This window comes from Lactuca serriola, chromosome 3 (assembly GCF_051521515.1).
Source record: "Lactuca serriola cultivar US96UC23 chromosome 3, Lser_US96UC23_V15, whole genome shotgun sequence".
Lineage (NCBI taxonomy): Eukaryota > Viridiplantae > Streptophyta > Magnoliopsida > Asterales > Asteraceae > Lactuca > Lactuca serriola.
The window spans coordinates 41,824,255-41,968,433 of NC_136410.1; the positions used below are offsets into that span (position 1 = coordinate 41,824,255).

General features: G+C 35.1%; 10 protein-coding genes and 1 long non-coding RNA gene across 15 annotated transcripts; 4 read left to right on the top strand and 7 right to left on the bottom strand.

The window, feature by feature from the left end:
• Window positions 1–348: 348 nt before the first annotated feature.
• On the bottom strand, window positions 349–5,371 carry LOC145092031 (trans-Golgi network-localized SYP41-interacting protein 1-like). Its single transcript, XM_079029904.1, has 8 exons — window positions 4,950–5,371; window positions 4,158–4,388; window positions 1,873–4,074; window positions 1,241–1,802; window positions 1,084–1,160; window positions 874–1,003; window positions 712–799; window positions 349–624 (listed from the first exon to the last, which is right to left on the bottom strand). The coding sequence occupies exons 1-8, from the start codon at window positions 5,064–5,066 to the stop codon at window positions 522–524; spliced, it is 3,510 nt and encodes a 1,169-aa protein (XP_078886030.1). The 5' UTR covers window positions 5,067–5,371; the 3' UTR covers window positions 349–521.
• Window positions 5,372–6,034: 663 nt separating this feature from the next.
• LOC145095176 (putative dolichyl-diphosphooligosaccharide--protein glycosyltransferase subunit 3B) lies at window positions 6,035–7,157 on the top strand. The gene is made up of 2 exons (XM_079033103.1): window positions 6,035–6,666; window positions 6,824–7,157. Exons 1-2 carry the CDS (start codon window positions 6,035–6,037, stop codon window positions 7,155–7,157), a joined length of 966 nt encoding a protein of 321 aa, XP_078889229.1.
• A 23,056-nt stretch (window positions 7,158–30,213) lies between these two features.
• LOC145092032 (Leucine-rich repeat protein kinase family protein) lies at window positions 30,214–34,643 on the bottom strand. 2 transcript variants are annotated; one of them, XM_079029906.1, is made up of 14 exons: window positions 34,323–34,643; window positions 33,705–34,242; window positions 33,126–33,637; window positions 32,911–33,040; window positions 32,765–32,836; window positions 32,610–32,678; window positions 32,467–32,538; window positions 32,309–32,377; window positions 31,966–32,138; window positions 31,630–31,883; window positions 31,408–31,534; window positions 31,262–31,327; window positions 30,871–31,190; window positions 30,214–30,798 (listed from the first exon to the last, which is right to left on the bottom strand). In XM_079029906.1, the coding sequence occupies exons 1-14, from the start codon at window positions 34,393–34,395 to the stop codon at window positions 30,478–30,480; spliced, it is 2,796 nt and encodes a 931-aa protein (XP_078886032.1). In that variant the 5' UTR covers window positions 34,396–34,643; the 3' UTR covers window positions 30,214–30,477. The 2 variants fall into 2 exon arrangements, with proteins under 2 accessions (XP_078886032.1, XP_078886031.1); XM_079029905.1 differs by having other exon boundaries at window positions 31,630–31,895; window positions 34,323–34,642.
• Window positions 34,644–45,451: 10,808 nt separating this feature from the next.
• LOC145092033 (putative carboxylesterase 16) lies at window positions 45,452–47,484 on the bottom strand. Its single transcript, XM_079029908.1, has 2 exons — window positions 46,645–47,484; window positions 45,452–46,455 (listed from the first exon to the last, which is right to left on the bottom strand). Exons 1-2 carry the CDS (start codon window positions 47,283–47,285, stop codon window positions 45,918–45,920), a joined length of 1,179 nt encoding a protein of 392 aa, XP_078886034.1. The 5' UTR covers window positions 47,286–47,484; the 3' UTR covers window positions 45,452–45,917.
• Window positions 47,485–48,371: 887 nt separating this feature from the next.
• PUR5 (phosphoribosylformylglycinamidine cyclo-ligase, chloroplast / phosphoribosyl-aminoimidazole synthetase / AIR synthase (PUR5)) lies at window positions 48,372–51,562 on the bottom strand. 2 transcript variants are annotated; one of them, XM_079029909.1, is made up of 7 exons: window positions 51,418–51,562; window positions 50,403–50,730; window positions 50,222–50,316; window positions 49,975–50,136; window positions 49,734–49,906; window positions 48,760–49,033; window positions 48,372–48,691 (listed from the first exon to the last, which is right to left on the bottom strand). In XM_079029909.1, the coding sequence occupies exons 2-7, from the start codon at window positions 50,713–50,715 to the stop codon at window positions 48,527–48,529; spliced, it is 1,182 nt and encodes a 393-aa protein (XP_078886035.1). In that variant the 5' UTR covers window positions 50,716–50,730; window positions 51,418–51,562; the 3' UTR covers window positions 48,372–48,526. The 2 variants fall into 2 exon arrangements, with proteins under 2 accessions (XP_078886035.1, XP_078886036.1); XM_079029910.1 differs by lacking the exon at window positions 51,418–51,562 and adding an exon at window positions 51,282–51,409.
• A 24,736-nt stretch (window positions 51,563–76,298) lies between these two features.
• Window positions 76,299–79,032, top strand: LOC145092035 (F-box protein SKIP14-like). Its single transcript, XM_079029911.1, has one exon. It carries the CDS (start codon window positions 77,097–77,099, stop codon window positions 78,375–78,377), a length of 1,281 nt encoding a protein of 426 aa, XP_078886037.1. The 5' UTR covers window positions 76,299–77,096; the 3' UTR covers window positions 78,378–79,032.
• Window positions 79,033–80,192: 1,160 nt separating this feature from the next.
• LOC145092036 (uncharacterized) lies at window positions 80,193–81,877 on the bottom strand. Of its 2 annotated transcripts, XM_079029912.1 has the most exons (3): window positions 81,693–81,877; window positions 81,297–81,451; window positions 80,193–81,177 (listed from the first exon to the last, which is right to left on the bottom strand). In XM_079029912.1, exons 2-3 carry the CDS (start codon window positions 81,351–81,353, stop codon window positions 80,257–80,259), a joined length of 978 nt encoding a protein of 325 aa, XP_078886038.1. In that variant the 5' UTR covers window positions 81,354–81,451; window positions 81,693–81,877; the 3' UTR covers window positions 80,193–80,256. The 2 variants fall into 2 exon arrangements, with proteins under 2 accessions (XP_078886038.1, XP_078886039.1); XM_079029913.1 differs by lacking the exon at window positions 81,297–81,451 and having other exon boundaries at window positions 81,693–81,876.
• A 13,678-nt stretch (window positions 81,878–95,555) lies between these two features.
• LOC145092037 (trihelix transcription factor GT-4-like) lies at window positions 95,556–97,514 on the top strand. 2 transcript variants are annotated; one of them, XM_079029914.1, is made up of 5 exons: window positions 95,562–96,227; window positions 96,465–96,503; window positions 96,636–96,767; window positions 96,852–97,076; window positions 97,188–97,514. In XM_079029914.1, the coding sequence occupies exons 1-5, from the start codon at window positions 95,690–95,692 to the stop codon at window positions 97,388–97,390; spliced, it is 1,137 nt and encodes a 378-aa protein (XP_078886040.1). In that variant the 5' UTR covers window positions 95,562–95,689; the 3' UTR covers window positions 97,391–97,514. The 2 variants fall into 2 exon arrangements, with proteins under 2 accessions (XP_078886041.1, XP_078886040.1); XM_079029915.1 differs by lacking the exon at window positions 96,636–96,767 and having other exon boundaries at window positions 95,556–96,227.
• A 3,735-nt stretch (window positions 97,515–101,249) lies between these two features.
• Window positions 101,250–102,758, bottom strand: MAD2 (DNA-binding HORMA family protein). Its single transcript, XM_079029916.1, has 7 exons — window positions 102,527–102,758; window positions 102,410–102,425; window positions 102,191–102,321; window positions 101,954–102,074; window positions 101,774–101,877; window positions 101,557–101,678; window positions 101,250–101,472 (listed from the first exon to the last, which is right to left on the bottom strand). The coding sequence occupies exons 1-7, from the start codon at window positions 102,597–102,599 to the stop codon at window positions 101,416–101,418; spliced, it is 624 nt and encodes a 207-aa protein (XP_078886042.1). The 5' UTR covers window positions 102,600–102,758; the 3' UTR covers window positions 101,250–101,415.
• A 6,546-nt stretch (window positions 102,759–109,304) lies between these two features.
• On the bottom strand, window positions 109,305–110,188 carry LOC145094375 (uncharacterized). Its single transcript, XR_013703315.1, has 3 exons — window positions 110,049–110,188; window positions 109,872–109,960; window positions 109,305–109,801 (listed from the first exon to the last, which is right to left on the bottom strand). It is a non-coding gene; the product is annotated as an uncharacterized LOC145094375 (long non-coding RNA).
• Window positions 110,189–135,185: 24,997 nt separating this feature from the next.
• On the top strand, window positions 135,186–137,911 carry LOC145092040 (glyceraldehyde-3-phosphate dehydrogenase, cytosolic). The gene is made up of 11 exons (XM_079029917.1): window positions 135,186–135,352; window positions 135,444–135,476; window positions 135,624–135,724; window positions 136,222–136,337; window positions 136,427–136,526; window positions 136,617–136,763; window positions 136,847–136,907; window positions 136,995–137,092; window positions 137,173–137,315; window positions 137,396–137,569; window positions 137,690–137,911. Exons 1-11 carry the CDS (start codon window positions 135,349–135,351, stop codon window positions 137,736–137,738), a joined length of 1,026 nt encoding a protein of 341 aa, XP_078886043.1. The 5' UTR covers window positions 135,186–135,348; the 3' UTR covers window positions 137,739–137,911.
• Window positions 137,912–144,179: the final 6,268 nt, after the last annotated feature.

Below are 144,179 nucleotides of genomic sequence, written 5' to 3' on the forward strand. Positions count from 1 at the left end.
GTTCATTGATTTATGTGTTTGTTTGTGCACATACTTCAGTTAAATAGAAAAAAAAAAAAAAAAAAAAAAAAAAAGACAACTTTTCACTTTTATGTTTTTATTATAGAACCGGGGTTGGAACAAGTTAGATCCCTAAAATTTTTCTAAACATATACTTAGTAAAAGCCAAAAGGCCCTAAACTTTTTGCACGCTTAGAGCCCCCAAACTTGTTGAGCCGCCCTTGGTGCGGTATAAGGTGCACTGTTGGGTCTTATTCACAAATTACACACCTTTCATTTCTTTTTAAATTTTCATCGTTTTGAAATATTATAAGTTTCATCATTTAAAACAGAGCTGCAAAGCGTGGATATTCCAACTAGTTTATTGCATTATTCAAGTCCTTCATGTGTTATGTTGTACATGAAGGATATATATATCTTATTCCAATTGTAACATTTATGTGTAAATGTTGATTGTGTCGAATCTTGTTATATACATATCTCTATGGTACAATGTACAAGCTGATCTCCGTTATTACTGGTCATAAAAGAGTGGTCACAAGCCATAAATGCAACACAACCCAATAAGCTATAAGACCCAACCTTGCCCTTGGCCTACTCATCAAAGCACCCCCACCTGAAACCCTATACACATACAAAAAGTCAAAAACTAACACATTTCAAATTAACTGCATTTTTTTTTACTAAGTTAGTTAAAAGTAATTTATTTACCACATTCCATCAAGCCTATCTGCAACCATCTTCATCTTCCCTTGTGTTGGCACAAGACCAGATGTATGCAACGACTTGAATATATGACCTAAAAACACCAAAGTTTCAAACACATTTCAACACTTTAAGTAAATGAATAACGGAATTTTTTTAGGATCATACCTTTGTCTTGAACAGTTTCTTGTTTATCAATTAAATTGTCAGACTCTTGATCGATGTTGAGGGCAAGATGGTCATTTGATCCCCTACGTGAACTTCTCACCAAAGACATGCTCCGTTTCCCAATTGATACCTGAATATAAAATTACTTTATATAAATAAATAAAAGATGGTAATAAAACATGAAAGATTCATAAATGCAAAAATACATACTGGATCTTCAACTTCTGATATCTCTGACTGTGGAGCTAATGGAGATGCTTCAGTCGGACCTTTTTTATTTTCAGCCTCTGAAAAACAGTTGAATATTGTTAAGATGTTTATATTAAATGGAAACATATCTAAAATACATATATTCATTAAACTGTACCATGATCTTTGGCAAATTCAGTTAGTTGCTTAGATAACTCTGCTTCTCTTCTATTCCACTCATCTTCTTTTGCCTGGAAATCTTGTAATTTAATGCCCATTTCGCCCCTCATGGTTTGAGATGCTTCTAACTCGGTTTCCATCTTAGAAACTCTGTGTTGTAACATGTCATTTTCTTCTTTGACTTTGTCATATATTGACCTGGTTTTCTCTAATTCAGACTGCAATTCTTTTATTTCGGTGGAGATTAATAACATTTTTTCCTCCTGTACTTGTTTATCAATCTGCAAATCATCAACATTTTTTTGCAAAGTTTTTGTGTGTTCAAGTGTAATCGGCATAATGTTGTTTATTGCCTCCAGTTTTGTTAACAAGGATGTAGTTAGCTCATCAATGAATGTAGAGAACCGGATAAATTCATCAGTGAGAATCTGGTTTCTTAAATTTAACTTTTCCAAAGTCTTTCCTGCATATGATTTAATATTCGCAGCATCTGCTTCATTGCTATTAGTTGTCTCAGTGTTGAGAACATTGTTGAAAAGAGTTGATAACTGGAATCTTTCCTGCAAAAAACAAGTCTCATAAAGAGCTGAACAAAAACCATATTTATATTGTGAGGATATAATTTGTTACCTCAATATCAGGATAATCTTGAAGCTCTTCTGAATCTAAATAACCCTTCATATCTTTAAGATAATGGTCCATTTTTATAAAGGTTTCAAACTTTTTCTCATTACTTTGCTTGAACAAGATCAACAAAGTTTCATCTTTCAATAACATTTGAAGATTTTCAAGAAAGCTCGAGAGCTCAGAAGGCCAATCATCTGTCTTGCATGTCAACTCTTCCCTGAGGTTTGAAATTTCTTGTTCAGCATTCTTCTTTTCTTCAAGAAGATTGGAAACAGAGTTGTTGGCCTTCAGCAATGTGTCTTCTAATGTTTTGATAGTTTCAGAGGCATCCATGAACTTATGCTCATGATATGCAGCTTCATCTTTCAGCTTCTTTATTTCACTTTCTAATAAATTTATGTTATTTTGTGTCGTCTCATTTGCATGAGAAAACTGAGACATATGTGTCTGTAACTGAGACACTGTATCCTCAAGTGACTTTATAGTTCTGCAGGATTCCTCCTTTGCATTGTGTAATTCCTCTTCAATACGAGTTTTTAGATTTTCCAATTTTATCTTTTCTTCATTTAACTGAGACATGTTTTTTTCTGAAATAGATAATGCATCTTCAAGGGATTTTGTGGTTTTCAGGGCTTCATTTTTTACATCTCTCAACTCCTGTTCTACTTGTGCCTTTGAAACCTGGCATTCATTTACATATGCTGCACACAACTTCACCTTTTCAACTGGATCGTTTATATCATTTGGAAGAACAATCGCATTAGTTGCATCAATTACCTGTTGTAATATGGTATTGCTCTCAACTAAGAATTGCTCAATTTGATCCCTTTCTTCTTTTGAATGTAGGAGATCAGATTCCAGCTTTATTATCCGTTCCACATCACTTGACAACTTACTAATCTGATCTTCTTGATTTTTCAATTCAAGGTTTAATGCCTCAATATGAGCATTCTTTTCAGCTATTTGCTTCTTCATTATCTCACGCTCTTGAACCAAACCTTTACCCTTTTTAACTGCCATTGATAACTTTTCCTTCAATAAACCAACTTTATCCTCGGATCTTTGAAGATCAATTTTCAGACATCCATTCGTATCCTTTAACACACAAAGTTCTTCAGAAACCTCAGCTATCTTACTCGAGCATTTATCCAGCTCCAACCCATCCATCTTCTCTTTCTTGACAAAATCTTCAAACTTGTGTGTCATATCTGCAAACTCATCTTCAAGATACTTCTTCTCCAGAGCTTCTATCAACAGTGATACTGTTAGGCGATCGATTTTCACACTTTCAGCCTCTTTCATTGTGTTAATTTCATCTTGTAGCTTAAAAGATTGGTCTTTCAGTGAATTAGCTAAAGTTTCAAACTGTAGCATCTCGTTTTTTCTTAACTCAGCAGCCTCCAGGGCACTTGACTTCTCTTGCAATTCAAGTAAACATTTCTCTAATTCACTTGTCTTTTCTACAACTGCTTGCTTCAATGAGTCACGTTGTTGAACCAAAGACTTCCCTTTGGTCACAGCCAGGTTAAGCTTTTCTCTTGTATTACTATACCTTGTCTTCTCTACTTCAACTTCCCCTTTCAGCCTTCCAATCTCTGAATTCAACATCTTAATGGCTTCTCTACCTCTCTCAAAATGTTCCATCAGTTTCCTGTATTCATCTTCTATATGACTACTTTTATGGGTCAACTCAAGTTCTTTCCTTTTCAGCTCTGTCAAACACTGGTTAAGCATCTCAATTTCTGAAAGGAAGTGATTTTGGTTTCCAATTAAAAGGGAGATACTTTTTTCAAGATGTAACATTTTATCACTAACAGATGTATGCACAGATTCTTCTACACCAAGGGCATGTGCAAGTGAAGATAAAATTCTATCTGTTGTGGTCTCAACAGAGGAGTATTCAAAGATCTTTACATTAAGATCATTGATTTCTTTATCTTTTGTGTCTATAGTGGCATAGAGTTCTCTGACTGTGTGCTCAGTCTGTGATTGTTCACCTAAAGCAAGCTCAATAAACCTAGAGCAGTCAAAGATCATCTCATGCAGAGGCCACAAAGACTTGTCATCACCCACTGCTGCTGCTGCTGCAAGTTCATAAGTAAACAGAGCACCATCTTTTCCATCAATCAATGGATGTTTCTTGATAAGAATCTTCAGCTTATGGCGGAGATTAGTCAATTCTGTCATCAACTGCTGTCTTTCTTCCTGCAAGAAAAGCTTAGTTAGTCAATGCAAGTCAAAAAGACTTCTACAGAGTAAAAGGTAGTAGACATTAGTCACATTACAACCTGATAATGGTGTGGCAAGATTTGATGTTCACTGTCAAATAAACTATGTTGATGATCTTCAGAAACTACTTCTTCTGCTTCCTGACTTTCATCAAAATCAGTCCTTCCATCATAGGAAAGTAAGTCATCTGGACAATCTACAAACTCTTCATTGCCCCCATCATCAGTCATTCTTAAATCACTTGACTCATCTTGTACAGCATCTACTCTTGTTACCACTACCCCATCATCCTGCGCAAGAAGATTAAATTGTAGTTTGATAATAAGTTCAATGTACTGAGTCAATTATGCATCATTTAAACTACTAAAATAACTTGCCAACAAACCAATAGTGTGAAATTATCAAACTTAATGACAATTTATAGATCACCTAAAGCTTCACGATAATTATTAGTACTGAATTGCATAACTATACCAAGGACTCCTCCGTTCCCAAACATAGAGAGATATAATATTGACTTTTGAAGTCAAATTTCATACTTTTTTAAATGATATGCATGGTCTTACAAATTCAAGATCAAGAGTTTCTCACTAGTAAACCTATGGGAAGTTTCATCGTTTGTCAAATGATTCTGATAAATTTTCTGAATTCGAGTAGAACTGTTCAAGTGGACATCAAAAGTCAATATGGTTTCTATTTCAACCAGAATATCCCTGTCTTGTTTTTTTGTTTCTGGATAGGAGGGAGAACAATGCTCATAATAAGTCATTTGCGCAGCTTAAGGAGGGATTGCTATTCAGTTGTGAACAGCTGAAATAAAATTGTCTACAATTAGTAAAGACTAAAATTACCTGAATAATTGCGCTACCATCCATTGAAGCCGAATTAATCGACTCTACATGAACAAATCCACTCTCTCCAGCTGTCGGACTTCCCGTAACGTGCTCCAAATCACTATCCTCTTCCATATCTACCGATTATTATAGAAATCGGTTCGATTCGCAAACACAAATACACACACATAAGAATAAAATACTTCTGGGTTCCTTCAGTATGTGTATTTGATATATACGGTCGCAAAAAATGGAGATTGTAGGGTTTCGTGTTGTTAATTTGGCGTAGAGGACGATCGACGATTTTGCGCGGTGTGCGTTACACACTATACTTGCCCGCTCAGTCAGAAAACCTAAATACGACGTCGTAAGGTTCTTCTGACGAGGACAGTTGGACGTTGGCCGCTGGTGCCGCCGATCAATATTATTTGTTTTAAAAAGGAAAATCGTCAAAAATAATCCTTGTTGCTTCCATAAAAGAGTAATTTGCAAAAGGAAAATGGTCAAAAATAATCCTTGTTGCTTTCACAAAAGAGTAAATTACATGAATGAAAGGGTAATTTGCACGTTTGGTCTCTAACTTATTTTTTTAACTCTGAAAGTCCTTACAATTTGTTTTTGTTACGCGTTTGGTCTCTGTCTTACCTAAAAACACTATTTTGCCCTTAATTTTTTTTTAATTAAATAAATACACCACAACCCCACCCCATCACCTTACCTTACATACCCATCATTTTTTCCTATTTAAATAATAGTTTCTTTAGTTAAGATATGGACCAAACGTGTAACAAAAACAAACAGTAGGGACCAAGCGCATAACAAAAACAAACAATAGGGACTTTCCGAGTTAAAAAAATAAATTAGGGACCAAACGCGCAAATTACCCTAAACCATAGGGACTATTCGTGTAATTTACTCTCCATAAAAATCAAGTTTGGACCTTAATCTTCATTTTTTTTTTTTTTGTATTCGAGGATGGTCGTTGTGGTTTAAAAACTTAACTTTTAACTAACTTCGTCATTTTTTTTTATTTTTTTGTTAAGTCTAAACATATGCAAGATACGAGGGGAAAAATCGTCTTTTACATACATACCATAGCGACCATGCAAGTCAACTGGTGTTTTCTTAATCTTCACAACGAAACCCAAGAAAGCTTTCTTCATCTTGAAATGGTGATTTATACAAAACCAATTCAGATTCTAAACCTACTACTAACAATCACATATATCTTCCTCTATACGCCTTATTCCTCATCCGCCGTTGCCGCCAATATAGTCTCCGACCTCCACTCCCTACAATCACAATTCCCTTCCGGTATCATTCACCTCAACGAAACTATTCTCTACAGAATCTTCAATGCCGACCCCAGATCTTTCTACTTGATCATCTTCTTCGATGCTATCCAACTCCACGATAAACCAGAACTAAATCTCAAAACTATCAAATCTGAATATCCCCTGATTGCCAAATCCTTCTCCATCAACAACCAAAACTCCTCAAATTTTTCCAAAATCTTCTTCTGCGATCTCGAATTCAGTGAATCTGAAAAAGACTTCCTCCGATTTGGTATACATGCGTTACCTAACATTCGCATCGTTCCTCCTGATGCTGACGATTTAAAATCTGATTCAATCCCCTCAGACGTCTCAGAGTCCTCCAGTTTAGCCAAATCAATGGCGGGTTTTCTCGAATCCAAAATTGGATTACCAATCGGCCAAATCCACAGACCCCCAATGTTTTTCAAATCACAATTGGGGTTTCTAATTTGGGGGGGGGGGGGGGGGGTTCCTGATATTGATGTCATTCATGACCAAGAAAATATTAGCAAGTGAGACTCCTTTTCATTACAAGAGGATTTGGATGTTTGGAATTATTTTTGTTTACTTCTTTAGTGTTTCGGGTTCTATGTTCATATTGATTCGCAAAGTGCCTTTGTTTGTTATGGATAGAAAGGATTCAAATAAGTTGATTTTCTTCTATAAGGGTGTTGGGATGCAGTTTGGTGTTGAAGGTTTGTGTGTTGGATTTTTATTCATGACTGTAGGGTTGTTGTTCCCTTTCATAACTCGAGTTATTGTTAGGATAAAAGATTCAATGATACAGAGAGCAGCCATGGTTAGTGCGATGATTGTTTCGTTTTGGGCAGTGAAGGAAGTTGTGGGTTTGAATCATTGGAAGACTGGTTATTATGCTCATGCTTATTTGCCTTCGAGTTGGTATAAGTGATTGTATTTGGGTAGTTATATGTTTATGAGCTTCGAGTAATAACCATGGCTGCAACATCTTGATGATACGTTAGATTTTATCAAGATTATGGGCTTAAAGAAGCGTGTTTTGGTGGTTGATTTGATGAATTCTTGTTTTTCGATCTGGGTGAATCTTAATAACCTATCTTGTAAAAGTGATTATCCAACTATATGCGGATTTCAGACATCCATATAGTGTTGTTTGTGTATTTATTTGATTCCAAATAACAAATAATCAATTTTGAATGATCTTGAATAGTCTTTAGTCTTTACCCCCAAAAATTCATAAATGGTCCATGTGGTATGTAAAAGATGATTTTGTCCTCACATGCCTTGCACATGTTCAGACTTAATAGAAGAAAATTGACAAAGTTAGAGATAAAAGACGATCTATTAAAGGTTTTTAAATCACAAGGGCCATCTTTGATACAAAAAAAAATTAAAGATAGAAACCGGATTCTTTTGGAAATAACAAAGACCATTTCTAAAGATTTTCCTTTTAAATATTATCTTATATATATTAGGTGTATTCCTTTGTGTCGTGAAAGAATATAACCATACACTTAAAACAATCATGAGTAAAAAGTTTAAATTAACAACGGATCAATGAATTTAGATATACATTTAAAATAGTCATGAGTAAAAAGTTTAAATTAACAACGGATCAATAAATTTAGATATTAGTTCAAATATAATCGAAATAAAAAATAATTATTTGTACAAAGTTGTTTAATATATAAAGTTTTATCTTCCTAAAGTATAATATAAACAAAAATTACAATTGAATTATAGAAACATATTTTTTTCAATGGCAATGACAAAAGAAAATATTTAATTTAATTTTTAAGCTAACGATATTTTATATAATAAACTAGGCGGATACCCGCGCGTTGCGCAGTGTACAATAATATATTTGAAATCTTTACAAATATATATTTTTTAAATATATCAATGACGACGTTGTTAGCTTTTATATAATAAATCTTATTATAAATTGGTATAAACATTGTTTGTTTTGATTTATATGATAATGTAGACATCTTTTAAAATATTGTAATCCTAATTAGCTCAATGATCTCTGCTTACGGGTTACTAATGAATAAAATTAAATATAATATATAGTTTAATGATATTTATAGTTTTTGTTATGATTAATTAATTTTAAAAAATTTGTTCGCTTAAGATTTAAATTTCTATCATTGTAATTATTTAAAACATCAAACATTGTTTTCTTTTTAAAGGTAACAATATAATTTTTGTATATAATGTTACCTTTAACTATTGCTATTGTAAGTTATTTTAAATAACGTATTCGGGAACTCTTAATTATTTTAATTTGGTTTCAGAAATTGAACTTTTTTTAAATTTATTTGATGAGTATTGTTAGTTTTTTTTACTGTAATTATTTAAAACAACAAAAATTGTTTTTGTTTTTAAAGATAACTTTATAATTTTTATATAATATTACTTTTCACTTTTCTTATTGTAGGTTATATTTAAGCTACTTATTTGAAAATTCTTAATGATTATATAAAATAGTTTCATGATTTTTTTGTTAATTTAGGATTACAGTTTAGGTTTAACATATCATTTATAATTTTTAACTATTTATAAAATAATCTCTCGATTTTTTTCAAGTTTAACTGAAATTTTGATTTAAGTTAACCGTTTAACGTTATAATGAAATTGATAATTTAACTTTTTGCATAACATCATAAATTATACAAAGGTTGTGACTTTAAAAAGACAATTGATCACATACAGCAACATATTTAAACTAATAAGTTAACTATAATATTTTAAACAGGTAAAGTCATAATTTTATAAATAGAAATAAAATATGATATTAATATTGTAGTTTAGTTAATTTATGATTAAAATTTACTTTTTGCATTAATTTAACATTATTAACAATTTATAATAATATTTTATATTTTATCACTTTTAACTATTTAAAATATATTCATTGGGTTGTTTAATTTAAACTAAAATTTATATAAGTTGTCCTGTAATGTTACATTTAAATTAATAATTTAAGTATTTTATACAAATTGTTCAAAAGTTGTAGCTTTAAAATGATAATGGTTTACATACAACAATATATTAAAACAAATAAATTATATATTATACGTTTAAAGTTAAAAAACAAAATTTTATTAGTAAAAGTAAAGATATTCTTTTAATATTGGAATTTAGTTTATATATGATTAAACTTTAGGTTTAATATTTATTTAACCTTATTAACAAAATTATAATCATTATTAGAAAGAAATTGAAAAGTCATGGGAGTTTCAAATGAATGTGGTGAAAGGAAAAATATATGGGAATTTCAAATGAATGTGGTGAAAGAAAAAATGTTTTCTTTATAATTATATATAGATATAGATATAATCATGTGATATATTTACGATAAAGTAAAGATTATAATATTGTTTTAATGCCTTCTTTTAAAGAGAAGATGTAGGAAAAAAATATTTTATAATGATATAAAAACACTTATATTCTAATAATAAAAACATTAAATGCATCTCATTTTATGTGAGAGATTGCGATAAGAACTAACATTCGTTTTGTAGATAAAAATTATATGTTCTCAACGACATATTATGATTTATATAAAGTTTTGTGTATTGAAAATAATAATATAAAAATATTTTAAATTGTTCGTATTATAATAATGTAGTGATAAATTAATTAAATAAAATCTCTCTCTCTCTCTCTCTCTCTCTCTATATATATATATATATATATATATATATATTGATGTGACTAAATCTTTGGAAGGTCCTCTCGACTGCTGTTACCACAGTGATCTGGAAAGTTACAACTGAAATGAATATGTCAACCATTTTATGGGACGAGTTCCCAGAAAACGCTTTTACAGTCAAGTTAGCGACTTGAGAGAAATGGTGTAGTGGGAGTATGAGACATAGAGAGCTTAGTTTTTCCGGTTGACAAGGGAGACCTTAGTTACGTCTCACAGTTGGTCTATATCGATAGACAAAGACGTTAGATCCAACAAGGATCAGATGCATTGATTGGATGATCGTGCTCTTCACCATCTCAAAGCTTGTGATTGGTTGAGGTGGTAATGCTACTAGCATCACCTTTATTGTCTGGATCTGTTGCCTTTTGTTGTAAGGTCATAGTGTTTGTTGGACAGTAGTGACTTGTGCAGATGGCATAGACGCCCGTGGGCATGAAGCTTGGTCGTTTGCCAGCTAAAAGATATCTTGGTCAAACTAACGGTCGCCAAGGTGTCTTGTTGGGAGGTGTTCGGGTGTCCCTTGACCCGCGCCAAGGGGTACGTTACTTCCTTCAAGAAGATTGATTACAAAAGAATATAAGGGTGTTTGGATTGTAAGATTTTTGGTAGTATTTGCAATGTGTAAATAGATTTGCATTTGAACTGATTTAAAGCTAAAAATGCATTTCAAATATGTAATGTATTTGGTTAATAAGATTTAATATAAAAGTGAATACCAATTTTTAAGATTTTGTTTTGAGTTATAATTGGTTTTAAAAGCATTTTTGTCATGTGAAAAAGTTATCCATCTATTTATTTTATAGACATTATAATCATAAAATATAAATAAATAAGAATAAAAAGTATTAAATTAAACTTTTATTAATTTATTATCTACATTTTAAAAACTACAAATTGAGATAAATTGTTATCATGATATATAATATATTGATGAAATTTATTAAATCATGATATAAAAAATAACATATAAAATTAACGAAAATTACTAAAAGGTTAACATATATTTTGATGATTTGTTTTTAATCTAATGATTTATATGTTGGTTTAATAAAGTGTTTAAGTTTATATTTTTTAATGAATAGCAACGTGAATTGGTTTGATTGATAGTAAAATTATTTTATTTATAAAATTCGTAATTGTTTTATGAATTAATACAAGTAACAAAAAATTGATTAAAAAATCGAAGTTAATTGGATGTAAACATAAAATCACATATTTGTTTATGATTTGATGATAAATATTGAATATTATTGGGAATGTTTGTATTGAATTTAATGCAACTTCTCAATACATTCTAAGAACTTATTTGGATTATTCTAAAAGCTTAAAGTTAGATATAGTTAAAAAGCTTATTTTGACAAGTAAAAATGATATTAGAGCATAATAATATTGTTAATATCAACTTAGGTACAAAACTATCTAATCCTCGACTTTAATTAATTGCATGTTGTTGAATATAACGTGGAACATGAATTCTCTCAAAATCAAATTTCTTCAAAAAAGAAAAACCTAGTCTTAGTTTACTTTATTTTATGATAACTTTAGTATTCTTTTTAAATAATTAAAAATTATCGTCACTCTTATTGTTATTTTTTATTTTAAGTCTCTAGGCTTTACATCTTATGCAAATAGGTTATAGGTGTATAACAATTGTTTTGTGTCCCAAAATATTCGACCTCTGACTTTAGCTATACTATCTTTTAGGTATACTTAGCAACATTTTATTTTGTTTTGTTTATATACCTTTTTTTTATTTGTTGGGTTGGTTTGAAAACCCAACAATTATACCCTAGAAATGCCAACAGTCCAACTACCTTGTAAACAAACAAAATTATGAATATATGTATTAGGGATAAAATGGTAATTTTGTTACAATTGGAAAACTTTTTCTTCTTGGATACAGTGGTTGGTGCAAAGTTTAGTGGGTTGAATATTTCACCTGGTTACCAACTTCATTAGGAGGTAAACTATAACTTTTGAAGATTGGATCTTAGTTTACACTTCTTGGATTCTTGGTGTTCAGTCATATTCTGATTTCAACATAGGGAAACAAAATGAATTTGACCACGAACATGCCAGATGATATGCGAAATATTATGATTTTCCAACGTTGTAATGTCCATATGAAATTTCCACTGAAGGACAAAAGAGAACTCTTCAACTTGCATCCTCACTTTTTATGTGAGCTATGTTATTTCATATTTGGATATCCATAATATCCTTATGGGAAAATGACTCTTGAGGGTAATTAACTTTTGCGTTTGTATTCATTTGGTCCATTTTCTTTTTTTTGTATTCAATATACCATCAAACTTGTTGTTGGTGTTTATCATAGCCCTTTTGACCGGTTTTTGACCCGTGATAGCCGGTCAAAGGGTTATGATGAACACAAACAACAAGTTCGATGGTATATTGAGTACAAAAAAAAAGAGACCAAATGAGAACAAACGCAACAGTTGGTTACCCTCAATATACCTCAATATACTGAGGGTAACCAACTATTGCGTTTGTTCTCATTTGGTCCCTTTCCTTTTTTTTTTGTACTCAATATACCATCGAACTTGTTGTTTGTGTTCACCATAACGCTTTGACCGGCTATCACAGGTCAAAAGCCGGTCAAAAGGGCTATGGTAAACACCAACAACAAGTTTGATGGTATATTGAATACAAAAAAAAAAAGAACCAAATAAATACAAACGCAAAAGTTAATTACTCTCAAGAGTCATTTTCTCTATCCTTATTTTCACCCTTATTATCATGTTGTTTTCACCCTATTATCATATTGTTCAATCATTTTGGTAGGATCTTGTTGGATAATATTGTTTTAGACAACCTTAATATAATTTACTTCTATTTAATTTTTGTTTTAATCATGTAATACACAAATATCTAAGCTAGTCCTATTGTAAACATATAAGAAATAAAACATTTTCATTTATAATCAAGAGTAATTAACCCAACCATATTTTCTAAGAAAAATATTACACAATAACTACCTAACATGAAAGTTCATCACGTTTAATAATCACGATTTTCAAAATTTTGGATTTTTAACAACTTTTTCATTTTCTAAATATATTTTTTGTCTATTCCTAAATCTTCATTTTGAATGAAAGAAGATTGGATTTTTTTTTTCTTCTTTTCTATCTTCTCTATATATTTTCATGTATATCTAACATGAATAACTGGTTTGAAATTATGAACAATCTAGAGAATATAAACAACTTTGGAACAACCTAAAAACATGAAAAACAAATTTGAAAAAAAAAAAAAAAGTTAAAAATATTTGAATTTTATATGAATTATTCAACCTATTTAAACAAGGAGTTTGAAATTTCAAACTATTTTTCAGAAAAAATAATTTTGGAACTTAGCTTTTGAAAAAAACAATTTAAAAAAATTACAAGTTTCCAACTTTATGGTTATTTCTCAAATTTCAAAAATAAATACAACAAAGTTTTTGTAGGGTAATTGAGCTCTATAAGACATCACATTTTAATAAAATAAACTATTTAATTATTATAACATATTATTTTGAGAAGTTTATTATTTCAGGATTGTGGACAATAAATGAATTCAATAAAGGTCTTGGACTTTAATGGAATGGGCTTTAGACCTTATTGGATGATGACAATGTTGGATAGTGATTAAAGCCTTGGTTTGTGTCTTGGAGTCAAGTGGTAAAATGGGAAAAATGATGTTTTAGACTTCTTTCATGAATTATGGTTTTTAGTTCGACACGTGTTAAGCCAAAATTAACTAGATAGAAGTATGAGGCCCATCGGTACCTTTCTGTGGATATAAAGATCACCGAAAACGGAGTTGAAACGAAGAAGTTATGATTGTTTGAAGTTGGAGTGAAATTGGGTGAAAACCCGTTCTTACGAGGTGAGAAGTAATTCTCAGGGCGTGAGAGTGCTCACGAGGTGAGAATATATTCTCATGACATAAGAAATATACAACCCAAAGCCCACAAAAATTTTAGGGTTTTCAAGGTATTTAAAGGTAAGGATTCATGTTTTAGTATATTTTCTTAGCCTCCATCATATCTAGAACCTCTTGAGAGAAACCCTAGCCTCTATTTTCAAGATTTGAGCCTCCCTGTAACACCCATAAAAATCATGCCAAATTCAAACCTTTTCAAAATATTTCAAAACCATTAATAATTACAAAACTTGTTTTCAAAATAGTATAATATTAGAGTATCCCAGAAACAAGCCATAAACATGAGGAGCTGTACGATCACACCTTTGCCTTCCCGTAATCATCTGATGTACCTGAAACCAAAACTGAAACTTTAAGCCTAAATCTTAGTGAGTTCCCCCAAAATACCCATACACACAACAATACTCATATAATCGCAAACAACATACTATGGGTCCAGTCAACCATCGGATTGGAATACCCCAGGCCCTCAACCATTCGGTTGGAATGTTAACATACTATGGGTCCAATCATCCTCGGGATGGAATACCCCAGACCCACAACCAACAGGTTGGAATGCCCACATACTACGAGTCCAATCATCCTCAGGATGGAATACTCACGGCCCACAACCATCAGGTTGGAATGCCTAGGTCTATTGGCTTTAGCACAAAGCAGAGAAGCCTCAACCACTAATCAAACTCATCGAGTTCCTACAGTTTTCAAGAAAGCAGGAAAACACCGATCCAACTCGTTGGGTTGTCAGAAAAACTCGTCGAGTTTTACCAGCTTAACTCATTCAACCCTTTTTCATTGCTTCTAACGTCCAAGAATGTAGATATGGTACCCAATAGCTGGAAAACCACGTAAAGTTGCTAACTTTACATCCATGCATGACACCAAGAGGCTAAAATACTAAAAAAAATGACTTAACAAAGGACTTAGAACATGAAGGAAGCCTAGATCTATATAAAGCTTTAAACTTTAAGCCCAAAGAGGCCACAAAATGCCCAGATCTAAAGTAGCAACTTCCAGAAATGATCAAACCCAAGAATGATTCCAAAATGAAGCCAAAATGACAATAAACTTCCAAGGAGGAGATCTAAGCAATAAGTGGTCAAGGTTTCGACTTTATACCACAAAATGGTTGCAACAACAGAGAAGATCCCGGATCTACAACATCTTTCTCAATCAAGCTTCTTCAAACTTCAAACTCCTTCCAAAAAAACACCAAGAAACACTCATTAAGCTCAAAAATGAGAGAGCATGCACGAATTAAGGTTTCATGGACATAGGGGCGGATATGGAAGCCATGCAAAGGCCATAAGGCGTTTAAATAGGGTGCACCACCCTAAAAATTAAGGTTTCATAATCAGCCGCCAACTCGTCGAGTTTTTCTCAACAACGCGTCGAGTTGGGAAGCTTCCAACACGTCGAGTTGAGGCGTTCAACTTGACGAGTTCAAAAAGGAAAATTACCTTTTAAGCCATAAATCTCATACCTAGGAATCGGGATGTTACAATATTATCAAAACATCTCAGAAGAAATATATTTTATTTATATTAAAACATCGGGATGTCATCGTCAATACAGAAACATAAACATAAACATACCTTACAGTCATTTACACTAATGATTTACATCTCCTTTAATCTATCAGTGTACTGTATCTTCGCATTGATACCTGTGATTCAAATAAACTGAGTGGGTTAAGTTGGATACCTGGTGAGTACATAGGGATTTCAATCCCACAATGTTATATATATATATATATATATATATATATATATATATATATATATATATATATATATATATATATATATATATATATATATATATATATATTTGAACTCACAGTATACAATTTCACCTCATATAAGCAATTTTTACCCCACCCCCGTCGATCCTCACAATGACACAATCCATACTCACGGATCTAAAATTAAGAACTTTACCTAATCCATACTCCCGGATCAGATATGTCTAATCCATGCTCTCGGATTAATGAAAAATGACCAACACGGAGTGTTCTGAGCCCCTACACGTCGTGTTGAGGTGCCAAGTGTCACCATCTGGTGGCAAGGCGTGGGGAAGAAGCAGTGGCTCAGTTCGCCCCACATGTCACTCACAAATTACTCCAAACTAATTATCTTCTCAAATCCGTAACTTTCGAATACGAGCAAATTTGACGTTCTTTATATCCAGGCGTAGGTATCGACGGGTCTACAACTTTCATTTAGACTCCATCGGTTAATTTTGACTTTATTTTTAAAGTTATATTTTAACAGACTTAGACAGTTAAAGTCTGTTAAAAATTCATAACTTTGTCATCCGACGTCTGTTTTCGACTATCTTTATATCGTTGAGCTCCTATTAATGAGATCTTCAATTCTCATTTAGGTTGTGTCAGCTAAGATTCGATCGATCTAAAATTCGATTTCTGGACTATGTATTGTTATGCAAAATCTTAGAAAAATCATAACTTCCTCATACGAAGTCAAATTTAAACGTTCTGTATATGCAATATTTCGGTTTAATGTATCCTACTATTTTTATTTAGATCTCTAAGGCTAAAAAGGAATTTATCAAAAATTTACTTTTTACGTTACGCGGTGTTGTGCCGGTTTAGTCGTAAAATTTCGACAGCTCATAATTTATTCGTTATAAGTCGGATTTCAACGCTCTTTATATGTACGAAATCATTGTGACATATACTATACTTTGGTTAAGATTATTTATTCTAAATAATATTCTATCAAAAAGTCATTTTTTAACGCTCATTGTCTCTAAATTGACTAGCCCGAATCTGCAGGCTTTACAGAAAAGATCTTTTCAAATAACTTTTAGAAAAGGAATAAAAAGTTTGTTGGGCAAAAGATATGTTTTTGTATCTTTTCATGACTTTTTCGGCTCAAAAATGTAAATTACATTAGTGCCCTCACAACTAACCTAATCAATTCACTCTCACCCACTGTACATCTCATTTTTTCTCCCAAAAAAATATATGTCCCTTTTCTCATTCCGATCGGCACCACTCTCATTTCCCATTGGTTGTTGTCCTCAGTCAACCTTGCAGGCATCGCCTACCCCCTTCTCCGTTTAAGGTAAGCTTCTGGTCCGATTGCTTTCTTTGTTCAAAGGGTTTTTTTGGTTCGATTTGCTTCTCCTGATCTGTTTCACCTCACTGGTCCGATTTGTTTGCTTCATGCACCTCCTTTCTTCCAATTTGCTTTTGTAATCTGCCCCCATATGTTAAAAATGTTAATGAATTTGATGAAAATCGAAATCCATATGTACCTGTGTTGTGTGTTGTGTTAACAGGTATGAGAGAAATTGATTGTTCTTTTCGATTTTATGTTTTGATGAACTATAATTCGTGAAAGATTGGTGAAATTGGATACAAATGTTAATGAATTTGTTGAAATTAGTAAAATTGTATAAAACAGTTACATTTTTTTTCTGATTTGCAGCTTATTATTGATGGGTTTTAGGTCAAACAAATAAACTAGAAAAACAATTCATAAGTTCACATGCAACCTACTTTGGATCTATGTTTTAACTATTGAACATACAACTTTAAATTGCAAAATAAGAACCCTAGAGGAGAGAGGCTATAATTGAAATTTACAAACTAGGGTTTAGTAATTACATACCTCTTAATTGTTATAGTAAACAATTGATAATTCCCTTGATCTTGATCTTGATCTTCTTGGAAGCTTAGCACCACAAGTGTAATGCCTCTAATGGAATCACACCCAAACTAGCAAGAAGGAAAGTAGAGGAGAGAGAGGAGAGGGAGTATGCAAAATTTCGGCCCTTAGGGTTTCTTCAAAAGAAAGATTGACCAAAACATGAACCAGGAGGCTCCTTATATAGCTGAGGGATCTAGGGTTTAGGGGAAACCCTAGTTATCCTTTGCTTAGGGCCTAAGCAAACCCAAGGGCCTTATCCAAGCCCCTATGGACGAAATTATTAGGTTTTCCCCTAAATATTTCGTCCACCCTCTTCCAAAGGGGTTCTAGAGCCTTCCACTCAACTATTAGATAATTGCAAACTAGTCCCTGCACTTTATAATTAATTCTTTTAACCCCAAAATTAATTCTAATTAATTTCTGGCTAACAATTAATTAAACATAATGATTTCTAATTAATATATTAATCTTTTAACATATTAATAAATTCATTTATATTAATTTATTAATCTTATAATAAATTAATATCTCTCCCTTCATAATTTCCTTGTATGGTTGCTAGGTTTGAGGGCAACCCAAAAGGACTGTGCTGCTATCAATTCAAGTACATACCAATTATAGTTATGGGCTTAGACACCTAATCCAACAGTCTCCCACTTGGATAAGTCTGTAACTATAATTGCTAGTATGCCTTCTAAATTTGACCAGCAAATTGTAGCTTCCAAAAAGCTGCTGCCGAACTCTGACCCAATCAGTTACGTGTCCTAAGATAAGTGATCATATAATCCTTCGTTCTGCTAGATATCTCTAGACAAAAGACATGGAATGCAATCAACCTCTTTGTCCAGAATCTATGTTTCCCGATTCCTGATTTGTGATGATGTAGGACTTCTAATTGAACACATCAATTTAGTCCTGGTTGGGCCCAGCACATAAGTCAACACCAAATCATCGAGGGCCCCACAGATATCGCTTTTCCGGTTAGGGCAAAAGGAACGAATAAACGTTGACTCATATGTTTGTATCTTTTACTCATCAAACCATACATGATAATACGTTTTATAACACCAAGTTACTGATGCGTTTTCGTATCACCAATGCATGACCGACTTGTAAATTACAACTCATATATCTTCGTTTTAAGATTATAAGATATTATCGTCTCAGTATTACTCGTGATGAATTCCATGAAGTAATACTCTGAGCGAGGGTTTATCCAATACTCAATTCTCAATTTCTGAGTACTCATGAACGTTGCAGCAAATCTATTGCCATGTCTATCCTTAGACAATCTGCAATCCAATTCATGACAGTCTTAATTCACTACTTACTTCCAAAAGTACGAGCGACTGTGGAGTTTGAACAATCATATTATTCGGGAAGTAAAACATGCAAAATATGAAACACAACAATAAATAATTGACAAAAGGTAGTAAACCCATAAATAATACTTTATTATTTAATCACCAAAAGTCAATTACATTTACTTTGTTACAAGTTTCAGGACAAAACTAATCTAACTACTAAAACTAATATCATCTTTCAGACCTATGCTCCGAGCATGCTGAATATGCTTAGCCCTACTCAGACCCTTTGTAAGAGGATCTGATGGGTTATCTTCAGATGACACCCTCTTCACTATAAGATGGCCTTCTTCTACTCTATGTCTGATGAAATGGTACTTTCTGTCGATATGTCTGGTTTTACCATGATCTCTCGGTTCCTTTGTCAAGGCAACCGCTCCTTCATTATCGCAGAACAGTTCCATAGGCTCCTGGATGGTTGGAACAACTCCGAGATCCCCGATGAAGTTCCTCAACCAAGCTGCTTCTTTCAACGCTTCACTTGCTGCTATGTACTCTGATTCACAAGTAGAATCAGCCACCGTATCTTGCTTGGAACTCTTCCAAGTAACTGCTCCTCCATTTAATAAGAATACCCAGCCTGACTGAGAACGAAAGTTATCTCTATCCGTCTGAAAGCTGGCATCACTGTAATCATCTACTCTCAAAGTATCATTGCCACCAAGTACAAGGACCCAGTCCTTCGTTCTTCGCAAATACTTGAGTATATTCTTCACGGCTATCTAATGAGCTCTACCTGGGTTTCCCTGATAGCGACTGACCATGCTCAAAGCAAATGCCACATCAGGGCGAGTACATGTCATAGCGTACATGATCGATCCGACAGCGGAAGCATAAGGTACACGACTCATGTCATCTATTTCCTCATCTGTACTCGGGCATTGAGTCTTACTCAATTTGGTATTGCTCTGGATAGGTAGCTCTCCCTTCTTGGAATTTTCCATACTAAACCTCTTTAGTACCTTATCCAAGTATGTGCTCTGACTAAGTCCAATTGGTCTCTTCTTTCTATCTCTCAATATTCTAATCCCAAGAATATAGGCGGCTTCTCCTAGGTCTTTCATGGCAAAACACTTTCCAAGCCAAGACTTAACTTCATTCAAGGTTGGAACGTCGTTACCAATGAGTAATATGTCATCGACATATAACACCAGAAAAGTTACTATACTCCCACTAGACTTGATATACACACAAAACTCATCTTCACTTCTAGAGAAACCAAACTCTTTGACTTTCTCATGGAAGCAAAGATTCCAGCTGCGAGATGCTTGTTTCAATCCATAAATGGATTTTTCAAGCTTGCATACTCTATTGGGAAACTTTGCATCAACAAAACCCTCTGGCTGACTCATGTAAACATCCTCAGCCAACTTCCCGTTAAGGAAGGCAGTCTTGACATCCATCTGCCAGATTTCATAGTCATGAAAGGCAGCTATGGCGAGCAATATCCTAATAGATTTAATCTTAGCCACCGGCGAAAAAGTCTCATCATAGTCAACCCCTGGGGTTTGAGTGAAACCTTTTGAAACCAGTCGAGCCTTGAATGTATGCACATTCCCATCCATGTCTGTCTTCTTCTTGAAGATCCATTTGCACCCAACTGTCTTCCGACCTGGTGCACTATCAACCAAATTCCAGACTTGGTTGTCATACATGGACTTAATCTCGCTGTCCATTGCCTCTTTCCACTTGGAAGCCTATGGGCCTGCCATTGCTTCCTTATAAGTGACTGGTTCATCTAAGTTTACCAGTGTTCTGTCACTTATGAATGTGTCACCATCTGAAGTAATATGAAAACCATACAACTCAGGTGGCACACTCACCCTAGTGGATCTTCGAAGAGGTAATGATTTATCAACTGGTTCAATAGGAACTGTTTCCTCTGGTTGAGTGCTAGTGTCATCTAAGGTTCCTTCATTGGTTGACTCTTGAATCTCTTCGAGGTCAATGGTACTCCCACTGTCCTCTTTAAATATGAGCTCTCTTTCCAGAAAGACTCCTCTTCGAGCTACAAACACCACGTTTTCACTAGGTCTGTAGAACAGATATCCAAAAGACTGCTTTGGGTAACCAATGAAAACACATTTCTCACTTCTAGCTGCTAGCTTGTCGTGAGTCTCTCGTCTTACGAAAGCTTCACAACCCCAGACTTTAATATGTGCTAACGAGGGAACTTTCCCTGTCCACATTTCGTGAGGTGTTTTGGCAACCTTCTTTGTAGGGACAAGATTGAGGATGTGGGCGGTTGTCTCTAAGGCATACCCCCAGAAGTGAATAGGAAGGGAGGCACGACTCATCATAGAACGAACCATGTCTAACAAGGTTCAATTACGCCTCTCAGCTACACCATTTAACTGTGGTGTCCTAGGAGGAGTCAATTCTGAGACTATCCCACATTCTTTCAGATAGTCGTTGAACTCGGTACTAAGATACTCCCCGCCTCTATCGGATCTAAGTATCTTTATCTTTCTGCCCAATTGATTTTCGACTTCATGCTTAAACTCTTTGAACTTTTCAAAGGTTTCTGACTTATGTTTGATCAAGTAGATGTAACCATATCTGCTATAATCATCAGTGAAAGTCACATAGAATCGATTAGCATCCCTTGTGGTTGATCTGAAGGGCCCACACACATCTGTTTGTATGAGATCCAACAGACCTTCACCTCTTTCACAAGACCTTGTGAATGGTGATTTTGTCATCTTTCCCAAAAGACAAGATTCACACATATCATCTGATTTTAGGTCAAATGATTCCAACACTCCATCCTTTTGGAGTTGGGCTATGTGTTTCTTGTTAATGTGTCCAAGATGACAATGCCACAAGCATGCCTTGTCTACACTATTAGACAAGTCAATATTAAGTACACTATTTCCTAAGCTATCAACACAAGTCACTGTTTCATACACACCATCACAAGGTAAAGCTTCAAACACAAAAACACCATTCTTATAAACAGAAATTGAACCATTCAAATCATTAAAAGAATATTTAAAACCTTGTCTGAACAATGCATGAAATGAAATAATGTTTCTCGTCATCTCAGACGAATAGCAACAATTTATTAAATCTAATCTAACATCATTACTAAGCAAAAGTTGATAAACTCTGATCTTGGTAACTGGTGAAGACTTTCTGTTCCCCATGATCAAGTTTATTCTCCCATGCTTTATCTCCTCACTTTCCCTTAGCCCCTACAAATAAGAACAAATATGAAAACCACATCCTGTATCAAGGACCCATAAACGAGAAGATAATGAGTTATTAGCAGAAATAGTGTAAATACCTGCCGAGGATGGCTTCACTTTGCCATCCTTGATATCTTGCAGATATTGTGGGCAAGATCTCTTCTAATTCCCCTTTTGATTGCAGTAAAAGCAAATGGCCTCTTTTGGATCAGAAACATGGGGAGTGGAACCATTGGGCTTAGCCTTCGGGCCATTACTAGATGACAGCTTGAGCCTTGCTCTTCCAGTTTTGCTTGGGAGGACCTTTCCTCTTCTTCCCCTTTCCCTGTCCAATGGACAAGACAGGAGCACTTGCAGGTGTGGAGGGTATACTTTTACCCTTCATCCCTGCCTCAGCTGTCTGCAACAAGTTGTGCAATTGGGCCAATGTCTGCTCAGTGTTGTTCAAATGGTAAGTTAAGATAAACTGACCATAACAATCAGGCAACGAGTTCAAGACCATGTCAATGGCCAATTCCTCATCGAAGTGAATGTTGAGCTTGACCAAACGCTCTATGTAGCGTTGCATTCTTTGCACATGAGATACAACCGATTCCCCCTCTTTCATCTTGCAAGCCATGAGTGACTTGACTACCTCAAACTTTTCTTGACGAGCTCGCTTATGGTACTTTTCCATAAGGTCCTTGTTCATCTCAAAAGGCCAGTAGTCCTCATAGTACCTCTGCAATTCTGGGGACATAGTTGCAACCATGATGCATGCCACTTTGGTAGCATCATCATAGTGTTTCTTGTAGGCAGCATACTCTTCGGGAGTGGCTTTTGACTCATCAAGTTCTTTGAGCTCCTTTTCAAGGACATACTCTTTATCCTCGAATCTGAGCGCCATCTTGATGTTACGCATCCAATCGTTATAGTTCAAGCCATCCATAACGACTTTGGAGCAGATGTTGAGTAAAGAGAAGTTGTGGCTGGAGGATGATGAAGCAGAAGTGTTTTCAGGAGTAGACATCTGAAAAGAAAGATAGTTATAGTTAGATTTCAAGACACCTCAATATAATAACCCAAAGATATCATATCAAGGTTAGGATCCAACTATGACGATTTATAACTTAGAAATGGGATGCCGAGATCCAAGTTCAAATCTCATAAAGGTAGGTGAATGACGATTCACCAATTCCACCATTAGACAAAATAAACGAAGTGAAATTCCTAATTCTTTTGAGATACATTAAAACTATTTAATGGCATGTTTTAATCTCGGATTATGCTCTACTATTTGTGACTGGGATACCGAGGATCACAAACTAGATGTGAATAACCATACAAATGTGCTAGGTAACCTTATTGTTTTATCACTAACTATTGATGTGCCGGTAAACCACACGCGCTCCATCAAAATGATAATTATAAGATACCCATTACTACTCTTTATTAGTGCCTTTTAGTGTGCCGGTTAACCACACACGCTCCACTAACGACCAATAAAGCATAATGTGCAATTTTATGGATTAGCACACTTTTCACATTTTTCCTAAAGTAACTAGAGTTGGGATTTTGAAAAATAATGTTCTAGTACTTTCTTTAATAGCATTATACTTTTAATGAGAAGTAGTTGTCCTATCAAATCCGTTCTGCTAATGACCCTTCACTAATCAAGGAAGCGGTGGGTGAGAGTGGACACCCATTCAACTGCCATTTTATAGGCAGTTTCCTTATACCCCCCCTTATAGACTAGCTTCGTGAATGAGACATACTAGCGATTTGACTGATCATATTCTTATACATATATAATATTTAACTTTTAATTATAATATATATAAGGTGTGTTTTAAAACATTTTAAAACTCCAAGGGTTTATATAAATTTTCGAAATTTAAACTATTAAATTTTAAATTTAAATAAACCAATTAATTAGATTTAATATTTATCTATTAATTAACTTTTAATTAATTTATTAAATCTTGTAAGGATTATCCAATCAAATTAATCAATTAATTTAATCCTAATCCTTATCCTTCTAAATTTCGAAATTTTAGGGTAAAGGATAATTATCCAATTAATCCAATCAAGTAACAATTATCCAAAGCAAGAAACCTAAAATATCTAGTATTTTCGAAATTTACAAGGGGAGGCTAGGGTTTTTCAAAACCCTAACCCTAATTTCGATTAGGGTTCTTTGGAGGCTAGGGTTTTTGAAAACCCTTTGATCCACAACCCTAAAAATCGAAAAAATGGCCTTTAGGGTTTAATAGCTATAAACCCTAATTTGCAATTCAACAATTATAACAATTCAATTTAAAACAAACAAAGGCTCTGATACCACTGATGGGTTTTAGGTCAAACAAATAAACTAGAAAAACAATTCATAAGTTCACATGCAACCTACTTTGGATCTATGTTTTAACTATTGAACATACAACTTTGAATTGCAAAATAAGAACCATAGAGGAGAGAGGCTATAATTGAAATTTACAAACTAGGGTTTAGTAATTACATACCTCTCAATTGTTATAGTAAACAATTGATAATTCCCTTGATCTTGATCTTGATCTTCTTGGAAGCTTAGCACCACAAGTGTAATGCCTCTAATGGAATCACACCCAAACTAGCAAGAAGGAAAGTAGAGGAGAGAGAGGAGAGGGAGTATGCAAAATTTCGGCCCTTAGGGTTTCTTCAAAAGAAAGACTGAACAAAACATGAACCAGGAGGCTCCTTATATAGCTGAGGGATCTAGGGTTTAGGGGAAACCCTAGTTATCCTTTGCTTAGGGCCTAAGCAAACCCAAGGGCCTTATCCAAGCCCCTATGGACGAAATTATTAGGGTTTCCCCTAAATATTTCGTCCACCCTCTTCCAAGGGGGTTCTAGAGCCTTCCACTCAACTATTAGATAATTGCAAACTAGTCCCTGCACTTTATAATTAATTCTAATTAATTTCTGGCTAACAATTAATTAAACATAATGATTTCTAATTAATATATTAATCTTTTAACATATTAATAAATTCATTTATATTTTTTTATTAATCGTATAATAAATTAATATCTCTTCTTTCATAATTTCCTTGTCTGGTTGTTAGGTTTAAGGACAACCCAAAAGGACTGTGCTGCTATCAATTCAAATACATACCAATTATAGTTATGGGCTTAGACACCTAATCCAACAATTATTTCTATGAAATTGATGAAACAGTTACATGTTAGGTTGATATTTATATTGATACTATGTAATTCACAGATAATGGACGAAAACCACACTAATGTTGTTGATTGTGAAACATCTTTAAAAATGAAAAAACCAAAATTTGAATGGGATAATCGTAGCTTCATGGTGTTTGTCAATTCGTGCTTGATTGAAGTAAAAAAAAGGCCAAAGACCCAATACTCACTTTGATAAGATTGGGTGAGAGAATTTACAAAACACCTGAATGATGAAACATGTTACAACCTTGAAAAAAGATAACTAACAACCAAATGGGAGAACATGAAAAAAAAGTGGAAGCTTTATGACCACTTAATGAGGCTTGAAACCGGACTCGGTGGGACGAGAAGCCTAATAGATGTATCGCCTGAGTGGTGGGAGGAGAAAATAAAGGTATGATTTACTATTCTTTTTAATTATTTTAAGTTATGATTGCATATAGATTGAGCATTTTTTATTTACATTACCTTTTTATCTTGCAGGAGAATAAAGAATATGTCAAATTTAGGAATAAAGATTTGAGCATATTTGATGAGAAATATGCTCTTTTGTTTCGGGATACAGTTGTCATTAGAGATCAGACTATGGCTCCGTTACAATTTCAAAACAATAGCAATTCGAATGAAGAAAATATGGAGGGAAAAGGAGATAGTGATAAAATCAGTTTAGATGATGATGGGCCTCTTTTTCCTAGTTTCCATGAAAGTTGTTCAAGTAAAAGGAAGAGGTCTAAGCTTGTTTCCAACAACCTTTCAACCAAGAGTAAAAGTTCAATTCATGAGGAAAAAGTAGATGCTTTATTGGATGTCATATCAACAAAAAGCACACAAACTTATCCACAAAATAATCCTTCCCCAACAATAGCAGATTGCATGACCATTGTCATCAAGTTTCCCGATTTTCGTGAAGGGTCCAAAGAATTTTTACAAGCATTACTTGTCTTCACCAAAAAGCAAAATCGTGAAGCTTTTATGTTTCGAACAATTGATGAAGCAAAGATGGAGTTCCTTAAGTTACTTATGAAATAATGATTTGGCATCTGACATTATGTCTTATCATTTTCTGTGTTATTCTTTGACATTATGTGTTATGCTTTGATAATATGTGTTATGCTTTGACATTATGTGTTGTCCTTTGACATTATGTATTCGAAATTTTATATTATGTGTTATTGTTTGTCGTTATGTCATCTACATTTTATATTATGTGTTATTGCTTGAAATCTTTTTATTTGTATTATGTAGGATGAATAGTGACGACTCTAATTCATCTAAGGATAATGAAGAATGTTAGGTGGAAGAGCATAGAGAATTTGAAATGTTATGGAGATTAGCTTTGAAAGGAATAATACTAGCTTGTAATGTACGTAGGCCATATCACACTTCAAACCGCACAGGGCACATGTTTATTAATGAAGTACTAAATGACCATCCTAGACGGTGTTATGAGATGTTTAGACTGCACGTACCAGTTTTTAGACAATTATGAATAGATCTTGCTACAAATTATGGACTGCAACAAACACGAAATATATCTATTGAGGAGTCTATAGGAATATTCTAGATGACTTTGGCTCATGGGTGTATCAATAGATTTGTGCAAGAATTTTTTAATCATTCGGGGGAAACGATTCATAGGAATTTCCATACAGTTTTAGAAGTTGTGCTAAAGCTGAGTGCCGACATCATTAAGCCATACACAAACTATAATGATGATGTTCTCGAATATATATTAAATAACCCTCGGTATCATCCAATGTTCGAGGTATTATCCAGTGTTCAGTTACTTGGTAGTCAAACTTTAACAAATGACTTATTTATGATATCTTTTGTATTTGAAGGATTGCATTGGTGTTATAGATGGGACACACATTAGGGCAATAGCTCCATAAAAAGAGGAAGCGAAGTACATTGGTCGAAAGGGATATGCAACACAAAATATAATGACCATTTGTGATTTGAACATGTGTTTTACATTTGTATGGGCCGGTTGGGAGGGGACAACACATGACACAAGGATTTTCAATGAAGCCTTCCAAAGACCAGATCTTAATTTTCCATATCCAACGGGTGGTTAGTATAATTTGTTTTGGAACACAAGTTTTATGTTTTTACTACTTCTGTGAAATGAATAACAAATGTTTGTTTTATTTACAAATAAATATTACGTTGTTGATGCCGGATATCCAAATACTAGAGAGTATCTTGCTCCATACAAATGCGCAAATATTCGTAATCATTTACCGGATTTTCGACGTGGACACGCGGCTGCTATTTGTGAACCTCGTGGACCGAAAGAGAAATTTAACTATCTCCACTCATCATTAAGAAATATCATTGAACGAACTTTTGGAGTGTGGAAACCTGTGTGGACGTTATTAAGAGACACACATGTTAATTATAAGTACAAGAACTAAGTGAGAATTGTGATAGCATCGATGGTGATCCATAACTATATTAGAAATGTTGCTAGGTATGATGAAGTGTTTAATAGGACACAACAAGAATTATACAATCTCATATGAGGTGGTACTAGCAGTGAAGTTTACGAAGAAGATCCAGGTACACGTCGCACGGGTAATGATGATTCGTATATGGCAACGATACGAGATATTATTGCACAAGATATAATCACATTGCAGGGAGGAATGTAATATGACGTTATCTATGATATTTTTTATGAATTATTTATAATTTGTATGAACGTAATTTTAATATTATCATTATCTAATAAAAAATTAGCAATATCTTAAAAGAATTTTATATTTTATATTTTCTAATAAAATTTTTACAAAATTATAATATGTGTGTAAAAAAATTGTTAAATATAAAATAACATATGTAAAATAGTAAATCATTGTAAATATATAAACATGTCCTTTTTAGTTATTTTACAGGTAAAACCAAATATTTTTTAAAAACAATTTTTGAATTTTACTCTTCAAAAACTAATCAAAACACATTTTAAAATTCTCATTTTACAAAAAGTCTTTTTAGCAAGTCATGGACCTTTTTTATAAAAAAAGTAAGGGATAATGACATGAAAGGGTAACGAACTTTCGACTTTTGTCACATTTAGTCACTAAACTTTTTTTTGTTATCTATTTGCCATTGAACTATTGAAATTGTTCACATTTTACCCTTATGACCGGCTGTTACCGGTCATAAGGGTAAAATGTGAACAGTTTCAATAGTTTAGTGGCAAATAGATAACGAAAAAAAGTTTAGTGACTAAATGTGAACAAAATTGAAAGTTCGTTTCCCTCTAAAAAGTTCAATGACTAAATGTGAACAAACTTCCTATTGTATTATGTTTTAGCAAAATTATTTATTTTTGTTTAATTGTAGCAACATTTGTTGATGAAGAAATCTATGAAATAAAAAAACAAAATGTAACATCCGGATTTCCAGGTATCATAGTTTAAGTATTTTTCTTTTGAGTTAAGAAGAGAGAGTCGACGAGTTGACGCCTCAACTCGTTGAGTAAGGTCGCGACTGATGACTCAGATTAATGAATGGACTCGACGAGTCGGTGAGGCGACTCGACGAGTCCGTGCTGTTGGTAGAAACCCGAAATCTTTGGGCCCGAGCCATACTTAAAGGCACTTATGGCCTTCAATTGTGACTACCTTTCTCATAAGTGAGAACCCTAGCAAGCTTGAGTGGGTAGAGTGAGAGGAAAAGCTATCTTGAGCTTTTTGGTGCGATAGATCTGGACCCTTCTAGGTTCAGAGAGCCGAGAATATGAAGCTTTAGTAGAGTAAACCTTGGGGTTCGAAGTTAGGAAGTATTTATGGGATTTTTATGGTATATATAGTTACTTTCATTTTACACATAGATATGAAGTATTTTATATAAATTACGTGCTATGCGTGCATATTATTTGAATACTTGTTGTCTATGCTGGATGAACGATTTTATACATGTTTTAAAAGATTTAAACGGTATATTTATTTTATATCTACAAATATGTTGCGGATGAAACATGGGTAGATGAAATAGTTGGTGTGTGATAAAATAAAATGATGAGAGATAGGTGATGATAGAAAGGTGATGATAATTAGGTAAATAGATGATGAAGAATATGTGATGTAGGATGAAAGGAGATACCATAACCTTAACCAACAATGTGGCGATGTAGTCATCTACCAGAGTATAGATGGCGACCACGGACTATTCTAGACAACCCAGTGGAAACACCAGCAGACCCATAACCTGTAGGTGATGAATTACGAGTTCAAGCGATGTTGTAACTACGTATTCATGCGATGATACTCTAACCCCTTACTATGAATTACGAGTTCAGACGATGTTGTAACTACATATTCATGGGATGTCACAAATTTCACATGCCAAACCAATGATCATAATTCACATCAGTGAGAATGATTCATTTTTTTGTAAAACCAAAATTAAATTGAAAATTTTGATTTTTTATTTTGGAAAATGTCAAACCATTGGTTTTTTATTTCGGTTTTGGTTTTTGGTTTTTTTTTTTAAATATATTTTCAGGGTTTTTTTTTTATTTCATAGATTTCTGCATCAACAAATGTTGTTACAATTTAACAAAAATAAATAATTTGCTAAAACATAATACAAGAGGAAGTTTGTTCACATTTAGTCATTGAACTTTTTAGAGGGAAACGAACTTTCGATTTTCTTCATATTTAGTCACTAAACTTTTTTTCATTATCTATTTGCCATTGAACTATTGAAACTGTTCACATTTTACCCTTATGACCGGCTGTTGCCGGTCATAAGGGTAAAATGTGAACAGTTTCAATAGTTCAATGGCAAATAGATAACGAAAAAAAGTTTAGTGACTAAATGTGACAAAAGTCAAAAGTTCATTACCCTTTCAAGTCATTATCCCAAAAAGTAATCCTTTTTAAGTTAGCATTGAAAAACGGAAGACATAACATGGGATTTACTCTAATAATATTTGATACCAACAAAATTCCGTTGGTCAAATTTCTACATCAATCTTCCGTTTGAAGCCCCACACTTGCATGTTCTCTCACTTCTAAAAAGATCTTACAAGTTAGGCAACGACTACTCCTTGATTTTGATTGCAAACAAAAAGAAGAAAACATGTACGACTTAACTTATGTATCAGTTTCTTCATAGTTATTAGATTAGTATACACATCATCTCATCCATATATTATCTAGCAGAAGGAACCAGGCAATCGTTGGAAAGATCTGGGCTCTCGATATCAAGGAAAGTCGTTAATAAAGTTTTCCGTGAAGATTGTGCTCGTGAACTTCCCGACGTTATTATCTTCCCGTCGTTCCCCTTTTCAATCGTGATTGCATCTTGTATCGCCAAGATGATTTCTTGCATCCGAGGTCTATTAGATCCGTGTTGATCCACACACTGAATCGCAACTTCTGCAATTCGCCATATCGATTCAATCTTCACATCCCGTGTTATCGTAGGATCAATTATACTCGCCACATCTCCTTTTCGAATCAATGACCTCGCCTGCAAAAACAAAAATTAATACTCTGCTCCACGAGAATCTAAACCCTAAATAAACCCCTAAACTTAAATTACCCAGTGAACAATGCTCCAATCGGCCCCGTACTCTTCCGGCGACACAGGCTTCCGCCCGGAGATAAGTTCTAACAGAACGACTCCGAAACTGTAGACGTCGCTTTTCTCTGTTAACTGTTGGTTAGCGTAGTACTCGGGGTCAAGGTATCCGACTGTTCCTCTTGCTACGCTCGATACGTGTGTCAAATCTTCTTCGGTTTGTCTTGAAAGTCCAAAATCCGATACTTTAGCCCTCATGTTGATATCCAGAAGAATATTGCTGGTTTTTATGTCCCTGTGAATGATGCTAGGGTTGCATCCGGTGTGCAAATACTCAAGACCTGAAATTAATCAAACTTTTCCGGTCATTGTTCGCTTTCGTTTGAAAAATCCACGAGAAGTTTGATTTAACCTTTAGCGGAATCTTCTGCAATCCGGAGACGAGCTCGCCAGTCCAAATGCTTCTTGTTGACTCGATCTGTTTGGATTTTTGTGTCGTAAGATTATCAGATTGAATACGAAGAGTGTAGATCGTGATTTGGTTAACAATTAACATACCGTGTATGTGATCTCGCAAAGTTCCGTTGTGCATGTACTCATAAACAAGCATACGGTGGTGTTCTTCTTCACAGTATCCTATTAATGGTACGAGGTTTCTATGATGAATTCTTGACAAAAGAGCAACCTGTAAGTATATATGCATTTCAATTTGCTTATCGATTCATATGTTGTAATATATCAAATTATTGAAAAGTGTTGTTTGCGATTTGTGATTGCTACCTCTGTAACAAACTGTTGGGTTCCATGGCTAGATGAATCCGCCATCATTTTAACTGCAACCTCTTTTCCATCCTTCATTTTTCCATAATATACAGGCCCGAAACTTCCTTTACCAATCTTCTTCGAGAATCCATTTGTCGCTGCTTCTATTTCAGCAAGTGAAAAATAATACGATACTCCTTCATCCATTAAACTTCCAGCTCGAGTCGAGTAGGCCATTAATCCTATGGTGCTCTTGCGTGACGAAAACGCCCCTGGAGTAGTGGCTAGTTTCACAATAAACAAGGTCATAATGGGAATGGGAACTAATTCGAAAAAGATTGTAAGATTAGGTACCTTTATCGTCACTTCTTTGACTCGGTGTTTTTGTCCGAAAATGTCGCAGTAGTAATAAGCTTCCTAAAAACAGAATAAATAGAACCGCAAGAATTCCGACCGAAATTCCTAATATCAATTTGTAATGAGATTTGTGCTTCGTATTCCTGTGGAGGCCGTGATTACCTTCATAGCTGCAGTAGTAAATCTTGTACAACTTCAGAAAATGTGTTGTCAAATCAAAACACCAGACATCATAGGACATTACAATTTTTGACTTTTTTTTTCTACATCAATATCATTACAACCTGTTTCTAATGTCGTTTTTTTTTCTCTCTAAAACATGAAAAGGAAGATTGCTTACACAAAGATTATTTTTCCGGTTAATAATGCCGGAGGGATGTCCCCGGTCAAAGAGTTGTTCTGAATATACCTGCATAAGGACCAATCAAAATATAACATTATGAAAAACCCAACATAGGCTCGATTGATGTGCAAAAAATAAAAAAAATCACCACTTACAATTCTTGTAGGTTTGGCAAACTACCAAAATAAGATGGTAACAATCCGCTGAGCCTGTTGTTTTCTAAATGTCTGTAATTTGACCAACAGTTAACAGACTATTCTTCTTTAGAATTCTACGAGTAATCAAACCAAAAACTTACATAATTTTCAATTTCTCAAGGTTACTCATATCCGGGATTGTCCCATTGAGTGAATTCCCATTTAACCACCTAAAAATAAACCAATAGCGGGTGTTAAATGTTAATTGTTAAAATGTTGAATTGACTTAGAGATTTTGTTGTAGTACAATACTTACAACTCTGTCAACTCTTGTAAGTCTTTAATCCCGCCCGGAATTTCACCTTCCAAATTCGAACCTGGCAAAACGCTGTTCAAACATATCAATATAAATCATATAATTTTTTTTTTAATTAAGTTTAATTTTATAATATCTAAACTTACATTTTGGTGATTCGGGGAGGAACATTCGAGCTGCAACTCACCCATGCCCACTGAACAGGGACACATGGATCACCTTCTTCAATCATATCTCCAGTTTCAAGCATCGAACTAAACGCACCGAGAACATTCACTTCCATGAACAAGACAAAAATCTAATCAGTCAGGTTAATTTGTGATTAGTTTCATATAAGTGAGAGATAGTTAGTTGTTCTTACAATCTTTTCTATCGGTTTTTGATGCAATGGGTACATATTTACTGATTTCAACAGCATTCAAGAGTGGTCCTTGAGAAGAATCTAGTGTTTTCTTAAAAGAAAACGAAAACACAAAAGACAATGAAACGTTCATATAACTAGGTTCATATAACGTGTAGCTTCCATTAGCATTTTCTTCAATATTCACCACCGCATTACTGTAATCAGGAACATAAGGCTCCTTCATTGTGAACTTTCTAGTTTCATTTTCCGGCAAGTCTTCAATTTCTGCAAAATAAGCATAAGCTCGAGCATTTGCAGGGAAATCTTCCAAGTTCAATCTGTAACTAAGAGTCCCTTGAGTCCCAACAACCGCTGTTTGCATCACTTTCATCGGTGGATATTCTCTCGTGTTTGTGTTTATCTCCTTCGTTGTGTTAATCCTCACAGTTCCAGGCGCCACCCCCACCAGAAAATTCTGCCGTTTTGCAAGATCGGAATCCCATATTCGATCATACGGATCATCTGGATACCTAAAATATCGACAATTTTGCATCAAAATCGTTCAATTTGTCAGATATGAAGATCGTAAGGACATACCTTACAGCTTCCGTGCTTGAAGCACCGAAGTTAACCCTAGCTGCGACTTTTAAGAAGAAATTATCTTCATAATCAGTAGCGTACATCGAGAGATTCAACGGCCGGAGCTCGAGTGTGGATAGAAAAGGAGCACCCGTCGTCGCACAGCATAAACACACGTCGATTGAACTCGAAGGTGCTCTGATGATCATCTCTTTGACGTAAACAGTCGACGCGTCCAATACGCTAACAGTTGCCCATCTGGTTGCATCGAGATAGAGCTGAAATTTAGGGTATGTGTTTTCGCTCTCTGAACTGCCGTACAAAAAGGTGGTACGAACTACGTATCGTCTTCTTTCTGTGGTATTTAGAGTATAGCAATACTTCTTGTTGTCTATGGGGAAATCCCTGCGCCTTTGATACTGAATTGCGTTGTCGTTTGGGTTTTCGATCTCGATTGATGTTCCATGGCGAACGATTCCAGAATCCGAAACCCATGCTAGACTTGTTTTAGGGTCGGTGTGATTGCTTGTTCCTCCACAGTCGATACTTACAAATTCTGCAATGATTATATATATGCTAATTAATTAAACACGGGAATCTTCAAATTTAGTGTAAAAGATGAAGATGGCGGCATACCTGTAACTTGACAGAGAAGAGAAGGGATTGAGCAGGTGAGAAATAGTAAAACAAATTGAAGAATTAAACCCATGAAGGTCGGGAAGTAGAAAAAGGTTGAAAATTATGAGGAAATTGCAGCATTTCAGTGAATTATTAGGTCTTGGATCGACATTGACAAATCTCGAAGTCTGGACTCCACTTGAATTCAGCTTTTTTTGATTGATGAGTTTGTGTGCAGTGTTGATTCACATTCTGTCTGTTTTTCCTGATTTTTCAAATCTTGCTTTTCTTTATGGACAGAATCTCATGTTCTTTTTTTTGGTGTTCTCCTTTTAGTTGCTTTGGTGAAGAATATAAGGAGGATACGACACCAGCTCATTCAAATAAAGGTGAAAAACATCTGCTTTGGACATAATGTAACAGAAAATTATGTTGATTATCTCGGTGGTTAATTTGAGAAAATATGTCTGATAATACATTTACAAGAAAAATACAACCAATTTGATTCACTTTTATTACTTTTTAAGGCAATGGAAATATACATAAAACTCATTTGATTTTGGTAATTTTCTAGTTTATCCACTATGTATTGAAATATTTCATTAAAACCATTTTTTTCTATATAGACCATTTTTGTGGCCTATAACATGTTAAACTGCTCATACCAGAAATAATTATTAAAATTGAGTATTTTAGTTAAATACTTTTATTTACATTGGTTAAAATGTGTTAAAAAAACGAAATATATTTGTTTTTAATATAAAATATAATTAAAGCAACTGACTCATTAATTTAGTTATATTTTATCTGATAGTATCCTTAATTTTTTTTATATAATTATATTAAATTGAGAACTTTCTACTTTCGCTTTTTGATCATACCTTTCCAACCAAACCTTATTGACTATGTAAAACACTAATGCCTTTGATTGAATTGTGCATATTTTTTTAGCTTATTTGTTCCATTCAAATATTACTATCATATACTCCTTCCGTCCCAAATTGATAGTCTATTTTTTACTTTTGAAGTCTTTTGTGTTCAACTTTGACCTTAAATATTTTTATTTGTATTATATATTACTTAATAAAACTTATAACAATGAAAAAACATATAAAATACAATCCACTAATATATTTTGCATCAAGTATTATCTATCAAAAATAAAAATATTTAAGGTTAAAGTTGAAGAAAAAAAACTGCAAAATTCAAAAGTAGACTATCAATTTGGGACGGAGGTAGTATAATTCTAGGAGTATGCAAAGATACGTTTGGGGTCGATGAAAAGGGAAAATTTTGAACGATTGTATGGAAAGGATTGGAACAAAAGATGTTTAGTTTTGTTTGGTTCTAGTTTTTTAAATCATGTGCAACTTTTACCGATAATAATATATATAATCTTATAGTTTTAAAGATAGTTTGATCAACTGATATATACAATAAAACGTATCACAATGTTACTACTTTGTATGATTTGGGATTTATTGAAACACGTACATAATGACTTGGGTATAATGCTTGTAATTTGAGCATTACTTTAATAGTTTTCTTATTTCCACACTTTATAGAAAAAGTCTTAACTTTAGTATTGTGAGTCTAACATATATACTTATTTATGAGTGATTCGAGTTCAGTCACAATCTAGAGTATTTTTGTGAATGGGTCACGTTTATCTTTCATTAAAAAGAAATCTTTTGAGACATGTTTAGGGAGTAATTTACATATACCCTATTATAGATTAGTAATTAGTGTACCAATATGTAATACTAAGGTGTAGTAGTGACATCTTACTATCCTAGACAGGTAAAAAAAAGCATATTAAAGCAAGAAAAAGCAGAAACAAAAGGTACACAATTTAAATCTTATCTGCACTTTTGCTTTTGCTTTTTGGTAACACTGAAAATCTTTTTTTTTCTTGGTCACTTTGAACCAAATTCTCTTTAAGCTTTATTTAGAGTTTGTGAAAAGCAAATGCATTTGATGCCGGATATGCCTCCACCTTCATATGTTTGGACATTTTCGTTAGATAATCCCACCTAGTAATTAATCATTGTTAAAATTAAATATAATATTTGTCATATTTTCCCAACTTAAATGCAAATGTTATTGTTATAAAAGAAAAGCTCATTTTATTCATTAATCCACTTTACAAGACTTATATGTACCTCTATTAAAGGTTTGTATACCAAAGATCATTACTTTGTTCACAGAGGCTTCACTTCCGAAAACCGTACTTTGGCTAGGATATAATACATAATTTAAATCTCAAGTTTTTAAAATTGAGAGGGAAAATGTGATTTTTATCGTTCACTCACAACCTATTTATACTTTGTCCTTTTTCATAATTTTGTCATCAAACTTTGGTCAAATGACATAATGACCACTTGACATTAAAAAAAATTTAGTGTTATTGCTTACATTTCAATCCCTTTTTCTTAACTCTTAAACCCCTAAAAGTATGATGCAAAAAATGTCCACGTAAGGGTGTTAATCGTGTATACTTTGTGGGTTTCAAGTAGTTCGGGTCAGATAGTTCGGGTATTGTCTAATAAAAAAAAAACAAGACTGCAAAATTGGTCATTGTGGTTTGAAAAAACTATGAATATAATACAAAAAGTTTTCAACTTGCATGAAATGTCCAAAATTTGAAAATTCTCATGGTTTTGGTCCTAAATTACTTGAAAAGACTATCGTTGGCATCCTCCACCTGAAATGAAAGCCATAATCGATACTTGAAATCACAACCGAGTAGGATGATGGTAATGAAAAAACATCATGATTCGGTAAATAAAAACCAAATGCTAAAAAAAAAAATCAAACTTGATCACTTGAAAAAACATCACACACTAAAAAGAGCTCGATTAGGAAATAAATCGTTATCGGTTCTCTCATCTCCAACGTATACCTCCCCTACCCTATACACCTTTTCTTTTTAAACCCAGTTGAACTACAAATCACCAGTTTCAACCATACCCTTATAAGTGCTTCTTATGTTAACTCCTACATTGTTATAGTCCTTTTGCTTCCTGTTCATCATAGGGAATAGGTGGGGGTGCCATCGACAGTGAGTTCTCTGGATACACCTTCAACGTTGTCACTTTCATCGACCTGCTTTTAGATCCATCTCCTACTAACCCTTCCTTGATTTCCTTCAAAGTTTTCATCTAAAACTAATTTCTCAAAGTTTTTCTATCTTCGGCTTCTATATGTTCATCATTTGGGTGAAACCCATGAGATCGAACCTCAAAACCCTGAAATCGAACTCCCTTGATTTCAATCGAAACTAGAACTTCTCCAAGATGTTGATTTTGATGGAATGATATTGGTTTCAATTTGAAGGGCTTTAATGGTTTCGATGGAGTTGCTCTTAGAAAGTTTATATCTTGAAAGAATTGTGTATGTATGTGGTTATGTCAACGTCCAGTGTGTGTGGAGAGAAAGAGAGAGAGAGAGAGAGAGAGAGAGAGAGAGGTCCATTCTTTTCTTTTTATTTTTAATTAATAAAAGATTAAAATAAATATATAAAATACAAAAAATAAATTAAAACGGCAAAATTGTCCTTTTAGGTTTTCGAGGGACCAAAACCACAATAATGTTTTAATTTTTAGGACTAAAAACACGAAAAAATCTTGATTTTGGACCTTTCATGTGATGTCCGATAATTCTAAGGTATTTATTTAAATTTGGTTATTTTAATTATTTTGATTTTGGGCCTTGAAGTCATTGAACTTTTCATTTTGGGCTTGGGGTGTGCCGTACAAGGGGAATACCACCCCATTGATGGGTTTTGATCACTACATCAATTCTAAGGTGTACATGCAAACCCTAAAGCTTTGGTTCTAGTTTGTCTAATAAACATGCAGTAATCATCCAAAGCTCATAAACCCTTGATCTGGCATACAATAATCGAATTAACATATGAATTAGGGTTTAGATCTTACCTTGATTGTTATGTAGCAATAACAATCTCAATTCCTTTTTATCTTGACCCTTGAAAGCTTAGTGCCTCAAATGTTGTACCTCTAATGGAGTCATAAACACCATGAGCAACAAGATGACCTAGGAGAAGGAGGAGGAGCACCAAAAACGTCCAAGAACCCTTAGTGATTACTTCACCGTGTTTTTGGGGCCTCGGGGGTTCCTTATATAGGTAGGCTATTAGGTTTTTCAACTAGGAACCCTAATTTGACAGTTTAGGCCCTAAGCAGCCCATGGACTCCCTCCTTAGAAGCCTTGGACGAATTCTAATGGGTTTCCCTATAGATTTCGTCTACTCCGACTTCTGTGGAGTCCATTAGCCCATTTATGCAACTATCTTATAATTACACAATTAGTCCCCTTTATTTAATTAATCTTTTTTAGCCACAAAATTAATTCTTGACTAATATTAATTAAAAAAATATGATTTCTCTTTTAATAAATTATTCATATAATATATTAATAAATCATAATTAATCCTCTTTCTTCTTAGTTCATCCTATCAGTTGCTATGGTGAAGGCAACCCAAACGAACCATGCTCACAATCGGGTCAAGTACATACCAAAATAGTTATGGTCTTAGACACCTAATGCAACAACCATGTACATAGGGCATACTAGAGTAAAAGGAACGCGGATGCCATGCACGTACATGCAACATACGAGTGGGTACGCGCGACGTATGTGTCCAGACCCCAAAACCTTAATATTTAGGGTTTGAGCACTATTTAAAGAACATTATGTCCCAAGGATCTTTTCTATCAGCCTCCCTCTTGTCCCTAATCAGCCTCAACAAAATCCTAACTCCATTGTTGAGTGTTCTTGATCTTGGAAGGTCTTTTTAAGTGTATTTTGATGCTTTGAAAGAAAGAGAAGGTTGGAGAAAGGTGTTGGTTCAAGGAGCAGCTTGTAGATCCGGATTATCTGCTCTATTTCTAACTTGTTTGAGGTATAAAGTCTTAATCTTGCTCTTTAGAAGCTTAGATCTCCTTTGTTTGAGTTTTGAACCCTTGTTGGTTGTAACGCCCGTAGATCCGGGCTAGTCAATTTAGAGATAATAGGGGTCGAAAACGAATTTTCGACAAAAGATTATTTAGAATAAATAATCTTAACCAAGTTTTAGAATATGTCTCAAGGGTTCCGTACATATAAAGAACGCCGAAATCCGAGTTATAACAAAGAAGTTATGGTCCGTCGAAGTTTTACGGCAAAACCGACACAGCACCGGGAGATGTAAATAGTGAATTTACGATGGACGAATTTTTTAACCTTAGTGATCTAAACCAAATTTTTAGTATACATTAAACCGAGAACATCCATAAAAAGAACGCCCAAATCTGACTTTGTATGAGGAAGTTATGATTTTTCTAAGATTCGGTTTAGCAGTGTACAACCCGAAACTCAAATTTTAGTTCGAGCAGTTTTTGGCTTATGCAAACTTAATGAGTGTTGATGATCTCATTAATAGGAACTCAATGGTAAACACATAGACGAAAACGGAGTCCGTATGTAGAAGTTATGAATTTTACGCGGACATTTGACAGTATAATATCCTCCTACTGTTAAATTTAAGATCGGTCGAGAATTAGCCGACGGAGTCTAAATGAGATTTGTAGATCTTATTTTTACCTACGTGTGGATATAAAGAACGTCGAAAACGGAGTTCGTATGCGAAAGTTATGAATTTTTGAAAATCGAATTATTTACACCCTGTGTGCGATGCCACGTGTCAGCACCAGGTGAAAACTTGGAGCCTACGCAGCACCACGACGTGGTGAGAGGCACCACTACGTGGTGACGCCCCTGGAGGCCTATAAATAGAGGCTCGAGGCTGCCTCTTTTTCTCACACCTTTCCCCACTTCTTTCTCTCTCTATACTCTCTCTCTCTCTCTCTCTCTAAGCCCTAACCCCCCCCCCCCCCCCAAAAAAAAAAAAAAGCCTAGGGAACCCCCTAGAACGAGGCGGAAGCCCTGGAGCGCCCGACGGCTCCGAAAAGAAGAGCTTTCGGCTCGGAAACACTGCTCCAGCGAAAGCCCGGTTTTCAATAAAACTCACTGTAAGTGAGCTACGCCTATCTTATCCTTAGTATAGCTTATGTTTTGATATAGTAACATTAGTAGGACCTTAAAATAATTATTTGGGCTATTATTATGAGTTATATAAGAGTGTTGTTTAACGTTTATATAATAGTAATAATAGCTAGACTATTAATTAGTCTTAGTGAATATTGGACTAAACTCTAGTGGTAATGATATTAGGTTTTGTCCGATGGAAATTGTTTTGAGATAAGAAGTGTTGTCCAAGTGTCGAGTCACCATGTTCTTAGGTGAGTGCATGGTCCCTTTCATCTTCAATATAGATATGAAGTATTTAATATATATTACGTGTTGTGAGTGCATAGTTACTTTCATCTTACACATAGATATGAAGTATTTTATATAAATTACGTGCTATGTGTGCATATTATCTGAATACTTGTTGTCTATGCTAAATGAACGATTTTATACACGTTTTAAATTATTTAAACTGTATATGTATTTTATATCTACGAAAATGTTGGGGGTAAAACATGGGTAGATGTAATAGATGGAATATGAGTTGAACGATGAGTTGAGAGGTGTTATAGATCGTGAGGTGAGGGTGAGAGGTGGACGATGTGAGAAGTCTTTTTCCCAAATGATGGCCCCGTCATTCAGCAGAGTATGGGTGACCACCACAGACTATTTTAGACAGTCCAGTGGAAAACTAGCAGGCTCGCAACCTATAGGTGTTGTGAACGATGTGTTCACTCGGTGTACTCTAAACCTAGGTGATCATGCAGACTTGATGCCTAAACCCTGGTAATCATGCAGACTTGATGCCTAAACCCTGGTGATCATGCAGGCGTGATACCTAAACCTTGGTGATCATGCAGACTTGATGCCTAAACTCTGGCGACTATGCAGACTTAGTGCCCGTTATAAACCTTGGCAACGATGGACTTCGTGCCAATTCCTTAGGACGATCCTTATGAATGAGTGAACGAGAAATAACTTATTGTTAGGGTAGATCCTTAAGAATAAAGAAGATAATGGGGTTGAGTAATTGGGTTGATTGCTTGATTGTTTAAACATAATAATTATATTATTGTGGGTTGAAAACCTTATGTACTCACCAGGTTTCCCAACCTGACACACTCAGTTTATTTGTATCACAGGTGTCGATCTGAAGTTACATTACACTGAGAGATTTAAAAGAGACGTAGATCACTAGTGATAATGAATGTAAGTTCTGTTTATGTTTATGTTTCTGCATTAACAATGACATCCCAAATGTTTTAAAATGAATAAAAATACTTTTCTTCGGAAATGCTTTGATAGCGTATTTATCATGTATTACTGGGAATAAATTCCACAACATTTTTATTAAAAGAGGTACTCTGATTTTTATAAAGCATAAACAAAATCGGTCTTTTCTGGTCGTGAAAATAGGGATGTCACATTGGTTCCATAGATAAGATCTTATGGTTTAATATCATTTCTGAAGCTTAGAGTTGCCACTCTTGGTGTTCTTTTGGTCCTAGAGGCATAAAGTTGTCATCTTTGAAGCTTAGATCCATCCATGCATGAGTTATAGCCATTTTTATGAAAGTAGAATGTTATAAATCCAAGTTGGGATCTTTTGGTGCATACAAACTCACCAAGTCAGTGACTTTATGTTTCTAGATACTCTTTAGGACTCAGATCTGTGTTTTGGACCGGTAGGCTTAAGCATTAAGAGATTAATGGAAAAGTTGGCTTAATGGAGGAGTATGTTAGGCTTATAAGTCAGTACGTGCAGCATACAAGCCATGCAGCGAGTACGCTTAGCGTACAGCTGAGTACGCCCCGCGTACTCAATCAGTTTGGGCTTCGCATCTTTTGGGCCTCGGTTGGGCCACTTCTTTGGACCTTGTTGCTATGGGTCTTTGAGGCAATCTGAAATCAAGCTTTTGGACTAAGGAAAATTATTGGGCTTTAGGGTAAGGCTCATATGGGGGGTTATGCCCCGCATACATTTATAATTTTTAACATTTTTGTTTGGTAAAGGCAACTGTGAATCAGGGGTTCACTTTCACATTTAGGTGCACCTCATCTTTGGATTTTGATTGTCTTTTACCTTAAGTGTTATGAAATATGGTGATAAATAGAAATAGTGTATATCAAATAAAAGAAATTATGTTTACCCGATAACCGAACTAATTAAATATCAGGTTAACTGAATACTCGAATTTTCATACCCGATATACCCGAATTCAAAACGAGTTGGGCGGGTAGTTTGGGTTTCGGTTATTTTTGACAGGCTTAGTTCATGATAAACATAAAATTTATAGGAAATGGCTCTAAAATTAAGAATACATATCCTTATTAACAATTAATGGATTGTTTGATAGTTGTTGACTGAATCAAATCTGATTGAATCAAATTCCCGACTAAGTCAAAAGCTCTGACTAAAATCATATTGTTTGATCATGCATGTGAATGGCTTATTATCTATTGCAAATGAATATTTTACCCCTCTATTCTATTTTTATGTTGGATAAAATATATTTGTTTGATAAAATAATAAAATAACTAAAGAAAGTTGCTAAATAATTATAAAAAATACAATAGAAGTCGGCAATTGAAGTTGATGGTCAGGGATGCTTATGTGGTCGATGGAGCGGCTCTAGTAGATGTCGTTTGGTGGAGGAAGATGTGGTCGGGATCGATCGGATGATGAAGTGGAGGGGGTTGGAAGGAGGATATGAAAGGAAAGAAAAAGGCATTAATTTTGGGCACAAAGGGGAATAATGGTCTTATTTCACTCGTAAGCTATTTTTTAGCTTTAAGAGACTGGTGATCGAGTAAAATACAAGAAGTTTAAAAAATAGTCGGTTGCGGACCCTAGTCGCACGTTATTTCTTAATGGACGCAGTAAGAGTTCAAACATTTTTTTTTTGAAAGGCATATCACAAACATGGAAAATGAAAATATACATTTATAATGCATTTCGTGAAATGTCAGCAACGACATAGTGTCACTTTTTTTTAGGTTGGAGGTACCTGGGTACCTCCAAGATCATGGCTCCTCGTCATGCAGTACCACTCATTTACACTCTTCAATGGATTAATGAACCCGCACATAATCATGTACCATAAACATAAGAAGTTGTATTTTATATTGTTTTGTATGTTTTTAAGAAAAAACTTCAAGAATGGTCCATGTGGTTAGCTAAAACTGTCATTTTGGTCGAAAAATTTTTGGACCGGTACCAGAGGTCAAACTTTTTCATTTTGATGCAGGTTTGGTTCAATTTGCTTTGAACTTTTTTATAATGACGAATTTTCCCCTATTTTTTGCTTTTTCAGTTTTTTTTTTTAATTATTTAAAGGGAGAATGTCACTGTAACATATTAAAGTTTAGTCATTTTCCCGATTTGGTCACTAAACTTTTTTTTGCACAATAGACCATTAAAATCGTTTTTTATCTGTCAATTAAGCCATTATTCTCGATTTTAAAAGGTTTATCGGTTACCATTCCTATGTGGATATCTGATGTGTCAAAGATGCTTATGTGGACAGAGATAACTTCCACATGGATTTTTAAAATATATTTTTTAGTAATATTTAATTTATTATTAATATTATTATTATTATTTAAAATGATCACCAACTTTTATCCACGCCTTCACCAGAAACTTCATCTTCTCAGTTTCTTATTTACAGCTTGGACTTTTTCATTCTTCAAGAAATTTATAAAAACATATTAAATTGAAGAATGAAGAAGAAGTAAAAAAAAATATGAATTACCAGTGAGTTTTGACAAACTCTGAATTTCCTTCCAGGGTTCTTGATGTCTTCACACGAGATGGCAAATCGCAATCACATGGATGATCCAGTTGCAATTCGTCTTGTCGTTTGGAAGAAAAGGATGAGGAAGAAGATGTCATCGATCAATCAATCTAGGGTTTTAATTAATAAGCAGTCGTATCTCACACTTCTCAATGTCACGTAGGTGATGAGTATTGCAGCGTACAAGCGACGTAGATGCCACATCACCCAAAACCTACAATAGCCGGTAAAGATAGTTATTTGTGAACGAGTGAAACAAGTTAATTGGGTAAATGAGTACAAAAAAAAAAACAATATTACCCATATATGAACATTTGAAATACTTAATTACCTTAATAAGTCAATTTCCCTTTTCTTTTAATCATAAAGTTATTTAAATAAATAAATAAAAACTGAAAAAGTAAAAATAAGGACATATTCCTCGTTATAAAAAAGTTAAAAGGAAATTGGACGAAACTCATAACAAAATGAATAGTTTGGACCTTTAGTGTCAGTACAAACCTTTTTTTTTTACCAAAGTGATAATTTCCAGCTAACCGTATGGACCATTTTTGTAGTTTTGTATGTTTTTAATTGAGTTAGTTGGTTGAGAAAGATAGGACCATTTTTGTAGTTTTGTCTGTTTTTAATTGAGTTAGTTGGATGAGAAAGATAGAGTTTTCTTGTGTTGTGGATTTAAAAAAATGAAAAGACATGAGAGAGACAAACTAATATGGCAATGGGTTGAGTTGGTTGGGAGAGAATGTCTCTCTTTACCCTTATGTCATAAAGTATCATACCACAAACACCACAACACTATTGCAAGATCACGTCATCACCACATCAATTTTTTTCATCACCCTATAAAACCGGTGGGTGTTAGACCAGACCTTATCACACACGCAACAGACAACACATACACTCCAATGGTGAGGTAATAGTTTCGCATGCGGTATCCTTACCGCGGTCCAACGAAGGGATTGGTGTTATGTTCACCACGCATTGGGGACCAACCTTTTGATTACTTTACACAGTCAAAGCAAAGCGCGTCTCTCGTCACAAAGACAGCAAAACTGACATGTGACTCTTGTCATTTTTTATTTTTTTCCTTTTCCCCGGTTCGGATCCACCAAAACCCCAATTTATCCGCTTTTTACCAAATCCTGTTGATACGGGTCGAATATACACTAAAACCCAGTTTATCAACTTTTTACTATATGGTTAGTATATGGTCAGATAGACGGATACACACAAAACCCGATTTATCTAACTTGCTTTACCCTTTTAGAAAACAACTATTACTATATACATATAATTAAAGCAATTTAACAACTCGCAAAATATAAAACATCATCTTAACCAATCAAATTTTCCACATAATTACATGCAAAACTGACCAAGAATACACAGTCTCTGAAGATTAAAGAACAAACCATTTATTTTTCTATACACTATTACTACAAACAATATAAACAATAACGAAACAAAAGAATCAATAAAATTGTGTTCCCAACCTAATACAAGGTTAAAACATGCTACATCTCATTATACATCAAAAAAATATTGTTTGGCTCTTATCCTATCGAATATAATACAGTAAGTTCCAAGTTCCAACCACTCCATATTATTAACTTCACTTAATTGGCTGTTGATGGTAACTAACTTTACTCTGATAAATTTTTTATTTTTATCACCAATCAAATACTTTTTACTTTATGTACCTTGAACCTCTTGTGGTGTGCTGAATCTTATCTCCATGAGCTCAAAATTTGTGGTCTGGAAATTAAAAATTCCATTTTCACTCTTTTTAGTACGAAAACTCAAGCCCTCTGAGTGATATATACTTCTTTACCCATATGGCAATATCTTCTGCACATGCTTGAGCTTTAGGTGTCTTCAAAAACATCTCAAAGGTTGCAAATTCATGAACAGCATCTTTGTAATCATAAACAGGGGCATCTACATTAACCTGACGAAGCTCCTGTGAGTATGCAATGGCACGATCACGCATCCAATCATGTTCAGCTACTATTGTGAGTGTAGGAGGCATGTGTTTTAATGGTATTCTTTTAGCTGTCATCAGAGGGTTGGCAGCTGGATGATCAAGATTGAATTGATCATCTGGTAAGAAAAGCTTCCAGGCTAACATGGCCATGGTTCTGTCATAGAGGTAAGAGTTAGCTAGCTTGATTTCGGATTTTGTTGGAGTGTTTCCGATTACAAAAGGGTACATAAGAACTTGTGCCACCACCCTTACAGGGTCTAATAGGTTCCCAGCTTCTACTGCTTTTTGTGTGACATAATTTGCGATGTTTGAACCAGAGCTTACACCTAGGAGGACACACCTGTTAATGGCAATAAAACCAAGAAGAAATCAATACATTGTTTTTGCCTTTCATTGAGGATCTGTGTGATAGATAGATTCGTGTGGAGTGGTATACAAGTTAACAGATCGTGATAACCATGGAACAGGTAGGATTGTGCCCAAATCGGAATAGATTCTAAGAGATAATGAATTCTTGAAGATTTGTTACCTGGAAAGATCGGCATGAGCAGCAATCCAAGGCTCGATCATGGAAGAACCAAAACCATCAACGATCTGTCTCCTCCTGAGGTTAACGCGACCTGAGATCCTACACTCGGCCAAATTCGCCTGCTTAGCTAACCAACTCAACGCCTCAACGCCGTCCTCAAACGCCGCGGGATACTTACTCTCCGGTGCAAGCCTATACCCTACCGCCACCACAATCGCATCACACGCCTTGGCGATCCTCCGACAAAACAGATCATTCGCCAACGAAACACTGCTTCCGGTCACAAATCCACCTCCGTGAAACTGCAAAACCACGGGCAATTTACGTAAATTATCGCCTAGAGCTGGCGAGTAGCCACCGTAAACCCCATCACTTTGTTTTAACCCTCTAGATTTGACAAGTACTGAATCAGGGAGAAAGATCCGGAGGGTTAAAGATGTCAATGGATCGATATGGATATCTTTGGTAGCTACACCGTCTTCAGAGAAGCTAGGGTTGGCAGGAGCGACGGATTCATCGGGGCGAGAGACGACACCGAATTGATTGAAGATTTTGGTGTGGGTTTCAGTGAGGGTTTGTAATTGGCGTTTCAAGATGAATTTATGAAGAACACTGTAGAATTTTACAGATACGGACGGCATGTTGAACAAGGAATCAAAGAAGAAGATTTAGTAAAGAACATTTGGGGGAAATTTGGGGATTAGTTAGGGTTTTAAGGTGATAGAAGAGACTTGTTCAATTCAAAATTGGGGAAGAAGGTTCGAACATGGTATTAATAATTAATTGAAGTATACAGGCGTAGGTGTGTTATTTTTTCTATAAGGGTAGGCTGCGTTGTATGGTTATATTTCTAGACGCCTGATGATTCTTACGATTAGTCATTTACTACTTTCTTGGAAAATTAATAACAATCATTATTTATAAGACCACATGTATGCATGTGTTGAATTTTAATAGATTAATCAAACTAGTAACTAGTGTTTTCGGTTTGAAAATTTGGTGAACCAATTAACTAACGATATCCTAAATATTAATTAAATAATAGATAGATTAGAAACAAGTTTCTAAAATTAAGCGATGCCTTAAATTTTAACAAAATAAACAACAAACTGATGTGTCAATTGGTTAAGAAATAGTATTTTAAATCTGCTTATGATCTTAATTGATGGTGTCATTATTTGCCATTTTAGATGATTGACAAAGCACAGCAAAGCAAACCCATAATTTTATTTGTCAATAATCATATTAATATTTATTTTGAAAGATTAATGTTTGCAAAAATATGGTACACCGACACACAACAACTCAATTTTCAAAGATACAGCAAGTACACTGGACTTCGCATGCTGTCCGATATCGTTGGGTCATTGCATATTGACATGCATTTCCATAATAAAGTATATTATTGCACCTCAAAATTACGATTAGGATTATCACGTCTTTTGTATAATATTTCTACATATCAGGTGTGTTGCATTTGTTTGTATACTTGTGGCCTTGTAGGATGCCAAGTATTTTATCTTATTATTAAAAAAACATTTCCAGTTTAATTAACGTTAAAATCGATAAGGTTATATTCTGTTTTCAAAGTCTTGAAAACATCATATAGATAATTACAAGTTTAATAACTATTTATACAAAAACAATACAAAAATTGCAATCTTTTTTTAACTTAACACAAATTTTCGAATTAAAACAGCTCCAATACACAGACACAAACATGACTCTTAAGTCGCAAAATCCCCGAAAAAAACATTTATTTCACACCTCCAAAATTACAAAGTACAATACTAAAACAGCAATGGATCAAAACCCACAAGTTTATGTTAGTAAAATCCATACCTCAAAGTAACAACGGGTCACAAGAAGCAAGTCATCAAAACTACTGATAACCCACACCATCACCGCTTATAACTTCACCAATACGATACACCATCCCACCTTCTTCCTTAACTACCCTTTCAGCAGCCTCTTTACTAACAACCAAAACCATCCCAATTCCCATATTAAAAGTCCTCTTCATTTCACCATCTTCAATTCCTCCAGCCTGAAAAAGGGCAAAACCGGAAACATTAAAATAAGCAACTTTTTTTAATACTAAAAAAACTTACATACCTTTTGGATCCATTTAAAAACAGGGGGAACCGGCCAAGAGTCGTTATAAACAAGAGCGCCAAGCCCTTTCGGGAAAACACGAGGGATGTTATCTGTGAAGCCGCCACCTGTTATATGTGCAATTCCTTTTATACCCTTATTGCCCTCCTTGCTTATGATATCAAGCACTTGTTTTACATATATTACAGTTGGTGCCATTAAGGCTTCAGCTAATGTGACAGATTCTTCACCCGGGAGTTTGTCTTTCAATGAAAGCCCACTTCTCGCTAGCACCCTATAACAAACAAAATATATATAAACAAAGAAATGTATACGTTACATTATAGACTAAATTACATTTTTGGTCCCTGAGTATAGCTGATTTATACAATATTGGTCCCAAAGTTTTCTTTGCCAAATTTGGTCCTTATTTGACATTCTTGTAATGTCTTTGGTCCTTGTTCCAAGTAAAATGACTATTTTTGGTCACTGATTATAGCTGAATTTGGCAATTTTGGTCCCAAAAATGTATAGTCCTTTTACTTGGAATAGGGATAAAAAATGTTAAAAAAACCTCAAGGACCAAAAGTGCAAGACAACCCTTTGGGACCAAAACTGAAAAAGTAAACTATATGCAAGGACCAACAAAATGTAATTTTCTCTATATTATATAAATAGTAAATTACATTTTTGGAACCAAAGTTTGTTCAAAAACTGCAGTTTTGGTCCCAAATAGTTTTTTCTTACAATTTTGGTGCCTAATTTCAATTGTTGCAACAATATTGGTCTTTGAGTTTGTTCAAAAACTGTATCTTCAATAGTTTCCTTTTGCAATTTTGGTGTCTATAGGGGCCAAAATCGTTACAACAATTCAAAACAGGCACCAAAATTGCGAGAGTAAACCATTTGGGACCAAAACAGTAATTTCTGAACAAACTCGGGAACCAAAAATGTAATTTAGTCTTATATAAAGGAAGTTTGAATTCTTAAACCACCTTCGAACAAGTGAGAAACCATTTGAGTGGACCCCACTAGATGGGAGGCCAATAAGCACATCTCCAACTTCTATATTCTTCCCATTTATAACCGACTCCTTTTTCACAATTCCAACTGCAAAACCACTAAGATCGTATTCTCCTTCTGCATAAAAATCTGGCATTTCTGCAGTCTGAAAGAAAAAAAAAGTCAACAACAAAGTCAAACCTTAAGAAAAGTACGTTGCTATTATTGTACTACCTCTCCACCCAAAAGAGCACAGTCAGATTGTTGGCAACCATCGACAATTCCTTTTATAACCTTTTCAGCAAGATCAACATCAAGGCGACTTGTTGCATAGTAATCAAGGAAGAATAAAGGCTTTGCTCCAGATGTGATGATGTCATTCACACTCATTGCCACCTAAAGGGTAAACATGTTTTAGTAATAACAAAAAAAAGTATAATAATAGTAATAATGTCGGAAAGTTGGTGAATTTTATTATTACCAAATCAATTCCAATGGAATCATGGATTCCAGTCTCGAATGCCAGCTTAAGTTTGGTTCCTACACCATCTGTACCAGCTACAAGATATGAATCCCCTAAAAACAAAAAATAACTAATATGAGAAAAGTGTATGTAAGAAATAAATTTTAATTTTTAATAGTAATAAATAAAAAAGAAATACCAAGTGGAAAAAGGCCACCAAAGCCTCCAATTCCAGGTGCCATCTTGGCAATCCTGCGTACAAGCTCTGAACCAGCATCTATGTCAACACCAGCTTCTTTATATGTAAGGCCCTCTTCATGATTGCTTTTAACCACACATGAAATTCCATTTTTTGTATGTCTTCTGAATGATAAGTTTGTAGGTTTCTTAGACAAGTAAGAAAGCTTGTGTGTTGTTGCAGAAAAGGGAGAGGTATATGATGATTGACGACAAGAGGGCTTGATTGTGTACTTCGATGTCTCTAGATTTGATCCAAATGTTGTAGTGTTCATGATGCCAAAAAGATGCTGAAAGATAGTTGGTAGATTAATATTGTTTTATAGAAGTTATTATTGATTTTTTTTTTTGCATGGCTTATAATTTTGACCTCTATTAATCTGTTAAAATTGTTGTTGTCGAAAACGTCGTTTTATTTTCTATGTGTGGGTACTAAAAAACTGAAAGATCAAATACTATAAATTACGACTTTTTCCATAACAACCCGATTAATCAATCACAATTTAGGGATGTTTGCCTAATAATCAGGATACACTATCAAGAACCCTTCATTCACTTTGCTTTTCCACTGTCACCTATGCCTTAATCACCTAATTTTCTCAAACACAACAGTTTCGTAGTTCATATATAGCAATACTTTCCAAATTCTACCAATGTCTGCTCCCCTTGCATGTAATCTGAAACTAATATTTCGTGCATGTCAATTATTCTTCTGTCTTCTTCTTTTTAATTTGGTTATAGAGCTTTAAAACCACATATACATTGGTCGATTTACGAATTTTCTCTATAATTATGTAATCTTATACACAAATTCTTAAAATTTTCACCAATATTAACTTACTTTTTTTGCTAGCTACGTCATCCATCATCAACAGAGGAGATATAACACCTCATGGACCAACATATAAATGAAAAGAAACCACGTAAATTTGGGTCCTTAGATAACAGAAGAAAACGTTTGACCGGAGAAGGCGTACCTTTTGATTGTGGTGTTATAGAAGACGAAACTGCGAGCGCGGAACAGAGTGACCGAAGTGTCCGGAGGAGAAGGAGGGATTCAGCACAGGGTTGAACCGTGTTGAACTTGAAGCCCTAACTTGGTGGTTTGGCCGTTACCGTTAGCGAATCAGATTATAAAACAAGTTCAATTGTGAAGCCCAATTTTTTCAAACCCTAAAACGCCTAAAGCCCAAACAACTATAATTCTTAATTCCAACCATGTTTATTATCTTCCAATTATTTTATGGTATGATATTTACTTTTAGAGATAATGAAGAGAAAAATAGTCATGTCATCTATTTATATCTAACATGTTTTTAACATATTTTTTTAAAATGGAATACGTCCGAAACTCCATATTTTGGCCACTTCGCCATTTTGGATTCTAGTGTATACTATATAGATTTCAAAGCATATGTTCTCTTGAAAAGACATTTTTACTTGAAGGACTCGGTGAAGCTTTGGTGTGAGCCTATAGGAATGGTGATGCATTCTAAATTAAGTGATTCAAACCCTCAAATTTCCATACACGAACAAAGAAATCATCTCTTTCGTAGATGTTATCTTCGTATTCAAACTAGGTTGTTAGTTTCGTAGACTAATAATAATGTTAATGTGGTTGCTCGGGTCCTCCAAACAAAGATGAAGATTGTGGGTATTTTCATTGTATTGATGAATACCTAATAGTCAGTACAAGGAAAACTTTTTGAAATGCATACATAGTTGAATGAGATAACGGAGTAACATCCTATTGAACCAAATGTTCAAAAACCAATTAAAGCAAACAACTATAACTTAGTGTCTCTGGTTAGGATTTTGATATTTTTGTGCGTTACTTCCACCATTTTCAGTGTTGTTTAAGACTAAACATGCATTGTCCCTAGACTAATTAGTTGGATGTACCTGTTATTGCAAACTTATATATATATATATATATATATATATATATATATATATATATATGTGTGTGTGTGTGTGTGTGTGTATTTTTGCATGAAAATGTCATCTTAGTCTTTATAAGAAAATGACATATTAGTGTTTATATTAAGACATCGATCATCAAATCTAGTGTAAAAATGATTAGTTGTTCAAAGCCTAAAAATATTGTGTTGTACCTAGACTAATAACCAAAAAACTAAACATCGCCTTAAATTTAATGATCTACAAGCAGGTAATTTTATACTGTATGATCATAAAGTATTTGGCATGGAAATTATGAGGAAGTTGTTTTGAGCCTTATTTATAAGTATGTTTGTGTGGACTGTGCATGTTGCGAATACAGATGTCAAGAGACGCCATTTTTATTGGTCAATATATGTTTAAGGAAAGTCACACAATGTAATAAGAATTTATTTTTTTATTTTATGTGAGGGGAATAAACCCCAATTGCAGATGTGCTTTAAAAACTCTTATAATAGCAATATACGTTAAGAGTAAATCATTTATAGCAATAAATGTTTAAAATTTGAGGTGATGTCTAAAGTACATTTGTGTTGAAGCTAGGGAGTTTGAAAAGATTATAAATGATTACAAATCTCAATGAATCACATATAGTTTGCAATTCTTATACAAATATTATAATCCCATAATAAATAATTTCAAGTATGTAAAAATTTATTTAAATCTAATAATAAATTAGCTCATGAATTTATCAGCGTTATAACAAGAATCATCTCTGATAATGTCAGCTTAAAAATATGATCACCACTCTGACTTGGTTATCTTCATAAGCATCCATTTTATGGCAGGAAAAGTGACCAAGGAGAAGCTTCGAAGGTTTTATCTCTGTTGAAGGGTGTAATTGATTATAATAGCTTGAAATATGTGGATTTAGTAGTAGATGTGAGTTCCAATTATCTTGTCTGTTAAAAAGGGTGTTATCAGAAGATCTCTATGTACTTTCAACCTACCCGTAGTTGCAAATAAGTGTTTGCACATGATTCAGCTTAATATTTTAAGTGAGTTTTTAGAAATCTATTTTTTCATTGAATATTGTTCAAGTTTTGTGAGGACTTTTTTTTAGCTTGGGGATACTGAAGACATTCAATGAGTACTTCATCTTACTATGAATATTGCGAGATATAACAACATACTTTGTATTACAATTTACAACCCTACAGTTATGTTCTTATCAAATCATTGTTTTTCTGGTGATCAAACGGTTAAATTGTAATATTTAGCAACTTTTCTTGATTTCTATATTTTATACCATCAAACTTTCACTTTTTTGGTTTTGTTGACAATTTAAAAGAACTTTCAAAGTAAAATAATTTAAGGTCACATGAATTTAATTTCATTTTGTTACTGATAATAGCAATGTATTTCTACTACATTATCAATAATTTCATTTTGTTACTGATAATAGCAATGTACTTCTACTACCTTATCAATAATAGCAACATCACTTGATTCTAAAATTATTTACATATTTTTTCCAATATTGACGATGCATTTTTATTTTTTACTAAAAAAAACACAATCGCTTTTCTTTATTAATTATGCCAATCTCGGTCCATATTATATTTGGAGTATTCACCATCCTAAGATCAAGATATTACACTTTAAAAAATCTATGTGGTTATAACATTCCACCTTATTCTTTAAAAAACGAAAATTGCCTTTCTGTGCTCGTGCTTAGCATGGGCCTTGGAACTTGCCTAGTATGTATATATATATATATATATATATATATGCAGGAAAAGGTCATCTTAGTCTTTATAAGAAAATGACATATTAGTGTTTATGTTAAGACATCGATCATCAAATCTCTTAGGGAAGAGAAAGATAAGGAGAGCTATACATAAAAGGCAAAGCATTGGCAATTCATTTTTTGGTTTTGAATAGTTAACACACCCTAAATCAATGAATTCCCATCAACAAACCTTTATTTCAATATTTAAAGTTTTTTTTTCAAAAAAATGTTCCCGAAATGATGCGTTACAAGTTTACATCGATGTTTTTGTGCTTTAACTTTCTAAATCTTTTAGTTTTCGATTTCCTAGGATGGATGTTAGGGTTTCAAACCCAACAAATATAAAAGGGTGCAATGTACTCCAAAAACACTGTTATTATACACTAAAAAGTAGTACACGGCAAGCAAAGTTGATCCTTAAAGACAGAGGACTAATGTGTATATTTCTTTACGTAAGGTACAAGTCAGTCACCCAAAAAGGGGGTTCATATTTGCAGGATATTAAAAAACAACTTAAGCAATAATAAGCTGAAAGAGAATTCAGAAATGTAAAGGTTCCAATCCTATGTTTGAATATGTATGTATTGCAGTTCAATTGTGAAATGGAATTAACTTTAACTCCATCTAAGTTGGTACTTTAACAAGCTCTAACACTCCCAGTTTACCAAGATGTTAAATTCAAAACAAGCTCTTTATTCCTGCTACATATGATGCATAAAGTTTGAGTGGTTCGGATTTGGGAAAACGTGGTCAAAATACATAGGGTTTTCATGTAACATCCCAAAATTTACAACCAAAAATTTCATTTTTAATATAATAATTATAAAACCATTTGTCTGAAAACAGCCATAGTATCAATTCAAATCAAAACCCACTATCAATAGTCAAAACATGTCATTGTAAAACAACATCAGAGTATGACTCCTAAAGATCTCGTGTGCAGAAAATATAGTTTGATGCATTGCGAGCATGTCGGCTCCTTCCCCTTCGAAGAGGAAGTACCTGAAACCAAAATTGTAAACCGTAAGCACAAAGCTTAATGAGTTCCCCCATCATACCACATACCATACAGTAACATATTGCCTAGCATATATGGGTGCTAACCTACCCCTTCGGTATCTTTCAACCGGTAACCGCCTAGCATATTTGGGTGTTGGCCTACCCCTTCGATCTCTTTCAACCGGTAACATGGACTATTTCACCCCTAGTACTACCACATATCATCCTAGTGCATAAACACATAAGTCATACATTGCCTAGCACATCTGGGTGCTAGCCTACCCGTTCGGTCCTTACGACCGGTAACAAGGTCTATACTACCCTTCCTACTACTATCACATAATAACATAACGTACTAGCACATAAAGCATAACAGATATTGGCATACCAGAAAATTATCACAAAGACAATCATCTCAACTATAATCAACTACTAGTGGGCCGACATTGGTGCCTTTGACCCACTCCTACTAGAAGGTAACTCACCTCGATGTTGTAGAGTAGCTGAACTGTCCGCGGCTCATAAATCAACCTCGCTCAAACTCCTACACATATAAGATTTCCTTAATTTACCCTTTCATACTCATACCCCCTTAAGGGTCAACTTTGGTCAAGGTCAAAGTCAAAGTCAACATTCTGGTCAAAGTCAACATTCTCGGTTGACTCAACTCGTCAAGTTGGTCCATCAACTCATCGAGTCCCATAAATCATAAAACCTTGGAATCATGATCTAACTCGTCGAGTCCGCCTTGAACTCATCGAGTCCTTCCTTTTACATAATCGAGGCACTTCGACCCAACTCATCGAGTTCTTCAGTTTGTTTAGCTTTCTTAATGGATTAAGTCACTAATCTTCGTATCTAAGCTCCATACTTCAGATATAGACTGGAAATGTCCTTATAGGTGTAAAGTTTCCAACTTTACCCGTTAATACCTTTCCTCAAGATATTTAGATCAAACACTTACTCTAAAGATCTATATCTTGATCCAAAAGCCATCAATACTTCAAGATAGGGTGTACAAACAGAGATCTAGACCTTAGAGACTAGATGAACACGTAACGCCTTCAACATTCTCTTCATGCATGGCCCTTTGGAGCTTAAAGGGCCAAAATGGTAGTCTAAAGATTGCATGGGACTTCTATGGCCATAAAGTTTGCACCTTTATGCCATGAAAGCCCTTCAAGACACTAAATCTAGAAGGTTAGTCACTTGGGACGTCCATTTCCCAAGGATCAAGATATTTGGACCAAAAAACCCAATAAAAGTGTTAAGAAAGAGATCTAAGCAATCATTTGGCAAGTTTGAGACTTGCTTACCAAAAAGTGACGAGGATGTGGTGAAGTTTCTGGATCTACAACTCTTTCTTGAGTCCTCAAGCTTATTCTTCTTCCACAAGCCTTAAACACACAAAAATCTCTCAAGGATGGCTCACAAACTCACACAATGCATTAGGGTTTGGGAATTGAAGGATGTAAATGAGGCCAACCTATGGAGGTTAAGGTGTTTAAATAGGGTGCAAAACCGTGAAAATTAGGGTTTCATTATGCCCGTCCTACTTGTCAAGTTGAGGCTCTCAACTCGTCGAGTAGACTTTACAACCCACATCCAATTCCATTCCTACTCGACGAGTTTGGGGCCTCCAACTCATCAAGTTTCCATGTAACACCCCGTTTCTGGTATGTATTTGATCTACTTTTATATCATTTGTATTAATGACTCGACGAGTGGCAGCCCTAACTCGTCGAGTAGATGCGAGGTTGGGACGCAGGTTTAAGTAATCTACTCGCCGAGTCCGCGCTTGGACTCAACGAGTAGGCCAGTCTGGATGAAACCCTAAATAAAGGGTTTTCACCCTTTTTAAACCACATTATGAGCTTCAGGTCCAGCCTCCATCACATCCAGAGCATTAAATTTGAAACCCTAATTCCCTTTTGGCAATCTTGAGCTTTCTTAGTGACTTGGAGGGTTTTTGGTGCATTGTGTATCTAGTAGAAGAGTTAGAAGGAAGAAGGATCGAGGGAGAAGGACTAGATCTAGGAGCAACATTAGTTTCTCTTCACTTTCAGGTAATCAAGCTCAAAACTTGACTTGTGGTTTTATAGATTTCCTTTTTTGGAATCTTTATGGAGTTTTGGGGTCAATAAGCTTGATCCTTAAGACTTGGACATCCCAAGACGATTCACCTTCAAATCTAGACTCTATAACCAAGTTCATGGCATAAAGATGCAAGCTCTATGGCCATATTAGCACATGCACTTCTTTAGACATCTTTTTGGGTCCTTAAAGCTTATACTTCCATGCATGCACGTAAAGTTCATAACTTTACGTGTTAGATCAACCTTAGAAGCCCATATCTACCTTTTGGAAAATAGTTGTACATCAGAAATCGAGTTATAGACTTGGACAATAGGCGACTCGATGAGTTGTTCTTGGAACTCGGCGAGTCCGAGGCTGGAGTCCCCAATTTGTTGTGGTTCAAAGGAGCCCAGTTGAGTGCTAGCAGAGGTTTAGGAAGGTCCCAAGGAGTGTTTCAACGTTTTAAGAGTTAGCCATGATCTGGAAACCATGGGACTCGATGAGTATAAGAACACACTCAGCGAGTCCAAGGCAATCTTCTTAACCACAAGAACAGACTTTATGAGTTGTTCATACAACTCGGTGAGTCGTAGACTGGACTTGTTCATATGATGAAGGAGGACTCGACAAGTTGTTCATACAACTCGGCGAGTCAGATGAAGGTTGATCGATGTTATTATAGAAGAAGAACTCGTCGAGTTTTTGCTAAACTCAACGAGTAGAGTCGGGTTTGGGGAATAGAAGAAAGGATAGGGACTCGACGAGTTGGCGGCCCAATTCGGCGAGTTAGGTCAACTGGATGATGACTTTGACCAGGGATAAAATAGTCACTTTACCCTAAGATTAGTATCAGTGTGTGACTAAGTGTCTTTATGGAAATTGTAGCCGGGGAGTTGCCGGAGTAGCAGTCAGACAGTTCCCGATCAGCATTTCAGCAGTCAGCCTTACGAGGTGAGTTTCCTTCCAGTAGGAACGGGTCTATGGCCACAATGTTGGCCTGCTTAGATAGCAGTAGTTTTTGGACTGTGGTCCGATATCGGGGTGGTCCCGAGAAGTAGTACAATATGCTTGATGTCTTTGTGATTCAGGCATGTCTATGTGTTATGTGTTCCGGGCTGCGGCCCAATGCAGTATGCAGTATATGTGTTATTGTTATATGCTATGATTATGTTATGCTATGTCCAGTCAGTTCCGGACTTCGGTTCGATGCAAGGGGCAAGGCCCTAGTCAGTTCCGGACTTCGGTCCGATGCAGGGGGAAAGGTCCTAGTCAGTTCCGGAATTCAGTCCAATGCAGGGGGCAAGGCCCTAGTCAGTTCCAGACTTCGGTCCGATGCAGGGGGCGAGGCCCTAGCTAGTTCCGGACTTCGGTCCGATGCAGTGGGCAAGGCCCAGTATGTGCTTTATATGTTATTTTATGGTATGTGGTAGTTTGGGGGAGCTCACTAAGCTTCGTTGATATGGGCTTATTTAGTCATAGAAATCATTCATTATCTTATTAATTATTGTTGATTTTATATCATTTTATGAACAAAAGATACTTAATTAGCTTAATATTTCAATTTCAGCAATAAAAGACATGCTCGGGTGAAAAAGGAAGAGGATTGAGTGATTGGAAGCTTGGATCTTGGATTTTGAAGAAAGAAGGATGTTGTTGGACAACTTGACCCTTCGTCAGTGTTGTGGCCATATCTCATGAACCGTAACTCCGATTGACAAGATTCAAAATGTTCTGAAAAATAGACACAATTTCGGACGACTTTCGTGTTTTGAGAAAATGTTGATTCCAAGTAAACTCGACGAGTTTTTACCAAAAACTCGACGAGTTGGTTAGAATGTTCCAGATTCGAAGATGCCTTGCCGTACACGTTGTATACGTGGATTATCGAAAAAACTCGACGAGTTTTTGGTGAAAACTCGTCGAGTTGACGCTGTTTTCAGAATTTATATATAGAAACTCTTCTCATTCGAACCCTAACTTTTTGTGGAGGCTAGCTGCGACTTTTGAAGACCAGAAGAGTTCTTGGAGCTGCTATTTTCGAGATTGCAACATAAGAGACAATTTAGAAGAGAATCAAAGGCAAATAATCATTCTTCTTTTCTTAATCTTTGTTTTGAACCATGTTTGAATCATTAGATTTTGATTTTAGGTTATTACTTGCTTTAGATATGAGCTAAAAGCTTTTTACTTATGTTTGGATGAGATAATCTTATGAATATGGTTTGATTGAGTGGTTGAATTGATATTAATTTGGTTATTCATCTTGTTAAGCTTATTAAAGATCCTTATGTATTGATGATAAATGTTTTTAGTTAACAAATAAGTGATTGAGTTGCATGAATATCTTCTTGATTACTTGATTCATATAGTTTTATGAATATAAGATTGTATGCCTAGGAATAGTGAATATGAAACTAGGGTTAACTATAAAATATGTAAATCAATGTGTGAGCATGTGTGATGAACATCTATACATGAGTTGATTGAATTGAACAAATTTGATTAACTATTATTATAAGTCTTGCTTAATACGAACTGAACACTAGGAAACTTGTTAATTTAATCACTTGATCACTGATTGAATTAACTTGTCTACTAAAGGATTGGTAATAGTGAACATGAACCCAATCACATTAGGAATCGGTAACCATTGACATATTGATCCATTGCACTTGCCACGAAATCAACCATAAGAATAAGTGAATCGAATCTGAACAGAAGTCTCTTTTATCATTGAATCTAGTTGTATTTTCTTGTTCTTCTTAGTTGTTAATTGTCTTTGTTTAAGTGTTAATTGATTGTTTAAGTTTCTAGTCTTGCAAAACTAGAGAAACCCCCGACTTTTATTAATTGTTTTAATTAGATAATATTAGCATTTATTTTAATTGTTTACCGTTCCCTGTGTTCGATACCCTACTTACCTGAACTAAACTGCTAATCGATAGGTACACTGCCTTTCGTGTGTTTGTCTTTGTGTTTAAGTTAGTTGGATTAAAACTAGTTCGTTTTACACACATCATTCGTGCTTACAGTTTCAATTTTGGTTTCAGGTACTTCAGCTAGCAAGGGGAAGGGCTCAAGATGATGACATGGCACCCACCACAATTTTAGCCTGGGTGTTAGACTCTAATATTTGGACATGATTTGACATCCGTTGTGATATGAGATATATCTATGACATTTTGAGACACACAACTTATGGTTTTATTATATGATATTTTAATATTATGGTTTTAGTAATGATTCCAAATGAAATTTTTGGCTTGCATTTTTGGATTGTTTCATTCCATATAAAAACGAATAAATTTTTGAATTAAAAACATACCAGGAACCGGGCGTTACATTTCAATCTCATAATGTTTTAATGATAATAATTATGCAAAACCAATTGTTGTAACGCCTGTGTTTCGAGGCTAAGCATTGATGCGATGAAGTAATAGTCTAGGTCAACCATTGTAACCCATTTTAAAGTAATAAAGATGAATTACTTGAATATTATGTGAATTATGTGCTTCTATGTGCTTATTACTTGTTTATAATAATATAATAAATAATGGATAAAAATAAGCTTCAAAAATAAAATGTTAAACAAACCCGATATCTATGAAGAAAGTTGTAGTGGTCGTGACAAGGATTCTGAACATATAAAGAGCGCCGAAATCCGAGTTATAACGAAGAAGTCATGGCCTATCGAAGTTTCATGACAGAATTGACACGACACTATGTGGCATAAATAGTGAATTTACGATAGAGGACTTTTTAGCATTGGTGATCTACACAAAATCCGTAGTGTTCGTTAAACCGAGAGTGTGCATAAAAAGAACGCCCAAATCTGACTTCATATGAGGAAGTTATGATTTTTCTAAGTTTCGGACCAGCAATGCACAGCCCGAAGTTCGAATTGTAGATCGAACGATTTTTAGCCAATGCAACCTAAACGATAATCAAAGATCTCGTCAATAGGAGCTCAACAGTAAAAAGACAAACGAAAAACGGAGTCCATATGTAGAAGTTATGAGTTTTACACGGTCGTTAAACAGTGTAATTTCCTCATACTATTAACTTTAGAATCGGTCAAGAATTAGCCGACGAAGTCTAAACGAAAGTCGTAGAGTATGGTCCCGCCTACGCGTGGATATAAATGACATTGAAAACAGAGGTCGTATGTGAAAGTTATGAATTTTAGAAGTCGGAGGTGCAATTTGCGAAGCTGGATGCGAGGTTACGCTCAACGTAGACTTCGGACGCCTCGCGTACCAAGTACGCCCCGCGTACGAAGGAGGTACACCCCGCGTGTTGACTTTTTCCTCAGTCTGTATTGAGCGACGATGACCCAACCATCTTCAGACGCGTGTTGTACGACCTCAGAGTACGCCCAGCATAGTGCGAGCCCTTGCGGCTATAAATAGAGAGCGAGGGCAGCTCGTTTTCTTCACACATTTCTCCCATCTTTCTCTCACTATTTTCTCTCACTACCTCCCTAACCCCCTCCTATGTCTAGGTAAACCTCCTAACACTATAATAAAGCCTCGGAGAGCCTGGAGCTTCCGAGAAAAAGAGTTTTTCGGTCTAAAACTTTGCCCACACAGAGCCCGGTTTTCAAGCAAAGTTCCCTGTTTCATCAAAGAAGGTTATTTTTAGAAGCGAGGTGTTGTCCAAATCACTCTGTATCAAGTGAGTGTATAGTCACTTTCATCTTACACATAGATATGAAGTATTTTATATAAATTATGTGCTATGTATATATATATATATATATATATATATATATATATATATATATACCTAAGATGTTTGCCGGATGAAAGATCTATACTTCTTTCTTTCAGATTTGAAACTTTTTCCTTCAGATCTACACTTTCTCATCTCATATCTAAACTTTTTCTTTAGATCTAAACTGCATGCTTTGAAATCTATGTTGGATGAAAGATCTGAACTTCTTTCCTTCAGATCTGAACTTTTTCTTCAGATATAGACGGTATGTGTATTTTATGCTTTGAAAGTTATGCTGGATAGAAGATGTAAGCTTTGTTTTACAGATCTGGAACATGTATGTATTTTATATCTACATATATGTTGGTTAGACAATGTGTAGATGAAATGGTTGGTGTGTGGTGAAATAAAATGATGAGAGGCCTCAATGTTGACGTTGTTCCAGTCATCTAGCGGAGTATGGATGACGACCACAAACTTTTCTAGGAAGTCCAGTAGAACGCTAGCATGCTCGCAACATGTAGGTGTTTGTGAAGGAAGTGTTCACCGGTGTACTCCACCCCCCCATGGTTTCCTTACGGACATGTGTGGATGAGGAATCCCCTTAGCAGTAGTGTCCATCCTGATGAAATTCCTTAGGATAGGTCCATATTGAGAGATGCTTTAGGGACGTAAGGTGAGGATAACAGGAACGGTAAATCGGGTTTAATGATTGTTGAAAATAACAAACTTATTTATTGTTGGTTGAAAGCCTTAGTTGCTCACCAGGATCCGCAGCCTGACCCACTCAGTTTCTTGTATTACAGGTAGTGGCAAAAGCATAGTTGGATGACTTGACGAGAGATTATGGAATTGAGGCCAGATTATGTTTTGTGGCCTAAGATGTTTATTTCTTTTTGGTTTATGCTTATGGTCTGTATCGATGATTGACATCCTGAGTTTTTGTAATGTAATGATAATACATTTCTTTAAGAAATGGTTTGATAAATTTATATCATATTTCGTTTTGGGAACAAATTCCGCAATACTTTTCTTAAGAAGTTACTCAGATCTTTATTAAAAAGCATAAACAAAATCGGTCTTTTCTGGCCGCAAAAATTGGGATGTCACAATTGTCATAAAAAATATAATGATATTTGTAAAAAAATCTACCCTTAGTACCCATCCCGTCGATTTTCACATACTGATCCTATAGCAATGATCTCTTATGATCTAACCTGATAGATCACTACAAGCAACGAGTGCACTCTACTACATTGGGGATTCCTCAACAATATGAGTCAATTGTAACGTCCCATTTTCACAATTTCTTTTTTCATTTTTAATTAAGATAAAACACCATTTCCATAAACCCAAATTAAGAAAAATCATTTGTTCCATAATACAATTGTTTGAAAATTAGAGTAATATAATAATACGGAATCTCCAATGTTGCTGATGAGTGTGTACAATCACGTCTTCGCCTTCCCAAGATCAGCATGGGTACCTGAAAAACATTTAATCTGCAACTATAAGCCAAAACTTAGTGAGTTCCACCAAAATACAACACACTATGGTACACATACAATGCATGCACATACACGAGCTTTCAGTCTGACTGGACCGCCTCGTGAGGCCTACAGTACACATGGACCTCCATTCCATGATTGGTCCCCTCCCATACCTACAACATACAGTTAGTTTGCACTTGTCCTACAACACACCGCTGGCCCGCCCAGTTATCTTGTCCTACAACATAAAGAAGGACCGCCTCAACCTACCACTTAATATGTCGACATATAAACCAAGTAAGCAATCAAACAAGAACATAAACACATCCAACTATCTACACTAGTCTACCAATCTAACAACTCAGTACAACATACTGAGCCTCATACAACGTTCTACTTCACTTATGGCAGATCACAAATGAATACATAACTATATGAACTTAGAGGTGAGATAGACAGTCGAACAGGTGATCCCACTCTAGAGCCACAACCAAAAAAAGAACATGCAAAAAAGCTTATATCAAGAGTTCTTAGGTTATCCTACATAACTGCATACAACCCCTAAGGCATTCAACTAGACGTTCACCAACCCCTGGTACTCTAACCAACAAACTACTACTCCTATATTCTAACATACAAGGATATATATATATATATATATATATATATATATATATATATATATATATATATATATATATATATAAGAATAATATATATATATATATATATATATATATATATATATATATATATATATATATAAGAATAATATATTAATTAAGAAATCATATTATATAATTGGTATTGGTCAAGATTAATTTGGAATTAATTTAGTGATCAAAAGAGATTGATTAAATTTACGAGTACTGATTAGGTTAATCAGTAATACTTATAGTTTGGGCTAAAGATCCATGTTGATTAGGATTGGTGATAGGTGAATTTTATGAATGTATTTTGCATGTTTATTTCTGTCCTTTCATAGCATTCTACTTCATTAATTTTGCATTTAGTTGATTATTAGGGCAATTGCATATTTCATCAAAAATGTCTGGTACTTCACTATTTTTTATTTATTTTGCAGGCATTATGGAGCATGGAGCATGGAGCTTTGGAGCATGAAGAGAAGATTAATTGGTCATACCATGGAAGAAAACATGAAGACATAACTCGAGTCATTGTTACATTGTCATCATAGCAAAGGAATACGTTTGAAACGCGGTTCTTGTGACACCGACACGAGTCGTGTTTGTCCTTTATCATCTCATATTTGAGCAACATGACGCGTGGTGAAGCTAGACTGAAGATGGAGCCAACACTGAAGACTTATTGGATCTTTAGCAAAAAAGCATGAGCCATGCCAAAAACACATGGTCAAGAAAAATGACCATCCTAAAAACACATGGGCCAAAGGCATGGCCATGCTAAAAACGCATGGCCTTATGTAATGCACGTGAACATTAATTAAACGAGGAGAACACGTCATTTTATGGGGCAGAACGGTTTCTAGAGCAGTTTTGGACGATCTTAGGCGATTTTGGAAGAATTCTTGGAGCTTTTGAGAAAACCAAATCATTGCTAACACTTTTGATTTCATTTTGTAAGAATTAAACATTTCAATTCCATCTTTATTCTTGTTTGATTTGTTCTTAGCCATGTGTGGCTAAGAAGCCCTAGTTTCTAGTTCTTGTTCAAAACACATTAATTGCTTGACTTGAAGCATATGATTTGATGTTTGATTTGTGATTCTACTCTAGTGATTATGTTCTTGTTTAAACTAGAATCCTTAAATTTGATTTGCATTTGATTGGCCACTTTCATGAATTGAATTTTTGTGTAGTTAATTAACTTCTAGGGCACCTAATCGTTCTACAAAGTTAATGATTGGTAACAAACAATAGGTTTTCTTATTGTAGAGCATTTATCACATGTTTTCACACTTCCGATCGTATGAGAAGAAATGAACATTGTTGGGAAGCTTGTACAAAACTTAATGTAGTTTTTCAATACAATCTAAGAGCGTGTTTAGGTTGAATTAGTAAAGCTAGGTCTAGTCAAAGAGCGTGTTTTGGTTAGATAATTTGGAAAGCGAGAGGTATTAGAGCGTGTTAATACCTTTCAGTACCAACTTAGAATAGCAATCACAAATTACATCAAGTCACAATTAGGTTAAATGACAACATTGAGAACTATAACTGGAAGCACTTTTACAACTTGTTTACAAATCTATTTCATTTTCTGCATGTTTCAAATTGATTGTTAATTTTTATAATTTGACTTTTGCAAACAAACCCCCCTTTGTGACCAAAGTACCTTGTGCAAAGAGGTATATACTTTTATCCCGTGTCTCTGTGGTTTGACCTTGCTTTCCTTGTACTACCTTTTAGTGCATTAAAGCAGTGTATTTGGAGTCTGTTGTACCCCTATTATATCTTGTGTTTGACATGCCTAACAATTGGACTAAATCTTTGTGAGAGTCCATGAAGAGTTGGTCCAAAAAGCTAATGAGTTGTTGGATTAAAAGCCCAAGTGAATTAGGGTTTACAGGTTGAAACCTTAGGAATTCCTAACTATAAAACGAACCCCTAGCTTGCTAAAATCGGCCCAAGACTCCTAAGGTGAATGCCTAGCCAATCTTAGATTCATAACCTCTCTCTCATATTCATCCAATTGTTATTGGTGTTTGTGACTTGTTTGAGGATTCACACTTGAGGTGCTAAGCTCTTGAAAGGCCAACAACTACAAGCTACAAATAAGAGGTATTCTTCTAACTAGTTTTATGATCCATGTACCAAATTTGTATGCTATATAGGTTTCATGCTTTGGATAATTTTTGTTGCATGTATAACTAGAGAAAACTTAGATCCAAAGCATTAGGGTTGTATGTGCACCATAGGAGTGTTATAGTACATAAAACTCAATAGTAGTATCAAAGCCAAGTTAGTTTTCTGTTATATATATATATATATATATATATATATATATATATATATATATATATATATATATATATATATATGCATTGTTTAATTATTCAAAGTTGAAAAACCTAAAAAAAATTATTGTTTGACTGCTGGACTCGACGAGTCCCATGAGTGGACTCGACGAGTTGGCTCACATGACCATGAACTCGACGAGTCCATAGCCTAGCTCGACGAGTTGGATCATTAGATGGCAGATTATTTGAATTTTTGGCCTATTTTGGATTATGATAATTACCATAAAATGTTTTGGCTCATAAAATTTGATTTTACTGATATGGTAATGATTGTCCCCATCCAATAACATGATGATTGTCAAATTCTAAGATAACTACTTGATTTTGTGAAAAACTAATTATTTGTAGAATTTGAAATTATCTAGCCATATGAAGTTTATCAGTTCAAATTAGTAAAAGATAAAATTATATGATTATTTTATTAGTTTAAAATTTGAACTAAATGGCTTTAAAGAGTTTCATAACTTGCCCTCAAGTTATGGAACTTGGAAAGTCTCTTTTATGACTAAAGAGAGTTATAAAACTTGCCATCAAATTTTGGAACTCAAAAAGTTTTTTTAAGGAGTTACAAAACTTGTCATCAAGTTTGGAATTCAAGAGTTTTTGAATTAAGTTTTGGAATTTGAAAAGGTTAATTAAAAGGTTTTAATTTGAAATATTGAATTCTAAAACATATAGTAATTGAAAGGTTTCAAAAAGGTGCAACTCTTGAGTTTATAACTTAAAAATTAATTAAATAGTTTTTAATTTTGAATTTTTATAACCTTGATGCTTTGAATAGTTCAATTACACCTTATGGACTTTATTAAATTGATTAAAGTGTTTAACTAAAAGAGAATTAATAAATCCATAATCATATGGTTTAAAGTTAATTAACTTAAGAGTATAATTTATTAATAGATTAAACCACCTAGTATTTTAAAAGTGTAAAATACACTCCTATACTATATAAAATTAATAGTTTAATATATTATATATGCATAAGTTAAGAAGTCTGTCTTACCATTAGTAGGCCTCATTCACGAAGCTGGTCTATAAGGGGTGTTTAAGGAAGCGGCCTGTAAAATGACCGTCATTGGGTATCCACTCTTACCCACTGCACCCTTGACCAGTGGAGGGTCGTTAGCCAAACGGGTTGACATGAAATTTAAATCCTCATTAAAAGTATAATGAAACATAAAGTAACTAAACACTTTACAAATTCTCAATCTTAGTTACTTATGAAAAATGTGAATTTGATGCTAACACATGAAATTGCACATTACAGCTTATTAGTCGTTAGTGGAGTGTGTGTGGTTAACCGGCACACTAATATGGGACTAATGAAGGATGGTAATGGGTAGCTCGTAGTTTGTCATAGATCAATGGAGATGTGTGGTTAACCAACACATTGATTAGGTGATAAATGACTTCGAGAGTACCAAGCTAATTTGCATGGTTATTCACACTTTGTTTGTGATCATCGGTATCTTAGTCACAAACTTGAAGCGCATAATCGAGATTAAACATGACATTGAAAAAGTTCAATGAATCTCAAAGAATCTAGGAATTTCAATTCATTTAAAACTTAATTCGTTTAAAAATTTGTTTTCATGGTGGAATTGGTAAATAGTCATTTACCTGCCAACAAATAGTTTGCAATTGGATTATAGCATCCCTCTTCCGAATTGTAGAATAGTGTGTTGGGTCATAGCCTTAATATTTCATTTTGGGTGTTATATTAAGGACTTAAATCAATTATCTTGAATTTTTCCCCTTATAGATGTCTAGGTCAGACAAATATGGTCTGCCTTATCCTGTTGGAAAAAGCTTTCCACATGAAGATGATATTCTACAATATCATACTTCACTTCCTCCACCTCCTCCAATAATTCTCCCTGACCCACATGTTTGTCGACTTGAAAAGTTCAAGGTCACTCAAGCCCTATTGGCAAGCAAACATGAAGATGGAAGGTCTGTGTGTGCACATGTCTTGGAGATGAAGTCACACATTGACATGCTGGGAATGTTAGGAGTTGTCATGTCGAGAAAGCTGACTATTGAATTGGTTCTTCAGTCACTTCGTAAGTCATATAGTGAGTTCATTAAAGATTACTATATAACAGACCGCGACGTGATCTTTATCGATCTTACCTATTTGCTAATTGCTGCTGAATCTGCAATGATTTGGCGCATTGTTAAAGCAAATTTGAATGGAAGATCTACTTCCCAAACCTCCATGGACATTGACAATGGAAACATTGGAATTCGAGAAAAGTCTTTTCTTCCTAATGGAAATGGATTGGCCATGGTCAAGCCATTTGACCAAATGGTAAAGAGAAAGGATAAGTCTGAGATTGTCCTGTGTGCCATTATGAAAGAGTCTATCTATTTCTATTGCCAAAAGAAGGACATTGGATGCGAAGCTGTCGTATCTACCCGAAGGACCATAAGGACGGTAAAGTCAAAATGTATGACTCTGCATCAGGTGATTCCACTATCTAACTCTATTAAGTTCCTATTTCAAGATTCTTAATGCATGATGTGATGAGATCACAATTTGATGTTTTGTAAGATTGAACAAGAGAAAGGAAGCTTAAAGAAAGAGCAAACTGAGTCTGATTGCGAAGAAATGGATTTCGACCGCATGATTCGATGATCAGAGTTTTGAGTTGCTGCTTAGGAGTTATGATAGATTACTTAGGAATATTTAGAAACATAGTTTTCATATGTACTTGCATTGTAAGGAAAAGTTTTCCTCATTTTGTAAATAAATATTTTTTTGATTTTATCTTATTTTATATTTCCTTGCAATGACATTTATGAAATTTGATGTTTGTATATTTCTATTTTTAGGAAAATGGATTTGATTCTTTTGTTTGTGGCTGTGTCTAAATTTACCAAATAAGGAAAGATTCTCATCACCAAGTTTCAATTGGACAGAAACTTGGAATCATGCAACTTGATTGTATGATAAATGAGAACCTTCATTTTTGGAAAATTAAGACTAATTCCTTGTTCACATATAGATGTGAGTCAAGTGAAGGACCATGGGATCTAGTACCCTTTGTTGTGCACTAGTCAGGTTCACCACAAAGATCAATAAGACTATTCGTCATGATTTACTAAAAGTTTAGTAAATATGGTTATGCTTACAAGTTTAAGTGTAATTTTGAAACATAGAAAAAAGTTTCAAGGTATAGCAGAACGAATAAGAAGAATCAAATTAGGCAGAAAGATGAAAAAGTTTCTCCAATCTAAAAGGAAATGAGAGTACTTTAGTATCGTGTTTTAGGATCATCTTAATGATTATGAAAACCCTATCACAATTGATCCTCTAAGGACACCTTAATGCACTTGTATAACTAAGAAGAGGAATCATGAATTGTTGAAATGGTTAAATCAATTAAGGTGAGTCACACTTCATTCCAAAATCAAGTCTCAGAGTCATACTCCAAGATTGTTCCTTGAGTGACATATCTTAAGTAGGTTTATAACACATTTAGAATTGGTAGTTGCGATGTCTTTAAGACAAAGACCAACTAAGACCAATTGTATGAAGTGTTTTTCCTTGATAAGAATCTACACTAACTCTTGCATATTTGTTTGTCAAGGAGTGTTTTCTTGACAGAGAATCTTATATGTCAAAAGGTCAGTGTGAGTCTTAAAGATCTTAAAATTTTCAAGAGCTAATCAAGAGTAAACTTATTATTAATCACTAGCACACGACTTGAGGTTTGTAACCAATCATTTTAACATATTCTTGTTTCTGTGCCCATTCCAGTTAAAATTGATTATGCATGTGAATTCTATGAGTTCTCAATTGTTTGCATAAGGTAAAACACCTTGATCAGTGAAAGTTCATTGATCAGTAAGGGTGATCTCTCAACAACTTGGAAGACATGGTAGGTCCTTGTGCTGCCAGTGGCAAGAAATTAAGATTAAACAAGTTCAGTCCATATGAGTTTGAATTTGCCATAGACCTCGTCTTATGATAATGGGTGGGAATGACAGATTCACATGGATAGGAACAAATACACCATAAAATCTAAGTGTCATAAAGTTTCTCTCCAATTCATGAAAATGATTGTGAGAAAACACTTTCACTAAGTATATTTTAAGGAGATAGTAGTTGTATTAATTGTGTTCTCAAATTCGATTATAATTATGGCATCCCTCTTCATAGTTTGAATTGTGAGAAATGGAAAATAGTTTGAACATTCAGAACTTATTGTTGTAAGTTCTGAATAGTTTAAACACACATATGAGCTTTTTAATGAAAGGCGTATGAGCTTAGATAAAGGCTTATCGAAGCATCTCGTATCAGAAATCCGAACTTTGGTAAGAAAGTCAATAACTATTGATTTCTAGAAGTCCAACTGATTTTTGGATACATATCAAAACTAGTAGAAGCATAAGTGTTATGCTAGTAAGAATATAATTATCATGATAGTGAAAGCATGATTATTATGTGAAGCGTTGCAAGTTAGCAATACTGGTTATAGGAAACAAAGGTTAAGAATTTGCAAAGTTGAAATTTTTTGAAAAGTTGTTTCACTATAGTAAGGGAGAGGATACTTATACTTTATTTCGAATCTAGAAGTTTATATTAAAGTATTAATCAAACTTAGTCATGGATATATGAATACCATGTTGAAATATTTCAACATTGAAAATTCTATATATGGAAATATTATAACAAAAGACTGGTCATGTATCATGTCTTTATGTAGGACATTATGAATCGCATTCCATATGCTTCGGGTATAGGATCCATTTCATACGCTATAATATTCACTTGTTCTAATTTTCCAAATGCCTAGGGCATTGAGAGGGAAAAGGGACCAGAACTGGTTATGACTGAAAGTTATTAAACAATTGTTAAGGACAATCAAAGGTTCGCTAAGGATTGGTCACTTATGGGCAGTTGGAAGTATAGTAATGGATGGACCATGTTGACATTATTATGAATATATAGGATTCTATTTATAATGAATTGTCATATGACATATATGGAAATGTTTCCATAATAGGAGTTGGATATCAAGAATCTATGAGTAAGCTAGAAACTTTTATGCAATAAGGATGTTCGAAGGAATGTGCCTTGAATATGAGACTTCGTATCTATGGGATTGTCTTGTAACAATTTACAATGGAACGTTTTGTAATTGGAAAAATCTTTGTGACTTGTGTACATAGTCATTACAAAAGGATCACTGCATATAAGCTTAGAATCTAACAGATTACAGTAAGTGGCAAGGACTTGGTATTCTTACACTTGCGATCATTTGGAATTGTAAAATGAGTGTTACTGGAAATGTATACAATTGATCTATTTCACAAAGTAAGGATCATAGGTAAACATAGTGTGCATGCTTAAAGCATGGGATGACTATTGTTTTAATTCAAGTATTAAGTTGATCAGTCGAAACATTATACAATGAATAATGTGTAATCGATATGGTGATTAAATAAAAGGTGTTTTATTTATATTCAAAAGTTTTGAGACCATTTTGTATTCGATTATTCTTGTGTTTCATTTCGCATGTTTTGACTTCCCGAATAATAAGATTATTCAAACCATCCACAGTCGATCATACTTTGGAAGTAGGTATTGAGGCAAGATTGTCATGAATCCGTTTGTAGATTGTCTAAGTGTTAGACATAGCACAAGTTTGCTGCAATATTCATGAGTACTCCTTTAATAAGATTTGAGTATTGGATTAAACCCACGCTCATCTGAATCACTTCATGGATTTTATCACGAGTGATTGTGAGACGATAATATCTTATATTCTTGAAACAGATACATAAGAGTTGTAGTTTGCAAGTCGGTTACACATTAATGATGGGTAAACGCACCAGTAACTTGGTGTTATAAAACATATTGTTGTGTGTGATTTGATGAGTAAATAGAGTAAGCATATGAGTCGAAGTTTATCCATTCCTTTTACCCTAAAGGGGATAAAAGCGATATATGTGGTCTCCTCGATGATTTAGTGATGACACCCTAAGCGCTTGACCAAGCCTGGACTGATTTGATTTGTTCAATAAGTCAATCATCATAAATCGGAAATCAGGAAACAACACATGGACAGAGAGAATGATTATAATCCATGTCTCATGTCCATACGATATCTAGAATGGAGGAATATATGATTCTTTATCTAATGGATTCGTCATTGACTAGGTCAGAGTTCGATAACGGCTTTTGAGAGCTACGATTGCTAGTCGGGTTTTGAATTTGTACTTGCATTTATAGTTATTAGACTTATCCAAGTGGGAGATTGTTGGATTAAATGTATAAGACCATAACTATAATTGGTATGTACTTGACCCGAGAGTAGCATGGTCCATTTCGGGTTGCCTTCAGCAAAACAATTTGACAGGATGGATATTTGAGAAAGAGGTTATTTGTGATTTATTAATATATTATAAGAATAATATATTAATTGAGAAATCATGTTATTTAATTGGTATTGATCAAGAATTAATTTAGTGATAAAAAGAGACTGATTAAATTTACGAGTACTGATTAGGTAAATCAGTAATATTTATAGTTTGGGCTTAAAGACCCATGTTGATTAGGTTGGACTAAATATGTGTGAGAGTCCATGAAGAGTTGGTCCAAAAGGCTAATGAGTTATTAGATTAAAAGCCCAAGTGAATTAGGGTTTACAAGTTAAAACCCTAGGAATTCCAAACTATAAAATGAACCCCTAGCCTGCTAAAATCGGCCCCAAGACTCTTAAGGTGAATGTCTAGCCGATTTTAGGTTCATAACCTCTCTCTCATATTCGTCCAATTGTTATTGGTGTTTGTGATTTGTTTGAGGCATCACGCTTGAGGTGCTAAGCTCTTGAAAGGCCAATAACTACAAACTACAAATAAGAGGTATTCTTGTAACTAGTTTTATGAATTATGTACCAAATTTGTATGCTAGATAGGTTTTATGCTTTGGATAATTTTTGTTGCATGTATAACTAGAGAAAACTTAGATCCAAAGCATTAGGGTTGTATGTGCATCATAGGAGTGTTATAGTACATAAAACCCATTAGCAGTAGGCAAGGCCTAATGTATGGTATTATGTGATTATGTGTATGGTATGTGGTAGTTTGGGGAGACTCACAAAACTTCGTGCTTACAGTTTTCAGTTTTGATTTCAGGTACTTCCGGCATCAAGGGGAAAAGTTTAGGATGACTACATGACACCCACCACAACTTTTAGCCTTGGATGTTTTAGACTATGATATTTTGACACATGGTTTTGATACAATATATTGTTATGATGATTTTGTGATATGTTACTTATGTTTTTATGAGATGATGGATGATATCTATGGTTTTATGAATAATTAAAAACAAATTTTTTTGACCATATTTTTGGGATGTTTCAAATCGAGTGTTACACATTGGATTTCATTACATTAGTAGCTTATTTTAATTTGTAATTTTTTATTTGGATATTAAAACACTAAACGAATTTATTTAAGGTATTAATTAATATACTTGGTACGATTGTTTTGGTCAATATTATATTATTCTATATTAGTATGTTTATTCAATTAATATAATTGGTTATTCTAGATATCAATAGTTGATCGTGTTATGGGAATAACTATGACTTAAAACATCGACCATTTGAAATTTACAACCTTGAAAGTCATGACCATGAGTTTATATTTCTCTAAGGTGTGATTTTTGCCTATACCTAATATAAAAATTGCACTTGAGCCCCTTTGTTAGATACGTTTCATCCGGTAGCTACCTCTAACGTTTTTGTTGATTTTTTTCCCTTCATTTCCATTGAGATTTGAGTCCAAGTTCTAAAAGAACTCCAAGGAAACAAGATTCAAGGATTGTAAGCTTGTTGGAGTAACACTACTTCTATCTAATCACGGGTAAGGAGAAGACGTAATTGATGATGAGATTGTGTTAAGTTTAATTGTTGCATTTGGTTTCTTAGTGGGATATTCCATTTCTACACTTATGAACTTCAAATTTTGGGGATTTCATCTATTATTTGTTTCTTTTGGTTTTAGTTATATTTAGTTATTGAATGATTGATGAAATAGACGCATGTAATTGAATGTTTAGTGATTTGTTTTAATTGTGAAATTCAAGTTATGATGCCTTGATTTTATGTCTAAGCACTTAACTAAGTAGTTTTTGGATGATATTTGTATTCAAAATTCCATGAAAATGAAGTAGTTACCAACGAACCAAACATGGACCATTGCACATATTGACCTAGTTCGAAGTAATATCATATTCTTATAGCTCCATATAACCCATGTATGTAGACTGTAGTAACAACGACTAGATCAGACTAGTTCTTATGCAAATAGGTTGGGGATATGTACCAACTAGTATGCAGTCACCAAGTTAAGTACATCTCTACATGCATGTTAAGGGTGAGACATATTAGATTTAGGAAGAAAATGGGTCAAATCATATATGGGGATAAATGAAAAAATGAAAAGAAATGACTAGTCTCATATGAAATTTTTTGTCATCTCCAACAATGAAATGCTTGCAATATCTATAAATGCCCATTTTTCTACATTTAATACTTCATATTTAAGAGTCCACGCTTTCTTCATGTAGGTATCGCTAAATATATCATCTAAAGGTGTTGTTTAATATAAAAAACATTTTTGGTATGTTACATGAGTGGAATCTTAGAAACTTAATAATAAAGTGTGAAAATTTAATAACATATTATGATTATTTGAAACAATTTTGACAAATATCCTCTATACAAAAATACTTTTAGATTATTAAGAAACATATCCAGTTCACAAAAAATAGAAAAAAATGAATATTTAATAAAATGTGTTGGAAACATGAGTTTTTTTTAGAACAAAATTAAATACCGTGTTTAAACCTAATTTTTAATTAATAATTTATAATTCCGTAAATTCTGTAAAATTTAGTATAGTTTCTTAAGGTTTTTTTTTTATTTTAATTTTTTATTTTAATTTTCTTTTTGTAGTTTAGCCATCAATTTCTTGTTATCTATAGTTTTTTTTCTTTAAAAAAATCACTGTATAAAACTTTATATTATAAAAACCATTATAATTTAGCAGTTTAATCGCTTAGAAGATTTTTTTCTATTTAACTACAAAGTTTAATTTTTTAAACCCTCTTTAGCTGGAAATATAACATTTGGTTTGTTTTATAGTAATGAGTACACAACAATTTTTAGTCATACACAATAATCTGTGTTTTATATAATCATATAAAACACAAATTTATATTTTATATGATGATATAAAAAGTGTTGTCTCCAAATCTAACATCTTTTTTACAACTTAGTAATGAAAAAAACTAGAAAGGGTTTCTAAAAAGAAAATAACAAACTTACAATGGTAAAATTATAATAATTTTTTTTCAACGATTAACAAAAATATGTTTAGTTTATTACTATTTCTAAATTAAATTATAAGTAATTTTGTTTAGTATTTGGTATTTATCCTAACATATGATTATCTGTAATTTAAATATTATTTTTAATATATACTTAAAAAGATTATTATGTTATTTATCTTTTTAACCAAAGTCTTTGTTTTCTTCATATTTTTCATATTTAATTAATTGAAACTAATTACGATAATTTCGTATCATAAAACTATTTTGCAAAGTAATCCATATCCATACACTTGAATAAACTTTCACCATCAAATTTCTTCATCACGAAGCAAGTTTTCAACCATGAGAATAATATTAATATTAAATTTAACAAGAAAAAGAACTTTGAGTTTGACCACACTTCTGTTTAACCGGTCACCGGTAAAACCCACCGCAAATAGTCAGAAAATCCCGGCTCCCTTCAGAGAAAGAAGCAGTAAAACTATACCAGCCAGACACGTGTCGGTTTATCCTCTTCTAGTCGTAGTAATACATTTTTCCATATTCCCCCTTCCCCCACACTCTCTCTCTAGAGATAACCCTTCTCTCTCTAAAAAGTCCATCTCGCTCCCGTGAAACCCCATCGACAGATTCGTTCGACTCGACTCGACTCGGATCGGATTTCCGTTCGATTCTTGTTATCTATCATACTATCTCATAACGGTTGTGTTCCACATTCACGGCGATTGACCGACGTTCAAAGCGTTGTGATTATCTCGACAGACGACGACACCCTATCCATCGTTCCTTTCAATTCTATCGATTGCCTTTGTTCTGAGCAAAATCGTAGGTTTTCTGATATAAATCAGGTCATATTCTTCCACTCGTTGATTCTTTTATATTTGTTTCTTTGGTTAGGTGGATTAGGTCTTAATTTCGAATACTAGGGCATTATTATTCATTGATTCTTTAATTGTATAGTGATTATCGTTTTCGGTTTTCCTTTCTGCGGTCTTCTCTCAATATCTCGTAGTTGATATATATTCGTATAGGTAGTGGTTCCAACAAGAAACTCCGTGAGATTTTTCGGTGCGTTATTTTAGTTTGCCCCCAAAATTGAGGGTTTTCTTGTCTGAGATTTGTTCGTCTTTTTCTAGGTCTAGGTATTCTGTAATCATCGAAACAAAGAAAAAAAGCAAAAAAAATCTACAGAAGAAAAAAGATCACGTAATATTCCTGTTTTGTTTTTGATTTTGATTTTGATTTGGCGATTTAGCTGAATCTGGGGTTTCCTTTCAAGTACCTTTTTCAGTTTCGTGTCTCCGGGAAAATATAAATTTCTTTTAGGTGTACACAAAATGGCTCTGAACTATTCTCAGCGGCCAGTTTTTCCTGCTCATACATCCGAAGACAATCTGATTTCACCCTTGAGGATCGTGAATGGGTATGTCGTGGAAGGCATGTCAGACAGAGGGGGAGAAAGCTTCGTGAAACCTAGACATGGTAATGGAGAGATCCATGATCGTTTTGGTGGCTCACCAGATCCAGTTTCTACAGACATAATCGACTTATTACCTTCAGATCCATTTGGTATGGAGATCGATATCAGCACAACTTTCACAGCCATCACCGGGTGGCTTGAAGATTTTGAAGTGGACTACGTGCAATATGTCAGAAACAACATTGCTAACACAAATGAAGATTACAGATTATATGCAGGTCTCAATCTGATCTGGAACAGTGCCTTGAGGTTTCAATCGTTTCCAAGCAATGAATCACCTGATGATAAAGGTGGTGCTAGTTTTATGGATGATGAAGACGCCACAACATCCAATAACGAAGGAGGAGACCCTCATGAGGCGTTTCTTCTTGCTCTCACTTATCTTGGAACAAAAGATCTTCTTTTACTCGAATGTGTTTGTAAAACATTATCTTCTACAATACGTAACGATTCGTTATTATGGAGAACCATTCACATTGATCAGCCATTAAGTGAGAAGATCACCGATGATATTCTTGTCCAATTAACCAACAGATCAGAAGGTAATCTCAGATGTTTAACTCTTATAAAATGCCCAAGAATCACAGATGATGGATTGAAGCGTGTTTTGGAAACCAACCCAAAGTTGACGAAATTGTCTGTTCCTGGATGTACAAGATTAAGCATCGATGGTATTTTGAATAACTTGAAGGCTTTCAAGTTGTCAGGGACAGGTGGCACTTCGGGTATCAAACACATAAGAACAGGTGGGTTTTATGGGATAACATATGAGCACTTCAAAGAGTTGAAGTTTTTGTTGGGTAGTGATGACAACAACATTCAGAAAAATGATTATCTTCCTCATTATTATCATCGTGGGAATTTGTATCTACCAGATGATGAACGTGATATAGACGTTGAAGTGTGTCCAAGGTGTCAGAATTTGAGGCTTGTGTATGATTGTCCAGCTGAAGGGTGTTTTGGGAAAGATCAATGTAGGGCTTGTATAATTTGCATACCTCGATGTGCTCAATGTGGTCGCTGTGTGCATAACAGTGAATACGAAGAAACGTTTTCTTTGGAGTATCTTTGTTCTGGGTGCTTGAAGGAGATGCCACGGTGTCAAAAAGTGCAACAGATGGATGTTGATGTTTTTTGACGTGCTAGTGCCACGTCAGACGGTATGACGTTGCTTGCTCCTAATGTGGTGGAGTTTTTCGTCCTCTTCAACATCTTATAGAAATGGATATAGTTTGGTTTATGGAAGGCCCCTGGGGTTTTCGGTTTTTTTTTTCTTGAAGGGTGATGAGAAAATTGGAAAAGGAAAAGTTAAAAAAGAAGTCGGATAGATAGAACACGTGCGCAATGGATGTGGCTTCTTGTTGACGTGGTGCTGTCGGGTAGGGGTGTAATTGGTGAAATCTCAACGGTTATAATTGGAGGAATGGAAGGAGGTGTGTAAATGGTCAAAGTTTTGACCATGAGGATTCGTGATGGGTAGACACGTGTTGTGGAGCTGGGTGGGTGGAGCGGGTCGGATATTGGTGTGTTGACTGCCTGGGTTACACGTGTATTAATCTGATTCTGATGGGTTTTGGGTTTTGACCCGTCTGTGGTGTTTGGCTGGATCTTTACTTGGATTCAAATACGATGTCGTTGTTCTTTGGACTCTTGTATTTTCATTTGATGTTTTCCTATTTCCTTTTGTTACAAAAATGTATTAATTGTTAAGATGTCATGTTTGTGGTGTGTACCATGTTTTCTTTTGTTAAAAAAATGTTTATTAATGGTTAAAATGTCATGTTTGTGGTGTACCAACTATGACTCAAATCGAGATTTTATAAACTTAAACTCGACTCGATACATGTTTAAGCTCATAATACCATATATTTGAATGAAGTGGTTATATGTGGTTACCTTCTGGACTCCAGCTCAACTCATTATACTTTTGTTTGTGCTCAAACTCGAAATCTATTGATTGACGCCGAAAGTGTATTTGTGACGTCAAGCTTTTTCAAGGTAGACATCGGCTGTCCATTAAAATGTACAAAGTGTTTTACGACAAAGTATTTTTTACATGTAAGAAAGAAGCGGATGGAACTAAATTTGATCATTTATTTTATAACTATAATTGACAAATGCTTCAAAAATATCATTCATTTTGCTGTGCTTATGTCGGCATATAGAATTTTTTATAGAATCAAGGTCACGATTAATAGCTGAACATTTTAAATGATTATTTCCTCACTCGATTTCTTTTTAGTTTTTTAAAAGGCAACTAAAATGTGTTAATTTTTGTCAAAGTGGTTACCATCCGCAACAACCCATAACTTTTTATAATCTATGGTCGCTGATTTTTTTTTAATAGTGCTAATTTGGTCTTTTATATGTTTTTTTTTTTTTCATAATTCGTTTTTACAAGTTTATTTTTATATGTTCTTTCACAACTCGATTTTGTAATTTAATTTTTAAAATTTAAAAGGAGTTGAGTATCCAAATAAACACAGTTCAAAAAATTTAGCGTTAATTATGACCTTAAGTCCTTAACCCCATGATCTGTTACTATTTAAATTTTAAACGGACAACTGAGCTTTGCCAATTGCCATATTTCCTAATTCCTACGAAGATTCTTCATCCTCTCAAATCATTATTTCCCCTCCCCCGTCTTCTTGTTAAATAGAGAATTTGTGGAGTTGTGGAGTTTGAAATGCCTCAAGCCTTATTGCTGCTATGGGGTTCTGATAAGTGTTGGCCTCCAAAATCCTATTCGTAATGGGGCTGTCGATCGAACACACCACAAAATGAAATTGAAATTTGAATTTGTGTGTCTAGTGTAAAAAACATAAAATCTTGTCCTGTGGTGTTTGGGTTCAAAATCCCACAAAAAAATTGACACGATATGGCTCTTGCCATATCCATTTATGGTCAAAATCCAACATCAAAATTCATCATTTATAAAAAGAATTTCAAGAAATACTAGAAACGAATATAATATAAGTTTATTATAAATAATAAATACCACCAAACCGATTGCATTGTTACATAAATTCAACATTCCCTGCAATTTCTCTACACAAAAGCTTCGACTCACCAGCCAACTTCAAGCTCTTATGAATCACCAATCCCGTTAACTTATGCGTTGATTCCGGTTCATATTTCTTAGCTTCCTCTTCACTCCCCATCACCAAAGCCTCCCTAGCTGGAATCACATTTTCCCACCAAAACTCACGTAAGACGCCATGTATCAAATTCCAGTAATCTTGATCTCTACTAATACGAAAAATCGTACTTCCATTTATCGTCCAGCAATACAAATCAACCCAATCTCTATCCATAACCTCCATCTGACCCTGAATCTGAGGCATATAATAAAACGGCATGCTCGACCACGGAATTGCTGATTCCGGTTTCCCTTTGTTAAACGGGCATTTCACTTCGAGAATCCCGGCATTTGGAAAACACCCAAGAAGCCCATCTGGTGATGCACCGATCCAATCAAATTTATCTTCCGAATGTGTCGCGAACCCTAATGAACTCACTTCACGTCCAGTTATTGTTTTGTATTTTTCAATGGCGATTGATTCATTCACAACACCCCATTCCATGGCTTGTTTTGAAGCGAGTGTGATGTTTGATTCTGTATCTAAAGGGAAGACTTTTTCATGCCAAAGTTCGGATCTTCTTTTGCCTTTCCATAAACCGAGAGCAGTGCTGAAGGTGCTGGTGGTTAATCGGTCTTTTCTGAGGGCAAACCATTCTTTGGAACGTTGGGCAGGGGAAGGGGAGTTTGATGGGGTGAGTTGACAAGTCAAAGTTACCCATTGTTGTGGGTTGTAGGGTAGAGAGGTTGATGGTGGTGAGGCGCAGGTGGGAAATGGTCGGAAGAAATTGGACTGGAATTTCATTCTCTTGGGAAGTATGTGGAGTCTAGTGACACAGGCGTTGGTCATTTTGGAAGTCTAGAGAAACAAGAAACGGATTAATAGAAATTAAAAACCAAATCAAACAGGTGAATCACGATTTTAAACATATGTAAACAGAGAAATAAAGAGGTTCGTCAGTTTGGGGATATACGAACCCTAAAAACGTTTGACATTAGTAGCTTGGAGTTGCTTGAAGATTTGAGATGAAGCATAATGTGGAAAATCCATGGAGACTTTTCCGGTTAAGAGGAGAAATTAGGGTCTCCAATTGAGTTTTAACAGAGTGTAAAAAGCAGAGCTGGTGGCTAAACTGTTTTGATATAGAATTATTGCTCAATAATAGGAACTTCATTAATTCAATAACCCTAAAAACTTTAAAACGGGAAACTTGCGATTGCTTCAAAAGTTTAGATGAATCTTTATGAGAAACCCCATTGAAGTATTGCTCAAGTATAAGAATTTCAATATTTTGAGTATACAGGAACCCTAAAATTTGGTAGAGATGGATGACTAGCCTGTTTTAGCATAAGAATATGAAAATGAAGACATACCCAATTCAATTTAGAGGCCGGTGGTTTGCAATGTTCAATATGTAGTAAAACCCTGATCTTTTTGGTGATGAATTGCTAGGGTTTATTATCAGTTTTGTTGAGCGAAGAAGAGAGATAGGGGGGTCAATAGTCCATTTACATGTTGGAGCCTTCTAATCCGACTCTTTCCCCTGATTTTTATGAAAGGCTTGATTTTTTTTTCATTTATTGTATACAAATATTTATAAATGGTTTATGTGGTTAAGTACTTAAGTTTAGTCTCTTTTAATTTTTAATATCAACAACGACGGTCTTTATAGTTTGAAAATTTTTAATATATCATTTTTCAAAACTGTTGTTAGAATAGGAGTTATCATTCATCATGGCTAACATTATCTATTTCTTCCATTCGTGCGAAACACTTGATGGCAAAATTGTCTTTTACAAACCACATGCACCATTTATGAGGGTTTCTTTTCATGAATTCATTCACCATGTTGAATGCACCCACCCCCACCCCAACCCTATACCCACAACACGTCAACACCCCAAAGCCGTCAGAACATACCCATTTGCCGCCACCAACCACAAATGGATAGATCGACCGCCAGAGAAGGTTGTTTTCCCCCACCCCTCTTGCATGTCGACATAGCCTTTGCCTTCGTCAACCCCCCCCCCCCCCCCCCTCATGTATTCTGCTTCTTCTCCTCCTACCCCAACTCAACCACCACCGACACAATCTTGTTGAGTTTTAAGACAAAAGTTCATCATCAAAAGTGACTTCCACCCTCAACTCTTTTCTTGAAACCATGTTTACCCTACAATTACACAATCTTGTCCTTATTGTTGGGATCTTTACCGACGACGTTGTTGGTCCTAATGAATGCATGTTGTAATTTTATTATGAATTGGTTTTGTAATTTGATTAGTAGCAGCGAAATTAATAACAGGAACCATTGTTTTGACTCGCGCTTTCCTACTTCCCAACCTTATGTTCTTAAGGTTTGTTCACGGGGATTAAAGAAATGACAAACTACGGGTGACTGAAATACTAGAAAAGCCACCAACAATTGTTGTATGTTGGAGAACTCTTGTATAATGTTGATGAGTTGGGGTGCCATAGAGAAAGAGGTTGCATTTGTGATTTGCCCATAACATGTGAGGTTTTTTTAGGGGGCACAGGCAAAATCATCCAATAGGGTAAAAACCATCAAACTTACATGTAAATTAACTTTAATTGAATGATTATTCAAATTCCTGGTTATTTATGTGTAGGCCATTAATGTTTACAAACAGCTTCAAGCATGCTTCATTTAAGTCAATTCCTCGAACAGCTTCAAGCATGCTTCATGTAAGTCAAATCATCAAACAACTTCAAGCATGTTGAAAGATATATATGTCCAATAGTCGTTATAGCATGATATTGGTTGATAATATATGCTCTTAAAGGATCACACTAACAACAACTCGATGCAAATCCTACTTAATAAATGAAGGTTTTTTTTGCCACTTGTCAAATTCTCAAGAGTTTTGCCACATGTAATTTTGTGAGAGTTTTAGAATTATTATTTTCCACTTGTCATTTTTTTAGAATTTCTATTTTTTAAAATAAAATTTCAAATAAGGAAAAAGAATCATTCTATTAATTTGATAATTAAGTCTCATAAATGCTCTAAATAAGATTTGATTTTTTTTATAAATGTTTGAAAAGATTACATTATGATATGTAAAAGTATTATTTTATAAAATATTTAATGTTTAAATATTGATATTAAATTTTTATTTTTAATAAACCCGTGTAATACACGGGTCTCACAACTAGTATATTATATATAAGAATTTGATTCTTATATATATATATATATATATATATATATATATATATATATATATATATATATATATATATATCTTATAATTAATTGGAAATTATTTATTTCATGCAAATATTAATTTTCAATGCTAAGTATCAAAATATATCATTAGGTATGATTTATTATGTCAAATACATCTTTTTAGACCAAAATGGGTTTTGTCTTATGTGGATTTATATGTTTTATAAGTTATAAAAATTAGAAGAGATTTTATAGAAAGAATAGCTTCTTCTTTCTATAAATTATTCAAGTTGACCATAAATGGAAAAGAAAACATGCTTGCATTTATTCAATCATAAAACCATGTTCTTATACCTGTAACATTTTGTTGCTAGATGCATGGTGTATTAAAGCATCAAGACTCGGTGGGGGTTAGGGTTTTGCAAGAACGGCTCTAAGGATTTGGGGGCAGAAAAGGTGAGGATAAATGACCATAAGGATGCTTAAATACCCCTTAAACCCTAAAACCTAGGGTTTCTTTCGGACATGAGTACGCCCAACGTACATATGTGTACGCCCAGCGTACTAGGGCACACCCTAGTATGCTTAGCGTACTCACATGTACGCTCATCGTATCACTCCTTCTCCTAAAATCATGATCTTGCCACTAGGGCTTTTTGTGACTACTTCCTTCCAAAACAAGGACCATAATGACATACTTTAAAACCAAGAGATGAACCTGAAAATACCTAAAAACCGGGGTGTTACAACTCCCCCCCCCCCCCCCGGTTAAATTCAATTTCCTCCTCGAAATCATTCCTTACCATTTCCAGCTTGTCCGATATCCCGAGGGACATACCCACAACCTTGCACATACAATGAATTTTATAAGGTGCCCAAACCCAACATAAAATTTCCAACCCGAATAAGACGAATCCATAATCCCATGCAGCCAACCCAAACTACTTTATCTGAAACCTGATATCCCGAAGTGGTTTGACTCCTGATAGACTACCCATACTGAATGCATTACTCGATCCACTTCACTTATCCATCGAACTATCTACTCGAATCCTGATCACCTATGATTCCTACTAGAAAACAGAATTGTAGACCAACTGTCGGTGTCGACATCCCTCCGCTCGACCAAAAGGGATTAGATATTCATTCAAGAGAAGTCTCATCCTGATGATAACAATTCCATGAACACAATGGGCTACGAAATTCTGATTTCCTTAACTGACGGACCAAAACGATGCTACTATAATCCCGAGGCCTCATCACTTGTCCGACCTTCACACAGGTAGAACCATCCCAGAGCACAAACACATAAGCTAAATCTTGAACCCTCCAACTAATACCTTGACATGCAGATTTCTTAACCAACATCTCTCTGAATACGGACCTTGCACGGATACACACGCGATTCCCAATGCGGTTTTTTCCACCATAAGCCCCCTCGGAAATGGCGACTCATAATATCTTCCTGTAGACCCTTCCCTAAAACCGATGAGCATCCAATTATAAATTTGCCCCCGGTCCCTGATTGGAGACGCTACCAGAACATACAGAACGAATCCTCAAAACATATCGACTACGATCTTCACCCTAAACCAAACCATAAGATGTACCAAAACCTTAACAACCCTTGACTCTCTGCTATGCCATTACCAATCACCGATTCATTGAGCATAGATGATCAAACCAGTAATTTCCACGTTACATCCAACTCCTGTCGGCTCAGTTGTAACCCCCACCTGAACATCCACTCGAGACATTCATAAAGAACTTTATGACTTGCGACCTTATAAGAATTTTCCAACTTAAAAATTCAAACCCTAAGGACAGCTTGCGAACAACCAAAATTATAATGCATGCCTCCCACAGAGACTTTCCGATACCAGACTGATACTCCCCACAATCCTTACTGGTCCCTTTATCTAACCAACATATTTGTGACTCACCCAACTCCCATTAGCGTGTCAACACTGAAAGTAATACCAACTAAAGAATAAACAATCATGATCACTAGGCCCACAACCTATGACTAGAATGCTCTCGATATCACACTGACCTTGTCGTCATCGCATCATCCGCCCAGCACTCCGGGCCTGAAGATACCCACCTCATTCCATTGCCTTGAAGGGACGTAATCAACTCCCTAACAACACCAACTGAGCACCACAAAATCGCTACCAAAACAAAACCTTACAAAAACATGGCCATACACGACCCGCGAATAGGATAACAACTGCACTCTTGGTCTAACTTAAAGGATATAACTCAAAAGGACCATGCACATAATTTGAGCCAAGGGCTCCAATGCTATCTTGCCCAACTCATATGAAAAACCACCATGCACATCCTTAGGGAACCCATAATCTATTCCCAAGAAAGAAGAAACACCAGAGATAATCGAAATAATACCCCAATTAATAACAAAAAACATCCTCACGATCAGTCGAAACAAGATACCATACTCGGTTGAGACTAAATGGATTCACTATGCAACTAGCTCAAGAAGACTTCCATGGTGGTCCTTAAGGTTACCAAAACCTGAGTCTTCTATGAACCGAGTTCCCCGCTCCACCACCGAGGGTAAACATACGTAAAGACCAAAGGATAATAGAACATACTGGACTTGATGATAGAATGACCCGACCAGTGAATTTCGGTTGATACAATTAAACTTTCAAGAGAACCTCCACTGAATGATGAACCTCGCGACAAGTGGTCAAGGAAACATTGACACTTAACCCAGAGAATCAAGACTCACATGGGACCGAATGTCACACCCCCAAACCGGAAGGGCGAAAAAGTTTTGGGGCGGAGGACGTCATGTATAGTATCACAACAATGCATAATAGTAATCAAAGTACAACAACCATTATATTAACAAAGTTATAAGTTTTACATCCGTATTCATCAAAAGTTGTGGATGTACCTGTCTACTGATTCCATGAGAATACAAGTAGTTTTGAAAATGTGTCAATAATTAAGTTGGTGAGTTCATAAATATGTTTATAACTGAAATTTGTTTTCTTGTTCTTAGATAAGGTAAACATGTTTTTCCCAGAAAATCCTATATTTTATGTTTTAGTATAATGTAAGTGTAATACCCCGTTTATTTAATAAATAAATTAATGAACGAATATTAGCCCTAAAATAAATAATTACATGTAAAAGGATGGTCTCCCAGAGTTAATTGTCACAATTTTAGAAGTTAGGGGTTAAAAGTGTATGTTTCGGAGTGGTTTGTAAATATTCATGATGACAAGGACTAAGTGGTAATTATTAGGACTTAATATGGAAGGAATTATGGAAGCAAGGGCTAAAGGATAAATTATGGATTTAATTGGTAAAGATTTTTGGAAGCTGGGGGCTGAATGGTAAATTTTTGATCGAAGTTGAAACGATTTATGGGGTCAGGGGCCAGACTTGTAATAATGCTTTGAAGTTTCAAATGGAACACGGAATAACACCCGTGCCTTCCCCTTACGCATCTTAAACCCTAAACTTAGAATATCAGCCAGCCACATCGCATGACACTTCCAGCCGCACCATTTCCTCGTTTGTTTTCCGATCAGACCAGGTAGCCAAGCCGCTACATCGCCATCAAATGCAATGTTGCTGCAGGAGACGTCGTGGGCAGCCGACGAATCGCCGAATCAAAGATGGATTTGGGTCATTATGCGTGGGTCGTAATCCGTCGGAGACACTCGGTAAGATAGCTACACCGCAATTCTTCATCTCCTTCGTTCTGTTTGGCGGTTCGACATCTGGTATGCCGGTTGTGACTGCCGCCGTCCGTTGGCCGCCATTTCTGCTATACTCCGGCGACATCAGCCGCTTGGGAGGCCGTCAGACGTTATATGCTTAAGTATACTTATGTTGCTATTGTGTTTGCTGGTTGTAATGCTTCTTAATGATTTCGATGTGGATTCGCATGCGTATGGGCTCTCTTTCGAGTGAAGTTGTGAAGAACCACCATAGCAACCGACCATGGTGGCTGCTGCCGTAACTGCTCACCGCAGGTGGAAGATTTAGGTCTGTTTCTAGACCAAATGAGTGTATTTATGTTAAGGGTGTGTCGTGTGTGATATGCTTGCTCAGAAAATTGAGAAAAGGCCACGGCCACCACCTTGAGGTGGTGGATGCCGCCATGTGCCACCTTGGGGGTGTGTGTGTATGTCAGTTAGTGTGTGTTTATTTTTGGGTTAAGACATTGTAAGGTGTAATTAGCAAAATGTATAATGAAAAGAAATTGAAAACCACCACCTTAGGGTGGTGGCTGCCACCTCCTGCCGCCATCGGGCGTCGTGTCGGGTGGCGGTGTGCTTGCCTCGTTGAGTTCCATTCGTTTAGGGTTCTTGAAACCCTAATGGGCCTTATAAGCTCTAATGGACCCTAATTGACCCAAATAAAACCCTAATGGGCTTAATGATATTCTAGTGGGCCTAATAGGCCCAATAAAGCCCTAATTGACCTAAAAGCCCAACAAATTGATAAATGGGCTAATATTTGGATTGGAAACCCTAATTAGGGTTTGGAAAACCCTAATTTAGGGAATTAACCGGGACACACAAGAATTGTTTAATAACTTAATATATTGATTAATAATCAGTTGCAATCAACCTAAAGCAATATTGGACTTGATGGATTAAGTCTTTAATGGGTTAAGTAGGAACACTTAACCCTAATCATCATTTCATGTAAGAAACCCTAATTTTTAATTGGGCCTTTCTATTGGGCTTTGGTAATTGGGTTATTAATGGGCCATCCAAGAACGATCATATGGACTATAATAATTTAATGTGTTTTAGGGTAAGAGGCCCATGTGAAGGTTTGGGCCTAATTTGGAAAATTGGGCCATGGATGGGCCATAACTGGGCCTTCATGATTTTGCGATATTTGGGCTATTATAATGTTAAATGTTGGACTGGACTAAATGGCTGGACCTTATGGTAAGACCTTGTAAAGGTTTGGGCCCAATTTGGAAAATTGGGCCATATGTTGGGCTTTGATTCCTAAGTGACTTTGGGCCTATGGATTGGGCCTTGGGCTCGAATAAAGCCAACCTTGGTGTAGTGTAGTAATTATCCAAGTATGTATTTATGGTTATGTGTTGGGACCCAATTATTAATTGGGTGTTGTTTTGGTGTTGACAGTTTGGGAATCTGTCATCTAGCAGCTGGGGTTGAATCTGCGGGACTTCAGTAGTGTGGGATTGTGTATACGTGAATTCAGCAGTGTGTGGTGAGTTACCTTCCAGTAGTGGTGGGTCTACGGCCACAATGCTGGCCCACCAGTAGGAGTTGTATGTTAGATGATTGTCTTTGTGATATTCATCTAGGCTGCTGTTACGTGTTATATGCTAGTATGATATGATGTTATATGATAGTGGTAGTAGGGGTGAAATAGTCCCCGGTTACTGGTCGATAGGACCGGAGGGGTAGATTAGTACCCAACTATGCTAGACAGATTATGATATATGTGATTTATATGTTTATGTTATGTTTTTATGTGGTATTGGTAGGGGTGAAATAGTCTCTGTTATCCGGTTAAAACAGACCGAAGGGGAGGTCAGCACCCAAATATGCTAGGCAGTTATCCAGTTGAAACAGACCGAAGGGGAGGCCAACACCCAGATATGCTAGGCAGTTATCTGGTTGAAACAGACCGAATGGGAGGCCAACACCCAGATATGCTAGGCAATTATCCGGTTGAAATAGACTGAAGGGGAGGCCAGCACCTAGATATGCTAGGCAGTTATCCGGTTGAAATAGACCAAAGGGGAGACCAGCACCCAGATATGCTAGGTAAATATCCGGTTGAAATAGACCGAAGGGGAGGCTGACACCCAGATATGCCTGACAGTATGTGTTATGTATGGTATTTAGTATGATGGGGGAACTCACTAAGTTTCGTGCTTGCGATTTTTAGTTTTGGTTTCAGGTACTTCATTTTCAAAGGAAAGGATTCGGCTCGATCGCAGCGCATCACACTATGGTTCTCTGTACTAGGGGTGAGCATTTGGACCGGCCCGGACCGAACCGGCCCGGACCGGCTCTTGGACCGGACCGGTTATGGAGAATTTTGTGGACCATGGACCGGACCGGATGAGTCGTGTCCGTGTCCGTGTCCAGGTCCGGGTTTTCCGGTTTTTGGACCCGTTTGGATCGGTACAACTTTAATTGCTTAGAGTATAATAAGTAATCTACATTGATGTATAATATTATAACTTGCAAAATTAATATGTTTCCGTTTCACGCCTAACTAATCTACATTGATGTATAATATTATAACTTGCAATTTCCAAAAATTAATTTTCCAAATAAAAGCAACTAACATATAAATCAAGTTCACCAACAAAAGTTAAATAATTTTAAGACAAACATACAAAAGTATTACCGTAACAACAAAAATCATAGTTTAAACTTTAAAATCAATCAAACTAACAAATTTCATAAACTCATAATCTAATCTTTCATTGGCCTCTTCCCCATATCATTGTCATTCATATGTAACATATTTAAAGCTTGTGCAATCTCTACATAAACACACATGAAAATGCTGTTAGTATTTAATAAAAAGTAATAATTGTATAAAAAAAGAATAAAAATTGTAATTTTTTTACCCAAAGCTATATCATCAACGTTGTCAACTATCGGATTTGTAAACTTTATCACCCAATATTGGGTGCATAACAAAGCTTCAACTATCAATGTCGATAAACTAGTTTAATACTCACTTACAACTCTACCACAAGTGCTAAACGCGGACTAGGAATTATAGTATAAAATAATACTAAAAAGATGAAATATTTCAGCTTTGATAGCTCTACATTGAAGGATTGTAACTCAATTAATATAATACCAAAATAAACAAAATTATAGTCTAAATTCATCTACAAATTGTAAACTAAATGTTGAAAAAAACCGTAGGTCAATCCGACTTAAAACGAATGAGGTATGGGTGTTTAAAAAACATCACAGATTATAAAATCTTGCTAAAAAGCTGAATTTTTTCAGCTTTGATAGCTCTACTTTGAAGGATTGTAACTCAGTGAATATAATACCAAAATAAACAAAATTATAGTCTAAACTCATCTACAAGCTGTAAACTAAATGTTGGAAAAAATCGGAGGTCAATCCGACTTAAAACGAATGAGTTATGGGTGTTTAACAAACGTCACAGCTTACAAAATGTTGCTGAAAAGCTGAATTTTTTCAGCTTTGATAGCTCTACTTTGAAGGCTTGTAACATGGTAAATATAATACCAAAATAAACAAAATTATAGTCTAAATTCATCTACAAACTGTAAACTAAATGTTGGAAAAAACCGCATGTCAATCCGACTTAAAACGAATGAGTTATGTGTGTTTAAAAAACGTCACAAAAATCTTAATCACGTCCAACCGGTTCTAAACCCGGTAAAAACCGAACCGGACCGGGAAAAAAACCGGACCGGACCGGCGATAAATCTTAGAACCGAGAACCGGCCCGGGGGTCCAAAAAAACGGTCCGGTCCGGTCCGGTTCACCGGTTCGATCCGGTCCACCGATCCAAATGCTCACCCCTACTCTGTACTGACATAGTATTTTGTACTTATACTTGTAAAATGTTGTATTATAGTTTTAATATTTATAAAACTATGTGAAGTTGTTTACTTATTGCAAGCAGCTCTGGTGCGGGATTGTCAATCCCGTATAGATCTATACACAAGTGTCATGTTCTCCCTCCATGAGACTCTGGTTATAATTTCAGGACTTGGTTGGTACTTAGTAAAGTACATGAAGATTGTCTCAAAAATGATATATTGATGATTACACCTAGAATAATGAAAAGTTACTTTGAAATAAATACACTGTAAGTAAGTTTCATAAACTATATTTAATATAGTTTATATATTTGTTTTCAGTAATGTACTACTCTATTTGTTTCCTATAATGTACTCTATTTGTTTTCTGTTATGTACCATGTTTGTTTCCCTTTTGGTAATATGAACCTTGAAATCAATGAATAAAGTTCATAAACTATACATATTATAGTTTATATGTTTGTTTTACTATAATGAAAACCTTTATTAAATTTTGTAAAAATCTGTAATACTATTGTTCCATGAAATCCATTATTTGTACTTAAATAATACTAAACAGTTTGAAAACCATTTTATATTTATATAAATATATTATTTATATAATTGTGATTAATTATACATTCAAATAAATAACTTTACCCTAAGCCCACAACCAAACATGAAACAGGAAATAAGGTCAAATTACATATTTTAATTCTTCTGAATCCAAATTATATAATTTACACATATATAAATTTATAATTTTGATAATGATAACAATTTAAAAACATTAAAAAAACATTTTAGCTATTAACACAATTTTATATTGTGTTTCACTTGTATCCCCTCCCTAAAACAGATAAAAATCATGAAAATGTAGGGGTATGATCTCACCTTATGTGTGAGTTCTTGACTGTTCGTGTAGATCTCCAGGTTACAACTCATGACAATACTGAATCCTAATTTATATTAATATTAAAATTAAATATAAATTAGATGTTATAATGATGTTTAAAGTGTTTAACAACACTAAATTATCGTAAGTATACTTACAATAATACTTAGAATATCGTTTGGACGTTTTTCGGGTTCTTCGTGTTCTTTGTGAAAACTAATGATTTTATGAGTTTTCGGCCCAAATTATGATGATTAGAAGGTGTTTATGAACTGATTACAAGATTAAGGTATGATACTTGCAAGATTCTAATTTGAATCAAGTGAATTTCGCATGGATTTGATGAGAAATGAGAAGTCTCACATATTCTTGAGGAGAGAGGGGGAGTTTTCGGTTGAACTTTGAGAGAAAATGGGTAGTTTTCGGCCAAAAGTATAAGAATGAGGGAAAATTCTGGACTTCTCATATATATACCTTCGGTTTTCGGTTGTAAACGGTTCTCGGCCGAGAACACAAACCAAGAAAAAGGGTTTCGGTTGTGAACTCAGACCGATGAGGATAAGGATGTGAGGAGGAAACCCTCCAAGGTGGTTTTCTACTACATCGCACGTTTGTGGTCCGAGGTTCTCGGTTGCAAACGATTTACGGCTCATGCGATGGTTTCCGGTTGGAAATCGTTTTCGGTCCGGATGGTTTACGACTACGGAGGTCGTTTGCGATCCGAAGAAAGAAGGAAAAAGCGAGATTCCTCGGTCCTTCTTGGGTTTTCACTTCTTGTTTATACAACACTTTACCAAGCGTTTAAATGTATCAAATAATAAAATTTTTAACTTTGTTAAAATAACAAATCACTAAATTTGACTTTTATTTGATGGGTTTTACTTGAGTTGACTTTTACAAAGTAGAAAATAACGGGATGTTACACCGAACATACCCGCTTTTGGAAAAGATCCATCGATCAACATATGCCCAACTAATCCAAAAACTGTAATCTAAACAACGAACCGGAAAGTCCCTCAACGGATAAAATACTTAACTCGAGAATCCCAGTTATCCCCCACTTAGGGCTCGAACTACCACCCACCGGTGCTGAAACCAAATCATAACTCAAACCAGCATAAGCATGTATTACCCTTCCTGACTCTGGAAGTTACGAGCCTGATCACTCTTTCTCCGAACCGGGAAAAACTGAAAGGTCATAACCCTTTCCGTAGATAACAACATTCCAATCCACTTTCAGCTGCGCAAAACCCAAGCAAATCATAATCATCGTCCCCTTCTTGAGTCCCGCGACTCGAATACCTAACCTCTAGCGAAACCTCTGAGGCTTCAACCAAAGCTCATTAGCTCTGCACCAAACAAACCAAATTTACAACTCCATTAGGGCTCAAAACACTTACCAAATACATCTGCATGCCTAAGTAACTACAACCAAAAGATTAACAGGAATAGAAACACTATCGCGAATCATGGTATCCAACCATGCTATCTTTTTTGACCAACCCTCATAATCCACGAAACCCTCCTCGATTTGAGTATGGATCCTGTGTTTCAAGTAGTACGGGCCTAATACTACCTTCCACACCTATCCATACTTTCCTCAAGAATCATATTGGGTCCTCCAAGACATACTCACAAAATAGTCCTGAAACCTGCTTAACAGCGAAACAACCGCACAAAATACTTCCTAGGCTCTCTTAGGATTCCACCCACATCTCCTCTGCCATCAGCTGCTGAAGAAGCCTTACCAATGTCAGTTAATCACTTCATGAATATATTTACACGCAACAAAGCTTAAATAATTCTTCGACTAAAGGACTCAACCCTACAACGGTTGGACTCAGACAAGAGCTATGCAATAGGTCCAAGTCCTTTATTCTAAGATTATTTAACCCTCATAGCATGTAATTTTATGTATTCATTTGATGGTTAACTCTCATCGACATGGGTTCTACAAAGCACGAAGCAAGTAACATTCGAGCAGAGGAGCCGACTGGCACCAAAACATGATAAAATCAGACATATTCTCATACAAACTCTCGATCTCAGACCCCCAGGAAGTCCATTCATGAACATTACCTTCGTTTGTTTTTTTATTTTATTTCAATTCTATTCATGAAAAATGGTAATGTGGAGGAGGGTCTTTAGTGGTAAAAATAAGGAGGAAGGTCTTGTATGGAGTGTAGTATGATGTATTTTTTTTCTTGTGTGGGTTTCTAGTAAGTGGAATATAAGGGAAATAGATGAACAATATTGAATTTAAGGAGAGGCGAGTGAGGGTATAATGTGGAGGTTTGTGTTAGTGTATCTTACATCGATGCGACACAGTCCAATAAGTGTTTATATATGTTGGAGTATCCTCTCCACAATATTTTTTTGGAGAGTACGAGGCTCCAGATATGTCTTACATGGTATCAAAGTTGACGTTCTACACCCTTGTGGTTCAATATATCTCTAATGAGGTATCCTCATCGAGCCTCCGACTATGATGGGAAATCCAATAAGTGTCTATATATGTTGGAGTCTCTATTCTCTTTCTAAAGACTCTTTTTGAGAGTTAATGTGAGGTTCTACATATATCTTACAATCAGTGGTAGCCCTAAAGGTGTGCAGGCGGTACGGTCGCATGGGGCCTCCTAATTTTGGGACAAATCTATAGTTATGATCTTCCTATTTTCTTAAAATACATTTTTATATGTTACCATTAAAGAAAATTAGTCGTCAGTTATTTATATACACAATGTAACATTTGGTTGCAATCTTGAAGTCATTTTAATAATAAAAAAGTCAAAATAAATCAATAAAACAAAATCTAATCATAAATTCTAAAATTGATCAACAATTTATAGAAAATATTTATATCCAAAGAAAAATAAAAATTTGTTTCTAATATAAATTCTAACAAATGTTTTTATTTTTATAAACCCACCAAAAAATAAAGAACAAATCAAGTCATAACAAACCTAATAACAGTGTCAGTAGATCTCCGATGATGCATGTAACATTTTCGGTTTATTAGTGATCATTGAAAACATCATGTTGTCATGAATTTATGAGATGTTTGTTACAATATTTTTTGATGGGACATAACTTTGATTTTCACCATAGGATCTCTACCAAAATGTCAGGGCCATATCTTCTTGTAGTTTCAAGGTGATAGTTGTGAAATGTCATGGCGCCGGACCTTCTTATAGTTTAAGGGTGATAGTTGTAAGCTATTTATTAATTAATAACAATAACAATATCAATATTTATTCAAATAAGTACATAAAAGATGGAAAATAGATATCTAAGGAGTAAAACAATCTTTCAAATTTGAGGGATACCAAATTCACACTCAAATCTGACCGAAAATCCAAATCCATACTTCTGAAAGACGTTAGACGGTACCCAACGAGCTGACCACAAGAAACATTTTTATAATTTTTTTCAAAAACAAGTAACACGGTAGATCAAATGTTTTAGAATGGGATATTACACCATGATCACTAATGTAACAAGAAACAATACCCAAATAGAATAAAGTATTTTCTGATTTTCTCTTAAGGCATTGGCGCAAAAACATAGACTAAAAGAAACAAAATTTTCATATAAATATGCAATTGACTGCAAATTGTTTCCTTTTGATTTTATGACTAGTAAACCCACCAATAATTTGGATTTTTCTTGATTAATCATAAACCCTTGTTGGCGTTGAGTGGAAGCTCTCACTAAACAGTTTGAATTCCAAATGTTTTCACCTGCAAAACCTCAAGCGATCAATTTCTACCCACCACAAGAAACAAACATGATGATGGAATCCACCCCTGCACCTCACCACCACCAAACCCAAATGATTATCGCGGCTCCGGGCGGCGGCGACACCACCAGCAGCGAAGAAAACACTATCAAATCCACCACCACTACAACCTCAGCACCAGTGAAGAAACGAGCCGAGACTTGGGTCAAAGAAGAAACTCGAACCCTAATCCTCCTCCGCCATGAGATCGATTCACTCTTCAACACTTCAAAGTCAAACAAGCACTTATGGGATCAGATTTCAATGAAAATGAGGGAAAAGGGTTTTGATCGATCTCCCACCATGTGTACGGACAAGTGGAGGAACTTGTTGAAGGAGTTCAAGAAAGCCAAGGAGCAGAATAACGGGATTAATCATAATGGGTATTCAGCTAACAGTAAGATGCAGTTCTATAAAGAAGTTGAAGACGTTATTAGGGATAGAAACAAAAACTCGAAAGTCGATTCGTTTATGCAGTTCTCTGATAAAGGTAAAACAGTACTTTAATTGAGCTCTGAATTAGGGTTATTTTGCTTTAAAAAGGTCCTTAACAGCAATTGTGTTGTGATTCGTTAATGTGATACGAAGAAAACTTGAAGGGGTGGTTTTGATATTCGATATCTTCATCAGTTCATATTATATCTTCGTGATCTGTTATTCCGTGATCTCAATCCTTGTTGATTCTTTGTTTATTGTCAATATATTTTATATCATATATTTTGTGCAGGTGTAGATGACACCGGCATTGCTTTTGGACCTGTAGAAGGTAATTCAATTAGATCATCAACAAAATCAAAATTCTTATTATCCATTCCAGATTTATTCCCAAAAAAGAAAAGAAATTAACAAAACATCTTTCTAAAAAAGGAAAAATTTCAATTTATTTCTGTTGTCATAGCTAATCCAAGGGGTGCGCTTAATCTTGAAAGACGGTTGGATCAAGAGGGTCATCCTCTTGCCATCACTGCAGCTGATACCATGGCAGCTAGTGGAGTCTCTCCATGGAATTGGAGGGAGAATCCTGGAAATGGTTTCAGCTATTACTTTTTTTTTTCTTTCATATTTATTTTTACCCTTGAAGATTTTGTGAGCTACAAGTTTGTTATATTGGCAGGTGATCAGAATAACACTTATGGTGGTAGGGTTATTTCGGTCAAGTTAGGGGATTACACACGGCGAATTGGTATCGATGGCTCACCGGATGCCATAAAGGAAACCATCAAATCGGCTTTTAGACTGAGAACAAATCGAGGGTTTTGGTTGGAAGATATCGATAACATAGTGAGGACACTTGATAGAGATATGCCTCTAGGAAACTACACCCTTCATGTCGACGAAGGTAAATGTCTAAAATCTCCTTGACTTTTTACATTCAACTTTTAGGTGTAAAGACAAAAGACATGTAGAGTTTGTTTATTAGTCAAATATCTGATAACCGGTCAAATTTCAGGCTTGATGATCAAAGTGTGCTTGTTTGAGGAGCCGGATCACGTGCCTGTCCATACGGAAGATAAGATTTTTTATACGGAAGATGATTTTCGTGACTTTTTGTCGAGGAGAGGGTGGATTTGCTTGAGAGAATATAATGGGTACAGAAATGTTGATGTGATGGATGAGCTTTGCCCTGGTGCGATTTATCGTGGTATTAGCTAGGCTTGGGTACATTTGTCATGTTTCTTTTTGAAATGTTGTGAATATTTGTGCTTAGATGTTGTAACTTCTCATGGATGATTATGTATAACTTTGTTTGTGTAATGTTTGCAAATGTTGTTGAATATTTTAGAGATGTTTACCTTACCATCTTGAGCAAGAGGGCGAGCCGGTCCTAATAGGAATCTTTGGTTCGCTAGTTATGGTAAAAAACTGAAGTGAGACCTTTTTGGAACTGAAATTCATTCAAATATATTGTTTGGATAAAGAAAGGGATTTTGAAGGAGGTGTTCTGATTGTAAGATTGTTTCTATGGGATTTTGAATCTAAGGATTTTGTATTATGCTTTTGGTTGTGGGGACATTATCAATTTCATCAAACACCTTGAAAGAAAGGGTTCCATATCCACCGGTTGTAACTCTTCTTTTATTACTCTAATACCAAAAGTATCATACTCGCTCCATCTGGTGGATTATCGACCCATAAGCCTAATCGGATGTCTATACAAGATTTTAGCCAAACTCCTTGTTGTTCGCATAAAGCAAGTGGTTGGCTCGGTGGTAGATGAAGTGCAATCAGCATACGTCGAAGGCATAAACATTCTCAACGGACCCTGAATGAGATTTACTCATAGGCCAAAAAGAGCAAAAAAAAGTATTTTCTTAAGGTGGATTTTGAAAAGGCCTTCGACTCTGTTAATCGGCAATACTTGGATTCCATCATGTACCAAATGGATTTTGGGTACAAATAGAGACAATGGATGTTGGGCTGTTTATCGTCCTTGAGAACCTCCGTGTTAGTAAATGGATCGTCCACTAAATTATCTACAATAAGAGGGGTCTGTCAGGGAGATCCTCTCTCCTCGTTCCTTTTTATCATTGCAATGAAGGGTCTGAATATTGTTGTCGAGAGTGCCAAAGAAAACTCCTTGATACTTGGGGTTAAGCTTCCTTTCAATGGTCCGCACTTATCTCACTTATTCTATGCGGATGATGTTATTTTTGCAGATGAATGAGACAAATCGAGTATCAGAAACCCATCATCAATTCTGAAATTTTTTCATATCTCATCAGGCCTAAAGGTCAATTTTCATAAGTCATGGTTATTCGGTATTAGTACCTTTGATACTGAATTGAAAGACATGGCTAGAATTATGGAATGTGTAGAAGATTCCTTTCCATTCAAGTACTTGGGTGTACAGTTCGGGCAAAATGGGACTGAAAAAGCATTGGAAACCCATCATAGACAAGCTAGAACTCGTCTATCTGATTGGAGAGCTAAATTTCTTTCCTTTGGGGGTCGCATTACTTTAATCAAATTTGTCCTATACAGCTTGCCTAATTACTTTATGTCTCTCTTTAAAGCATTCTTTGAAAAAAGAGAAATTAAAGATCCTCCTACCCAATTAAACGATGACATGTGTCATATTAGTATATTAAAATATCATTAAATGAGCATTAAATGTTACGCATGTCACTATTTCATTTGGTAGGAGGATATGTAGGAACAAAAAAAATAGGAGGATGTTTAATTTCTCTTGGAAAAAATCAGAAGAAATTTCCTGTGGGTGGTGGTGATTTAAAACGCAAGATACATTGGATCGACTTGGTCTAAAGTCACAACCCATATCTCTATCTCTAACGGTGGTCTAGGGTATCAACTCTAAAATCACAAAACTTAGCACTTTTAATCAAATGGTAGTGGCGTCTGATAAAAGAAAAAGGAAGCCTTTGAAAGAATGTCATTACAAGTCTACATAATTTGAGTAAGAAACCAGCACACTTCATTGCTAGAAAAACCTCCAATGAGGTGTGGCGCAACATCCAAAGGGCTGTTAAATCCTTGGGTAATCTAGGTGTCGATTCTCACTAGATATTCAAAATCATTCACTGATCAGATATTCAGATCTTGTTCTGGAAATACATGTGGTGCGGTTCGGTTCCATTTCAAGAAAAGTTTCCCCATTTATATAAGATTGAATCGATCAAATGTTGTAAACTTTCTGATCGAGTATCAGCAAATGGTTTTACGTGGTGTTGGAAACAGTCACCTTCCAATCCGTCTGAACTCCACGAACCAGTTCAGCTATACAATATTGGTGACCTGAATCACTCAAAGGATTCTTCATCATATGGTTTTCGTTTTATGCCGACAAAAAAACGGTAATTACGTGGTAAACTGTATGAGTCGTATCATAGACTCGAAATTGATCATCTTTAAAGGGTTGCAGATCTACTGGTCAAAATTAATACCATTAAAAGTTAGGTGTTTCGTGTGGAGACTCATGCAAGGAAGAATTCCAGTGGTAAACAATCTAATAGCACGCGAGCTACAAGTAGAGGTGGCAATCGTGTCGTGTCGTGTCGGATCGAGACACTAAACGGGTTGAAAGTGCATGACCCTAACCCGACCCATTTAATTAACGTGTCGTGTCGTGTCAACCCGTTTATTTTCGTGTCGAGTTCGTGTCGGGTTTCGGGTTAGGGCTATATCTTGAAATATGTCGTGTCCTGTGAGGTTAAAAGATTGAGCATGTTGAAAAAGTAGGAGTTGGGTAGGCGGAAAGGAAAAACTAATAGTTTGGAGGCAGAATAGATGAAGTCATAGCAAGTTCAAATGACAATTAAAAGAGTGGAAGTTGGGGAGACGGATGACAAGGTCATCAGGATGTGAGAGTGGTGAAAGAGACTAGGTAGTTTGGGAGAGAATGGAAAAACTGAAATGAAATCTTGATCTAGACGGTTAAGTCATTTCAACATTACAAAACAATTTAATTCAAAGGTTTTATTTTGCTTATGGTTTTGGTTTTGTATCTTTCTAGATTATTTAAATAATTCAAAAAACATGTATATAAATAAACGAGTCATTTTCGAGTCATATTCGAGTTGAAATTCTCAACCCTAACCTTACCCATTTAACTTTCGTGTCGTGTCGTGTCAACTCGTTTATCTTACCCAAACCTGTTTATTTCGTGTCGGGTTTCGTGTCATGTCAATTTTTGCCATCTCTAGCTACAAGTATCAAATCAGATGTGCACTTTATGCAACAAAGATGTCGAATCGGTGGATCATCTTTTTGTGCATTGTGAATTCGCCAAGGAGGTTCACTTTAAGATTTTTAAATGGTGTGGTATTACTGTTCGGGGGTTCTCGGGTGTTACTGAATTTCTTAATACAAGCACTATATGGGACAATTGTCAAAGGAAGAAAGTGATTGGTGATGTTATTCTGTTTGGAGTACTATGGTACATAAGTTTTCTTTATGGCTTTTGTTGATATTGTTCTGCAGTCGTCTTGTTCATCCAAACAAATTCGGAAGCATCTGTTCAGAAAAGTCAAACCACAACAGCCCACTTCAACCCCATGAACCAAATAATATTCACATCTCAATCAACCACAATCGAAGACAACAACAAGATCACCATTGGACCTCAAAAAGCATCGAATCGGAGAAACAAGATAAAGATTCGGAAGTAATCTACTATGACCCAATCTCAAACACCATAAAAAAAGTAAAACTTCTTTCTTCATCACCAAACATGAATGTCATCATAAAAGGTGCAGTTGCATCATCTGTTGGTGAGTCTGTATATTCATAAGATGAGGTGGCAGCCGGGTCCTGATTCTGAGGTCTTAATGATTTTTCTGAGGTCTTAAAGGTGCAGTTGCATCATCTGTTACTGCAAAACCAACCCAAGAACTTGTGATTTTCTGAGGTCTTATTGATTTTTAAATTTTAGTATATCATAATCATACCAAGACGGATTTATCGGATTTTTTTTTGAAAACAAGTCACTTTAGGGTCTAATTTTAACCAAACCACACCCATACAAGTGTTGACATTTTTCAAGAAAATCAATGTCTTATTGCAGCAAGCAAGTTCTTCAATTTCAAGAAAAAGCAAGTTTCCAGATTCATATTTCATTCCTACACACAAGTGAATCAAAACGATTCACATCATTCAACCTTCAAGGATCAACAACAAAAACACAGCAACAATTTTCTTAAACATCCCTATCTTTCTTTCTTTTACTGGTCATCCCATTCATCATTCTTGTAAGACACCATTGTGTCAACCTTATGTATCTGCATCATGAAAACAACATTTTCTTATGCCTCTACAAAGATTCATATGAAATTAGAATGAAAAAGTATAAACGAATTAAATACCTTAGTATCAAAAGAATGCAATTTCACCATTTGGGGATTTGCTATCAGTTTAGGGTCACTCTCTGTCCAAGTGAAAGGCACTGCAACATCCGTATCAGTATATGCTAACACATCAAAGATACCTGCAATTTAAACATAATCAACCAATCAATTATCCAAAAAACTAATCATACATATACAACATATCCATAAACAACTTGTTAACACTTATACTTACATGGTTCATCCAGGCAGGGCAAGTATGTAATGCTGGATGCAATCTGTCTCATAATAGCTTGAATCTCTCTCATGATTTCTTTATCACTCTTCTCCCTCGAAACTCTGGAGATCAAAAACCATTAAATTGACATGAAGATAATCTATCAATGGAGGGACTCAAGTTTCAGAGATATCTTACCCTTTTTCAACAACTTCACCATCAGTCTCTATACTGAAATTCCACCTCTCAAGCACTTCATTGGTGGCCTTACTCATTATCACAAGAACAATCCTTTGTAACTTGCCAGCTTCCAGCCATTCTTTGTAATACATACAGATTCAAAAGCGAATCACATAAGCAAAACACAATACAAAGCTTACCAAAACTGTATGAAGATTGGGGAAAAGTATTATCAACGATATATTGGATGTTTACCTGAAAGTTGCTTATTCAAATTTGAGATGAATGTCTTAACACCTTCGTCTTGAGAAAGCAACAATGGAAGTCCATATTTCTTCACTCTTCCAAAAGTTTCTTCCGGATAGACACCACGATTGTACAGAATACTACACATTACCGATCAAAATTAGCAATTTCCAATCGAATCCACAGAAATCTACATCCATAAAACGAGAAATCGCTAACAATTCTCACCTGTTTGCTGCATAACCTGAAAAGCGGTTGCATAAACCGAGAGTTATTAGGATCAAGAAATTCAGACAAATTCATGGTTTTAAGGGAAAGCATCAACGAGAGACTGATAGTTTTTACCGAAAAATTCGCTGACAATGGCTGTGGATCCGCGGAGAGTGATTATGTCTTTGCTCGCAGTTCTTGAAGCCATTTCTACAAGTAGAAACTCCTCAAAGTTGATAGATTTATGATCTTTCTGTGGGATTTTTATCAAGCAGGTTGAGTGCTTCCTGAAAAGCCAAATCTCATGTAGAAATAGGGCTAGGGTTTAGAAACGATATAAATCGATAAAATGCAGCGCAACGGCTACTTTTGGCACTCGCTTTGTTGGCTCTGATATCCCAAACGGTCAACCTGTTCAAAAGAGAAAAACGATTTGGTGCGGACGCAACGGGCAATAAGGGGTCCCACCAGTATTTTTGCAAATATTCAATGGCATTTGGTCATTTACACAAATAACTTTGGTGTTAAAAATTATTGCAAAGTTGGTCCTTATAGTATCCAAAAAATACATTTTTAATCCATTTTTTTCATTCATATGTTATTTCAAAATTAAAACTTCCAAGCAGATTTGACCTCTTGAAAATTTAAACATACTTAAAAAAAGACTATTTCATAATTTTCATTTCCATTTTTTATTTACTTAAATACTTTAATAATTAAAGAAAATGAAAAAAAAAATGAAAGAAAACCCCTAATAACCTCTCGTTCATATGGTTAGTTCAAGATTGAAACTTCATATGGTTAGTTCAAGATTGAAACTTCAATACAGATTTGATCTCTAGAAAATTTAAACGTACTTAAAAAGATTATTTCCTAATTTTCTTTTCCATTTTTTTATTTACTTAAATACATTAATAATTAAAAAATGAAAAAAGGAAAGAAAACCCCTAATAACCTCTCTCTCTCTCTCTCTCTCTCTCTCCATGGTGGCTTTTATTTTATGAAAACTATATTAGGTCGAATTTAGGAGGAGGTTGTTGATACTTGTGACTAAGGACGATCAAATACTTCTTAGAAACTCTAAGAAGGCCAGAATTCGATTAGAGATCAAGCATTAGAGAGATATTGATGAGATCACAATACATTCGTTCATTTTGCTTAGTTTAATCATGTTAAACATAGTTTACTTCGTTTTCATGTGACCTAAGTGGGATAGTGAAAGAATGAAATATTTTTACTCATTTAAAATAAGAATAATTTTAATAAATACCTTTTTCTAAAATATAACTAATAAAAACATTTTTGCGGCGATATGAAAATCAAATCCATAATATGTGAAAATTTGCAGTAGTTTAGTCTAAAACAATTGTTTTTTTTTCAACAACAATTTAAAAACTAGACAAATTCAGCTATTAACATATTTGACGGACATGATGTTTTGTGACCTTATGGAATTGATCTCACATACAAGTTCCAAAATCGAAGACAATCTATTGGTTTATTAAAATTAAGGGATGATGACTTGTAAGGGTAACCAACTATATGTTTTGTTCACATTTAGTTACTAAACTTATTTTTGTGTTCCATATATCGTTAAATTTGTTGAAATTGTTCAAAAAAATTATTATGATCGGGTATAGTGGGTTTTGCCAATTTTTGGAGTCATTTTCAGCAAAACATGAGTTCTCTGGCCATCTTTGAATTTTTCGATCATCTTTTCCGATCAAATTTGAATTTTTTGGTGTTCTGCAAAACGGAAACAAACATTCGGTTGTTTATCCTAATTTCTTCCAATGATTCACTCAAAAAATTAAGAACGCATTCATGGACAAACACATTCAAGAATACGAATTCATAGGTTCATGTTCAAACTATTCTTGATGATTCTGGAAACCCATATTTACACACATAAACACCAAGAACATGCAGTGGGGAAGATGACCAGAAAATTCAAAAGTTGGCCGGAAAAAACATATGAAACTAGCAAAACCCATTATACCTGGTCATAATGGTATTTTTTGAACAATTTCAACAAGTTCAATAGTATACCTATACCGAACACAAAAATAAGTTTAGTGACGAAATATGAACAAAACATATACTTGGTTACCCTTACAAGTCGTTATCCCTAAACTTAAATAAATGTTATTCAAAGCTAAGCTATTCCAAAGTCAGACAGAAACACATGACCAAAATAAAACCACCGGGACACGATGATTGACTTCATCCATAAAAAAAGTTTAGGCCTTGAGAGATGTATCATGCATGTGGTAAATCAGGTCAATAACACATGAGCTGCAGGTGAAAAAGATAAATGTCCATCAAGATGTATCTTATAAGACTTATAAGTTATAACACATGGCGAATTGTGTTAAAATATTAGAGAATTTAACTATATCCCCATTTATTGTCATACCAAGACACAAGTTTCACAAAGTTATCATTCAAATCTATTCCAACTTTGGCATCGAAGATGCTTGACCTGGATAGCAAATAACAATGAGTCAAGCGAATCCGATTACAATATATGATGTTGTAACGCCCGTAGATCAGGACTAGTCAATTTAGAGACGTTAAGCGTCAAAAATGACTTTTTAATGGGAGATTATTTTGAAGGAATAATCTTAACTAAGTTGTAGCATATGTTACAAGAATTCCGTACATATAAAGAACATTGAGATCCGAGTTATAACGAATAAGTTATGACCTGTCGAAGTTTCGCGACAGAATCGGCACGACACAGCGCGACGTAAAATGTGAATTTACGTTAGAGAGATATCTAGCCTTAGTGATCTAAATGAAAGCCTTAGAGTTCGTTAAACCGAGAGCGTGCATTAAAAGAACGTCCAAATCTAACTTCGCATGAGGAAGTTATGATTTTTCTAAGTTTCGACTTATAGGTATGCAGTCCGAATACTCGATTTGAGATCGAGCGGTTTTTAGCCGAAATAATCTAAACGAGAATCGAAGATCTCGTCGATAGTAGTCCAACGGTAAAAAGACAGACGAAAACGGGCGTCGGATGAACAAGTTATGAATTTATAATGGAGTTTTCCTGTCCCGGCCTACTATAATAATATAATAAAAATAAATCAAAATTAGCCGGTAAAGTCTAAATGAAAGTTGTAGAGCATAGTCTCACCTACGCGTGGATATAAAGAACATCGAAAACGGAGCTCATATGAGGAAGATATGAATTTCGGAAGTTTTTAAATAATTAAAATATATTTATTTAATTATAAAATCGGATAATACCAAACCCGTGACTCATCCGGCCTTATCCACCCGGTACGCCCAACGTACCTAGATGTACGCCCAACATACATGTCTACGAGCATTACGCCTAGCGTAAATCGGGGTTTCAGCCCTTATAAATAGAAGTCGATGGCAGCCGAGTTTCTTTGCTCATTTCTTCCTTTTTCTCTCATTTTTGCATTGTTTTGCGTGCAAGAAATATCCCGAAGCCCCGGTATTAATCCCGATTTCCAAAGCAAGTTCCGAAGCCCCGAAGATCACGATAAGTGAAATTCCCGAGCCGAAACTCTGCCCGCGAAAAGCTCGGTTTTTGTGAATATCTTCCGGTTTCACCGAAGAATACTACTTCTACAAGCCGTAGTGCTGTCCGATCATCTTCTGATCAAATGCGTGTATGGTTACTTTCTTTTAACACATAAATATAAAGTATTTGCTTTGAAATACATGTTATGTGTGTATATATATTGTTGTTTTTTTTGAAAGAGCGTGTATATATATTGTTGTTGTTCATTGGAGTTAGTGTATAGTCCCTTTCATAAACACAATTTTAATACAAGTATTGTCTGAATGTATTAAGTATATGTTTTTGGTGAGAGTGTAGTCACTCTCTTTTAACATATAAATATGAAGTATTTGCTATGAAATACATGCTATGTGTTTATATAGTGTTGTTTATTTGAGATAAGTGTGGAATGGAGGTTTTATATGGTTTTTAAATGAGTTAAACTGTATATGTATTTTATATCTACTAATATGTTGGGTAGAAAATGGGTAGATGAGATAGTTGGTATGTGATAAAATGATGAGGTATGTAAGATGATTAAGAATGATATGGCAGATGCACCAATTAGAGAATGTCATAATACTATCAGATGCGCTTAAGAATAATATTGGTAGATGCACCAATTAGAGAATGTCATAATACCAGCAGATGTACTTAAGAATACTATTAGTAGATGCACCAAATAGAGAATGTCATAATACTAACAGATGCGCTTATAGGATAATCATGGCAGATGCGCTTATAGGATAATGTCGGTAGATGCGCCTAAAACAGAATGTCATAAACTTGGCAGTCGCGCCTCATAGTGTATGACGTAATCCTGGTAAAGGCGCTTAAAGGATGATGTTGGTAGATGCGCCTTATGTAACAATAGATTTTGCCAATTCCTTAGGTCAATCCTTAGGAATGAATGAATGACGGGTAGTTGAATTCTTAGGGTAAAATCCTAAGAAATAAAGAAGATAATGAGGATGGGTAATTGGGTTGATTGTTTGATGGTTGAATATAATAATTATATTATTGTGGGTCGAAAACCCTATATGCTCACCAGGCTCCCAAGTCTGACCCACTCAGTTTTCTTTGTATCACATGTATTAATACGAAGACATATTTCACAGAGATTAAAGGAGATGTAAATCATTAGTGTAAATAAATATAAGTTCTGTTTATGATTATGTGTCTGTATCGGAACATGACATCCCGAGATTTTGTTATATAATGAAAATACATTTCTTTAAGAAATGTTTTGATAAATTCTTGTCATATTTTGTTTTGGGAACAAATTCCGTATCAATATTTTTTAAACGGTTACTCCGATTTTAAAAACGAAGCATAAACAAATCGGTCTTTTCTGGCTGTGAAATTGGAGATGTCACATATGTAGTTATTAGTTATCACCAAAATCCGCATAACAAGTTACCTGCTGTCAATTATAAAGTTGGTTATAGAAAAATAAGTCATTTTCTGGAAAATATTTCAAAGAAAAATGAGAATTTTGGAAAGGTATTTAGTTCAAAAAATTTTCTAAATTTTTTATAGAAAATGATAATTTCCCATTTGTCAAAATCACGAACTTAGAAAATTTTATAAAACTAATAATTATTATTTTCCATATTTTTCTAATTCGAAATTTTCCTAAAATATAAACACGCACCCATCCCCATGCTACCCAATTTTTCCACCCATAGTTACCTAATTCGCTCAATAAGCCACGAACTCCGAATTATTTGTTGTCACGTCTCAAACTATGAATTCAATGTTCCTTATCAATATTTTTTATTCCGATCGATTATAAATCGGTTACCAAACGTCGATTATGTTGATTTCTACTTTGACAGAAATTTAGCAACCCTTGGAAGGAGACTGCAACTCCTCGATTTTTATTCGACCTCATTCAGAGAATTATGTACCAGTGTTCCTAATTCAAATTTCACATTACAACAATTCTAAATGGTTAAACTGAAAACCGAAACCACAGACAGTTTTTCCACAACTGAGTGCAACCTTAGTCTTTACATTATATAAACTACGGATGTTATTCGGGTCGGAACCGAACCGAACCCAAATAACCCGAAAATCGAATAAGGCTAATTGCATGAACTAAAACCGAACCGATTAACCAATATGGGTTTGGTTCGGTTCGGGTATTAATCGGTTCGGTTTGGTTATTACCCGAATAACTCAAATAACATGTACAAGATGATTAAGGACCTAATATAACCGAAAAAAACCCGAATAAACTGTATTAGGATTCTATAACCTGAATAATATAATAACAATGTACTTTTATACATCAACATAAAACATTCAAAGACTAACATCACATAATAACACATTGAAAGAATAACATTTACATAGTAGATTAACATAATGAAAATTAATTTCTTACTTGAGTTTCTTGAGTTGAAGCTCAATTTTCCATGACTAAACAAAGTAGAAATTCGTAAATCCTTAAAGACATTAGAAATTGTTGATTTTTGAAAGTTTGAAACAAGAGAAATGATCGACATAAGTGATTTCAAGTTCGGGAATAAATGAGAAGATTGGTTGATTTTGAAATGACCAGAACGAGCGTACGTTTTTTTTTTTTTTTTTTTTTTTCTATTATGAATGACGAGGACATAAGTGTGAATCGTGATTTTGATTTCTGTTGATCAGAGAAAAGGGAGGAGAAATGTTTATTCGGGTTGGGTATTTAGAACAGAATAAGTATAATATAGATACCTGAAACCCGAATCAAACTGCTTATTCGGGCCTAATTCTGTTTGGATCGGTTCGGGTTTTGGTTCGGATTTTCAGGCCAAATTCTCATCCCTAAGACTACTCAATACGGGCCCGTGGGACGTTTTTGCCTACGTGGAGGCTCCTTAACGCCGTTACCACGTCTGGAACACCGCCCCGTGGTAACGAGAAGAAAGGCAACACCCAATCAGATTATTTCTTTATTTTATTATCTCTTTCTCTCTCCTCTTAACGCCAAGTTATAACATAGGAACACCACCCCATTTCATGTTATAACATGTTAAAATATATTAAAATATGAGGTGACAATATTTGGTATCATAACCCGTTGCCCACTCCCAATATTACGATAGAAACCAAACTTCAAGTCCAAATATATTAAGTTTAAATTCAAAAACATGAACGTTTTTTTTTTCTGAAAAAATGAAACAGTACAGGAACATTACTAAATACCAAAACATCAAATTATCAAAGCTCTAATGACTCATCATTAAGAACAATGGAACATTGTGTCTCACTGTCATTTCCTGGAGCGTTGCGATTCTTGCGAAGCACCATTTCATAAATTGAAGCTATAAGAACAGATTAACAGAAATTAATAAGAAAGAAAGAATACAAGTGTAGAAGAGAAAGTGATGATAAAAATCGTTAATCTTTAGATGGTACTTATTATACATGATAATTTTTGTAATGTGAAATTGGAAGTTACAATCTGAATGAGGTCGAATAGAAATCGAGGAGTCGCAATCGTGTTTTGCCAAGAGTCGTTAAATTCCCAAATTCGCATCTGGTACTCGATTTATAATCGATTGGAACAAAAATAAAATTGATCTGGAACATCGATTGGAATTAAAATTGGAAACGTTGATCTGGTTAGACTTTGTATCGGGATTCGGTAGGAGTTCCGTGGCTGATTAAAGACTAATTTACCTCAGCAGCTCTGACAGGGGTGATCCAGAAAGGATTCGCATTTCGAGCTCTCTGGTACCTTATTGATGGAAGATTCAATTCCATGTAGGCCTTGTAGGTAGCTGGAATGTTAAAAGTACATTTTGCTTTTAGTCGATACATACATGGGTGATGGGTGCATCCTTGCTAGGAGTAGAGATTACTACCTTCTTTGCACCACCCTGAAAAATCATTATACAAACAATTAAACACAACCCAATTGCTGAATAAATACCAACGATTCAATCAAACCTTCAACCTCCTCCCTGTCGGTGAAGACTCCGGTAGACTCTACAACATAATCTACTCCAACTTCACCCCATGGGATCTTTTTCGGCTCACTAAATAACATAAAAAAGACAAATACATTACATAATATAGTATCCTTTATGAAAAAGATCCACAACAAAGACTTATGATGGATCTTACCAGATGTCAAACACACTGATGGGTTTCTTACAGAAGAGAAGGGTTTTCTCATCCATGACCTTAAGTTGCGAATGTGAAAGCTGCAAATTATTAAAACCGCTCCTAATATATTCACAACTCTGCAAAAACATTAAAAAAAGGCCCTTCAACAATAATTTATATATTTTTTATAATCACAAAAATTATACGACGTATTGCTAAGGATAAGAACTGGACCAGGGTCCACTAAGATTAGAAGCAAGGATGTATACAAACAAAACTAAATCAGTTTTGATTATAAATTGAAGCATATTGCTATATACACATTAAAAACTTTAAAGAGAGTAATACAAGGACTCTTTACATACATGCATTGATAGAATCACAAAAACAAATTGTATTTGCATCAATCACACACATTCAAAATTCAAATATCCCAATTAAATCGTCACATAGCTGCTATTGTATTATCAAACATTCTTACCAATTAAGAAAAATAAATTGTTTGGTAATGTGAATATGTTTAACCTCACATAGCTATTGTATTATCAAACATTCTCACCGATTAAACAGTCTATAAGTGCATCTCCAATGGTTAAGTTGGTTATGACTTAAAACAAGTGACAAATCATCATTTTTTTAATTTTGAACTCTAAATAAATGAATGCTCCAATGGTTAAGCTTATTTACATAGTTTTTTTTTCATAAATTTAACTAATTTACCCCCATCTTTCTAAAATGTTTTATAAAACTTCCTCATTTAATTAGTCTATTTTAAACATAAATAATATTTTAAAAACATTAAAAATAATATATTATCGCCATAAAAGTTATATTTATAAATAAGATGTTATTAAATAGTTAATAGAAATAATTAATTAGTAAAGAAATAAAAAATATTTAAAACTAAATTAAAATTAAAGAAGTAAATTGAAATATGGTTAATCTATAAGGGGTAAAATGTATTAATTGTGAAAGTAAATTGACCACTCAATATATATTGAGTAATCAAAATAAAAAAGAAAAAAGCTATCTGCTCCAATTGTAACGACCCAGATTTTTTCTGTTAGTGAAGTTAGTCTTTCGTTGTGTAGGTTTATATGCTTAATATAAAAGAAAATGAACAAAAAAAGATTAATTAGAATTTTTAAAGATTTAATTAATAATCAAAACAGAATTAAAGCCATTTAATTAATGTGAGATTGATTTAAAATAAATAAAACAAGTAAAGAATAAACAAACCAGGATTAAAAATGTTATGGAAACTAATTTAATTAAACTAATATGAGAGAATCAAAGTCAATGGTGTTCAAAGTGTAATTATAGCTAAACTTTAGGGACTAAAATGTAAATTCATATTAGTAATCCATTCAATTTAGGTCCCGTTTGATACGCATCTTTCCAGGTCCAAATAGATCTTTCTGGTTGAATGGGCCGGAAAGACTGTTTGATTTGCACAAAAAAGGGTTTTTCCCGATAAGATATGTCTTTCCCAGAAAGCTCCAAAATCATATCTTTCTGGCTGAATGAGTTGGAAAGTCAATTATGCATCAAACCGTGTCTCTTTCTTTCTTTCTTGGATTATTAATTTTTTTAAATAACTTTTTTTAAATTTGTTTTTTATTTATTTATTATTTTTTTTTCATCGTTCAGCACAATCAACCAGATGTACAATCAAACAGCATGCTTTCTTTCCTAGTCAGAAAACTTTTCCAGACAGCACTTTCCCAGACAGAAACTATCAAACGGGACCTTAGATTTAATGTAAACGTACGCGTCCTTTTGGTTATGTTCGTTACTTCAAACGACTCACTTGCCGCTCCTAACCCTAAAAACCGATCACACACATCCTTTTTGTGCACCTACCTACGGATAAGAAAACGAGAGAAAAGCGAGTGTAAGAGAGGCTCGAGACAGAAGTTCTTAACTGTTTGTTTTTTTGAAGTAATAATTCATAAAGTTTGCGAACCACCTCTGCAACCCTCTGCAGTAGAAGAGGTGGACCAAACGGCTGTAAACTGTAATAAAAAGCGTGTTTGTTTTTTAACATCTGCATGTTGCTGTAGATATTAAAAAATTAAAATAAACTGATTTTATAATCCGCAAAAAGTTTTTTAATACCGAAAATTTAATAATGTATGACATTTCGACAAAAATTTATGATATATTAACAAAAAATAAAAATATTTTAGTATAAAATAATGATATTCAATCGACAAATTATTATTATTCAATATAAAAAAAAAATTTCAACAAGAATAAACAAAAAAAAGACGAAAAAAAAAATGTGAAATAAAATTTCAACAATAAATAATCAATATTTTAGTAAGAAAAGAAGAAGAAGAAGAGGTAGGAAGAGGCAAAACAAGTGGTGCGTCAAGAAGAACACACGCATATGTTTTTTAATCCGAAGACTTCTGAAAAACAAACAGCTGCAAGATAAAAAGTGTTGCGCGTGTGTTGCGCCCCGCAACAATAAGAGGTATGAGGAGATTTTTTCCAAAAAACAAACAACACCTTAGAGTCGCATTGAAGCAGAAACAACGTCGTAAAACAACGTCGTGCAAGCATACGACGATTTCCCGGTAAGCTTTACGTTCCTTCTTTTCTTTCCTGATTTCTGCCAAGCATGCTTTCATTTCTTATTCCTTTTCCCGTTTAAACGATAATGGAGCATATTTACAACCATGTGTGCTTTCGTCTTGTAAAATGACTGTGTGCCAAAACGAAACTAAAAAGTCTTGTACCCACTCATATGCTTCAACAGAGACAAATGGTGCTCCTTTTTCCTCTCCATATGTATCGATTTCTTGGTAATAATTGTCACCATAAGCTGCTGGAAAATTATTTAATAAAACCTAATGAATGTGGTTATCAAGGTATACATTGGTGTGTGTAAAATAGTGAGTAAAGGCTAAAAAACACACACACACATGCTTAAGGAACTACTTTCTTTAATATTGGAGTTTCATGTGTTAATCACCAACAAATGATAATAAAGTTGATGGTAATCCACGTTTAATTGAGATGTGGTCTTGACTTTTGTTAACTCCCATCATAGTTTCTATATATTAAGAGTACAATGAAATTTGGAATTCATAGTCATTGCATGTCTATCACTTAGCTTTCTGTGGAGTTTTCTTTTCTGAATCCTAGTGGGACTTCATTTGATAATCAAATACCATTATTTAAATAAATTATGTACTTAACAAATCATGTAAATTTTAAATTATGAATAATATGTGTAGAAAAATAAATTGTAGAATGAAGTACATGCGAATCTTACAAAACTTACAAAACTTGGATATATTCATTCTAACCAAAAGACTTAAGGTTAGATTATGAGCTAAAAAATGATTAAGTTTAAACAAGGGAAAATGACTTAGGAGGGTAACTACCTCTTATTCGTGTTCACATATTAACAACTTCTTTTTTGTACATAATAAAACAACTAACTTGTACTGATCCCGAACGACACCGTGGGGTACTTGTACTTTGCAATATCGGAGTAGCGAAAGTGGAGTCACGGGGTTGGTGTTTCGGGTGGAAGTCATGAGCCACTTAGAGCATTCGGCTGACCGTGCACACAGGTAGTGAACGGGGTGTTTCTCTTGGGTTAGGTAGCACTAAGAGACACTTTTCTCTCAATCGGTCGGATAGATATATTAAAAGGTTGAACATGTAACAAATGGTTGGTTGCATATTAAAAGGTTGAATATATAACAAAGGTTAATTATTAACAAAAGGTTGGTTGCATATTAAAAGGTTGAATATATATCAAAGGTTGCTTAGTAATAAAAAGTTGAACAGTTAAAGGTTGCTTAAATATGAAATGTGATTATTTATATGTTATGCGGTTGCTTATGTGGTATTTGGTTGATCATATATGTTATGTGGTAGAATTGTGATTAAACATATATGTATGTATGTTGTTGAATAATTATGATATGCGGTTGTTTTCTAAGTGGTATTTGTCGATCATTTTTTTATGCTTCATCGTAAGATGAATGATTGACCCATTTGACGTTTGTATGTTTTATATGCAACTTTATGAACTTACTCAGCAGGGGCTGACACTTGTATCTTTTCTCTTTTGTGTCTTATGATTGGTACATGCAGTTTAGAAGATTGACCTTGGTGAGAGGGGTTCCTATAGGCAGTAGATTTATATTAGCGATACCACTCTTGGACACGTTTTGGATTATTTACTTTAAAAATACTTTTGTTTACAGTTTAATGGTTTGGATTTATGTTTGAATTTTTGAAGTAACGTTGTGGTTTTGAAAATGTTTTGATAAAAAAAACTAAGTCTTCCGCTAACGTATTCTGTTAAATAAATGTTTTAAAAATAAAAAAATTTGGTAAAAAAATCACGACGTTACACCAATGGTAATAAGTGGTCAAAGAAAAAAAATGTATAGTAATAAGCTATAAAAAAAAAGCTCCTATTGGAGATGCTCTAAAGGTAGTATGGACATTTTTTTATGTCTGAATGTGATATTGATAATCGTATTCTGTAAAATGAGAACGAGTGAATAACGATGCCTATGAATAAGAATGAGTGAGAATTACTAAGAATACATAATAATTACAATAGTTATGTGAGGTGGAACATATTAATATTATCAAAAACCTATTTTCTTAGTCATTCTTACATAATAACATTGTCAACACACATCTGCACAATAAATGCCATTTACATTTGAACCTAGTCCTCCCTCTCTCTCTCTCTCTCTCTCTCTCTCATTTGTTTGCAAACCCCATATACACACGAATAAACGAAAAAAATAGGTCATCTTCATCATCAGGCCCAGTTTAGAGCAAGGGCAAAGCGGACATTGGAATATGGGGCCCATAATTTTAAGGGGCCCAATTTTTTTTAAGTAGTGTGTTCAATATCAGCCAAAAATCAATCATGTACGGGAAAAGGCATAGCAACATCGCATCAGTAAAGCCAGAAGCGATCAACACGTTAAAAAAAGGAAGAAGCGAATCAGCAAGGGTGAACAGTAGATTAGACGATTACTTATTTACAGATTACTCAATTGAACACAGTACACTCCAAATCATAATAGAATAGAGTGGCAAATGAAAAGGAATCTTAGCTAGTTTCTCGCAAGCTTTTGTCTTCAAAGAGTGTGATGTAGGTATCTCTACATAGCTTAGGAAAATGTTGTTTGTGTAACATCCCAAATTTCAGAAGTACGATTGAAGGGTCTAAAGTGTACATTGAGGAAGCTACTCGACGAGTAGGTGCGGTTACTCATCGAGTCGGAGCGGGATTTGGTCGCGAGTTAAGTGACCAACTCGCCGAGTCGGCAGCTGGACTCGACGAGTTGGTGCTGGGAAGAGAAAACCCTAATCTTAGGGTTTGCACCCAATTTAAAGGACTTAATGTCCTCCCCTCCGCCTCCTTATTTCCCTAAAGGGTCAGTGAACCCTAAAAACGTAAGAGCTTCCATTGTTAAAGAGATTTGAGCTTTGAAGGAGGAATATTGAGAAGGGAGCTTGAAGATCAAGAGGCTAGCATCAAGGGTTTGGTGTAGATCCAGTATCTACTTCAGCTTGGGCACATTTTAGAGGTAACAAGCTGTTACCTTGACTCTTTTGCATCTAGATATATTCTTGAATGAGATTTGGGGCCATTTTGGCATGTTAAGGATCTATTTCGGGTTAGGGGTCTAGATCTGAGGTTGCTACTTTAGATCTAGACTTGTCTTGGTCCAGAAACTCATAAAGTATCAGCCCTTGGTTTGTTGGTGAAGCATCTTTGTCTTAAACCTTAGCCCTAGACTGATTTGGGCCTATAGCTCCTTGTTTTCACGTAAAGTTGGCAACTTTACGTAAGAGTCATGCCCTAGAAGAGTGGATCTACAGTTTGGAGCCCCTGCATGGCTCGAAAAGGGTCTGTATGGATGAAGGATTGAAGAGAATTGGCGAGTCGCATGGGTGGACTCGACGAGTCATATGATGATGAGCTTGGACTCGACGAGTTGGAAGAACCACTCGGCGAGTTTGATGAAGATTGTCATAGACTCGGCAAGTCACAACGCAGAACCCCCAACATCTTCTGGTCAAGACTCAGAGCAGTGAGTTGAGTGGTGACTCATTGAGTTGGACAGGATAGGACTCGAAGATTGTTGAACTCAACGAGTCATGGGGTGACTCGAAGAGTCGAGTCGTGATATGAAAGTTTTCTGAGTTTAAGAACTCGGCGAGTCAGCGTGTTGACTCGGTGAGTAGGGTCAATCAAAAAGGTTGACTTTGACCAGGACTGAGACTTTGACCAAGAGTTGACCAGTTGACTTTCGAGGGTATGTTGGTAATTTGGGTTCTAATGGTTCTGGTTTCATTGGAGTAATAGGTGGTGGTGTTCGTGGCGGTGATCGGGAGTTTTGATTCTATCTCTCTAGCTCGGCAAGTGCAAGGTGAGTTATCCTCACTATACTCAAGGGTCTAAGGCACCAAGGCCGACATTTTGATTTGTATTTGAGATAGTTACATTGTGATATGATTGTTCTATATCCTAGTAGATAGGATGGTTGTTACGCTGTATGATTGGTTAGATCAATATCTTGGTAGAGTGGAAGCGGTTATGTTTCGTGACCTATAGTTAGGTCTGACTGTCTGTATGATGGTAGGAGATTACCTATTATATGTGCACATGATTGCTTGCTAGTGGTGGAGTATTCCATCCTGAGGATGATAAGACCCTAGTATGTCGGTTTAGACAGTTATATGGTTATCTGATATTGGTGCACATGTCTGATTGATAGTATGTGGGCAATCCAACCCGATGGTTGTGGGCCATGAGTATTCCATCCCAGTAGGATGATTGGACTCATAGTAGGTGGGCATTCCAACCCAATGGTTGAGGGCCTGGGGTATTCCATCCTGATGGATGATTGGACCCATAGTAGTTAGAATAGATGTAGGAGTGTGGGCATTCCAACCCGACAGTTATGGGCCAGGAGTATTCCATCCCGGTAGGATGATTGGACTCATAGTATGTTGGCATTCCAACCTGATGGTTGAGGGCCTGGGTATTCCATCCAGAAGGATGATTGGACCCATAGTAGTTATTGTAGGTTGTTTACCGATTTACGACTTGTTTGACAAAGAACTTAATTGAACACATCAACTTAGTTATGACCAGGCCCGGTACATAGGTCAAAACAAAACATCGAGGGGCCCATATATCAGCTTCTAATCCAAGAAGGAATAGATAAACTTCGACTCATATGTTTTTTCTACTACTCATTGAATTATACACAAGAGCACGTTTTATAACATCGAGTTACCAATGTGTTTTCGTACAATCAATGCATAACCAACTCATAAGTAACAAATCATATCTCTAGGTTTGAAGACTTATATGATATTACCGTCTCACGATCACTCGAGATAAATTCCATGAAGTGATTCCAGTGAGCGTGGTTTGAGTCCAATGCTCAGAACTTATGAGCACTCATGATTGTTGTAGCCATGTCCAACACGTTAGACCTCTGCAACCAATCATGACAGTGTTGATTCATACCTAATTCCGACATATGACCGACTATGGAGGTTCGAATAATATGATATACCAAACATAATTATTCTGGAAGTCAAAACATGCAAAAGAAATATAGTAAACGATCGACAAGAGATATCAACACTTTACTCATAAATAAAACACCTTTTATTCATCATCTAATGTCAATTACACTTTACAAATTTCAAGGTTATCAAACTACTAAATCTAATATCATCCTTCAGCCTTATGCTCCGAGCATGCTGGAGATGCTTAACCCGAGTCAGTCCCTTCGTGAGGGGATCTGTTGGATTCTCATCCGATGATACCCTCTTCGCCACGAGGAGTCCTTCTTCTATTCGATGTCTGATGAAATGGTATTTTCTGTCGATGTGTCTGGATCTCCCGTGATCCCTTGGTTCCTTGGATAAGGCAACAACACTTTCACTATCACAGAAAATTTTCATTGACTCTTTAATAGCTGGTATAACTCCAAGGTCTCCAATGAAGTTCTTCAGCCATATCGCCTCCTTTGCTGCCTCGCTCGCTGCTATATACTCTGATTCGCAAGTTGAATCAGCCATTGTTTCTTGCTTGGAACTCTTCCAAGAAATTGCTCCCCCGTTTAAGGTAAAGACCCAGCCTGACTGAGAGCGGAAATTATCCTTATCAGTCTGAAAGCTAGCATCACTATACCCGACAACTCTCAAGTCATCACTCCCACCAAGGGTAAGGACCTAGTCCGTAGTCCTCCGTAGGTACTTGAGGATATTCTTTACCACAGTCCAGTGCGCCTTGTCAGGGTTCCCCTGATACCTGCTAACCATGCTCAAGGCAAAGGCTACATCAGGTCGAGTTCACGTCATAGCATACATGATCGATCCTACAGCCGAAGCATAAGGTATTCGACTCATTTCTGCTATCTCACCCTCATTACTAGGGCTTTGTGTCTTACTCAGTCTGGCATTACTTTGGATGGGTAACTCTCCTTTCTTGGAGTCCTACATGTTGAATCTCTTCAGCACCTTATCCAAGTAGGTACTCTGACTAAGTCCAATTAGTCTTTTACTACAGTCTCTCAAGATCCTTATCCCTAGAATACAGACAGCTTCTCCTAGGTCCTTCATAGAGAAACACTTCCCAAGCCAGGACTTAACTTCCTGCAGATTTGGGATGTCATTTCCTATGAGTAGTATAGTTAGCTTTTTGGTATTGTATATGGATGACATTTCCTATGAGTAGTATAGTTAGCTTTTTGGTATTGTATGTGGATGACATTTCCTATGAGTAGTATAGTTAGCTTTTTGGTATTGTATGTGGATGACATACTACTCATAGGAAATGACATCCCAAATCTGCAGGAAGTTAAGTCCTGGCTTGGGAAGTGTTTCTCTATGAAGGACCTAGGAGAAGCTGCCTGTATTCTAGGGATAAGGATCTTGAGAGACTGTAGTAAAAGACTAATTGGACTTAGTCAGAGTACCTACTTGGATAAGGTGCTGAAGAGATTCAACATGTAGGACTCCAAGAAAGGAGAGTTACCCATCCAAAGTAATGCCAGACTGAGTAAGACACAAAGCCCTAGTACTGAGGGTGAGATAGCAGAAATGAGTCGAATACCTTATGCTTCGGCTGTAGGATCGATCATGTATGCTATGACATGAACTCGACCTGATGTAGCCTTTGCCTTGAGCATGGTTAGCAGGTATCAGGGGAACCATGGCAAGGCGCACTGGACTGTGGTAAAGAATATCCTCAAGTACCTACGGAGGACTACGGACTAGGTCCTTACCCTTGGTGGGAGTGATGACTTGAGAGTTGTCGGGTATAGTGATGCTAGCTTTCAGACTGATAGGGATAATTTCCGCTCTCAGTCAGGCTGGGTCTTTACCTTAAATGGGGGAGCAATTTCTTGGAAGAGTTCCAAGCAAGAAACAATGGCTGATTCAACTTGCGAATCAGAGTATATAGCAGCGAGCGAGGCAGCAAAGGAGGCGATATGGCTGAAGAACTTATTGGAGACGTTGGAGTTGTACCAGCTATTAGAGAGTCAATGGAAATTTTCTGTGATAGTGAAAGTGTTGTTGCCTTATCCAAGGAACCAAGGGATCACGGGAGATCCAGACACATCGACAGAAAATACCATTTCATCAGACATCGAATAGAAGAAGGACTCCTCGTGGCGAAGAGGGTATCATCGGATGAGAATCCAGCAGATCCCCTCACGAAGGGACTGGCTCAGGTTAAGCATCTCCAGCATGCTCGGAGCATAAGGCTGAAGGATGATATTAGATTTAGTAGTTAGATAACCTTGAAATTTGTAAAGTGTAATTGACATTAGATGATGAATAAAAGGTGTTTTATTTATGTGTAAAGTGTTGATATCTCTTGTCGATCGTTTACTATATTTCTTTTGCATGTTTTTGACTTCCAGAATAATTATGTTTGGTATATCATATTATTCGAACCTCCACAGTCGGTCATATGTCAGAATTAGGTATGAATCAACACTGTCATGATTGGTTGTAGAGGTCTAACGTGTTGGACATGGCTACAACAATCATGAGTGCTCATAAGTTCTGAGCATTGGACTCAACCCACGCTCACTAGAATCACTTCATGGAATTTATCTTGAGTGATCATGAGACGGTAATATCATATAAGTCTTCAAACCTAGAGATATGATTTGTTACTTATGAGTTGGTTATGCATTGATTGTATGAAAACGCATTGGTAACTCGATGTTATAAAACGTGCTTTTGTGTACAATTCAATGAGTAGTATAACAAACATATGAGTCGAAGTTTATCTGTTCCTTCTTGGATTAGAAGTTGATATCTGGTCCCCTTGATGTTTTGTTTTGACCTATGTACCGGGCCCGGTCAGAACTAAGTTGATGTGTTCAATTAAGTTCTTTGTCAAACATATCGGAAACCGGGAAACAAACTGCTGGACAATAAGTAAGACATTGTTCCATGTATTTGTCCGGATGATATCTAGAACAGAGGATTATATGATCATTTATCTTAAATGGCATATCATCATCTTCTCAGTTCCGAGAGACCTTGAAAGAGCTACGATTGTCGATCGATTCCTGAAGTCATACTTGCAGTTATAGTTATTAGACTTATCCAAGTGGGAGACTGTTTGATAAGGTGTCTAAGTCCATAACTATTTCTGGTATGTACTTGACCCGACCCGACATGGTCCATTTGGGTTGCATGGCACCATGCAATTGGATAGACTAAATGAGAGAAATAACACTTGTGGTTTATTAATATATTATAAGTTCTAATATATTAATAATATTATTTAATTAGTATTGATCAAGAATTAATTTGGAATTAATTAAGTGATCAAAAGATAACTAATTAAATATATGGGTTGATTATGTAAATCATCCATAACTTGTATAGTGGGCTAAGAGGCTCCATGGATTATCAAGCTGGGTTAAACTCATAGGATGCTCCATGGAAGTTACAAACTCATGGGTCATGGAAATGAAGAGCCATGACACATTAGGGTTTACACGGTGTAACCCTAGATGTGTCACACTATATAAGGAACATACTATCCACCAAAATTGGCTACACAAAGAGAAGTGAGGGCTAGGCCGATTTTTAGAGTGTGTGCATTCTCTCTAAAGTCACTCTAAAAGAATTTGGTTTTGTGTGAAGCATTTGAGGCATCACGCTTGGGGTGCTAGGCTCACAAGGTTTCAAGGAATCAAAATCAACTACAAGGTATGTATTTCTAGCTATCCTTTTAGGATTAAAGTTCCCATGTATGCTAGATAGGATTATGAACCTTGGAAACCAAATTTTGCATGTATTTAGACAAACATAGATCCAAGGTTTATTAGGGTTGCATGTACACTTAGGAAGTGTTAGAATGCTCAAAACTCATCAATAGGGGCGTGGGCATTCCAACCCGATGGTTGAGGGCCTGAGGTATTCCATCCTAATGGATGATTGGACCCACAGTATGTTGTTTTGTTACCGTATGTGTATGGTTGTATGTGTATGGGTATTTTGGGGGTAACTCACTAAGCTTTCGGGCTTACAGTTTCAATGTATTGTTTCAGGCACATCAGGAGATTGTGGCAAGGCAAAGGCGTGATCGTACCGCTCCTCATTTTTATGTTGATGTTTCTGGGATACTCTGCTAATAAACTAATTGAAAACCTTTTTGTAATAATTAATGGATTTGGATTGTTTTTGAAAAGTATAAATTTATTGGAAATTTTATGGATGTTACAATTTGTTGCATCAATTTCCTCTTTGACATTTCAACAAACACATTGGCTACCATTGCAGAAACAAACAGTCCACTCAATATACCTGAAATAAACTCAAACCTATGATAAATTTTACACGTAATCAAACAAAAATCAAATGTGTTCATCACTTTGGATAATATATAATACCTAGAATGATCATCACCAAACTACCAAACAATGCAATAGTCCCATGCCATAGTCTCTACAATAGCCACTCTAACGTCGTCATCTTCAAAAAGATCGAAAAGCTTGTCTTTCTCTTTCTTCCTTTTTCGTCCGAATGAAATTTCAACAACTTTTCTGAATTGGGTATCATTTAAATCGGCATAAAATTTCACTCCTAGAGGAATCTGATATGTATGTACTATGAGTGCTGAACTGAAAACAATATTAAAATTATTCCTTTCCCTTGATTGCCTTCACTTCTGTTCCGGTGAATCCCTTCTCTTTTTGACCAAACAAGACCAAAAGGTATAACTCTAATAAGTTTTAAGTTTAAGTAAATATTTGTTTGTTAATTGTTTGAAATAAATAGATTTAATATTATATTTTAACATAATGTAAATTAAAAAAGGTTCTCACAAAATGCAAAACATTTAAAACATGTTGATTAATCATAGTTAAAAAATGAGAATAAGTAATTAAATGTTTTAGACTACGAAGAGTTGATCAACCAATTTGCTATTAAGAATGCTAGGAGAGCTTCACGGGTCGTTGGTTAGCTGTTACGATATGTAATTACTCATTAAAATACTATAATTTTGCTATATTTATTGCTATAAAGTTCATCGTCATTTTGAAAAAAAAATAGTTTATGTAATTTAATTCGTTAAACATTAATGTCTAAGGGCCACTTTTTTCCAGCTCGTCCTGGGCATTTGAATCCTCAGGAACGACCCTGTTCATCATCAGGTTTTCCTAATTCAAAACACATACATATTGTTAAACACACACATGTTCGGATTCTAAAACCTAAAAAGGTGCAGATTTGAAGGGGTGCGAATATATTATGTCCATTGAGTTCTAGATCTGAAATTTTTTCTTCAACCTTGCTTCTGATTCACTAAAGGATTCAGATGTCAGCAGGTCAACTTCTGATTCATGAAAGGATTCGGAAACCTAACAAGATGCAGCTTTGAGGGATTTCTGTTTGAAGCTGAAAGGTGGAACCATGGTGGCATTCACTGGAGGGAGTGGTTCTGGGATATCGATGGTCAAGAACCTGCTTTCTTTTCTTGCACCATTCGAGAAAACATATGATTCAGAAAAACTAATTCTTCAAGGTCATAGATTGAAGAAGTTGCTAAAGAAATAACAGACAAAAATAACTAGGGTAATAGGGAATAACTCAAAGGTGTTGTTACTGGATGAAGCAGCCAATGCACTCCATCTATCAACCACTCAACTTTCACCTGCAATAATCAAATTGATCATAACAATCGTTTCCTTCTTGAGTCCCATGACTCAATTGCATAGTCTCGAGAAAGGCCCTCGAGAATTCAAAACCAATAAACTCACCTAGGTCTACACCATTCAATCCAAATTGAAATGGACTCCTAAGCCCAACAATCACCAGTCTCATCCTCAGCCTGAACAACCATGAACAAAAGATCGACATGTATGTAACCATTTCCACGAATCATCATGTCAACCATGTTATCTTCCCCGACTAGCCCTTAGAATCCCCGAAATTTTCCTTGATTCGAGTATGGATCATGTGCTTCCAGTAGTACGTTCCCAATACCACCTTCCACGCTTATCCATACTTTCCTCAAGAATCATCCGAGTCTTTTAATAATACTCCTAATACATTCTCAACAGCATAATACCCGCACCAAAGCACCCCTATTAGTGTCAGCTAACCACTTAATGAATACTATTACATATAATAAAACTTAAATAATCTTTTGACCAAAATATCCAACCCTAAAACGGTTAGACTCATACAAGAGCTACACAATAGGACCAAATACCTCACTCTAAGATCATTTAAGCTTCATAGCATGCAATTTAATGTATTCATTTGATAGTTAACTCACATCAATATGAGTCCTACAAAGCACAAAACAAGCAACATTCGAGCAGTGGAGTCGACTGGAACTAAAACACAAAAAAAACAAGTAGATCCTTATACAAAATTCCCTGACCACTAGGCCCAAGCATCTAGGATACACCCTCATTATGTCCTCACTCTATCAAGGGTGGCTAAACACTCCTCACGTTGACCTGCTATGAACTACACCCACTCATGAAACTTCCACCAACCCTATAGCCACTCGTGCATGCTAATCATACATACCGTTGGATCTTACAGACAGTCGAATACTTGACTCTACCCTAAGCCCTTAATCAAACAAGAATAATAAATAAAGTTAAATCAAACATTCTTATGCTATATAATCTTTGTTATATACAACTATGATGCACACACTAAGCGACTACAGTAATGATGTAAAGTTCATCTAGCATAAGAAGTCCTCCTAGGCTATTAGGCATCATACATCAGGAAATTCTATCCTACAATTCCTTAAGATCCCTAGCCTATCACTAACATGCATTTCTATCATAATCATCATAAAAAAGTCACAGTGTGGTAACTTGGGGTAAACTTTCTTGCTCTGGCTTATCGTACACATCTCATCCTTCCTTGGTTTATTTTGAAAATAATTTGAATTAAGTTTGAAAATAATTTGAAAACTTTCACAAATCCTTAGTTTGAGGCCGAATTCACACGAATATTCATCCAATTCGCTCAAACCATGGCTCTGATACCAACTTGTAACATCCAAAAATCACAATAATTTAACTTTTCAAAAACAACCCATTCCTTACATAAAGTGTTTACAAAACCAATGTTTCAAAAGTATTATTCAAAATCTGAGTATCCCAAGATCCAATGTCATAAAACAGGAAGATGTGCACGATCACACCTTCGCTTTCCGACGATCCTCTGAGGTATCCAAAATAATAAACTGAAACATAAGAACGAAGCCTAGTGAGTTTCCCCCAAAGTACCACCACCCGACATAATAACAGTAGCATGCATACATGAGCCTTCAGCATGACTGGACCACCTCCCAGACATACAAACTACTTGGACCGCTCTTAGAGCCTTCATCATGACCGGACCACCACACAGGTAGTCATACAGACCTGACATATCACTACATCATAGAAACATCCTATATACCAGGATACAGATCTGACAGATCACTACAGCATAACAACATCCTATATACCAGGATACAGATAAAACATATCACTACAACATAGCAACATCCTATATACCAGGATACATATATAACATTTCACTACAACATAACAACATCCTATATACCAGGATACAGATCTAACAGATCACTACAACATAACAACATCCTATATACCATGGTACAGATCTAACAGATCACTACATCATAACAACATCCTTGGTGCCTTCGACCCGTCACTACATCACTACAATGATATAGATCTAGCAGATCACTATAGCATAGCAACATACGGTAAACCAGGATATCAATCCAATAGGCCGACCTTGGTGCCTTCGACCCGTCAGTACAATGAGGAAAACTCACATCGCAGTCTAACGAATAGCTGAACAATAAACTGCTTCGAATACTGGCTCTACAGGTCACATATTCAATAGATAGAGACCAAGGCTTAAATATTGCTCGAAATACCCAAAATACCCTTAAGTCAAACTTGGTCAACCATGGTCTAAGTCAAAGTCAACGGTCAAGGTGGTCCTCTCTTCTTCTCATTCCTTCTTAATCAACAAAAGTACCCACAAAAACTCAATAACACTCTCAAGGTGGAATAGGGTTATAGATGGACGAAATGGCAGGTGAAGGTTGAAGAGGGAATGATAAAAGAGGAGTTAATGATGTTTATATATGGACTAAACCCTAAAAATTAGGGTTTGAGGATCCTTCACATACGCCCTGCATATGCGGTGTATGCCCAACGTACTAAGGCCTGCACATGTACGCCTAATGTACACAACGTACGCCTAGCGTACCAAGCCTTGGCCTGAATTTTACGAAAATGCCACTAAGGACCAAAATGCAGTCAATTCTCATACTAAGGGATTAAAAGGTAAATACTTGAAAATTGAGATGTTACATGATGTTAGGAAGGACCCCAAGGGGTTAAAGTCCTTAAATAGAGCTCATAACCATGAAAATATGGTTTTTACTCTACGACCTTATGCTCTTCGTACTTAAAGTTACGCTCAACGTAACGCCCTAAAAACGCAACTCCCTCAACTAGTACGCCTAGTGTACTGCCAAACTCTCTTATCCAACCTTAACTTCAAACAACCATAATTTCTTCGTTCCAACTCCGTTTTTTACGATCTTTATATCTATTGAAAGGTATCGACGAGATCTACAATTCTATCTTGATACGTATGACTACAAACATCTCAAACTAAAATCCTTAATTTATGAAATAAGTATGAAACATAACCCTTACCATTTTACCCCTCAACGTTCATTGAATAGTCCAAGGTTTAAATCACTTATCCAACATCATACACCTCCAATAGAGTCTAAGCTCCATTCCATCGAATCCCAAGGCCTCCATTCGATCCATTAATTGTCCAAAATCCTGAAATAAGAATTTCTTGAAACAAGATGTTACAGGAAGTGATTCGTACATAAACATTTTTCTTCTTACACAACAATTTATGCTTTATAGGAGTACATAATAGAACATTTTAAAGTAGGGTTGAACACGGTACGTTACCGGGCATTTTTTCTCGTAACCGTGTACCGTACCAACTATAGTTGGTAGAGAAATTTAGCTACCATTACCATACCAAATATACTTGGTACCAACTTCTTGGATACCAACAATTTTGGTTGGTAAATATTGGTATTGGTATATACCAAAAACTCAAACTAATATGATTTTGAAATGTTCAACCGTTGATAATTTATATAAGTCTTCAAATTATAACCATCACCCATGGTTCGGAAGTTTTCCGAACTCGAAAACAAAATAAGCAAGAATTAGGTTGGGTGTTTAGTACTGTATTTACACATTATCTACAAAATAAAATGGCATCATCCACCAATAAAGTAACAAAATATGTAGCATCCATGTAACGCCCGTAGATCAGGGCTTGCCAATTTAGAGACGATAGGCGTCAAAAATGAATTTTTGATGAAAGATTATTTATAATGAATAATCTTAACTAAGTTGCAGTATATGTTACAAGGATTCCGTACATATAAATAACGCCGAAATCCGAGTTATAACGAAGAAGTTATGACCTGTCGAAGTTTCGCGACAGAACCGGCACGACACAACGCGACGTAAAAAGTGAATTTACGTTAGAGTGATATTTAGCCTTACTGCCTTAGCAATCTAAACGAAATTCGTAGAGTTCGTTAAACCATGAGCGTGCATAAAAAGAACGCCCAAATTTGACTTCGTATGAGGAAGTTATGATTTTTCGAAGTTTCGATTTAGCGGTATGCAGTCCGAATACTCGATTTGAGACCGAGCAGTTTTTAGCCGAAACAATCTAAATGAGAATCGAAGATCTCATTAATTGTAGTAAAACGATAAAAAGATAGGCGAAAACGGACGTCGGATGAAGAAGTTATGATTTTATAACGGAGTTTTCCTGTCCCGGCCTACTAAAAATAAATAATAAAAATAAAGTCAAAATTAGCCGACGGAGTCTAAACGAAAGTTGTAGATCGTAGTCTCACCTACGCGTGGATATAAAGAACGTCGAAAACGGAGTTCGTATGAGGAAGATATGAATTTTTGAAGTTTATTAAATATTTTCGATATTTTATTTAAATATAAATTCGATATTATCCGGGAGGGAGGGAGTCAGCGTTCTTATCCCCATTACGCCCAGCGTAATTTAGAATTACGCCCAGCATAATTCGGGTTTCCAGCCCCCTATAAAAGGGTGTCGAGGGCAGCCAAGTTCTTTGCTCATTTCTTCCCTTTCTCTTGTGTTTTTGCATCGTTTTTCGTGCAAGAATTATCCCAAAGCCCTGGTATCATTCCCGAGCCCCGAAGCAAGTCCCGAGGCCCCGAAGATCCCGAGAAGTGCAATTCCCGAGCCGAAGCTCTGCCCACGAGGAATCCGGTTTTTGTGAAGATCTTCCAGATCTATCGAAGAATACTACTTCTACAAGCCGTAGTGCTGTCCGATCATCTTCTGATCAAGTGAGTGTGTAGTTACTTTCTTCTAACGCATAAATATTAAGTATTTGCTATGAAATACGAGCTATGTGTATAATATAAAGTTGTTTATATGTGTGGGTGTATAGTCTCTTTCATAAACATGAGTATAATACAAGTATTGTTTGAATGTATTAAGTATATGTTTGGGTGAGTGTGTGGTTACTTTCTTCTAATACATAAATATGAAGTATTTGTTATAAAATACGTTATATGTGTTTATATATTGTTTTTTATTTAAGATGAGTGTGGAATGGATGTTTTATATAGTTTTTAAATGAGTTAAACTGTATATGTATTTTATATCTACAAATATGTTGGGTAGAACATGGATAAATGAGATAGTTGGTATGCGATAAAATGATGAGGTATGAACTATGATTAAGAATGATATTGGTAGATGCACCAATTAGAGAATGTCAAAATACTAGCAGATGTGCTTAAGAATAATATCGGTAGATGTACCAAGTAGTGAATGTCGTATTCCTGGCAGATGCGCTTATAGGATAATCCTGGCAGATGCGCTTATAGGATAATGTCGGCAAATGCGCCTAAAAGAGAATGTCATAAACCTGGCAGTCGCGCCTCATAGTGTATGACGTAATCCTGGCAGAGGCGCTTAAAGGATAATGTTGGCAGATGCACCTTATGTAGCAATGGAAGTTTGTGCTAATTCCTTAGGTCAGTCCTTAGGAATGAATGAATGACGGGTAGTTGAATTCTTAGGGTAAAATCCTAAGAAAGATAATAGGGATGGGTAATTGAGTTGATTGTTTGATGGTTGAATATAATAATTATATTATTGTGGGTTGAAAACCCTATATGCTCACCAGGCTCCCAAGCCTGACCCACTCAGTTTTCTTTGCATTACAGGTAATGGCACAAGAGTATAAGTTGGTGGACTTGACGAGAGATTTTGGATTATAGGTCAGTAGTTATGAATAACTGTTGTAAGGTCTATTTTGTTCTGTTTATGCTTTTGGTCTGTATTGAACATGACATCCCGAGATTTTGTTACATAATGAAAATACATTTCTTTAAAGAAATGCTTTGATAATTTTTATCATATATTGTTTTGGGAACAAATTCCGCAACTGTTTTCTTTAAAGGATTACTCTGATTTTATAAAACAAAGCATAAACAGATCGGTCTTTTCTGGCCGTGAAAATGGGAATGTCACAATCCATGAATTCATGTTGCGATACCCTAGCTTGTAGCTTTTCCGACTGCCTCGCCCACTTGATTATAAGCATTTTCTACAAAGAAAGTAACAAAAATGAATACATTAGTCCTATTAGTCTAAGAAGTGGTAAGTTGATTTGTGATATAGTAATATGGGTGGTGTAAAAATATTCTAGATTCAACCTACCTTTATCGAGTTCTTCTAATTCATAATAAACCTTTAAGGCATCCTCCGTTGGATTTTCATATAATTTGAAGTTAACAGGAGAGGCAAGTAACCAATCAGTTGTGCAAACAAGAGCTTCAATTGTTTTTGGTGTCAAAAGCTCTAAACGGATCAACTATTTGTGAACCTAAACTCAATGCGTTTTTTGAAGCCACAATTGAGCAAGGTACATCAAATATATCTTTAGCTAACTTTGATAGAACTGGATATGTTGATTCATTACCTTTCCACCATTTCTGAATTTCAAAATTCTTTGTAAGAAGACTAATTGATATGTGCGTATCTACATATATATTTTACATCATATCTTAATATTTTATGATATATTTATGCTTATTATAGAACAAAAAGGTACTTATTATGCTTAATATCTATTATGTAGCATAAAGACATTCTTGGGAGCAATATGGAAGCTGGAAGCAGGAAAATACGAGCTTAGACATGAAGAAGACACAAGAAGGATGTTGCTAGTCAGCTTGACCCCTCATCAATATTTTGACCATATCTCATGACTCATAACTCCGATTAAGGTGAATCAAAATGATCTGAAAACTAGACACAATTTCAGACGACTTTCATGTTTTGAGAAAACTCGGATTTCCAACCACCACAACGTGGTGAGATCACCACGTCGTGGTGAATGGAATCTTCGCAATTTTTGACACTGACTTGGGGAATACGGGATAAACACGAGGACCACGACGTGGTGGCCAGATTTTAGGAAAGTATATATATATATATATATATATATATATATATATATATATATATATTCAAACATAAGGTCGAATTGAGAGACTTGGAGATGACTTTCTGGAGAAGTATTACGAAAATTGACCTCTGGAAAACCTTTAGAAGAGGAGGAAACGATTGGAGCTCAAGATTTGAAGAGATCTAGACGAAAACATCAATTCATTCGGTTTGATCATGTTTATATTTATCTCTATTGAGTTTTTGTGTTTGATTTCTACCATGAGTAGTTGAATTTAGTTACTCCTGTTTAGCTAGATGAAGCTTCAACTTATGGATTAGTTTAATTAATTATGGATTTGACTTGTTGGTATTGTGCTTGTGTTTGATTGTTAATACCTAACATGCTAATATTTGGTTGTTTAGTTGCTTGAATTCATGTTCTGTGTAGCTTAGTGATTATTAAGTTACATGAACTTGACACCTAGTGATTTAGTGAATATTGAATTGTTAGAGATAGGATCGACCCAATCTTAGATAAGTGATTGAAGTAATTAAATTTAGCTGTGCTGGAGAACATAAATTATGACCATAATTATGTTTGCATAATAAATCTTACATAGCCTATTCATAATCCATAATTGATTTTGTGTTTGATTGTGTGTGACTATGCATAGTTTTACATGAATTAGTTAAATATTAGTAAATTTGGACATGAATACTAATAATATAATATTAGGTAACCAACTTAATCCGTAATTGTTAGCTAACCATCAAGAAGAAGTGGATTCGAACTAAATGGGAGTGTTTTTAGTAATTGATTGAACCTTTGTTTAGTAATTAAGTTTGCCTGAACTTGCAAAATCAGATAAAAACCTTTTAAATTATTGTTTAATTTTAGATTAATTTAGAGTAATTATTTTAGTTAATTAAATATGTTCCCTGTGTTCGACCCCAACTTACTTTATTACACTACAATCCGACTAGGTACACTGCCTAGGTGCATATTAGTTAGTTAAGTTAGTTAGGTTACAAATTTAAAACTAGTACGTACTTTTGTGCACATCAAGTTTTTGGCGCCGTTGCCGGGGAACGACTATCTTAGTTGTTAATTTAATTGCTTTAGGTTAATCGATCCTTTTTGTGGGGTAAAAACCGCAAAAAGTTAATTTTTTGCAAAGTTTTTATTTTTATGTTTGTTTAGTTTTCACGACGTGAGGGACACATCTCACAACGTGAGTTTAGTAGTTTTCAGTTTTTATTTATTTTATTTTTAGTTTGTTTTTTTATGTATTTTCCAAATCTCGATGCTTTTGATGCTTTTCTTGAAGAAGTGGAACAAGAATTAGCGCGAGAAGATGAGGGATATGACTCATACGAAGATTTAAGGGAGCTGAAAAATGGATGGATGCCATCCTTCCTGACAATCCAGAACAAGCTGAGCTAGTGATAGAAGATGAGGAATTTCACCCAGAAAGAAATTTGGAAGAGCTGGAAAGTTTGCTAGCAGAATGCTCGGACGAAGAACAAAAACAACCATAAATTCAAGAACAACGTCATGATATGATCATTACCACGACGCAAGCTCCTGATGGTTCGGTTTGTGTTTCAACGCATGAGGTGACAATTCCATATTTGAAGAAGGTTCTGAAGAACGATCCTTTTCTGACAAGCAACCAACCGGTCCCCACCCTTTTTAATTTTCTGGGACTAAATAGCTGCTCGCTCGTTTGGCCACAAATTGAAACGAGAGGTCAAATTTTACAAGTTGGTATGAAGAGAGTATTCAATGAAACTGATGGATTAATAACGAGCGGATTGACAGTTTATTAAGTTGGGAGTCCAACTCAAGACTCGTACAAAAAGAAGCGCTTATCGGGAGGCAACCCGATGTTTGAAGAATTTATATCCATTTATTTTTATTTTAGTTTTTATTTTTATTTCCTTAGTTTATTTTTGGTGTGTTTAATTTGTGTGTTTATTCTTAGTTTTATTTTGTTTTTAAAGACATGTAATCGGATGGTAGATGTTTGTTTTCTTGTTACAACCAATGGTTTATTTTGTTCACAGAATTATTAGAATGTCAAGAGAAAGAAGTCGTGAGCATTAGAGATAAGAGCTTGACCTAGTTATGTTTGTTACAAACTTTTGTACTTTTAATTAAGGAAATCATTTAATTGAAATCATTTAATTAAGGAAATAAAGTTAATATATTTGACCTAGTTTTGCTTGTGGCTGAACACTCATCATCGGCATCAACACCATCACCATCACCATCACCGATTCTGCTTTTTCTTCTATAATCGACAGATCCAAAAAGTAGCACATACTCTCGTCTCGCAATCGATGATGGACTACAGGGTCGATGAGGCTGAAGAAGGGGATGCGGAGGAGCAGTGGCGCTGCTGTGGGGTTCGTGAACGCGAATGAGAAGCGAGGAGCGAACGGTGAGGAAATCCCGATGATTGCAGGTACGTGGACGGAGATATGCTCTGGCAGCCTCCTGTTCTTCTTTCTCTGGTCCGGTAATCCAACAACTAGGGGATATAATTGGAAATTATTTACCTCAATCGAGATTGACTTTATCTCGATTTTTATTCAAGATCGAGATTGTGTTCATCATCTTATTAAATTCGGTTTCTTCAATGTTTTATTTCTGTTCGATTGAAGAAATATTATGATATAACTTGCACTTCACAGTCATAAGTTGGATTTTGTTTCGAAAAAGTCAAAATTGTTATTCATATTTCTAAATCGATATTGTAAATGTGTGTTTGTTTCTTGAATTCATGACTGGGAATGAATGCAGATGCGTGTTGATGATTCAATCACAACTCTTGAATTATGTATTCAATCACAACTCTTGAATTATGTATTCAATCACAACTCTTGAATTATGTAATGTATTGTATTAGAATTTATTTATATAAATGTATTATGTTAGAATGTTTGAGAATAAATTTCAACAAGTATATTTGTGTAACTGGTAATGAATTTATGATACTTTATGGTTGACTTTATAGTCTCTACTATATTCTGTCAGAATTTATAGTTTTTATTTTCTACTATATCCTGTCAAGCTTTATAGTCTTTAATACATTCTGTCAGAATTTATAGTTTTTATTCTCTTAGAATGAAATGAATTTTTTAATTTTTGAAACTTGATTATGTTTTCTTTGTGGATTTAAGTTTTGAAGAGGCTAACATTGATGTGGAGAAGGAATAAAACATAGAGAACGAGAGTGTATTATACCAGAATGTGTTATGCTACAATGTATAAAGTGTTGCTAAAAAATAATATTCTCTCAGAATAAATTAGTGTTTTTGTTAGATTTTGATGTTTTTTTTTTCTTTCAGAATGTTGTTATTATTCAATGAATCACAATCATACAATGTAATTATTTGGTACGTTATTAGTTCAAGAATTGATTTTGTGTATTCTTTTCAGAATGTATTTACTAGTTTATGGTTGACATTCTGTCATTCTAACATAATAAAATCGAAAAATATATTTATTAGTTTATGGTTAACATCCTATCATTCTGACATAATAAAATTGGATTTTTAATTTTGAATTAATTTAAAATATTCATATTTTTAAAAATAAAGGAATTAATTATCCCTAAAATTCCGAAAATTGCCTTTTTTAATATAGGTTAATTGACTAAAATGCCCTTATGCTGAAATTTGTGTGATTATATGGTATAGGTTATCCTATTCTACTATCATAGACCCTCCGATCATGACCTTTGATTATATTCCATCCGATGGTCCAAATCTATGTATTCTGATACTCAATAGTTACTAGAAACAAAATAACATAATCCTATATATATATATATATATATATATATATATATATATATATATATATATATATATATATATATATATATATTAGATTTCTGTCCGCGCAAAGCATCGACGATAAATAGTTTTTTTGGCGAATAATTTTCTTAATTAAAGTCTTCAAAATTTTGGTAAGTATTAATGGTTTTGTTATGCATAATTGATTTGTACAAAAACCTTTGTATCTTGTACCTCTTAAAATTCAAGATATGACTAATATGCTTTATATATAGTATATAAGATATATATATATATATATATATATATATATATATATATATATATATATATATATATATATATATATATATAATTGGTTGGTACGGTATTACCGTGATATTCGAAATTTTATATCATTACCATATCAGGATTACTTAATTGGTATGATATTACCAATCAAATATATTAGCTACCAATTTAATTGGTTCAGTTGATAGTATGTTGGTTGGTTGGTTTCCTTCAACACATATTTGACAGCTTTATTTTAAAGCATATATTTTTGTGTACGAAAAAAATTGTTATGTGCCTCTAGGAGACAATGGTCCGCCTAATTTGCATATTGAAATAGTTAATCGAATGTATCCTTTTCGTTCTAATTGCTTTTGAATAGTCAAATCCAACTTGCTTTGCGTTTTTTATTGCTAATTTTATCCAAATTTTAATTGGGGTTCCCTACGCCTAAGCCATTCATAATTCTTATGTCCAAACTATCATGATTTTCTAGATGGAAGAGGGAGGGAGGGATGTTAATAAATAAGTAATTACAAATTTGGTTCAAAAGCAAAATGGTTAAAAAAAAAGTTTAAGGGGGTGTTTGTTTTATCTTTTAAAACATCTTTTAGCTTTTAGAAAAAAATAAAAAGCTAAAAGATATTTGGTAAAAGCAACAGATTTTATAAAAACTATTTTTGGATATAAGGAAAATAAACTTTTTGAAAAAAATCATGTAAAACTGATTTTTTGCAACTTTTTTTAAATGAACTTTTGCCTCTCAAAAGCTAAGCCAAATACCCCATAACTCATGGTCCCGTTAGACTTAAAGGAGGGTGGACCGACATTGAAAATATTGGAAGCACAAGGACGAAATTGATAAAAGTTGGATATTTAGATATATTCGTTAAACTACAAGGACCAGAAATTTTACTCTACTGAAAACCGGCTCATGGGTTTAGTTAACCAGCGGCTCGATCTAGAAGCTCCTTTATTTATTCAAGTTTTGGTTTCTTTTTCTCCAAGAAACTAATTAAAAAATCCGCCATCACGTGACCCTCCGGCTTCGGCTAATCCGCCGCTCCGCTATAAATTAGGTGTCGTAGTCCTTCATCACGCACACTACACCCATCTCACCAACTACGATCTTCAAAAACTTTGCGCAATGGGTAATTTCTCTTCCGTTTTGATGTCCACTCACATCGTTTTTCTGCTGCTTTTGATTTTTATGTTCGTTCTCTGTTTTGTTTCATTTTGCAGGATCAGATAAGAAGATTAAGATCGGAATCAACGGTACTTTTTTTTTTTTTATTGAATTCAGTTTGATATATATATATATATATATATATATATATATATATATATATATATATATATATATATATATATATAAGTTTTTTGTTTTTAATTGATTAGTTTGTTTTAAATGATATGTGATAGGATTCGGAAGAATCGGTCGTCTAGTTGCCAGAGTTGCTCTCCAGAGAGATGATGTTGAGCTTGTTGCTGTTAATGATCCATTCATCACCACTGAGTACATGGTAACTTTATCATATGAGAATCCTTTTGTTGCTTATGCTGCAAATGCTTATTTTTATTTAAAAGTTCCGATCATATATGTCAAATTACATACACTTTTCGATGGAATCATCAAAGGGAAACTAAAAAAAAATGGTAAACCACATTATTGATACAAATGCCGTATTCAAATTTTTATCGATCTGTGTGTATGTGTATATAATGAATAGTCAAATCATACAACTTATGAATTCTTTGTTTGCTCTGTCTGTGTACATACAGCGATTTATGCTTAGGCTACCATCTTGTGTTAGTTGTGATAGTTTGAGTTAAGATGATGTTAATGGTCCTTTTACCACTAAACCATGTGTGATATGGGTATTATGCAAAAGTTTAGGTCACATGTGCTACAAGTTTTAACATATGTAAATAAAGCAGAGTCCAAACTATAATAGTAGTTCAGTAAATATAAATTGAAGCATCTCCCTTTTCAAAAATTCACTGGTTACCATACATGCAGACATATATGTTCAAGTACGACAGTGTTCATGGCCAGTGGAAGCATCATGAGCTTAAAGTCAAAGATGAAAAGACCCTTCTCTTCGGTGATAAACCCGTCACTGTTTTTGGCATCAGGTAACATCTATCACATGCAAGTCTTTGTTGGAATTTTTTTTTATAAAGAATATTTTGTAAATTATTTGTCTTTTCATGCTGCTGTTTAGGAACCCTGAGGAAATCCCATGGGGTGCAGCTGGAGCTGACTTTGTTGTGGAGTCTACTGGAGTTTTCACTGATAAGGACAAGGCTGCTGCCCATTTGAAGGTTTCATTAAATCTCTAGTCAGCTTTCATATACTTTTACCAATTTTGTTATGTTTAATTATATTTAATTATTTAATTATTTGTCATGTAGGGTGGAGCAAAGAAGGTTGTCATTTCTGCTCCTAGCAAGGATGCTCCCATGTTTGTTGTGGGTGTGAACGAGAAGGAATACAAACCCGAACTTGACATTGTTTCAAATGCCAGCTGTACAACCAACTGCCTTGCTCCACTTGCCAAGGTTATATAACCTCCATTTCAACTAATAATAATATTCACCATTCTTCTTCTTTTCGTATTTTTCACAAAAAAAGAAAAATACAGGTCATTAACGATAGGTTCGGAATTGTTGAGGGTCTTATGACTACTGTTCACTCCATCACTGGTATTTACTATTTACGGATTTACCCTTTCAGCAGATTAAATTATTGACTAAAAACAAAATGTATTAACATTTAAACTAAACTTTCAGCCACTCAAAAGACTGTGGATGGACCATCAATGAAGGACTGGAGAGGTGGAAGAGCTGCTTCTTTCAACATCATTCCCAGTAGCACTGGAGCTGCTAAGGTAATTACTATTTACGGATTTACCCTTTAATAATTTTATACAAATATTTAATTCAAATTATATATTGTGTGTTGATGTAGGCTGTGGGTAAGGTTTTGCCTGCTCTTAATGGGAAATTGACCGGAATGGCCTTCCGTGTGCCAACTGTGGATGTGTCAGTTGTTGACTTGACTGTAAGGCTGGAAAAGAAGGCTACCTATGAGCAGATTAAGGCTGCCATTAAGTATGGGAATAATAAATAGATTAATATTTTGTAGAAACATCATGTTAACTTTTTGGGCGGGGTTGTTTTTGTAATTTCAGGGAGGAATCAGAGGGCAAAATGAAGGGGATTTTGGGATATACAGAAGACGATGTTGTGTCCACTGACTTTATCGGTGACAACAGGTCGAGCATCTTTGATGCTAAAGCTGGAATAGCTTTGAATGACAACTTTGTGAAACTGGTGTCGTGGTATGATAATGAATGGGGATACAGGTAACTATATTTATATCTTTCAACATGGAAGAAGTTGAAAGAATTGGCACTGTGTTATATATTATATAAGATCCACATGCATACTCTCTGATCAATGTTTATTTTTTGCCATGAATGCAGCTCCCGTGTTATTGACCTCATCTGCCACATTGCATCTGTCCAAGCCTAAATTTTTCAATGGATGATGTCAACTTTATTTTGGTCATTTTTTCTGATTCTGTTTTGAGAACGATTTAGGACTTTGGTGGTAATAAGTCTTTTATACTTTGTGTTATTATTGAGAACAAGTCTTATGAACCATTTCTATGACAGTATCTTTTGAATCCTATTGTTTATTCTAAAGTCTAGAGTGTTGCTGATTTTTATAACTTCATAAAATTACTTCAATTTTATTGTCTTACCCAGATGATAGGAAAACTTGAAAAAAATGATTGCTTTTTATGATTTTATTGAACTTTCTGTGTTTCAAACTTGAACGAGTCTTATACCAACCTTTCCAATGTTGTCCCTTTTGTGATGTTGTCCACATTATGATCTTTATGAAATTGATATGCATAATGATGTTTCAAATGTAAATATATATAGTACCACCATATTCAAGCATGACTTGAATCAACCATACCACCATATATAAATATGACTTGAATCAAACATATTAGACAGAAGTTTGGAGGAAATTGCCTGATTTATGCATATTTTATTTGTGTGGAAATATGATTTAAGGTAGTTTTTCATTTGACTAAAAGGAAATGCCCACGATCTATTAAGACCTATACATATTGATGTTGGCAATCCTTACATAACCATGTCTAAATTTGGTATGATGTCAAGGTAAAATGTCTTTACCACTACCTTTTGGGGTTATACCTTAGAGTCTGTTGTAGGCATTCTTGAAATGATTTCAACAAAGGTAACTAAGACATCAATCTATGGCATGGGATAACACCCAAGTTGTCTCTACTTTACTGCCAACATATGATATGTAATTTCTAGAAAACTATTATCTGGAGCTTTCAAATGTCGCTTATGGGGTACTATTTCTACAACCTCATCGAGGACAAACATGTTTGTTTCCAGGAATCTTTGAGTTCTTAGAGAGAAATATCTTGTTATAAGAAGCAAGTAGGAACAATATAGACCTCAAAGAAATCCGAGAACCACAAGATAGTGATACAACACCTTCTATAAGTATCGTCGAACAACGTGGTAGGCCCAAACACTTGGCTGTAGATGCACGCATCTAACATTCACAGTTTTGGTAGGATTCATCAACATCAACATCAAGTTACTTATACGGTTATATCTATATATTACTAATTTAGTTATTAGAAATTGGCTTCTAGCCCCTCCAATTTTATAAACTCACTAATAGCCTATATATGTTTGATTTATTTATGTAACAAATCACTAGAAAGACTATTAACTAAGAAATTAAATAACTAATTAACGAGAAAACTCTCCCGGATAGTCAAAAACAACATTCTTATATTGGGAATGTAAGTTATCTAGGAAACTATACAAGTATACAAAAAAAGAAGCCAAAACACTAACATAAATTACAAAATTTTAAAATAAGTATTTGAGAAAAAATATTAAATCCTAGAAAAATACTCTCTCTCTCTCTCTCTCTCTCTCTCTCTCTCTCTCCACCGGTCTACTCAACTCTCACTTCCTCTGTCATATTGTGTTGCTTAGGGCTGAGCATGGGTCGGGTTTGACCCAAAACCGATAGTATCGGTTTTCAAATATTTAAAACCGAACCCTAAACCCAAACCGATGGGTTCGGTTTCCCGGTTTTTCAAACTTGGTTTCGGTTTTAAACCCAGAACCCGTTGGAAATTTCACTTGGTGGCATTTTGTAGTTTGTATTGAGAGGTGAATAGGAAGAATGTTTCATTCTTTTGTCGATGTGAGATAGTTTCAATTTAAGAAATAGAAGAAACAAAGGGAAATGATAATGGTAATCAAAATAAAAGATAGTTTCAATTTAAGAAATAGAAGAAACAAAGGGAAATGATAATGGTAATCAAAATAAAAGGTCCACACGTCGAGAGTAAGACTCAAACCTTGGTCTTTTGCCTTACATGTCCGCCGCCTTAACCAACACAACAACTAACTGTTTGTGTTTAGAAGTCAAGGAAAAGATATATAAACGTAATAAATTGCAGAATACATCTATTTTGTAATGTTCGGTTCGGTTTCTCTCGGTTTTGCACATTCCTAAAACCCAAACCGAACCGGATTTTTCGGTTTCTAAATAATACAAACCCAAACCGTCGGTTTATGTTTCGGTTTCGGTTTTTCGGTTTCGGCTTCGTCGGTTTTTGTCGGTTTTTCGGTTTTCGGATTCGGTTTTGCTCACCCCTAGTGCCGCTTTGCGGCTATCTCTCCTCGTTGGAGTAAGTTTGTATCTACATGTACTCTCTTTATCTTTCTCTTTCTCTCGCTAATCATACAACTCTAAACTTTGATAACAAGTCTCTCCATGGGCGGATGTCTTAAGGCCCTCACTGATGGGTTTTAGCTATAAGAACATCCTATGTGCTCATACAAACCCTAATGCTTGGATCTAGGTTTCTCTATTGTACATGCAATTCATCCAAGACTATAAACCCTAGAACTAGTATATGATAATCAATATAACATATGAATTAGGATTTGGATCATACCTTGATTGTTATGTAGCAATAACAATCTCAAATCCTCCTTGTATTGTGTAACGACCCAATTTTCACGTCCAAAAATTTTGTTTATAAATCATTACTTGGAAATCATTAATAATTAAAACATTGTATAATTAAACCATTTCACATCGAAAACCAAATTGAAACCCACAACATTTAAACAACCAAAATATCAGAGTGTCAATCCCAGAATAAACTCATAACTGCGGAAACAAAAGTGTGTGTGATATGCTGCTACCGAGCCTGCTCCTTCCCCTTGGCTGAAGAGGTACCTGAAACAACAACTGAAAAATGTAAGCACAAAGCTTAGTGAGTTTCCCCACTGTACCACATACCATAATAATCACATAACATACATCTATCGTCAGGCATATTTGGGTGCCCGACCTACCCCTTCGGTCCTCTCGACCGGATATTGCCTAGCATACCTAGGTGCTGGCCTCCCCTTCGGTCCTCTCGACCAGATACTGCCTAGCATATCTGGGTGCTGGCCTCCCCTTCGGTCCTCTCGACCGGGTACTGGAGACTACTTCTCCCCTTTACTACTACCACATAACATGTACCACCGTATCAGAATCTATCTAGCATGGCTGGGTATAACTACCCCTTCGGCCCTATCGACCGGATATCTTGGGGACTATCTCCCCTACTACCACTAACACATAGCATCACATCATACTAGCACATAAGCATGGAACAAGTAGTAGTAACCCTAGATGGATATCACGGAGACAATCATCCACACACAACTCCTACTGGTGGGCCGACATTGTGGCCGTAGACCCACCGCTACTGGAAGGTAACTCACATCGAAGTAGCTGGTGGTCTGATTGGGAACTGACCGTCTACTACTGCTGCTGCTACTCCGGAAATCCTCCGGCTGTAATTCCCACAACATACTCAATCAATCACTGCTAACTGTCCTTTGGGTAAAATGACCATTTTACCCCTGATCATGTCATAAGTCAAAGTCAGAGTCAACTTTCAGTTGACCCGACTCGCCGAGTTGGCTCTCCAACTCGTCGAGTCCCTATCCAATCGATTGTCCTGGATCCCGTCCTTACTCGTCGAGTTAGGCGTTGACTCGACGAGTTCTCCTTCTAAACTGAGGTTCAAGTCCTTCATCCTACTCGCCGAGTTGTATGAACAACTCGCCGAGTTCATCTTCATCCGATGAACACTTATGCTGCGACTCGCCGAGTTGTATGAACAACTCGCCGAGTCTGTTCTTGATCTAAGGAGATTGCCTTGAACTCGCCGAGTTAGGGCAATGACTCGCCGAGTTCCTTCATGGATAAGTTCGGCTTCCAACTCACTGAGTCACACCTCGTGACTCACTACTCACACTCGACACAACGAAAAGGGGACAACTCGGAGACTCGCGAGCAGACTCGCCGAGTCAGATGAACGACTCGCCGAGTCGTCGCCATGCAATCACTATATACGCGATTTTGCTCGATTCCAGTCCATGCCATTCACAGATATGGTTTCCTAGAGCATGAATAACACGTAAAGTTTCCAACTTTACGTGTAGATACTCACCAATGAGGGATTTAGGGCTCAAAATGCCTCAAAAGGGTAGATCTAGGGTGAACAAGCAACATGGGTCCATAAAGGTGGTAGATCCAGGCTCTTGGAGCTCGATTCCACTTAGATCTATGAGCTACTCTGCTTATTACGAGTCCTCAAGTAAACACAAGCTTGGAAATGGTTCAAGAAGGACTTTAATGGGGCCATAAGCATGAAAACATGGGGAAAAACGAGCCATACCTTAGTGAACACTCTGAGATAGCTCAAAGATGCTTGACCTCCTCTTCTCCTTCTTGATCTCCTCTCCTTCTCACTCCAAAGGTTCAAGAGAACACCAAAGGCTTCAAATCCACAAGAATCAAGGCTTAGAACGAGGTATAAGGCTCTGAGGGTGAATGGGGCTTGGCTTGGGGCGGAAATGAGAGATTAAATAGGGTGCAAACCCCTGAAACTTAGGGTTTCATCAAACAACGGTGACTCGCCGAGTACAGGATATGGACTCGCCGAGTCTCCAACTTAAACATGTCCCATGTGCCGTCTCTACTCGGTGAGTCGGACCTATGACTCGCCGAGTCCAAGGCTAAAAATGGAAAATACTCAAATAAGATTTACGTACCAGGAACCAGGTGCTACATATTGACTTTAGAAAGCTTAGAGTCACAAATGTCACTCCTCTAATGGTTCACAAACACCAAGAGCAAGAGGATGAAGTAGAGAAGAGAAGGAGGCTGCCCAAAACATGTGGAAACCCTAACCAACCAGTTCACCACGTTTTTGAGCCATAAGGGTCCTTTAAATAGAGAGGCTATTAGGGTTATCTAACAAGGAAACCCTAATTTGGATGCTTAGGCCCTAAGCAACCCATGGACTCCTTCCTTAAAGGCCTAGGACGATTTCTAATGGGTTTCCCCATAGAATTCGTCCACCCCTTTATTATGGAGTCCATTAGCTCAATATTCAACTATCATACAATTGACAGTTCTAGTCCCTTAAGTTTAATTAATCTCTTTTAGCCACAAAATTAATTATCAATTAATTATTGACTAATATTAATTAAACAATATGATTTCTCCTTTAATATATTATTCTCATAATATATTAATAAATCATAATTAATCCTTTCTCTCCATAATTCATCCTATCAAGCTGCTTTGGTGAAGGCAACCCAAAAGGACCAAGCACAATCGGGTCAAGTACATACCAAAATAGTTATGGACTTAGACACTAATCCAACACTCACCTGCTATTATGTCTCTCCGACGTTGCTTCTCATCTCCAATTCACCTCTCGGTTGATCATTCTATGGATTTATATCACAATTATACCTTCTTACCTATGTTGTACACATAAAAGTAAAAATAAACAAAACAAACTACCTAATAATTTGACCTAGGTACTTGTTATTCTTTATTGTTAGTTTAATATAATTAAAATGTTTCTAAATACCATGGTTGCAGAAATCAGGATTAATCGTGAATTAATCGCTTGACGTTCTCCAACCGACTAATCGTGAATTAATCGGTCAACAAAAGTCAAAAAGTCAAAAAAAAAGTCAAAAAAAGTTAAAAAATTCAAAAAATTAAATTTTTTTTTTACTCTAAAATTTTCAAAATCTCAAATATTATACTAAAATGTTTATATTTTCGTATTTTCAAATTTTCAAATTACAAATTCTCTTATTATCTAACTTTGAAGTGTTATTTTTCTTAAAATATCTCTTATTTTCTAATTTTGAAGTGTTATTTTTCTTAAAATATATTAATCTTTGATTAATTTTAATGTTTTATTAATAATCTATGGTCCCCGATTAACCCCGTCAAGACCGATTAATCTCTTAACACCAGTCGACCGTCGAGCTACCGTCGAACGAAATTTACAACTTTATATTTTATTTGATATATTATAAGTTGATATTAAGTTATTCTTATTTAGTTCTTTATATTTTTATTTGAATTTGAATGTTCCTATATAATTACAAATTGTTGTGCATATATAACAAATTGATTGTTATTTGTTAATTAGAGTTTGTACTTAAGATTGTGAATATCGTGAAGCATTTTGATTACAAACAAGTGACGAGTAGTTATCTTTGGCACTCCGTTTTTATTTTAGTATGTTGTTTAATAAATTGTAATTGTTAATTTGTTATTTGTGTTACATATTTTGATGGTAAGGATAAGCCATACTAGCACCAACTTGTGTTAATTAGGTTGTGGGTAACAAAAAAAGAAAGAAATAGCTAACTCTTTTTGTACTTAATTGTTGTGTTGACTAATAATTATATAAAGTATGTTTTCTCAAAAGAATCTGTCCCAATGTAATAAAGAGTATTGGTTCATGATATTAATGGTTAATCAAGAATTAATTTATACTGTTTTGTTATGAAGTTTTGGTAA

Excerpts from the sequence above, each read along its gene's own strand:
- LOC145092031 (XM_079029904.1), bottom strand. The coding sequence starts at position 5,066 with ATGGAAGAGGATAGTGATTTGGAGCACGTTACGGGAAGTCCGACAGCT. Across the intron at positions 4,389-4,949 it reads ATGGTAGCGCAATTATTCAG|GATGATGGGGTAGTGGTAAC; the intron begins GTAATTTTAGTC and ends CTTCTTGCGCAG. Across the intron at positions 625-711 it reads GATAGGCTTGATGGAATGTG|GGTTTCAGGTGGGGGTGCTT; the intron begins GTAAATAAATTA and ends GTATGTGTATAG.
- LOC145095176 (XM_079033103.1), top strand. The coding sequence starts at position 6,035 with ATGCAAGTCAACTGGTGTTTTCTTAATCTTCACAACGAAACCCAAGAA. Across the intron at positions 6,667-6,823 it reads CAAATCCACAGACCCCCAAT|TGTTTCGGGTTCTATGTTCA; the intron begins GTTTTTCAAATC and ends TTACTTCTTTAG.
- LOC145092032 (XM_079029905.1), bottom strand. The coding sequence starts at position 34,395 with ATGGGTTTAATTCTTCAATTTGTTTTACTATTTCTCACCTGCTCAATC. Across the intron at positions 32,378-32,466 it reads TTGCCAAACCTACAAGAATT|GTATATTCAGAACAACTCTT; the intron begins GTAAGTGGTGAT and ends GTCCTTATGCAG. Across the intron at positions 30,799-30,870 it reads ATTGGAGCATTGTTCACTGG|GCGAGGTCATTGATTCGAAA; the intron begins GTAATTTAAGTT and ends TTGTTTTTGCAG.
- LOC145092033 (XM_079029908.1), bottom strand. The coding sequence starts at position 47,285 with ATGCCGTCCGTATCTGTAAAATTCTACAGTGTTCTTCATAAATTCATC. Across the intron at positions 46,456-46,644 it reads GCTCATGCCGATCTTTCCAG|GTGTGTCCTCCTAGGTGTAA; the intron begins GTAACAAATCTT and ends TGCCATTAACAG.
- PUR5 (XM_079029909.1), bottom strand. The coding sequence starts at position 50,715 with ATGAACACTACAACATTTGGATCAAATCTAGAGACATCGAAGTACACA. Across the intron at positions 50,317-50,402 it reads TGGTGGCCTTTTTCCACTTG|GGGATTCATATCTTGTAGCT; the intron begins GTATTTCTTTTT and ends TTTTGTTTTTAG. Across the intron at positions 48,692-48,759 it reads TTTTTAAATGGATCCAAAAG|GCTGGAGGAATTGAAGATGG; the intron begins GTATGTAAGTTT and ends GCCCTTTTTCAG.
- LOC145092035 (XM_079029911.1), top strand. The coding sequence starts at position 77,097 with ATGGCTCTGAACTATTCTCAGCGGCCAGTTTTTCCTGCTCATACATCC.
- LOC145092036 (XM_079029912.1), bottom strand. The coding sequence starts at position 81,353 with ATGCTTCATCTCAAATCTTCAAGCAACTCCAAGCTACTAATGTCAAAC. Across the intron at positions 81,178-81,296 it reads TAATGTCAAACGTTTTTAGG|ACTTCCAAAATGACCAACGC; the intron begins GTTCGTATATCC and ends TTGTTTCTCTAG.
- LOC145092037 (XM_079029914.1), top strand. The coding sequence starts at position 95,690 with ATGTTTTCACCTGCAAAACCTCAAGCGATCAATTTCTACCCACCACAA. Across the intron at positions 96,228-96,464 it reads TATGCAGTTCTCTGATAAAG|GTGTAGATGACACCGGCATT; the intron begins GTAAAACAGTAC and ends TATTTTGTGCAG. Across the intron at positions 96,768-96,851 it reads GAGGGAGAATCCTGGAAATG|GTGATCAGAATAACACTTAT; the intron begins GTTTCAGCTATT and ends TTATATTGGCAG.
- MAD2 (XM_079029916.1), bottom strand. The coding sequence starts at position 102,599 with ATGGCTTCAAGAACTGCGAGCAAAGACATAATCACTCTCCGCGGATCC. Across the intron at positions 101,679-101,773 it reads GCCCTGCCTGGATGAACCAT|GTATCTTTGATGTGTTAGCA; the intron begins GTAAGTATAAGT and ends TTTAAATTGCAG. Across the intron at positions 101,473-101,556 it reads TGCATTCTTTTGATACTAAG|ATACATAAGGTTGACACAAT; the intron begins GTATTTAATTCG and ends TTCATGATGCAG.
- LOC145092040 (XM_079029917.1), top strand. Across the intron at positions 135,725-136,221 it reads TCATCACCACTGAGTACATG|ACATATATGTTCAAGTACGA; the intron begins GTAACTTTATCA and ends CCATACATGCAG. Across the intron at positions 137,570-137,689 it reads GATAATGAATGGGGATACAG|CTCCCGTGTTATTGACCTCA; the intron begins GTAACTATATTT and ends CCATGAATGCAG.